This window comes from Morus notabilis, unplaced genomic scaffold (assembly GCF_000414095.1).
Source record: "Morus notabilis unplaced genomic scaffold, ASM41409v2 Scaffold1540, whole genome shotgun sequence".
Classification (NCBI taxonomy): Eukaryota; Viridiplantae; Streptophyta; class Magnoliopsida; order Rosales; family Moraceae; genus Morus; species Morus notabilis.
Window position 1 is genome coordinate 1 of NW_010360914.1, and position 141,294 is coordinate 141,294.

At 34.4% G+C, this 141,294-nt stretch overlaps 15 protein-coding genes across 22 annotated transcripts; 10 read left to right on the top strand and 5 right to left on the bottom strand.

The window, feature by feature from the left end:
- Window positions 1-508: 508 nt before the first annotated feature.
- On the top strand, window positions 509-2,613 carry LOC21391660. The gene is made up of 2 exons (XM_010097590.1): window positions 509-1,702; window positions 2,347-2,613. The coding sequence occupies exons 1-2, from the start codon at window positions 509-511 to the stop codon at window positions 2,611-2,613; spliced, it is 1,461 nt and encodes a 486-aa protein (XP_010095892.1).
- A 1,950-nt stretch (window positions 2,614-4,563) lies between these two features.
- On the top strand, window positions 4,564-7,662 carry LOC21391661 (protein NRT1/ PTR FAMILY 5.10). Its single transcript, XM_010097591.1, has 4 exons — window positions 4,564-4,702; window positions 4,803-5,020; window positions 5,959-6,494; window positions 6,846-7,662. Exons 1-4 carry the CDS (start codon window positions 4,564-4,566, stop codon window positions 7,660-7,662), a joined length of 1,710 nt encoding a protein of 569 aa, XP_010095893.1.
- A 6,977-nt stretch (window positions 7,663-14,639) lies between these two features.
- On the bottom strand, window positions 14,640-15,375 carry LOC21391664. Its single transcript, XM_010097594.2, has one exon. The coding sequence runs from the start codon at window positions 15,144-15,146 to the stop codon at window positions 14,730-14,732; it is 417 nt and encodes a 138-aa protein (XP_010095896.1). The 5' UTR covers window positions 15,147-15,375; the 3' UTR covers window positions 14,640-14,729.
- A 4,729-nt stretch (window positions 15,376-20,104) lies between these two features.
- On the top strand, window positions 20,105-26,182 carry LOC21391666 (transcription factor bHLH81). 3 transcript variants are annotated; one of them, XM_024165298.1, is made up of 6 exons: window positions 20,105-20,701; window positions 21,450-21,581; window positions 21,679-21,744; window positions 22,772-22,840; window positions 25,065-25,128; window positions 26,130-26,182. In XM_024165298.1, exons 1-5 carry the CDS (start codon window positions 20,249-20,251, stop codon window positions 25,116-25,118), a joined length of 774 nt encoding a protein of 257 aa, XP_024021066.1. In that variant the 5' UTR covers window positions 20,105-20,248; the 3' UTR covers window positions 25,119-25,128; window positions 26,130-26,182. The 3 variants fall into 3 exon arrangements, with proteins under 3 accessions (XP_024021066.1, XP_024021065.1, XP_024021064.1); XM_024165297.1 differs by lacking the exon at window positions 26,130-26,182 and adding an exon at window positions 26,029-26,093; XM_024165296.1 differs by lacking the exon at window positions 26,130-26,182 and having other exon boundaries at window positions 25,065-25,538.
- Window positions 26,183-28,665: 2,483 nt separating this feature from the next.
- LOC21391667 (UDP-glycosyltransferase 88F5) lies at window positions 28,666-30,435 on the bottom strand. Its single transcript, XM_010097597.2, has one exon. It carries the CDS (start codon window positions 30,287-30,289, stop codon window positions 28,811-28,813), a length of 1,479 nt encoding a protein of 492 aa, XP_010095899.1. The 5' UTR covers window positions 30,290-30,435; the 3' UTR covers window positions 28,666-28,810.
- Window positions 30,436-40,402: 9,967 nt separating this feature from the next.
- LOC21391669 (UDP-glycosyltransferase 88F3) lies at window positions 40,403-42,063 on the top strand. The gene has a single exon (XM_010097599.2). The coding sequence runs from the start codon at window positions 40,410-40,412 to the stop codon at window positions 41,862-41,864; it is 1,455 nt and encodes a 484-aa protein (XP_010095901.1). The 5' UTR covers window positions 40,403-40,409; the 3' UTR covers window positions 41,865-42,063.
- A 286-nt stretch (window positions 42,064-42,349) lies between these two features.
- LOC21391670 (rab escort protein 1) lies at window positions 42,350-49,932 on the top strand. Of its 5 annotated transcripts, none has more exons than XM_024165292.1 (12): window positions 42,351-42,449; window positions 42,997-43,259; window positions 44,288-44,327; window positions 45,570-46,316; window positions 46,490-46,612; window positions 47,004-47,103; window positions 47,636-47,674; window positions 47,784-48,015; window positions 48,099-48,174; window positions 48,994-49,186; window positions 49,286-49,366; window positions 49,466-49,932. In XM_024165292.1, exons 3-12 carry the CDS (start codon window positions 44,308-44,310, stop codon window positions 49,559-49,561), a joined length of 1,707 nt encoding a protein of 568 aa, XP_024021060.1. In that variant the 5' UTR covers window positions 42,351-42,449; window positions 42,997-43,259; window positions 44,288-44,307; the 3' UTR covers window positions 49,562-49,932. The 5 variants fall into 5 exon arrangements, with proteins under 5 accessions (XP_024021058.1, XP_024021060.1, XP_024021059.1 ...); XM_024165291.1 differs by having other exon boundaries at window positions 44,308-44,327; XM_024165290.1 differs by lacking the exon at window positions 44,288-44,327 and having other exon boundaries at window positions 42,350-42,449; window positions 42,966-43,098.
- Window positions 49,933-52,946: 3,014 nt separating this feature from the next.
- Window positions 52,947-56,452, top strand: LOC21391672 (protein NRT1/ PTR FAMILY 5.10). Its single transcript, XM_010097602.2, has 4 exons — window positions 52,947-53,232; window positions 53,339-53,556; window positions 54,325-54,860; window positions 55,406-56,452. Exons 1-4 carry the CDS (start codon window positions 53,112-53,114, stop codon window positions 56,214-56,216), a joined length of 1,686 nt encoding a protein of 561 aa, XP_010095904.1. The 5' UTR covers window positions 52,947-53,111; the 3' UTR covers window positions 56,217-56,452.
- Window positions 56,453-57,690: 1,238 nt separating this feature from the next.
- On the top strand, window positions 57,691-61,584 carry LOC21391673 (protein NRT1/ PTR FAMILY 5.10). Its single transcript, XM_024165306.1, has 4 exons — window positions 57,691-57,939; window positions 58,027-58,244; window positions 59,116-59,657; window positions 60,619-61,584. Exons 1-4 carry the CDS (start codon window positions 57,819-57,821, stop codon window positions 61,427-61,429), a joined length of 1,692 nt encoding a protein of 563 aa, XP_024021074.1. The 5' UTR covers window positions 57,691-57,818; the 3' UTR covers window positions 61,430-61,584.
- A 19,631-nt stretch (window positions 61,585-81,215) lies between these two features.
- On the top strand, window positions 81,216-84,139 carry LOC21391675 (patellin-3). Its single transcript, XM_010097605.2, has 4 exons — window positions 81,216-82,799; window positions 82,990-83,114; window positions 83,247-83,388; window positions 83,713-84,139. Exons 1-4 carry the CDS (start codon window positions 81,414-81,416, stop codon window positions 83,965-83,967), a joined length of 1,908 nt encoding a protein of 635 aa, XP_010095907.1. The 5' UTR covers window positions 81,216-81,413; the 3' UTR covers window positions 83,968-84,139.
- Window positions 84,140-104,607: 20,468 nt separating this feature from the next.
- Window positions 104,608-107,357, bottom strand: LOC21391677 (patellin-3). The gene is made up of 4 exons (XM_010097607.2): window positions 106,160-107,357; window positions 105,928-106,052; window positions 105,655-105,805; window positions 104,608-105,305 (listed from the first exon to the last, which is right to left on the bottom strand). Exons 1-4 carry the CDS (start codon window positions 107,159-107,161, stop codon window positions 105,051-105,053), a joined length of 1,533 nt encoding a protein of 510 aa, XP_010095909.1. The 5' UTR covers window positions 107,162-107,357; the 3' UTR covers window positions 104,608-105,050.
- A 1,979-nt stretch (window positions 107,358-109,336) lies between these two features.
- LOC21391678 lies at window positions 109,337-111,933 on the top strand. The gene is made up of 3 exons (XM_010097608.2): window positions 109,337-109,720; window positions 111,250-111,392; window positions 111,663-111,933. Exons 1-3 carry the CDS (start codon window positions 109,585-109,587, stop codon window positions 111,675-111,677), a joined length of 294 nt encoding a protein of 97 aa, XP_010095910.1. The 5' UTR covers window positions 109,337-109,584; the 3' UTR covers window positions 111,678-111,933.
- Window positions 111,934-112,426: 493 nt separating this feature from the next.
- Window positions 112,427-115,105, bottom strand: LOC21391679. The gene is made up of 8 exons (XM_024165302.1): window positions 114,972-115,105; window positions 114,208-114,365; window positions 114,067-114,117; window positions 113,817-113,990; window positions 113,640-113,729; window positions 113,276-113,485; window positions 113,124-113,195; window positions 112,427-113,052 (listed from the first exon to the last, which is right to left on the bottom strand). Exons 2-8 carry the CDS (start codon window positions 114,361-114,363, stop codon window positions 113,020-113,022), a joined length of 786 nt encoding a protein of 261 aa, XP_024021070.1. The 5' UTR covers window positions 114,364-114,365; window positions 114,972-115,105; the 3' UTR covers window positions 112,427-113,019.
- A 1,468-nt stretch (window positions 115,106-116,573) lies between these two features.
- On the bottom strand, window positions 116,574-132,456 carry LOC21391680 (hydroxypyruvate reductase). The gene is made up of 9 exons (XM_024165299.1): window positions 132,226-132,456; window positions 130,995-131,139; window positions 130,762-130,889; window positions 130,399-130,470; window positions 118,628-118,754; window positions 118,433-118,548; window positions 117,985-118,026; window positions 117,475-117,687; window positions 116,574-116,899 (listed from the first exon to the last, which is right to left on the bottom strand). Exons 1-9 carry the CDS (start codon window positions 132,352-132,354, stop codon window positions 116,831-116,833), a joined length of 1,041 nt encoding a protein of 346 aa, XP_024021067.1. The 5' UTR covers window positions 132,355-132,456; the 3' UTR covers window positions 116,574-116,830.
- Window positions 132,457-133,255: 799 nt separating this feature from the next.
- On the top strand, window positions 133,256-137,128 carry LOC21391681. Of its 2 annotated transcripts, none has more exons than XM_024165300.1 (7): window positions 133,256-133,561; window positions 133,752-133,820; window positions 134,759-134,878; window positions 134,952-135,026; window positions 135,355-135,489; window positions 136,179-136,320; window positions 136,678-137,128. In XM_024165300.1, the coding sequence occupies exons 1-7, from the start codon at window positions 133,325-133,327 to the stop codon at window positions 136,836-136,838; spliced, it is 939 nt and encodes a 312-aa protein (XP_024021068.1). In that variant the 5' UTR covers window positions 133,256-133,324; the 3' UTR covers window positions 136,839-137,128. The 2 variants fall into 2 exon arrangements, with proteins under 2 accessions (XP_024021068.1, XP_024021069.1); XM_024165301.1 differs by having other exon boundaries at window positions 136,179-136,353; window positions 136,678-136,745.
- The last annotated feature ends 4,166 nt before the right edge of the window (window positions 137,129-141,294 follow it).

A 141,294-nucleotide genomic window follows, 5' to 3' on the forward strand; every position in this document is an offset into this window, starting at 1 on the left:
AATTTTAATTTTAATTTTAAAATTAAAACCATTATGATTTGAACCTTATACCAAAAGCAAGCTTAAATTTTCTCTAGAATCAGGACTGATCAAAGATAGACGGTAAATCACGAGCCTTGTGGTCTTGTACTCGTGAATTATACATATAGAATATATATCCTCCTAGGCAAAATAAGAGCCTTGTACCTTTACGTGTAATAATCCCCAAAACGACACTCTATTTTGACACGCAGGCCTGAATGTAGCCATGCAGATTTTATTCGTGTCAGTTTCTTCAACGTCAAATGCTACGTGTGATCATTTTCCGTTGCCAAACAAACCCTGTAAAATTACCCGAACAAAATGCCCAAGAAGAAAGATTCCCAAGAACAATGAACCTCTAAAGTGACGGTGACGACCCAATGGTTCATCCAAAGAAAAACCCAAAACCCCTTAAATCTTAATTCTTCTCTTCTTCAAGAAAGTTAAAAAAAAAAAAAAAAGGAAACAGGGAATTAAAGTGAAGAAAATGATGAACGTTGTTTCGCTTTGCCTTGTGGTGACTTCGCTCGTGACGGCGGGAGTTTTATCTCCGACGCCAAAGAAACAAAACAACGGAGATGATCTTATAGTTAAAGAGGGACACCGAGTGGTGGTTGTAGAGTACGACCAAGAAGGCCAACCCATCACCAAAGTCTCTATCTCGCCGGAGGACAAAACCCGCCAACGCTTCAATAGCGATAAGCTCAAAGAAGCCGCCTCTGTTCTTCCCAATCTCGGCCAGGGCTTGTCCACTCCGAAAGCAGATGGCGGCGGCGAAGGCGAAGGCGATGGCGAGTGGCGTAGTCCGAAAGAGCTCATCTGCGATGCCTATGGGAAATGCAAGCACAAGATTGTCGACGCGATAGGGAGGACTAAAGAGGCGGTTTCGGAGAAAGCTCACGATGTCGCTGAAAAGACGAAAGAGATGAAGGAGAAGGCGGAGGATGTTGTGGAGAAGGCGAAAGAGGCGGTTTCGGAGAAGGCGCGTGGCTTTGCTGAGAAGACAAGGGAGACGGGCCATGAGGCGCAGGATGCCACTGAGAGGAAGGCGCACGTGTTTATTGAGAAGACGAAGGAGGCGGCGCACGAGGCTGTTGAGAAGAAGAAGAAAGCGGCGTACAGAATGGAGGAGGCGGCAGAGGAATCGTACGGGAAGGCTAAAGAGGCGGTGCGGAATAAGGCCCAGGAAGTGGAGGGTCAAGCGAGAGAGAGGGCGGAGAAGACTTGGGAAGCGGCGAAGGACGCCAAGGACGTGGGGAAGACGTTCGTGAAGGACGTGGCGAGTAACGTCACGAAGTTCGCCGCGACGTTCAGGAAACAAGCTGGTGCAACTTTCAGGGAATTAGTCACCGGGAAGGCGCTGAATCCGGTGGTTGGGGTGGTTTACTTGGTGACGTTCTCGACGGCGTACGGGACGGCGGTTTGGGAGACGTTTATATTGAGTTATGTTTTGGCGGGGGCTTTGCCGAGGCAGCAGTTTGGGGTGGTGCAGAGCAAGATTTATCCCGTGTATTTCCGGACCATGGCGTGGGGGATCGGCACGGCAGTTTTGGGGTTATTGGTGACCGGCAGAGGAAAGGCCTTCAGTAGCATGGCTGAGAAGTTTCAAATCTTTAACCTTTTGGCTTCTTTGGTGTTGGTTTTTGTTAATATGCTCTACTTAGAGCCTAGAGCCACTAAGGTAACAATTTTTTTTTTCTTTTTAGCTTTCGATGAGTACATTTTTTTAAGTTTCTTTCATACCGCATTTCAGTGGTTAACTAGGCTATAATAACTAGGTTATATTGTAGTAGTTAGAAGATAATATGCTACATGCGTGATTAATTGTTGGTGCGTTCTTCTAATCAAATCCTAGTTCATATATGTACACATAAACATATATTGTTGTATGTTGGTTAGTTTCTGGGGATGGAAGCTAATATTGAGTTTTTAGTAATTACTGCGCCCTCTTGTTGGTGCTAGATAGCGCGTCCGAATTATAGAGCGACGGAGGGAAAGACTAGGAATTTCTGTCGAATTTTAGAGCGACGGAGGGAAAAACTAGTAATTTCTAATTGCAGTTCTTATTCTAGTGGACGTGCTTCTAATCTTTTAGGACTGATCAAATTATGATAATTTAATGTCATTGTTTCTACTAACATAGTATAATTTGTCGATGTAGTTATTTGTTGGAGTTGTTAGATATATGAATATATGTAGGTCTGGAAAAAAAAGATCAATGGATCATAGTATCATTAGGCCGTGAATTTTGATATAGTGTAAAGTAATTAGATAGACACCTTATATTTTACTTTAATATTTTGTTGCAAACAATATATCATGCAGGTAATGTTTGAGAGGATGAGGGTCGAGAAAGAAGAGGGGAGAGGAAGAGAAGAGCTTCCTGCGGAGCAGCCATCGGCGGCAGAGCCTGCAGTGTCGTCCATGCCGGCAGAAACGGCGGAGCAGGAGGCAGTTCGGAACAGGATTTTGTCGTTGAATGGGAGGCTAAAGAAGCTAAATACGTGGTCATCTTTTCTCAACATCCTATCTCTAATGTCCCTTTCTTGGCATGTCTATTACCTAGGACAGCGTCTGCACATGACCTATTGATATACAAGATGGAATTTCGGATGTCAAATGTAACTATTTTTGCTGCTTTTGGTGGGGATATATATATATATATATATATATGTTGTATAAATCTCGGTTTTCTGTTCCTAGAATCCTAGGACTGTCCCCATGTACATACATACATGCCTTACAAGCTATAGACGACTTTGTATTGGAGTGCTATGTTTAGATCGTGCTATATTATCCCAAGATATGCATATGATTTCTTTTAGATAACGTACTGCCAATGTACCTCGTTCGTGGGATTTAACTCCAAAATCTTCGAAAGATGTTGGAAAGTAGCATCTCATTGGTGAGCAATGAAGTGGCATCAAGTGACAATGCGAGAGTTTAGGAGTAAACAATAAATGTCATTAAAATTCAAGTGACAATGCGAGAGTTTTAAAATTCGAGGAGTAAATCAGAAATGTCATTAAAATTCAGGACTTAGTGAGTGAGGATTTATCCATCAATCTATTTAGGGGATTTATCCGTCAATTCATTTACTATCTTCTTAAATATCTTCTTTTACTATCTTCTTAAATGGAGCAAGAAAAATCTGATTTAAACGGTTTACTATTCTCTTAAATGGAGCGAGAAAAACCCAATTTAAACGAGTTAGTATTCTTAAATGGAGCGAGAAAAATCCGATTTAAACGGTTTACTATCCTCTTAAATGGAGCAAGAAAAATTCGATTTAAACGGTTTACTATCCTCTTAAATGGAATGAGAAAAACCCGATTTAAACGATTTAAACGAGTTAGTATTCTTAAATGAAGCGAGAAAAATCCGATTTAAACGGTTTACTATCCTCTTAAATGGAGCGAGAAAACGGGTTAGGGTTGCAAACACGTTAAAATTGTAACCCTATTATATTTTTTTGTTAGTTATGAAGTGGGGATGGGCGTTTGAAGGTCCCCTATTCTACATAACATATTATATGTTAAAATTTAAAACTATGGCTATTAATTAATTATTTATTAATTCTATTATGAAAAAAATTAATTGGATAAATAGGTTAATTATCACGAGTTTTCTAAACGAGTTACAGGGAAATTCGTCTCAGTTCTCCTAAATTTATGCGGAGTTAATTGGGGGGAGATGGAGAGTGTTTTTTTGAATGGGTTGGTGAGAAGATCATCCCACTTTAAATCCGTTTCGTTGCCATAACGTCCCGCCAATAATGATAATGAGAGAGAAGAAAAAAAAAATAAAAGGAAATAGGAAAAAGAAAAAAAGGCATAATTGTATGCGTGCAAGAACGTGCTCTGTGGTTGGCCTCCATAAAGTACGTGTTACACTTGCATGCCTTCAAATAATAATAATAATAATAATAATAATAAAGGACTCTGTGGAACATGTGGGGATAACACCATGTAACTCACCTTTTCCAGCTGCGTCGTGAATCGTCATCCTTTACCTGCAAAACGATCGCCTACTAGGTTCAATCATGAAAATTTTAAATGCAAGTACCTCTGCCTCATGTATGATCTCATAAACATACAAAATAATTATAATTAATACTCATCAGTAATAAGTATCATTATGAACACCTAATTTATCTGAACGCAAACAAAAAAAACAAAAAAAAACGTACACACATAATCTAACGAATACGCTGAATTGTCCAAGTGCCACTTCGAATGTACTTGTGTTGGATGGTCACTCGGTAAATCTCGTTTTCAATGGGTACTCTTAGTTATATATATATATGTGTGTGTGTGTTTATTTGTTGTTTTATTTTATATTTCTTATTGTTCTATTTGTCTCTTTCACTAAAATCACGTTCTCATTATTTTATGATCACGCAAACCACGCAAGAAATTTGATTATTGATTAAGAAAGAAAAAGATGAGCTGAATCTATTTATCACGTCTGCGACAATAATTCATAAATCGGATCTGTGATTGGTTTGTTGTGTGATTGTAGCAGTAGTCGTAGTAGTCATTAATGGACATTTCCACTTCTAACCGCTTCGGATCCGACGATGCCGAAACTCCGATGCTCGAAAACATCGCCGTCGACTACAAGGGCCGTCCTGCCTACCGATTCAGCTCCGGCGGTTGGAGATCGGCGGCATTTATCATAGGTGAGTCCTGAAGGGAGCGAAACGCCTGGAAGAAATTGTTTGTCGATTAAATTAATGTCATGTGATCATTTCGAAGTTTTGATGGGGTTGATTATGGCAGGTGTGGAGATTGGGGAAAGGTTTGCCTACTACGGAATCTCCGGCAACCTTATAATGTATTTGACAGGGCCGCTCCGGCAGTCGACAGCGTCGGCAGCGGCAAGCGTCAACGCGTGGGGCGGCGTGGCGTCGCTGCTGCCTCTCTTGGGGGCTTTCGTTGCCGACACTTTTCTTGGCCGCTACCGCACCATCGCCCTCGCTACTCTGCTCTATATCCTGGTTTGTGTCTCTGATTGACTGATTTCAACGCTCTACTTTTTGCTTGTTTTTTCGGTTTTAATACTTTTTTTTTATCTGTTTGTCTTGGTTACTGACGATTCCGCCGAAGAAATAGAAAACAACGAAAATGAAGGGGTTTATTTTTAGAGAAAGTAGCACGTGAACGTTTGAGAGGAATAAAATGATAGAAACAACAAATAGATTGAGGAAAAAAATTATTTAGAAAAGCGAAAATAAAACCAGATTTCGACTCAAAATAGTTTTTAGATTTTTTTAAAAGCTTTTATTATTATTATTAATATTATTAATATTATTATTATTACTATTATTTTATCTCTCTTAAAGAAGATGATAGCAGATAATTCACCAATGAACACATCTGAATATTTTGGAAAATTTTGGGTGCGTTTAGAACTCGTTTCAAAATAATTTTATTTTTTATATAAAAATAAAAATGAAAACGTTTTTAATTTCAGATAGAAATTATTTTTAAAAATGTGTTTAGTAGTTATCAAGAGATTATTTTCAGTATAAAAAACTCATTAATATCTCTCTCTCTTTCTCTCAGCTCGAGAGAGGAGAAAACGAAAATAAAAAATAAAAAACGACTAAAAGTTATTTTTCATTTCTCTCTCATTTTACACTAAACCAAAAAATCGTTTTTATTTTCATTTTTTGTCTTTATTACGCCAAACACCGTTTTAAAAACGTTTTTATTTTTTCTTTCTCAAAAAACGTAAAAAATAAAAACGAGATCAATTCCAAACACGGCCTTTATTTTGAAACAATGGATCACCTATGTGCATAAAAGTTATGCAAGACATAATTTTTCCTATTTTTCTTTCCATTTGAAGAAATGACTTGGAAATGCTCCTATCAATCACAGTGTGGCATGTTAAATTGCTGTATAACCCGGCTTAAATTTGGATCAATTGCAGGCGCTAGGTTTGTTGACTCTATCGGCTGTTCTGCTATCTTCGAGTGGTTCTGACAGCCAAACCAAGGACATCGTGTCATGTTCTCCTCCTTTATTCCAAGTAATATTATTCTTCTTTTCTCTCTATCTAGTAGCATTTGCTCAAGGTGGACACAAGCCATGCACTCAGGCTTTTGGGGCCGATCAATTTGACGGTGACGACCCAGAGGAGTGCAAATCCAAGAGCTCATTCTTCAACTGGTGGTATTTGGGCGTGTGCTTCGGTGCCATGGTAACAATTGCGATTGTGAGCTACATACAAGAAAATCTTAGTTGGGCACTTGGATTTGGAATTCCTTGTATAGCAATGGTTATTGTATTGGTGGTTTTCTTTCTGGGAACTACAACTTACAGGTTTACCATTACACACAATGAGGAAGGTCCATTTGTGAGGATCGGTAGGGTGTTTGCTGCGGCATTTAAGAACCGGCGAAGAACTCCATCCATTATAGCCAATGAAGTGGAAGTTGTGTCTCACCAAGGTTCTGAACAATACAAGTAAGGAACTTCGCTTTGTGCATATGTTCTTCAAGACATGTATGAGTCCAAACCTTAAAATTGCCCGTCATAGGTCTCTTCAAGAACTTTTTCTGACCCACATTTAATGTTTGGAATAAGGAAAAAACGGAACTTTTGAAATATGCAATCCTTGTACAGATTATGATCATGTGATTTTCTGCATTTTGTTTCTATAATACCTGTTGAAGTAATTATAATTGTAGAGAAGAACTCCTTTATTGAACACCAATGTAAGTTTGCACTTTTTAGGTTTTAAACTTCTTCACCACCCAATACAGATTATACTATGAATGACTTCGTTGATTATTTTACATCATTATGGTCTGGCAGATTCCTCAACAAAGCCTTGATTGCACGAAACCATTTAAAGGAAAATGGTTGGGTTTGTAGTGTAGCCGAGGTTGAAGAGGCAAAGGCTGTACTTAGACTTGTTCCGATTTGGGGGACATGCTTGCCATACGGTATTGTGTTTGCTCAGTTCTCAACTTTCTTCACAAAGCAAGGGGCTACAATGGAGAGAACAATTGTATCTGACTTTAAATTACCAGCTGCTTCACTACTATGCTTCATCAGCATTGCCTCAATCATCTTCATTCCCATTTATGACCGCATTTTTGTTCCGTTCGCCAGAGCTCTCACCAGAAAACCATCCGGCATCACAACCATACAGAGAATAGGAGCCGGAATCCTCATGTCTGTTTTCACAATGATAATTGCAGCTATCGTTGAGATCAAACGGCTGAAAACCGCTGAAGAAAACAACCTTGTTGATAAGCCAAGTGCGACAATCCCAATGAGCGTCTGGTGGTTGTTACCTCAGTACATCTTGTCTGGAATAACTGATGTCTTTACCATGGTTGGCCTGCAAGAGTTCTTCTATGATGAGGTGCCAATAGAACTAAGGAGCATCGGACTTGCCCTTTACCTTAGTATATTTGGTGTTGGGAACTTCTTAAGCAGTTTTCTTGTCTCTGTCATTGAGAAAACAACTGGCGGGGCTGGCCGAGATAGTTGGTTTTCGGATAATCTAAATCGGGCTCATCTTGATTACTTCTATTGGCTGCTTGCCGGACTCAGTGCTCTGGGATTTGCAGCCTACTTCCATTTTGCGAGATCTTACATTTATAATAGAAGCGGCACAATGTAAATTAATGCTATGTTTTGCCATTCTTGTGTATGTCATTGGTGCAATATACAACAGGATTTTATACAAAAGATAAAGATTAGATTCCTTACTTGTCCATGTTCTGTTAAATCTGTTTTTGTTGATATTGACTTCAGCCCCAGATGTCCATCCATAGGACACTCTAATGCTTAAATTAGATTTCCTCATATATATGTATGAGTCTTTGTAATAAGCATTAAGTAAATGCGTCTCTCTTCTAGCAAAATATATATATGTATATATATATATAAACTATGTTTTTTTTTTTCCCTTGCCCCTCGTGGAATAGATGCTAAGTATTGTATCTACATCAGCATAGTAATAGATGCTAAATATTGTATCTAAACTATGTTTTTTTTTTTCCCTTGCCCCTCGTGGAATAGATTCTAAGTATTGTATCTACATCAGCATAGTAATAGATGCTAAATATTGTATCTACATCAGCATAGTAATAGATGCTAAATATTGTATCTACATCAGCATAGTACCTAAATTATTATGCTTTTTTTAAAAAAAAAAAAAATTATGTTAAGTACAAACCTATATTTGCATGTTTTGCTATTAAAAAAAAGGAAAAAAAAAAAAAAAAACTGTTTTTTGGTGCTCATAGTAAATGCCTAAGAAAGTGGTCTGCAACAATAAGACGTGTTTGTTTTACCACTCAAGCTGGGAATTTGAGTTTTTATTTGAGAGAAAATATTATATTAAAAAGTTAAATTTGAATTTTTATGAGAGAAAACACTGTAGTAATAAAACGTTGTGATTTGAGCTGTCAAAAGAACGATGCCTAAATAATTATTATGTTAAATAATATTTATTAAATTAAAATCAAATTTCAATAAATATTTCATTACCCAAATAAAAAAGGAACAAAAAAAAAAGATCAAGTTTCAGATGAATAACACAATAACCATAGTAAACAACACCAAAAATGAAGACAAAAGCTGACACTTTTTTTTTTTTTTTTGGCCATAGTAAAGCGTTCAAATATAGAATGATGTTAACGTCAAAAAATATTAAAAAACATTTCACATACATAATAAGTATAATGTTTTGTAAAGTCTGCGGGCATGACATTTAAAAGTTTAGGGGCATAGTGAGACACCTTATATTTTTTAAGGGCTAAACTTGAAACCAATACAGTAATTTTACTAAATTACCCTAATTAAAAGTATTATGTGTACCTCACATGTTAATTCCATAAATTTTTTAACGGTTTCGTAATAGATGAATTGAGAGTGTAACGTCTGCAAAGTTCGAAGATCATTCGTGTGACACTTGAAAGTTTAGGAATAAAATGAGACAAGGAGTATTTCTCAAGCCGAGTTAAAATAAAAATAAACTATATGTATATGAATATATATATATATATGACGAATTTTCAACCCATACGTATATATGTTAGATGCCCTCACATACATATGACTTAATAACACTACTAGACTGTTGCAAAGGGGAAAAGAAATACATATATAACAGTACTAGACGAATCGCTTGTTTATTTTGATAAACAAAGTAAGCTATAGCGATCAAACTATTCACCAGTTCATTGACAAAATGATACTCTAATTAACAGCAGTTCCCAAAGCACAGCCGAGTAGGTGTAACGAGGCAAGAACATCTACTAGGGCAAAATGTGCCGTTTACACACGGACCACAGTTATTTCTCTGCAGCAGCTTTCTAGTGATCCCATTTGTTTCAAATGGAAGATCAACCTTAACATCGACCAAAAAATGGCTGCCAAATGCAGTCGGAAGAACGGAAATAGTGGCAAGAAGTACCGCTACCGCTACCATCAGCCCCAAGCTGCTAGTCTTTTTCTTTGCCTCCATATTTCTTTTGTCCTTTTTTTTTCACTCTTTCTTTGCTATGAGAATAATTGAATGGCTCCGCAAACACAAGCCCTTTTATAGATCATTGGGGATTTATTGGCATGTTTGTCAATATTGAATTATGTACATATATATCTTATCCACAAATGAGAAAATTGAAGAAAAAGACAAGCTTGTTTGAGTATCATCAATTATTGGTATCTTTTTTCTTACCTTTCTTTCAAGGCCCACCCTATAGATCTCAATATCTCATGCATTGAACCATGAATATTGGAGAAAAAATGATATAATAACAAAGGGAGTGCTAGCACACCGGCGGCGTCAGACGCTATAGCCGCCCATTGGGACTTTCTTCAACGTGAAAAAGTATGGATGGAAGACGTTTATTACTATTATTATTATTTTGAATGGGTTTATTTCTATTATTATTAAGGTTAATTTCAAAAATAACACTTTTAAAAATTTAATAGAACTGCTTTTTGGGACTTTCCTTTCTAACTAAGACACATCATCAAATTTAAAATCCCACGCAAGACTTCATTTATTTCACCAATTTGAGTTTTCAGTTTTAGATTTTTACAGTAAAAAGTTATCAGAAAATGTCACATTTAACTTTTTCTGTTACAGTAAAAAGCTCTCAAAAAATATTACATCTCAACTCGAATTGAAAACTCAAATATGCGAAGTGAACGAGGATGGTCAAAAATACTCTAGGCAAAAACTAACCATTACGTTTTGCAGTTTTCCTCTTTCATTTCTCTCTTCACTTTAGGGCCATTTAATCCCAGTTTGATTCCAATGCACGTTGGTTTGATGATTGTGATAATGATGCTTCTCCCTTCTCGATCGATGCCCGATCTTTCTTGGTTGTTTCCAGAGTTGATGATCATCTCTCTATTAAAAGCTTTTTCGTTGTCGTCTGTAATTGTTCTTCCTTTTCTCTGTTTAGATTGGTTTGAGTTTGTAATAACATTCATTTTACTCCACCTTGTTTTTGCGTTTGTTGTGTTTGTTTAAATTTCGTTTATTTTACCGATTCGAATTTAAAATTTAAATTTTAGTATATTAAAAAAATTTAAAAAACAGTCACATCTAACTTTTTTGTTACAATAAAAAATTCTCACGTAAAGTCACATCTTAATTCAAATTAAAAATTTGAATCAGCCCTTAGTATTCATTATGTTCTTTGTCTATCAGATTTTTTCTTGTCAGGTTTTTTGATGTCCTTGATGCTACATGTCAGAGTCACAACATCGATTGATTAAATATTATTATCAATTATAGAGGATTTGTTAAGAAGTCACTACTCAGTGTACGCCTTTGAGTGTCTATTTATGGATCCCAAAATACTCACTCATTTTACGTTTCACTCGAATTTACATATTAAACCGTTTGTTTGCGATGTTGAATTTTCTATAGCAGGGTATACACGGGAGTGGATTAATATTTGTATTGTCTTTAAATATTAGGGAAATTCCTATAAACAAAAAGAAGAATTTATCACTTTTTACATAGGGCTTCTTCTCTAGAGAATTTTCCTACTGTGCTTTCTTAATTGATAACCTAATTCAGAGGTCGTATAATGTGGCAGGTTCTTTGATAAAGCCTCAATTGCGTGAAGCAGTTGGTTCTGTAGCATAATTAATGTTGGCTTGAATTCAGAGCCTATTTGACGTTGCTTTTTAAAAGTCGGATTATTCTTTAAGGTCATTTTTAATTTATCTTATAAATTTTAAAAATTTTTATTTTATTTTTTAAATTTTAAATTATTATCACTTAACCCATTTTGTTATAATTTTTATTAAAATTAGACAAAAAAAGAGGAGTTATGTGTAATGATATAGTTTTTATTTATTTTTTAAACATAAACCCAAACAAAAAGATCGCATGACTGCGTTATTCTTTTTTTCTATTTGATTTTAACAGAAATTATAACAGAAAAAATTAAGTGAAAATAATTTAAACTTTAAAATGTAAAACTAGAGTTTTTAAAATTTAATGGACAAAGTAAAAATGAACTTAACACTTAGGAGCAATCGGTCATAATAATCCTTAAAAGTTACTTTTAGCTTATAGGTCCAATATGGCTTCGAAAAGTGTTTAAAACACTTTCTAAACGGTTTTAGCCTTGCACTCAAAGCTACATTTTATAACTTTTCAAAAAAGCTGTTCTAGCTGTTAGTTTACTAATTCATCTCAAAAGTTTAAGCTGTTAAGATGTGAACCAATAATAGTTTTATACTTTAACACTCGTCCTCACGTGTGGCCTGGACAATGGGTAATCGTGTGAATAAATTAATTAGAAAGCCCAACACGTGAATATTTAAGACCGAGATATATTAAAAACCCAACACATGATAATTTTTTAAATGGAGATAAAGAGTGTAATTACGGGGATTTAAACTCAAAACCTCCCGCTCTGATACCATTTTAGTTTACCAATCAATCCTAAAAGCTTAAGCTGTTAGGAGGTGGGCCAACAATAATTTTATACTTTAACACCAGCTAAAAAGATTTTAAAACAGTACCAAAAATTAAATAAGACTTCAAAAACATCATTGCAATATGTTTGCTTATAATGTACAAGATTTAAAATACCATATTTCACTTGATTTTGATTTCGTAGATCGAAACGTGCTTGTGGGATTTTTGTGTTAAAGACCAAGGATTCCTCTATAAGTTTTGGGACCTAAGATCAGATTGTCTCTCAGTGAAATTAAACATATGTGAGCTGCAATACATTGCCCTAATTTTTTTTTTTAAGAGTCTTGTTATTTAATAATTAGAGGTTTTTATCTTAAAATTATAAGTTCTATTAATCTTTCAAATTCAGTGTTCCATGAGTTTTTTTCACTGGACTCACTAATTTGCTACTTTTTTAAGTCAGAGGGAGCGAATGCTAATTTTTTAAATTTAAAAGGTAAAGTATAAAAGTGACTCATATAACTGAAAAATTTATAAATTTCATAATTTTTAAATAACGGTCTAACTATAGTACCTTATGAGTTGTGGGTAAGATATTTTTTGATACCCTACGCACAGACTAATTTAAAAAATAATAATAATAAAAACTTTGTCTGATAACGCTCTTTGCTTTTGTGCTTAAATGGTACGTGATTTACGTTTCTTATGCAAAAATTTTTAGGTTATAAAATGTAGACTGCCCTACATTAATGTTCAAACTAGGGCCGGCAATATGGGTCACGACACGACTCGAAAACGACATGAATTTTACGGGTTAGGATTGAGAAAAAAGATTTTGGGTCAGAATTTGGTCGACCTGAAATTGACATGAAAAACACGGTTCAATTTTGGGTTGGACCCGCCTAACCCGAACACAACACGAAACTCATAAAAAACTAAAAAATACATATATTTTTCATTTTATATTTTAAATTTTATTATAAACTTGTGATATCATGATAGTTATACTCAAAATCTTATACTATTATTTGCTTAATTTCAATGGATGTTATTGTAATTTAGTGTGTTATGAATTTTAAGTTATTTCTAATATATAAAAAAGTAAATAAAAGTATACAATTTTTGTGTCAATTTCATGTCACGGGTCATTTTTGGGTCGTGTCATGTCAACTCGTAAAGTAGTCGTGTCGTGTTCGTGTTGCGATTTTTAAAAAATTTCGTGTCACGGGTCGTGTTCGGATTGACTGTAAATTTTTAAAAAACGATCAAAATACGACGCGAACACTACATGTGACACGAATTACCACCCCTAGTTCAACCATTATCAAATTTAGAGTGCCCTTCAATGTTCAAACAATAATTATTGTTCACAACGAAAGTCCAAATTGTATTTAATTATTTCCGCTTGGATTAATGAATAAGCGAGAGAAAACTAAATAGGTTTTACATTGAAAATGACTTCCACCGCTAATGTTGCCGATGTTGTCCATCAATTAATTATTACTTGCAAGAAATCTTGGCATAACGTAGAAAACCAATTCCCCTAGTATTGAAAAAGGTTGAAGAAGGAGTTCTCAAAAATCAAGGTTGAAAAAAAAAATGAACAGGAGATTAGAAATAACTTTAATCGACATATGTTTTTAACCATAGACTTGCGCACCGATTGCTTTTTTCTTTTTTTTACAAGCTAAAAAAAACCAATTTAAACTGCAATACATCAAAATGGTCAAAATAATATTAAAAAAATAACAATCTAATAAATTTAATGAAATATTGTCAATTTTCAGTGAAATGTAATGAATTGGTTTAAAATTGTTTTCCATTATATAGGCTAGAATGAAAATTGGTAATTTTTATTTTTTTATAAAATGAAAAATATTTTTTAAGATGCTTAATTTTAAATTTTCACTGATTACTCTTAATAATTATTTTTTTTCTCTCTTTTAGCATGTTAGTTAATGAAAATTAACCGCAAGGACTAATAGCTAGAGTGGTAATATGGATTACGATACGATAACACAATTTAAAAACGACACGAATTTCACGGGTTAAAATTGAGAAAAAAGATATTCGAGTTCGAATTGACTCGACCTGTAATTGACACAAAAACATTGGCCCATTTCGAGTTAGATCCACTAAACCCGAACGCGGCACGAAATACGTAAAAATTTAAAATATATATTTTTATTACATATTTTAAATTTTATTATAAACTTGTGATATCATGATAGTTCTACTCAAAATTTTATAATATTATTTATTTAATTTTAATAGATATTATTATATTTTAATGTGTTATAAATTTTAAGTTATTTTTAATATTCAGTGTCAATTTTAAATTCACAGATTAATTTCATGTCATGAGTAATTTTTGTATTATGTTAAAAAATTATACCATATTCGTATTACAATTTTTTTAAAAAAAATTATATTACGGATCGTGTTTAAATTAATTGTAAATTTAAAAAGAAACAACTAAAATAAGATTAGCACACGATACACGAATTGCAAAACCTACCAACGGCGGTTATTGATGGCTCTAGAGCTTCCCATGCCTCCTGTTGCTCGGAAGGAATTCCAGAGTATTCTTCATTGAATTTCTACGAAATCAAATGTAAACTCGACGGGTAGATTCGCCAAATCATGATAATCCAAAAGATATTCACAAATTCATGAATTCCAACAAAAAAAAAAACACCATAATCAACTGTAAACAGCAATCTATAAACTACGAATTTGTCTCAAATTTACACGTAAAATTTACGAACAAAAAAAAAACATAAAAAATAAAATCAATTCAAAAGAGGAACCGTAGCCCTAGAATCATCATCACCGGCGCCGAAATCCTCTTCCAGTTCCCCATCGTCGCCACAATCGTACATCGATCCGACGAGAAGAAGCTGATCCTCCAAGTATCTCTGCAGCAACATGATCCCGATCTCTTCTACGCCGCCGCGCTCCGTCGTGTCTCGCCCGCCGCAGTTCCCCTCCTCGCACCGCCTGAGCCGCTCGTCGTTCTCCTCCGAGCCGTCGGAGATCTTCCCGCGGCGGCGGCGGCAGAGGCGGAGACAGAGCTCGGCGGCGCAGAGGAGAGGGAAGACGGCGCAGAGGAAAGGGAGGAGGATCGGCGAGCAGAGGAAGAGGACGAGGTAGCGGATCGGGCGGGCCCGCAGCCACGTGGATGACGAGGATGCGGCGGTGGCTAGCATGATCGGCTTCTCTGAGGGGAAGATCGTGGCCGTCGGATGAGATGGAGATGGAGATGATGATCGGGATCGGTTAGATTCATCGCTGGGTTTTCTGGGGAGCGATGGCCGATTGTGGTATTGACTATTGAGGAAATGCTAAAATGGTGGAAGCGACAGTGCGCACATGAATTTATGAATTTTATATTAGTGGGAAGAGCATGAGAGCATGTGAGTTCTGTGGGGTGTGGACTTTTGGGAAACTCTCTTTTTTGAATTTTGCATATTGTATATTGTATTAGACTATGCCAACGGCGCAAGGCGACAGATGGGCTTGGGGCTCTGCTTTGGCGCGTAACAAGGGGTTGAGTGAGGAGTGGGAATAAACAAAATCTCTTTGATTAAATTTGGAAATTCTCTATGTCATAGTACAGTATCCAGTTCTATATAATATGTTATTAAGGGATAATATTAATTTAGTACTCTATTTATAGCGAAATTGTATTAAAATATCTCGTATTTTTAATTATTTTAAATTGATACATTCTACCATTTAAAATATCAATTTTTAGATGATGTCATTTTTTAAGACATGAAATATTGAAGTTATTCTTTTTAATAATTTCTAATTTGGTTGACCTAAATGTACTCTTATTAAACGTTAGAAAAAACTTATCCCTATAATCAAACGTTCTTTTTGCCTCCACATATTTTAAAAGAATAAAATTCGGGTCAACTAAATCAAAAATTATGATAGAGGGTAAATTTCATATTTCATATCTTAAAAAACGGTCTTGTGCATCAAAAAATAAATCTTAAAACGTAGAGACGTCAAATTAAAATTATAAAAAGCACAATGTACTAAAATACGATTTTGCTATAACAATAGTTATTGTTACATTTCACAGAAATAATGCATCGTTAAGTCGTTAAGAAATTTTCTTACGCTAACATAGAATAATACATAACATATAAATTTTAAGATAAACGTAACGGTTAAAAAATCATAGACTATTAGTAGTCTATTTTTATAAAAATTAACGGAGTAAGTCTCAAAAAAAAAAAAATCTAATATATTCATATATACTTGTAGACAAAGAAATGGGTTCCAAGAGAAAATTGCTTGACTTCAATTTTCCTCTTTGATTCTTCCCGTACCGTATTCCTAGTATGAAAATGAAATGGTGAAAATGAGAGAAAAAAGGGAGTAGCTCGTTCTATGAGGAAGGAAATGGCCGAGGAGAGTGACGACAAAGTAAGGGATGTAGAAGAGAGCACCGACGACATGTGGTGGAGTCAAAAAAAAAAAAAATTTCTGTACAGTGGATGTTAAAAAATAAAGATATATTTTTGTTGAATGAGAATATAGTTACAAACTTTTTTTCAATTAATGAAAAACGACGCATTTATAATTAATCTTATAAAGTGAAGGCACAACTAACATTTTACAATAGGGATCAAATTTCTAAAGATCAAGAGTGGGCATGTGCTCCCACTTAGTTATATATGGCTCCGCCCTGGCGGGTGCAGTGATGATTTACGGTGTTGTTCAAGAGCAGAGCTTCAATGGTGATGTTGGGTGTGGAGGAAGGAAAGAGGTGTACTTTAATTTCAATTTCGTTTTACTTATCGTTCTTGATATCTGAAAACAAGAGAGCAGGTAGGAAAGAAAAGGGCAGATATAATTACTCTGGAGCCTGTTTAGTTTGTTAATTTAAATTTTTAATTTAAATTAAGATATAATTTTTTATAAATTTTTTTTATTGTAATAAAAAAATTAAATCTAACTGTTTTTAAAAATATTTTATTATAATAAAATTTAAATTAATAAAATAAATGAGATCATAGTACTTTATTCTATTGAGGTAACTCATTATTCAAAAAAAAAAAAAATAGCGTCTAAGACCTTTTTCTGGAATCTGAAAAGTGAAATGGCAATTATGCTCTTGCAATTCAAAAATAATAATAAAATATATTTAAAAAGGAGAATGTTAGGAGGCAAATAAACGTAGGGTCCGTTCAGTTCGCTAATTCGAGTTGAGATGTGATATTATGTGATAATTTTTTACTGTAGTAAAAATATTAGATGTGACTGTTTCTGAGAGCTTTTTACTGTAGTAAAACTCGAATTAGCGAAAAGAACGGGGCCGTAAAACCTCCCACTCCCGATATTAACAGTATCTAATCAAATAAATAATCTATATTGAGTGGACGTTTAATTCATAGATTCAGAATTATAATTCAAAATTATTATTAATTTACGTGTATTTTTTATGAGAGAAAATACTGTAACGAATTACGAACTATAATTCAAATCATGACATGAATCTAACAACCAAACAATACATGAGTTTCTTCTCTTTTCTATCATCAAACCCACACACCACTGGAGAAGTATTTGAGTTTTTTCTTCACCACCAGACTTCACCGTTGTCTCGTACGTCACCGTCATTGGCAACTGGGCCCCCTCCACTCCCCATCGTCTAACTCGAACCCCATTTGACTAGGTCACCTTTGATATCTCATGCAAGAGTCATTGCTCTTTCTTAGCAGAGGTCGTCGGCGTCGAAGAAGAAGGAGACGTGTAGCCGGGGTGGTGGGTTAGTGCCGGGGTGGGCCGATGTCGACATGGGAGACATCCTCCTGCCACCGGAGGAGATCTCGGCGCTTGGACAGAGAAAAGTCCGTCAGTTTGTGTTTAGTCACATCTGAACAGAATTTCAAAGCACCATAACATAGACATTCCCATAAAAAAAAATTAATTCCCAGAGGGACACATGCCAATTCTTTTTGTTATAATTTTGGTTGTTTATTTTTTATTTTTTAATTTTCACATTCTTTATCTATCGTTTTTTTATGTGGTTTTAAACTGAAAGGGAAAAATGTCACATTTTTAAAGTTAATCTTCGTTCGGTTCGTGAATTCGAGTTTTCAATTTGAGTTGAGATGTGATATTTTCTGAGAGTTTTTAACTGTAACAGAAAAACTTAGATGTAATATTTTCTGATAACTTTTAACTGTAAAAACTTAAAATTAAAAACTTGAATCGATAAAATGAACGAAATCTAAATTACAACCTTAATAAAGTCGAAAACTACAAATAACTCAAAACCATATTTTTAAAAAATTCTTAAAATTTATTATCTGTCTATCATTGATGTGGTCATAATTCCATCAAACCAGGTTAATTGTTATTGTATTAAAAAGCTCTTTCCCACTTGCCACCATAAGGTATAGCGTTTAAATTTAAATCCCTCTTTTCCCTTTAAAAAGAACAAAAAAAAAAAAATACAAAAAAAGAAACAAAAGTGTTGTGTGGGAAAATGTGGGTGACATGTGGAACGGCGACAGCGTGACACGTGGCCATATTTTTCTCAAAAAGTGGCAACTCCCGACGCCAAGAGTTCGACTACCCTCGGCGCTTGGAGTTCACTACCCCTCGACACTGCAAAAAAAGGCCCAAATTAGGGCGTCGACCCTTTGTGCCGTCGAGGGGAACGCTCTTCAGAAAGAAACCTGACATCATAAGTTGCGTCTAAAGGTGGGAGACATCTGCAATACGGGCATTAATTGCGAAACCCCTAAACCGCCCTGCAGTGGGCAGTAAGAGATTACAGGAATCCACAGAGCCGTGATAGAAGACCAATTGGCTGAGTGAACAGCCCAAAAGGTGATTAGTGGGCTACGGTCTTAGCCAAGAAAGTAGGCCACTCGAGTACTTCCACCTACGAAGGAAAACCACCCACGAAGGAAGCTTGGGCTATAAAAGGGGCAAAGCCCCATACACTAAGAGAGAGCTCTCCGAAGCATTAGACAACAGAAAGGATACGTGCATGTAAATTGTAAAGAGTCCTAAAGAAATATACATACATAAGTGGATGTAGCTCCTCATTAACAGAGTGAACCACTATAAATCTCGTGTGTCATCTCATTCAAGTGTTATATTCATGCTTATAAAACACAACAAATACTTCATAGCATAATTTCAAATATATAACTAATTTCTAGCCGATAACTCCACAGGATACTAGAGGATGATCCGGCGTATTTCTGTTGACGAAATTTCACCGTCAACAAAAAGCATTGAGCTTTCTTTAAGGAAGTAGTTTTCGTTCGTTTTCTCATATTTATCCCCAATTAAAAGCAGATTTTGATGTAAGCTCTTATTCTTGTTTTTTTTCTTAATAATATCATATCAAATCAATTAAAAGATTATATAAATGCATTACATTTTTATTGACAAATTAATTAAAATATTTTTATTAACGTGACACATTTTTAGGCTTTAGAAAAGAACACAGACACGTGGATATGTTGGCCGAATCCACTAAAAACACCATGTCCGACCTCATTTCTTCTTTAATCGAAGAATTCAGACGAGGACGTGGGGACATTGGGCCTTATTGATGCATTAACTCTGTAGTTTTCGACCATTTTTTCATTAGAAAGGTGATTAAAGTTACTAATTAAAGGGGCAAAAAAAAAAAAAAAAAAAAAGAGGAGAAAGAATAGTGAAGTCTCCATGTCTAGCCAAAATGGCTTTTTCAACGTCCATTTGTGGTCTGACATGTGCAATGAAGGATATGTTGCACAAGCTCTCCTCTCCTTAAATTTGCCAGAAAAAGCAAAAGCAAAAATTAAGAGATTAGACCAAAACGTATATAAATCAATCATCGCATCGTCAACTTCTCAACTCTTCATCTGATACCCACGCGCCAAGTTGTTCGACTCGAATTCTACACGTGATATGCACGCGTAGATGCTGCAGCTCCGCTTGCACTGATGCCTCCCAAAGCCGAATTCCTGAAAACGATGACGTTGAGCCTTCCCAGCCTTACACGCCTTAAGCGATATCGCCACGTATTTACCGTCGATTATCACCGGTGGGACCACATTGACAGCGTTTTAGTCTGATCCAACGGCGAAGAATCGCTCATTAAATTACTTCACCAAAAGCGTATTCTCTGCACGGAAAACGAAGACCAAAAACAAAAAGGAAAAGAAAAGAAACATCTGATTTTTGTTGCTCTCTCGAAGCTTCAAAAGCCGAAGAAGAAAGAACAAACAAAAAAAAAAAAACCCAAAACCTCGAAGAAACCGACTGGAACCGTCGGACTCTGAAGCAGATGCAACCGGCACCTGGCGGTAGCAGCGGCGGCGGCGGAGGAGTGAGTCGAACAGGACTTTCCCGGTTCCGGTCGGCGCCGGCGACGTGGCTGGAGGCTCTACTGGAGGACGAAGAAGAGGATCCATTGAAGCCGAACCAGTGTTTGACGCAACTCCTCACCGAAAACTCTTCCTCTGCCGCCACTACCAGAATCGCCTCCGTTAATCCTTTCGGTACTACTTCTTCTCCGGCCGCCGCCGATCTCAGCTCGTTCGACGCCGCCGGGTTTCTCCGGCAGAACAGCTCTCCGGCGGATTTTCTGGGCGATGGATTGTTCTCCGGCTTTGATGCTGGTCCGGCAAGCAGCGCCTTCGACTTGGCGGCGCCGGGGAATTTGAGCTCCGGGAGTAAGCGCGCCAGGGATGTCGAAGCTGCTCAGCAATTCTCCTCTCCCAAGCTCTCCAATCCGATAGTGAGTCTGCCGCTCTTTCTTTCTTTCTTTGTTTTTTTTGTTTTTGTTTTTGTTTTTGTTTTTCTGAATTTGGGAGAGACGTAAATATTCCACAATCTTTTACCAATATGATAAGTACGGTCTTCAGTTGCACGCGGAAGTCGACTTTAAGGGAAGTCGTAATTTTTTATGTAAGAAAATGAGATGGGATAGTTTTATTGTATGAGGAAAACTATCCCTGTTAGTAAACAAACTCATATTACATGAATATTTTTCTTATTTCCTTAGTGCGTTTACGTAGTTTGCTTTGTCCCTTGATGTTGCTTTTGGTTGGTTAATCTATTTGAATTACTGCAAATTACTAAAATTAAAATAAATAAATAAATAAAAGCACTCGTGTTGGATGGTTGGTGTGTCAAAATTTTGAATCGTGGGTCTAGCTTTTAATCGTGATATATGTGGAAAACTAAACAAACAAGATGTATTTTTTAAGTAAGAAGCATCGCCACTTCACCAGTTCTAAGCCTACATTTCTGCTTTTTCATTTTTATTGTTTTGAATATCTACTTCAGGTTTTCTTTTTGGGAATTTTTTTTCTTTTTTTTCTTTTTTTTGTTCCTTCTTTGTTTTTGTTTCCTTGATGTATACTTATTTTGCAGTCTACTAAAAATACACGATCTTGTCTCCAACCCTGATCAGTACTTTATTAGATAGCGAGCTTCGCTTTTAGTGGCGGTTTCGTTAGTGTGTGTTGTAATTTGTTTGATAGAAATTGGAGCAAGGTGGACAAGCTTCTGGTTTGATAGATATGGAGATGGAGAAGCTTTTGGATGATTCAGTGCCTTGTCGGGTTAGAGCCAAGCGTGGTTGTGCTACTCATCCACGGAGCATTGCGGAGAGGGTTAGATCCATTGCCTTTTTATCTTAGTGATGATCATGTTTTTGTGATAACTCCTTTGATTTTTTTAGTTGCTCTTCTGAAATTCTTTAATGGATAGGTTCGAAGGACTCGGATCAGTGACCGTATAAGAAAACTTCAGGAGCTTGTGCCCAACATGGATAAGGTCAGTCCACTCTTTTTAGTATATTTTAGTGGTGTTTTCATTTTGTTGTCTTTATTTATCTGTAATTTTTCTTGCACTATAGTCTTGTCTTTGCTGTAATTTGTGAGAGCTGAGTGATCCCACGAGCGTATTTTAGAAATTCCTTAACATTATGAAGATTGATAGTTAGAAGTAAGGAAACCATGTGGATGAAGGGAATCAATAATATAGCACGCGTTGGGGGACGATTACAGATAACACATTAACTTACGGAATTGATAATATTTGAGGCAAATTAAGAAATAAGATGTGTCTTTGCAAATTTTACGTAACCCAACATTTTCATCTCTTGTGGAACAATATTTTTTTGTACCTGTTAAGCTTTTACCTATTTCAATGAAGATGAACTATCTTTTAATTTGTCCACTAGAAGTTTTCAAATAAGACAAGTACCACTATAAGTTTTCAAAAAAGACAAGTATACCAAGTTAGCCTACACTTACTGAAACTTAATTATTGGTTGCATATTCATTCGAGGTTTATTCTGCCTGTTATTTTCAGAAAGTGTTAGTTTCAGGTCATTATGAGTTGAACCTTCTATGATATAAGCAGGCGATCATTAAGTATTATCTACTGTTTATAAGGAATTTGGCTCATTGATCGTTTACTGGTTCTCAAAAGCTTCCTTTGGCTTGGCCTCCAAATGAAATTTTAACCTCGATCGCTTTAGCTCGTGGGTCAACCTGAAATTGAAAGAAATCTAAATTGATTATAGTTTCCACATTTTCCCTTGGAAATTAAACCCGGTCAGTTGTGAATCAGTCAGCTATAGATATTAGTTATGGGTTCAAGTGAAGTTCTGGAGATTGGAATCCTTGTATATGTAGAATCACGACTTGAATTGATGATAGCGAAAAGTGTCTTTCTTTCTCCTTAATATATTGAGATTGTATTCATATCAAGAACTTTATAGTATGGATTTCTCCAACTATATTTTTAAATAAATAACTATATTGTTTTCAACTTTCTTTTTCCATTTTGCTTGCAGCAAACAAATACTGCTGATATGCTAGAAGAAGCAGTGGAGTATGTGAAATACCTTCAGAGGCAGATTCAGGTATATCATCTTTCTCTTGCTTAAGAAACTTGATATGTATCTTAAAGTCGGAAAACCTTTGGATATTTAAAATCCAACTTTGGTTTCATACATAGAAGCCATCTTACATACCTAAAGTCTCACGTGGATTAATTATAAGATAATTTGCGGGTTTATAAACCCTTGGGTCCTCAACTCTTGCCAGTCGGTTTTGCAAGGGTGAGTTTTATCCAATGGGATCCTAACTCTTCGTATGAGAGCCAGTCCACGTCGTGGGTACAAGTCGAAGCGATTGCATTATAGCCTGATTAAGATTCATTCCTAAAGCCGTCAACGCGTCAAATATTGCTGAAGCGATTGAAGAAGAAAAGGCCTATAGATCTCATCTTGTTTAGATTCCTACCCCATTGAGATTGTCCTAAAACACTAGATTTCATCGACCTTGTCTATCGTCCCACCAAATCACGTGTCTCTCTATCCCTCAACTCTGTCGCGTGTCTTCTAACGTCGAAAGCCCCAGGATTTAGCAATCGCCCCTCTAGAAATCCTAGGAGTTGGTTGCTTTGGAATTTTCAAGTTCTTCTCCAAATTCAGCAATCTCTGCAACATTTTTGGTCGAAAACGTTGGAACAAAACTGTCCTAGAATCACTCAAGCATGCAAATGGCCGCCATCTGATCTTACACAGATTCCTTTGTACGCCACTCAGGTTTCATCTCCCTTGTCTATCCTCTCACCACATTACGTGCCTCTTAATCCCTCGACTCTTTCATGTCTCCTCTGATGTCAAAAACACAGGATTTAACAATCACGCCTCTAGAAACCCTAGGAGTTGTTGCGTCGTAATTCTAAGTTCTTCTGTAGGTTTTGCAATTTCTGTAGCATTTTTGGTTGGAAACATTGAAGCAAAACCATCCTAAAATCACTCCAACACGCAACTGGCCAGCTCCAATCTTCCTATTGAAAACCAATCAAACGCCTAACCTTCCGTGAATTTCCATGCAAACATCACTTTTTCTTGCTCTAAAAAATGATTTTTCAATAAATTCCCTTCCTCACTTTCAATCTGTGCATTGAGGTTATCTCTTGAAGAAAAATGACATATCGCAATGTTGTCAACACTTGTACGTCTCCAAGCCCCAGGACAGAATTGTGTTGATACCATTTGATAAGAACCTAGCTAATCGCAGGAAATATGGTAGAAAAATAGTAGCAAGGAGAAGTAAAGGCAATTCGTGGTAGTGAGAAAACAATTGTCGATAGGACTTCGAGAGCCTTATCACACTCTCCTTAGCTTAAGCTGAAGCGATTTCGATGATAGGACTTCGACAGCCTTATCACACTCCCCTTAGCTTAAGCTGAAGTGATTTGGATGTAGCAGAAGCTGGAATTAGTAAAATTGAAGAAATAAAAATAAAAGGGATAGATACATTAAATTCACACAGAACGCCGGAAGAATAGCTTCAACATTCATTGATTGACACAATATCGTAAATTGGAAGAGAAAAATGTGTGTAATAACTTTTAATTTCATTCAACAATTTCTGGTTTTCATTACAAAAGGATGCACCTATTTTGAGGACATATGCAAATGAAAACTAGGCCAAATCGTCCTTTCCTAATTTTTAAAAAAATAATAATAATAAACAGAGGAAATTTTCCAAAAAAAAAGTAAATTTTGAATAGGATTGAGAAATTAAACCTATTTGACCGCGGAATAAGAAAACATAAACAGAATGAGAATTGAAATTCCTATGGCAACTTATTACGAAAACAGAAATTACTAAAAATTGAAAAGAAAAAAAAAAGAGCCTTTTCAAGGCCTAAGCGATGGAATTTGGCAAACAAATGGCACATTTTGTGGTGAATGGACCTTCGGAAAACCTAAAAAATAGGTTTATTTGGCATTGGGGTGATCCCAATGTGCCATGGAGGCTAGGTCTTTCGGTACCACATTAGATTCCCACTAATTTGACCACAAGTCTGATTAACTACCAAAACCCTATTTATTATACTACTAATTCCTACCAACAAACTCTAAGTACAGTTAACAAAATACTTAAAAAAAGAAATAACTAACCAACAACCTATTACCAAACCAATCATCAATTCCTGTAAGCATCTATTCAGGTATGGGCAAGAACTAGGGTGAAATAAACTTATTTGAGAACAATTGATGTTTGAAGGGTGGCTGAGCACAAAATTAAGCCGAATTGTTTACATTTTTATTTACTTTGAAATGACAGGAACTCTCAGAGCATCAAAGCAGATGCAAATGCACAAGCACAAACGAAGAATAACCAGCAGAAGGTACAGAAAATGCCTTCATACTGTTTCGTACTGGTGTGGTTATTAGATTCATGAGATTTCACTAGAGGTCCATCATGGTGGATTTTATATCCACCTTGTACTGTAGACATATATTTTCTTTGTTGCATTCTTCTCCAACATGACTGTTGGGAGTGCAGTAGATATAGTCCATATCCATTTATTTAGATATAGGGTTAATTTCATAAATATATCTTCTAGTTTTACGTTTTTTTATTTTTTGTTTTTTGTTTTTTGAAATTATAAAGGTATTCTTTGGATTTGAAAAACTTGTTTCAATTTCATCCCAAATGCACTTTTGTGGACAAAGGAAAAAAAAAGTTGGGTGAAAAGACAAAGTTACCCTTAAATAGTTTTTGAAATAAATTTTGAACTTTAAAAAAAAAATAAAACAAAACATAAATATAAAAAACAAATATGGAATTCTATATTTTTACAATGTGTAAAATATTTTTATAACTTTTTTTCTGCGGGAAGAATATTTTTTTTATAACTAAGGGTATTTTTTTCTTTTGTCTTTTTTTTATTTAAATCCACAAAGTAAGCAGGGATGAAATTGAAATAAGTTTTACAAATTTAAAAGATACCTTTATAATTTATAAAAGTAAAGGAATAATTATTGAGAAAAATTTAAAATTAGAAGGTATATTTATCTAATTAACCCTTTAGATATATATTAGCTTCCTCTTGGCAAAAGTTTGCTTAGTATGTATAAGTTTTGCTTCCATTATTTAGATCGGCAAAAGGAGAGAAACAAATTTTCTAGTTAATGTAGTTATTACCGTTTATTTGAACATATATGTAGCCTTCAAACATGCTTCTATTTATTATTTTTTTTTTCTACATTCACTAGCATTTATTTGGAAATTTTATTCCATACAGCTTTTTGTTAAGGTATGGATCACCTGAAGATTTTTCTAAATTTGATAATGGCTATTGTTTTCGGTACCTGATCTTCTAGCATGGTAATTTTCCCTTTCCAGATATATGTTTGTACATTGTGATCGTATGGGGCAAAGATTCCAGTGGGAAGTTTCAATTAATTTATATTTATTCTTCTTAATAATATAAAAAGAACTATAACTAATGGAAATTGTAGTAAATGAGACATTTTTAAAACACTAAATTAAGTAAATAACAGATTTTAAAACTATTTGAAGTACTGTGTAAATATTTTATTTACGACTAGTAGAAAATAAATTTACGTGGAAAAAAATCTTTTTATCAGTCGTAAATGAAATATTTATGCGGTAGATTGTTATTTACTTCAAATAATTTTAAAATTTACTATTTACTTAATTTAGTTTAATAAATTTGTTGTTTACTGCATTCTCCTTGAATTGAACACATATCGCCAAAGTTGTTATAGCTCTAGCCTCTTACCATTAGCATTCTCCTTTCTATGGAGTTATAATGTTATAATGTCTTAAGAATGTTATTGTTGGAATCGTTTCTGAAATGATGCAATTTATTAGTTTTCTCGAGAGTTATAGTCTGAAAATATACAAGGAGCATACGACCACGAGTCTTAAAAAATGAAAACGAAGAAGAGAAAACATCTCCCAGGAGAAATGGAATCAAAACCGATTTCAAAACCATTTCAAGTTTGGCATACCTCGAGAAGCACAAGAAAACGTTTCTAAAATTCATTTCCAAATAACACTCCGTTATATATCTTGATATCCGCTAATTATAGTCATTTTTAGAAGATTTAAACTTCAGTGATTTCCTTTGCGCCTTCTTGCGGTTAATCGTTTGATTTTCCAACTTTTCATACGCGTTTATGGTTCAATCAAGAACAGGCACTGATCTAATATTAGTTTAATTATCATGTATTTAATGCGAGAAAGCCCAATTATCAAGTGCCCACAGTTGTGTACTTTATGCAACCCTGTATGCTTTTGCAAGCTGATGTGAACTGAATTAAACAGTTTCTGATCCAACAATGCAGATAATTTCCATAATCATTACACTCTATTGACAACTTTTAGCAATCGGTAAGTGTGCATAAAAATATGTATATGCACACACGCACACACATACACATAACTCATAACTCAATTCAATGCCCATATGTTGGTCTTAACAAGATATGACCTGGGTTTTGGTAAGAACAAGATAATATGTCCTTCCCAAATTAATTGAATGAATAATACATAAAATGAGATGTTTATATGAGATTCCAGGTATTGTAGTAGTTCCTTTCCTTCCGGGATCAATTACCAATTGTTGGTGAGTGAGATCCCTGGACAATTCGGATCGTTATTAAGATATGGGAATTCTGATGTTCACATTGATGACCCTAAAGAGTGAGTATATATATATATATATATGTATATATATATATATATATATATATATATATTGGTCATTGAAAGGTTAATTTATCAATGTTATAGCATTTCCTATAAAACTTTATTGGTAATGGACCAGACAGGAGATGGCTGCTGAAAAGCAGTATCATAAAACTCTGGCGCACGATTAAATTATAAAATTGCATGTACTTTTCAAGATCAGTTCTTTACACTTAACTAGAAATGGATCGATTTTATGTGTATGTATTTTTTGGAATAGACGTTGGACAAAATTTAAAAGAACAACTTGTTGATACGAACATATGCACGAGATCATTTTTGTGGAGCCCCTGAAAAGGTTACTAGTATATTTCTCCTGTTAATTGCTTCTTGGAGTCTTTGATACATAATAATTTTTCAGCTTTAATTTCTATCAAGTATCAAGGCTTCCTTTTTTTTTTTTTATTTCCATTGGTTTCGGAAAAATATAGATCTCTTTTTTTTTGTGTGAATAATATATATGGTTTAGAGAAAAGCCAAAAGTAAAATGAAAAATTAATGCCCAAATTAGTTTTTTCATCTTATGCATGCATGTCGAACGTCCTGTAGAGGATGAAAATAACGGTCGTTTTGTCTACATTTCTCTCATAAAATCCGCAAGTCAAAGACAATCATTAGAAATGCATGTGATAAGAGATATTTCTTGCATGAGAATTTGTGAAATACCTAAAAGTTCTAATACCTAATTAATTGCCTAAAATTTTAAAATAGTATCCAGGTGTCAAAATTCAAGTACTTCTACATTCCATGAGAACAAAAAAAACGTGCTACTTAAAACAGGGAAGCTCGAAATATTAAGCGTATTTGAAACTCATTTTAAAATAATTTTATTTTTTGTATGAAAATAAAAATGAAAATGTTTTCAATTTCAAATAGAAATTGTTTTTGAAAATGCGTTTAGTAATTTTATTAAGATATTATTTTCAATATAAAAAACTCATTAATATATCTCTCTCTACTCGAGAGAGGAGAAAATAAAAATAAAAAATGAAAAATGACTAAAAGTCGTTTTTCATTTTTCTCTCATTTTACACTAAATTAAAAAATTATTTTCATTTCTATATTTTATCTTTATTGCGTCAAACACTATTTTATAAACGTTTTCACTTTTTCTTTCTCAAAAAACATAAAAAATAAAAATGAGATCAATTCCAAACACGGCTGCACTTACGTGGCACTTTCATCTTGAAATATTCCAGACGACAATGCGTATATTCTATGCAAACAAATAGAAAACACATTTTCTCTTACCAATTGAGAATCGCACAAAGTTTCTACGGATGAGAAAAGCACTACAAATGAAAAGCACATTAAGCTTTGGTAATTATTGAGCCAACAAACTTTTGTAGCGCAACAGAAGAGCCAGATTCTCCAAGTGCAGCCGAAGCCATGTCCTTCATCTTCAAGCTTTCATGGCGGATCTCTTTCCCATGTTCCGAGTCTATCAATTCCCTAACTCTTCTCTCAACCTCATCCCCACTCACAAACCCATCTCCTTCTCTTTGCTCCACACCCACAGCAATCCCCAAGTCTTTCACCATCACATTCCTGTTCATGTGCTGCTCCGCGTAGAGCGGCCACGCCACCATCGGAACCCCGGCGACGACCGCCTCGAGCACCGAGTTCCATCCGCAGTGCGTCACAAACCCCCCGACTGCCTCCTTTCTCAACCCCGCCACTTGCGGCGCCCAAGATCTCACCACCATTCCCCTCTCTTTCGTCCTCTCCAGAAACCCCTCCGGAAACAGACTCTCCCATTCAAAATCGTCTCCCAACTCCTCCGTCTGCTTCGTCTTCTCATCGCTCGGCGGCTTCTTCACCACCCAAAGAAACCTCTGCCCACTCCTCTCCAATCCATTCGCGATCTCCCTTATCTGCAACGCCGAGAACGATCCTCTACTTCCAAAGCACAAGAACACCACGCTTCTGCTCGGTTGCGCGTCAAGCCACGCCAAGCAATCGGCTGATGTTTCGTTACTACTTTCCATCTTATCGCGGGCCTCATCAATCAACGGTCCGATACAATACACCGGAGGAGTAGGCCCTTCCGGAACACAAACTCCATTTGCTAGAGCCTCGATCGGAATTGGTTCGAGCCCGTCGAACGTGTTGACCAAGATACCAACCGATTTCGGAAGATAGGAACAGAAATAGACCATATCCCAGTATGCAGCGTCGTCTCTGTCAAGCATCGGCTCCGGCATGTGAGGAGAATTGAGAGGAGGCATTCCGGGGAAGTAAAGAACGACACCGTCCATGTCCTTGAAGCTCTTCGTTGTTTGGTCGTGTATTTTTGGAAAGTACAAGAAGGCGGCGAGGACAGCGGCGCCAGAGGTGAAGAAGTAGTACGTGGGGATCCCCATGTTCATGGCGACGTCGAGAGCGGAGGCGCAGAAGATGTCGATGACGACAGCGCGTACGGCGGAGGACTCGGAGATGTCTTTGAGGGCTTGAGCCACGTTGGGGCGGTTGAGGCGGACGAAGTCGAAGCGGGTGGCGGCATGGCTGTGGGTGGAGGCGGCGTCGACGTGCTGGAAAGGGAAGCGGAGGAAGGAGATGGCCGGGTGGGAGTGGGAGATGCGGTTGATGTAATTGGCGAGGGCGGGGCTGTCCATGAAGCCGGTGGTGAGGAGGATGGTTATGGTGAATCTGTGGGAGGAGTGGCTTAGGATGAGCTTGCCTAGCTCTACCATGGAAACTACATGACCAATTCCCGGAGATGGGTAGAGTACTATGGCATCCTTCTTTGCTCTGCTGTCCTTTTCTTTTTGTTTTTTTATTATCATCATCTTTTGTTGGGATTTGATTGTAGCTTGAGATTTACATATATAGAGTGAGAGAGAAAGAGTTTGGGTAATTAGGTGAGGGAGATTTGTGCTCCAGCTTTCTTTATTTGTAAACAATGTGGTAAATCATCACTGAAGCTTGAAATTAGGTACATGTCATATTTGGCTCCGGTCCTCTGAATTTTTCTAAAGTGGGACCCTTAATTGCTAAATCTGCTTTTTTTTCTTTGAAGTGATGGATGTACTGTTGCATGATGTATAGCCAAATTAGGACGTTAAGAAGCAATATTTTATCTGTTTAATTCATTGATTTGATATTTTAATTTGAATTAAAATATAATTTTATATGAGAATTTTTTATTAATATAAAAAAGTTAAATGTGACTGTTTTTTAAATTTTTTTATTATAATAAAATTTAAATTTTAAATTCAAATCTATATGACATATATTTTTATTCGTTAAAAAAGTAAACAACAAAATAGAAAGAGAAAAAATAAAATCTTACTAGAGTTTGGAGCCCCTTCTTGTTAAAAAGAAAAATAAATGACAATTAAAAAAAGAAAAAAAAAAGGGAGAAGAAAGTAACAATAGAATTAGCGTATTGTCAAGGAGAAACAAAACAGGAAACATTACTATAAAATTGAGAAACCTTGTTAGCCGATATTATCCGACACATTGTTGGACATGCCCCCACTCAGATGTTGAAAGTTTCTTTCAACGAATTTAGATTTTTTTTTCCAGAAAAATAACAATAACCGTGCCCTTAACAAATTAAGAAATTATACATATGCCTTTGCCTTCCTCATTAAAAACATTGTATATGTGTTTGTACTCGATAATATAAAATTCTAATCAAGGAGATACTCCATAAAATATAATGTACAATTGTTTTTTAAAATAACACTTGCAACAAAAGTTTTTCTCAATATTTATCATTACACAACCCTAATTCATAAAAGTAAGCTATAAATGACTTACTTGATGTTGTGCGGGAAAATATGTTTTGATACGTCGGACAACAACAGTGCTCCACATGGCCTTGCAATAACCTCGTCGGCCAAACCGTCGACCCGTCATACCGCCGACCTAATAAGACCTCGGTGTTTACCCAACTCACCCATATCAGGGGTCTCGTTAAGGTCGACCGTGTAAAGGGCGACGCCTAGCCCAGTTCTCATATGGGCTCATAAAGTCGACCGTATATACAAAAGGTCAGCTGGAAGCCGACCGTATAAACGTGAGACCCCCTGAGGTAACATGTGTGCTTGGAAGAAGTTTGTAATGCAGGCATTAATTACAAGTACTTAAACCATCCTCAACTATACGGTGGAGGGTTACAGGGAGTGCAGAGCCGTAATGGATGACTAATTAGATAAATGAACAGTCCAAAAGGTGATTAGCTGGCTATGGGTCTAAGCCCATAGGATGGCAGGCACTCGAGTGGAGGTCTACAGAGAGGTCTACAGAGAAAAACTGCCCATGAAGTAAACTTGGCTATAAAAGAGGGGCAAAGCCCCAGGCTCGAGAGGTTTTTTTTTTTCTTTTCTTTTTCACATGTAATTGGAGAACAGAAAATACATACAACAAAACAGTGGATGTAGCTCTTGATTAACAGAGTGAACCACTATATACCCTGTGTCTTTACATTTGAGTATCGCTTTTCATGTTATTCTCCACCGCAATAGTACAACACACACTTTCACAATCAAATTTTGGCCGGTAACCTCACGGGATACCAGGAGGTAACCCGGCGTAACCCAATTGACGAAATTTGACCATCAACACTTGATATAAATAAAATCCTTTTACGTAGTTTGGAACTAGGGGATCTCCTTGAGTTTATATAAATTCGTGAACTAAAATGGGATATTAGCAGCCAATTTTTCACTAAACTAAGTGAAATAAAAAGCCAAGCTTGGGAATTAACGAAAGAGAATTTAGAATCCACTACTCATCTTTTACAGTCGTGACAATATGCCATCTTCCTTGTAGTTAACATAGTATTTCTTGCACAATATGAGTAGTCAGTTTCAGCTAAGTGTATGACATTAGAGGAATGTCAAATACTATTGCGTGTAACCCAGGTCGAGTATATGCTTGTGCCAAAATTCACTATCAAGTGCCAAAAATACTTGAGATACACGACAATATTTGACATCCTAGTATATAAAAGTACAAATACGATTGTTCCATTTTTTTTTGTTTTGGTGGCGGTTTCTCTAAGTAAATTTTAACACTTTATAAATCGTTTAATTAGTCGAATGATAGAAATCGAAATAAAAAAATAGAGACAACATATCTAGATTCGTAAGAATACATACCATTCTCATATTTCTTTAACCGTTTTACAGTGTAAAAGTATTTGTTAGTAATTTATATTTCTCAATATTAAATATAATGAAAATCACATGAAAATATATGAATTTGAGAAAATATTGATACATGTCTAATGGTTTAAAACAAAACTATACATTAGTTAAGGTAGTTTTTATACACTATCGTAGAAATTTCTTTTCCTTACATTTTTTGTTTTTGCTTACGTTGGCAATGAATTAATTTTGGTACCGTCAAAAAGACAAATAAAAAGGAAATGAGGCCGTCACGTTTATGCCCTTGAGCTGAAATGTCACCGTTCTACATGTGCCCAAAAAAGAAAGAAAAGAAAAGAAAATAGAAAACAATTCTGGCTTATATCTTTTTTTTTTCCGTCAAAAAAATTATTTTTTCTCTATAAAGGATAAGTTATTAATTAGGGACTTTTTTGATGTTCTCTATTTTAAAATACCAGTGTTTCCTACTTATCAAAATCTATATTAAATTTGGTTAAAAATTAAATCAGGTTGAAAAACTAAAATAAATCTGACAGCTGATAAATAAAAAATATTAGCGTTCTTAAAAAATAGTTAACACCATAAAAATCCCATTAGATTATAATCAAATTGTTAACTCAATAATCACAATATCCGAAATACAAGACGGCACCTCTTCTAATTAGAATTAGTTGCAATCAATATCCCAATTTTTTTCTTTTTGTTTTAAGAGTGACAATAGAGTCGCACGCATTGTTGGATGTATAATTTAAAACTTAACAATTTGCATTCTACTTTTTTTTTTTTTTAATTTAGTTTACCTGTATTGTCACAAAAGAATGCAAGTTGGGAAGTGTTGATCAGTGCGAGGATTTTTTGTTTTGGTGAAAGACACTAATGCCCTTGCATTGATAGTAGCCAAACATTCAATTTGCTTAAACAATAGGATGTTTAGTCACATGTCTTGAAAGGGGAATTTATGCCTCCACTTTGGTCAACACTTAACTTGTACTTCTCAATTCTCATGGTTGACAGGTGGTAAAAATAATGACCGGAAGAATAGGTCCCCCGTCAAAATAGGCCGACGGAAAAGAACAACCCAAACAGGCTAAGTACTTGCCCCGAGTAGGCTGATAAGGAAGAAAAGCCCGAATAGACCAAGCACCTGATCCGAACATGCCAAATAAGCCGATGGGGAACAATAGCTCTAATAGGCCGAGCACCTGTCTGAGTAGGTCGATAGGGAAGAACATCCCGAACAAGTCGAACACATAGTCTAAACAAGCTAAACGGGAAAGAACAGGTCAAAAAAGCCGAATAGGTTTACCTGGCCGAACAGACCGAACAAGCAGACAAGGTCGAACAGTCTGAACATGCAGACCAGGGCGAGCACCTAGTCCGAACAGGCCGAGCACTTGATCCAAGTTGGCTGAGCAGTGGTCCGAGCACTAATCAACAACGACTGACGGAACAAGACAAGTTCCTAATCAGCCAACTGACTGCCACATGACCTCCTCTTTGCAATCCCAATGGACGCTCCCTCCACTTATAGAGATGTGACACATATCATCTGACCGAGACATCTGTACACCTAAGTCACCTTCAGGTTTCGGGTCGGATCCGGGCAATACCCGGATCCGAAAATACTCTATAAATACCAAGCTCATTAGCTCACAGAGGTAAGAACATTTTTCAACACCTAACTCTGCCTAGTCATTTGTTGCTCCCGACTAGAACACTAACTTGAGAGTCGAAGTACCATTGGCAAACATCACAGTCACACCGGTGTCTCCTTTACTCCGAGGCCATCTCCTCAATTGTTGGAGGTCAGAACAGTGCTAGGAGCTGAGCAGAACAGTGCTAGGAGCTGAGCAAAACAGTGCTAAAGATCTGCCTTGAACAATGCTATAACCCGAGCATAACAGTGCTAGAAATCTGTTCCGAACAGTGTTATGGATCTGACTAGAAAGGGCAGAAAACATAATCCGGTTACTATGCACTTCTACTTGCGGTGTTGTGCCGGATTTCGGCATCAACACTCACCATCCAAAAGTTAATTGATTTTCGTCAAAATTCATCTCTAAAGAAATCTTAAACTTCTTGATATGTGCACAGAATTCCAAAATACACACTAAAAAAATAAACAACTGAGTTTTTTTTTTCTCCTTAATTCTGAATCATGATTCATGGTTCTGTACAGTATTTTTTCTCACAAAAAATACACGTAAAATGAAAATAATTCTGAATACATAAACTAAACGTATTGTTGTGTTTCTGTATACATCAACCTCAACTAGACTTAAATTAAAAATTAAAAAAAACCCCAACTGGGAAAAAAAAAATAGAGAGAGGCTAGTAATGCTCATATCAACCGATTATCAATGAAATCTGTGAATCTATCATTTACTAATTATGAGGAGTGCTAAATGTTACGGTCTCATTTAGTTTGTTGATTTGAGTTTTTAATTTGAGTTGAGATGTAATTTTATGTAAAAAAATTTTATTATAATAAAAAAGTTAAATGTAACTATTTCTAAAATTTTTTTATTATAATAAAATTAAAATTCTAAATTAAAATTGATAAAATAAACGGATTTTATATTTACATTTCAGTTTGATTATTTATTCTCTAGCAATATATATTTAAAATTATCTACTTAATATTCACGATCCTATTTTCTTATAAGCATGTCTTTGTTATGTAATGTATATCTATCTATATAAATATCATGACCAAACGACATACACAATCTCTATACTTTATTTCTACGCAAAATATAATTTCTGTCGTCCATGACACGTCATCATTACATATCGTGTTTGACCAGTGCCTTTTCCAATAGACCAGTGTCAACTCATCCTATAGATCAGTGCCAACTTATTCTAATGACCAGTGCCTATGTCATTGGATGCATGTTACTGGGTTGTTCTTTTGAAACAAAAGTAAAAAGAAATTTGAATTTAAGTTATAATTTTATTTAAGTTCACATTTTTTTATAAAATTTGAGTTTAAATTTGAGTTTGAATTTGAGTTTGGGATTAAACTCGAATTCAAGTTTTTCCTTCAACTCGAGTTTATAAACTCGAACTTAAGTCAATGAATAATATTTTTTCTATTCTTAAAAATGTCATAACTTTTTCGTTTTAATTCTCATTGAAATGATTTTTTTTTCTATACATTTACAATGAAAAGACGAATACCCTATTAAAATTTTTCATCACCATTGAGTTTTTATTAAAATACTATCTAAATACAAATTTAAGTTTTAACTCACTCAAACACAAATTCAAAAAGATTCTCAATTCAAATCATAACTCAAATGTGAACATCCAAACACAAACTCAAGTTACAACTTCAACTCAAGTTATAACTCAAACTCAACTAAAGATCATTACTCTAACTTAAAAATGCAAAAGAACAACCCCAATTCTCCGGTTTACTACCCACCTCTCTTAGACGAGTTCTATGTCTGCACCTTTACATTATCACATCATCCATAGCCCTTAGGCTTCACTAGGCACGACGCTTGTATGTTCCCCCAAGGACCTCGGATCAGTGAGTGGTGATGAGGTTGAGAGAAGAGTTAGAGAGTTGAACGAGTCGGACCATAAGATTTGCAACACTGACTTACCAACAAGACTGACTGCTTTTCGATTTTTCTTTTTTTCCTCTACTAGTAAAGAGGCTTTAGCCTTACAACAAGCTTGACTTAAATTAAAAGAGTTTGATCTATAATATGCTTGAACTGAATTATTGGTCCTAAAAAGAACCCGCTTACCGTGACGGAAGAAAGATGAATTTCTTATCTAAGCAAAGCGACTCTCTAAGCCAAGCTTTCCTTTTTTCCCCAAGTGCACTTCGGCACCAGACTAAACGACCTACCTTGTGTCTCTGTATTTCCCTAAGCCAACTTATACAAAAAAGAATGAAGCAAGGATGATTCGCCATGAATGCTTGAAGATGAGGAAGTTCGGCTGCTCTTGGAGAATCTGGCTCTTCTGTTGTTGCACGGCAAAAGTTTGTTGGCTCCCTAATTACCGCAGCTTAACGTGTTTTTGTTTAGTTAGTGCTTTTCTCATCTTATTAAGAACTTTGTGTGATTCTGAGTCTATAACATGCTAGCTTCCGACTAATTAATAGTATGTTATTAATTTAACATTTTTAGTTTATGCCTCTCCTAAAATAAATTCTCGCCCCGCCACTACATATTTTAGCATATCATTATTGCAATATTTCTTGAATCATGATGAAATTCCAATCGTATTCAACCATGATTATGTCAAACTTGTTTATTTATGTACATTTTTTTATTGTCTTATCAGATTCTAAGATATTAAAAAGAAATATTGTTGCACCATGGTCAAGCAGTTAGATCATCCCCTTGAGTCGCATGTGTCGAGAGCTCTGGAAGTCAGGACTAATCCCCAATGTCGAGAACTGATGGCTAAGGAGATGTCCCTCGGTTGAACACTCTTAAAGATAAGATATCCAAATCGAGAAATTCTTAAAAGCATTTAAAGGTCCCTGCGCCGAGGAGTCTATAGAATTAGAGGAAAAATCAGAAGATCAAATTCAAATCAAATCTCGCCAAATTAGGAGAAGATAAACCTTATCAAATATCCGAATTCAAACGGAAAGATCATATGTTGATCAACGAAAATAATTCCCCTATATTCGGATATTCAAATATGGAAATATAGCTATAAAATTCCCTAATTAGAGGAGATAAATGAATCATCATAAAAAAATTAAGGATAATAGTCTCTGAATTCAGGAGAGCCTATAAAAAAGATTGAACTTCTCATTTGATTTTTTACGCACAATTTTCTAATCTAAGAGAGATCCTGTGTACTCTTAAAACTTAGTGCATTCACAAGTGGACGTAGGCAATAATATTTTGCGTTCTCTTTATTTAAGGCATTTATTTTTGAGTCAATTCGTGAGAATCGTAGTGTGAGAATCCCAGTGAAATAAATTCTAAGTTGACGAATTTTCACCGTCAACAAATATCTAAATTAAACATACATAGTTTCCATAATTTTTTTTTTATTTTTCCACTGAAACTATGTTTTTTCCTATTATCTTACTAGATTGTGATATTTCTACCAATGCCGATATTTTCACTTTTCCCTTAATTAGCTACATATAGAGGGTGAAATTCACTAACTAGTTAACCGGTTGCTGCCCACTAGAGTTGGCAATCTGGGTGGCGATACAACGACACAACTCGTAACCCACACGAAATTAGCGGGTTTTGGTTTATCATAAATAGGTACGGGTCAAAATCATGTCGAACCCGTGAAACACGATTAAATAACATGTTATTTTCAGGTTGACCCGCCAACCCGCAATTGTCCCGCCATAACCCGTTTATTAAACGTGTCATATTTGGGTAACACGAATACCCAACCCTTTTACGTTCAGAAATAGGTTAACATGACTCATTTATCACCTATTTTATAAACATGTTAAGAAATAGGTTCAGAATTAGGTTAACACGGCCCATTTATCACCTATTTTATAAACGGGTTGACAGGTAATCAACGGGTTGACATGACACGTTTATGACCTGTTTAATAAACGGATTATTCGTGTCATGTCGTGTCAATCCGCCAATATACAGGTCGTGTTTGGGTTTTGTATTTCGACACGATTAATAAACGAGTCGTGTTCGTGTCAGACCTATTTGTGTCAACTGAGGAAGTTAACACGACACGAACATGACCCGTCAACACGAATTGCTGCCCCTATTGCCCACTGGTTAACTGGACATCGCAGGCCACAAAATCCAACAACGATATCTTTTATCGTTTGAATTCAAATTTTAAAATTATTTATTATCTTGTTATTCCTTTTCTAGAGTAGGATTTGTTTTCCATATTTTATATAGGTTAGTTTCCTTTATTTTTATATGTAATTATGTTAATTTTCTAAAGAGAATACTTTGACTAAAGATATTCAAGTTACAAAGCAACTCATGTGTCTCTTTATCCTATTTGAAATCATGTGTCTTCAATAATATCGTGCTAGTTAACTAAAATAGCATTTTAATTAAAATTTCATACCAAATTAATTAAAAAATTATGATAGTTAAAATATTTAAATTAATATTGCATAATCTATAATAGTCCCAATTAATAGGTATTAGTTTTGATTAAATTTTTATTTTACTTATTAGTCTTACGATAAAAAATTTATAGTTTCGTCACTGCAGGGAAATTCAAGAAATGAAGAATTCATGCATATGATTTTTCCAATAAACTCATAATTGAGAGTATTAGTATTTTTAATGTCTACAAGATTTAATTAAAATACTTACTAAAATTGAATCTAATTGATAATTTGTTTGATATTCCACTGAGAACGAATTGACTCATTATTGATTACTTAAATCTATTAGCTGTGACTTTGACTATAATTATCATAAATAAAATATTATAGTTGCCAACATGTTTTGATCATGAGAACTCTGTAATTTTAATACAACATAATCCAAGGCCTTGATGTTTTATCATTGAGAAAATTTCATATAAAAAATGGTAGTAAGTAGCCGATTTTTAAAATTAAATTAAGTAAATAGCATAATTCATGGTAAATAAACCATTCACTGCGTAACGTAAATGATTTATTTACGATTGATAAAAAAATCTTTAATTAATTAAGAAAAAATCTTTTTACCAATTAAAGTTGGAAGAAAGTTTTGTGGCTCCGTGTAAAAAAATTGTAAAATTCCAGAGACCATTATTTGTCCAAAGGAAAAGAGAGAGTGAAGCAAAGATCACCATAGCTATAGTTTTGAGCTAGCAATTCACTCATCCGATAAAACTCATGATATCTAAATGCGATTTTCTCGTTCAAAAATTCGTGCAAGTCTGAAAGGATCTCAAGTGGAGTTAAAATATTCCGATCACACTACGTACACATTTTTAGATCCCATTTATTTTACTAATTTAAATTTAAATTTTAAATTTTATTACAATAAAAAATTTCAAAAAATAATCACATTTAATATTTTTGTTATAGTAAAAAATTTTCATATAAAATCACATTTTAATTTAAATTAAAAACTCAAATTAACAAACTAAACAGGCATAAATCATTTTCTTACTGGAGTTTGATAGCTCTTTTTTTTTTTTTTTTTTTTTTTTTGGAAAAGTGGAGATTGATACCTAACCTCATTGTTTACAGTTGGCATGCAATTCTCTCTGATATTTATTTATTGTTCTTATTGTTATTTATTTATTATTAGTATTTAGTTGAACACGAGCCTGTTACCTAACCCAACAAATGTATTTGTATAAAGGATTTCAGCGCAAATAACTCTTTTTGAAGGATTTTTAAATAAATAATTGAAATTTTGTAAAATTATAAAAATACTCGTTTTTTAAGTTTATTAATCAATCTGTTAATCAGTGATTGACTCAATAATTTATTATTGGCTGATTTAACGATTCAATTAGTGATTAACTTTAGTTTATAACTAATTAATTTGATGATTTTTTATATTAGTTAATATCAATTAATAATTAATCAAAATTAATTATAAATTAATTAATTTTAATCAATAAATTAAAAGTAGTTTATTATGATAAATTATTCATAAATTATGAGTTAATTACTGATTAATTAGAGTCACTAATTCACTTCTTAAAACAAGGCCATTTTCAAAAAATATAAAAATTTGACTATTTTCATAAAATAAAAAATATCGGTCATTTATGTAAAAAGTAGTAAAAAAGGGTTTAGCTAATTCTTCCTTGTATAAATCTCAACGCTCTCAACTCTTGAAAAAAAAAAAAAAAAAAAAAAAGAATGGCAGACAGAACAAAGAACGAAGCCATAGTCCTCTACCCAGCTCCGGGTATTGGCCATGTGGTGTCCATGGTAGAGCTAGGCAAGCTCATCCTGAGCCACTACTCCTACAGATTCACCATAACCATCCTCCTCACCACCGGCTTCAATGACACTCCCGCCCTCGCCCCTTACATTCATCGAATCTCTCAATCCCACCCCGCCATCTCCTTCCGCCGCTTCCCTTTTCAGCACGTGGACACCGCCCCCATCCGCAGCCGTGCCGCCACTGGGTTCAACTTCATCCGCCGCAATCGCCACAGCGTCGCTCAAGCCCTCAAAGACATCTCCGAGTCCTCCGCCCTCCGCGCCTTCGTCATCGACCTCTTCTGCACCTCCGCTCTCGACGTCGCCACAGACATGGGGATCCCCACTTACTACTTCTTCACCTCCGGCGCCGCCGTCCTTGCCGCCTTCTCGTACTTCCCGACGATCCACAATCAAACGACGAAGAGCTTCAAGGACATGGACGGCGTCGTTCTTTACTTCCCCGGAATGCCACCTCTCAATGCTCCCCACGTGCCGGGGCCAATGCTTGACAGAGACAACCCTGCATACTGGGAAATGGTCGATTTCTGTTCGCATCTTCCGAAATCAAAAGGTATTCTGGTCAACACGTTTGACGGGCTTGAACCGATTCCAATCAAGGCTCTAGGCGACGGAGTTTGTGTTCCGGAAGGGCCTACTCCTCCGGTGTATTGTATCGGACCGTTGATTGATGAGGCCCGCGATAAGATGGAAAGTAGTAACGAAACATCAGCCGATTGCTTGGCGTGGCTTGACGCGCAACCGAGCAGAAGCGTGGTGTTCTTGTGCTTTGGAAGTAGAGGATCGTTCTCGGCGTTGCAGATAAGGGAGATCGCGAATGGATTGGAGAGGAGTGGGCAGAGGTTTCTTTGGGTGGTGAAGAAGCCGCCGAGCGATGAGAAGACGAAGCAGACGGAGGTGTTGGGGGACGATTTTGAATGGGAGAGTCTGTTTCCGGAGGGGTTTCTGGAGAGGACGAAAGAGAGGGGAATGGTGGTGAGATCTTGGGCGCCGCAAGTGGCGGTGTTGAGAAAGGAGGCAATCGGGGGGTTCGTGACGCACTGCGGATGGAACTCGGTGCTCGAGGCGGGCGTCGCCGGGGTGCCGATGGTGGCGTGGCCGCTCTACGCGGAGCAGCACATGAACAGGAATGTGATGGTGAAGGACTTGGGGATTGCTGTGGGTGTGGAGCAAAGAGAAGGAGATGGGGTTGTGAGTGGGGATGAGGTTGAGAGAAGAGTTAGGGAATTGATGGACTCGGAACATGGGAAAGAGATCCGCCATGAAAGCTTGAAGATGAAGGACATGGCTTCAGCAGCTCTTGGAGAATCTGGCTCTTCTGTTGTTGCGCTACAAAAGTTTGTTGGCTCCATAATTACCAAAGCTTAATGTGTTTTTCATTAGTTAGTGCTTTTCTCATCTGTAGAAACTTTGTGCGATTCTCAATTGGTAAGAGAAAATGTGTTTTCTATTTGTTTGCATAGATACGCATTGTCGTCCGGAATATTTCAAGATGAAAGTGCCACAGAAGTGTAATAACTCTATTTCGAGCTTCGCCTGTTGTAAGTAGTCTGTTTTCTAACATTCCATCAACACAATTCATATTTTATTTTCAATTTAAATTAAAATTTGTTAGCATATTGATATTCAAATCACACAATTTAAATTCTAAAATTCAAACTAAAAAAGTTTAAATCGCCACAACTCAAATTGTTAAACCAAACATGACTAATATGATTGTTAAAAGTTTAGGTACCCAAGTGCAAAACAACCCTAAAAAACATAAAAATAACACTAGTTTTATGTCAGTTTCACTCATTTTCTCGTGAAACGACCCTACGTTGAAGGCCATCCGTATGGCCATATCAGACTCGCTGTCGGCACTCCCCTTCTCTCTCTCTCTCTCTCTCTCTCTCTCTCTCTCTCTCTATACCCGCACCTGTGAAGTTCTCGCTCTATCGAATCTTTTATACGGTGAGTTCTCGACTTCTCTCATGGCATCTTTGTTATTTTGTTTTCAAGAAAATGTTGTTTCGTCGCTTGATTTTGAAGTTTTGGTTGATTTGAGTCTTGAGTTTGACGGCCTTAAAATATTAGAAATCAGAAGCAATAACACCAAACAAACAAGAACAAAAACAAAACAATAATAAAAATCTGGCCAAGTCTTGCTTTTGGCGGCCTTAAATAACATTTATTATATCGTTAATCATCACAAAGATTAGTATCTGTATTTGCAATCCGCCATTTACCCTGTTCTGTTCAGTTATAGAAAAATTCAACCTAAGGCTATAAACCCTTGATAAATCAATTGATAGTATTAGCCTGATACTAGAATAATCTATAAATGAATCAAGTCATCAAAGCCTAATTTCGTTTTATTTCTTTTTTCTAAATGTCTGATATTATTTGAGAAAGTTAATTTTTTGGTCATTAAAACAATGTGCTCTTTGGTCTAAATTTTTCGTCGATAATATGGGTTAAAATAATAAGAATTCAAGGTGTTTATGGATCGACAATACAGCCAGCTCCAACCCTGGTCTTTCCGGCTCTCCTCCAGCTTCAGCCCTGTTGTTTCCGGCGCTCCTCCTTGTCCTTGCGCAGTCAATAAGAGAGACTCTTCAGGGTAATTTCTGTACACATATTCTCCCTCTTTCGGACTCTCACCCTCTTCTTCTTCTTCTCGCAAACCCTAATAGTTCTATCGAGCCCGGTTAAGCAGTGGAAGTTGTAGAAGAACCTCCTTCCCTCTAGGGTTTACCAGAAAAAGGGCCCTCACTCTCACAGGTACTCTTTCTTCTCTCTCTTTTTGATGTTATTCGTCTGGAATAATGGATTCGGTATTTTGACTGGTTAAGTTCGAAACCAAAGATTTATTACTTTCCCTAATCATTTCTCGACCAACAAATTCAATTGATAAAATGTGTAATGGATTGGAACCTGTAAGCTTTTGGGGAGAAAATTGAAATCTGGGTTTTATATATAGATTATGGTATTGCAAATTTTACTTGAATTCAACAGAACGATGCTGAGATTGTTCGCGAGATTTGTGGGTTTAAAGTGAGAACAAAATAATATGGGTTTTTCGATTTTTGTAATTTTGTTAATAAAAGTTGGAAGTTCAATATAGATGGTAGTTTCTTTTCTTTTGAAGTTCTGGATTTGCAGAACTTTTTCTGTTCTATTATCTGAGAACACATCCTTTGATACAATACAAGGATTTTATCATGTTGGCTCTTACTCATTTCTTTCTTCTTTTCCTTTCCCACTCTGTATTTCTGTTAGCTAGTGCCTGATTTCGTTGGAACTTGAAACTCTGTATGATTTCTTAAGGAAAAAATTGTGTACCCTGCATTATCGAATAACGTCAGATTTTCATCAAGTTAGATTAAATTTGTATATTAAAACTGCAGTTGTACATGTACCTATCAAATAATTCTCTTTTCTTGAGATCATTCAGGATGGGCTACTTATTTGTACTCTTTTGCTGTTGATTGTGGTATAAATTTTCATATTGCAATGACTAGGGAGAAAAATTAAGTGCTCTGTACTCAGAACATGTTATATACTGCTAACATTTTCACATGCTTGATATAGTTTCCTTCTGCTATATACTAATAGAAGTTTTCATGTTAGAGCTCTTTTATTAGATGATTCCTCGCAAATTAAGATTCTTGAAAGGTTGAATTTTATTTGTTCATACAATTAACTAGTTTTGGTGTATGACTATATTGTAATGTATGTGCTATGCATTTCTCTTTTGATGTTGTAATTAATTAAAATTATGCTTCACTTTATTAAATTGTATTAACTAGGAACTTGCTTGACTTGGCAGATGATTGATGCTATATATAGGTAAATCTACTAGTTTTGGTGTATGACTATATTTTCAGATTATATATGTAGTTGAATGATATATTGGTTCATTTTTATTATTGACAGAAGCCAAAATGATCATTTTACTTGATACATATGATGGTAGATGCCAAAAGTGATCATATTTGAGCCTGTGATAATTTATTATTACATTAAAAAATTAAATATTATTTTTTTTACGATTGAAATATAGTTTTTAAATTTCATCCTTCAAATAAAAAGTTTTTTTTAATAATTAAATTATTTTTTTACTATTTTAATTAATTAAATATTGAATTATTTAGGATTATTAATCAAGGGTATTTTTGTCAAAATACAGTTTACTTCTATTCCATTCCGTTGTCAACCAAACAGCATAATCCTCATTCATGTATTGATTCTATAACTTCAACCAAACTAAAGAATCAGTTTATGATTCCAGTACATTCTAATTCCATTCCATTACCCATTACTAGAGGTGGCAATTTGTGTCACATGTCGTGTTCGTGTCGTGTTTTGATCATTTTTTTTAAATTTGCAATCAATCCGAACACGACCCATGACACGAAATTTTTTAAAAACCGCAACACGAACACGACACGACCACTTTACGAGTTGACATGACACGATCCGAAAATGACACGTGACACGAAATTGACCCGTGAATCCGAAATTGACACGAAAATTGTATACTTTTATTTAGTTTTTTACATATTAGAAATAACTTAAAATTCATAACACACTAAATTACAATAACATCCATTGAAATTAAGCAAATAATAGTATAAGATTTTGAGCATAACTATCATGATATCACAAGTTCATAATAAAATTTAAAATATGAAATGAAAAATATATGTATTTTTTAGTTTTTTACGAGTTTCGTGTCGTGTTCGAGTTAGGCGGGTCCAACCCGAAATTGACCCGTGTTTTTCGTGTCAATTTCAGGTCGACCCGATTCTGACCCGAACCTCTTTTTTCTCAACCCTAACCCACAAAATTCTTGTCGTTTTCAAGTCGTGTCGTCGTGTCGTGACCCATATTGCCGGCCCTACTCATTACCATTTCGTCATTGCAACCAAACGTACCCTTAGGTCTAAATTTTTTTTATCAATAATATGAGTAAAAAAAAAAAAAAAGAATTCAAGGTGTTTATGGATCCTTGTGATCACCAATATCGTTGCTTTAAAGGTTCCGCTGGTCATTTGTTTGTTGTCACTGACTTATAACCTACATTTGTAGACCTTGGTATCACTGTAGAGCCGCCATGAGCGAAGCCTCTTCGTATCCTCCTATTGAGCCCAATACATTTGATCTCATCATCATTGGCACTGGCCTTCCTGGATCCTTGATCGCCGCTACCGCCTCTGCTGTTGGGAAAACCGTCCTCCACCTCGACCCCAACCCCTTCTATGGAAGCCATTTTGCCTCCCTTACCATTCCCGAGCTAACCTCTTTTCTTAATTCCCATTCTACAGCTAGTCAACCCCAATCCTCCACCACCACCACCAATAGCAATACCTCAGACTACACCATACTCGATCTCGCTTCCAGTCCTCTGTATGCCGATGTTGAGATTTCCTCCTATGCCCCCGAAACCCTATCGGAACGTTCCAGAAGTTTCAATATTGACCTTGGCGGGCCTAGGGTGTTCTTCTGCGCGGACAAAGCCATTGATCTGATAGTGAAATCAGGTGCAGGCCAGTATTTGGAGTTTAAGAGCATTGACGCGAGCTTTGTGTGCGACGAGAATGGTAGGCTATGGAATGTCCCAGACTCTCGGGCAGCAATTTTTAAGGACAAAACCCTTGGTCTTACGGAGAAGAACCAGTTGATGAGGTTCTTCAAGCTTGTTCAGCAACACTTGGAGGTTTCTGATCATGATAATGGCAATGAAGGTACTCAGGATTCAAGGATCTCGGAGGAAGATCTGGGGAGTCCTTTTGTTGAATTCTTGAAGAAAATGAGATTGCCACCCAAGATTCAATCGTACTGATATTTCCGCCTTTCTCTATTTGTCAGTGAGATTTCTTTGTGTATAAATATGTTCTCTATAAATTCTCTGCGGTATAGACCACATCTAAAATCAATCTTCTGAATAACTTTTTTGTTGCAAACTACTTTCTGATTATTTTTGTTCTTTTTTCCTCCTCCTGTTGCAGGATTATTCTGTATGCAATAGCCATGGCAGATTACGATCAAAACAACTTAGAAGTTTGCAAAGATGTGCTTAAGACAAAAGGTGGGATAGATCGTTTGGCTCTCTACAACAAATCAGTTGGCAGGTTCATTTTCATATCCTTTCTGCTGGTTACTTAAACATTTATCCCTTGCATTTAAACTGCATATAGGCTGAGCTGAATTTCTTGTCTTTGAAGACCTCATTGTATATGTTCTTTTTCCTTACATTGGATAGTTTCAATATAGAAATTTTTCGTTTTTCTTCCAGGGATGAATTGCGGGTGACTGAAAGTTGTAAAAGTACTTAATGTCAGTTTATATGAAAATGTTGCAGCCTTTTGTTCTTATGTTTCATGTTTGTGGTTAGCACCTAATGTTTGCAGTTAGTATATTTTCTTAAACACTAGTGGACTTCATTTTAGTAAGAAAACCTTATAACATCACTATGTTGCAAACATGTTTTTAAGTTTAGTTTTACTTTGCATGTTCTTTTAGGTTTCCGAATGCATCTGGGGCATTGATTTATCCTATTTACGGGCATGGGGAATTATCTCAGGCCTTTTGCCGTCGCGCTGCTGTCAAAGGTTGCCTTTATGTAAGTTTTGGTGTTGAGATCTATTGTTCTTTATTTCATACGGAAGTTTTATTGCTAGCTACTTGTGCCTTATGCTTTATGATACCCCTATTTAACTTTATGCCACTTTTGCTATATCCTTCATTATTTTTTCATTATGTCTTCTTCCAAATTGTTTGATGGATTTTACATGGAAAAACTTAGAATTTAGTTCATTATTCTTCGCGTCAGAAGGGCTTGGAGTAGGTTCATTTAGCTCAAAAGTCGGGAAATTTAACTTACAAGAATGACTGAGGGAAAAAGGGATAAGCCCTATACCTCTTTGTTGAATTGTGCAGCAAGGGCATTTGATTTAGAAATTTAGATATAGATAGAACTTTCTGTAGCTAGTGTTTTACTCTTGTGTCCATGTATCGTTATCTGAAAGTACTCTCTTTTTACTTCTGTTTCCTTCCATTCTGTTACGGGGATGGAGGAAAAGATTAACATATTTTTTCCTTCCTTTATCGATGTGCTATGCAGGCTTACTAACTCTGATACCTTTGTTATACAGGTTCTGAGGATGCCAGTGCTTTCATTGCTTATGGGCAAGGTAGAGATACTGGACACGAACTGTTTTTTATATATCTAATTTATGAAACTTTTGTTGCCCAGAAGGTGCAAATGGATCCATATTTATCTGGGATTGGGATATTTCACAGGAAAGTGGGAGATATAAGGGTGTCAGATTAGCTTCAGGTCAGGATTTGTTCAGTGATCAGCTTGTCCTGGATCCAACCTTCACGGTCCCATCTCCACCAGATTCTCTCAGAAAAAGTGTTGAAGGTTTAAATCTGAGAGATGTTAAAGGGAAGGTGGCTAGGGGGATCTGTGTCATTGCAAGTTCCTTGAAACCAAACATGTCTAATTTTCTCGTTGTATACCCTCCTCGTTGTAAGTTTTCTTTCCGATTCTGTACCCTTCTCAGTGGACTCTGAACAAGTAAATGACGAAATTGACTTCCTTATTTTATCTAGCTTTATACCCTGAGCAGAATACGTCAATCCGAGCTGTGCAGATTGGTGGTGGCTTGGCAGTTTGTCCTTCAGGCATGTGAGTGATTTTAGTTCTTATGAAGCCAATGTTTCTCTTCATTAATGGAACATAATTCTCCCATTTCTTTCAATTCACTAATGCTTGGTTTTTGAGTTTTATCATGCCTCTTTGGCCTTACTTTCTGGAGTAGTGTTTACTGACGAAATCATGGTTTTGTGATTAATACGCCCTAGTCTTGCCTATATCAATCATATAAACACAAGGATTTGGTCGTCTGTCTCCCAACCTAGAGTTTGCATCAACAACTCCTTTACTTTTTATGAAGATTTTTCAAAATATAATATTTCTGAAAAGCAGTAGGAATCTTAGTGAGATCTTTCACGCATGAATTTGAGTGAAGCTGGTAATTTTGCATATTTATTTGCTTGAATAGATTCAAAGAATTGCTCTTAATTTCAATTTGAGTAAATGCAAAGCTAAGAAAAGAAGGAAAAAGAATTTACGCGTGATGAGATTTTTCTCTATTAAGAATGTGTAATAAAAAAATAAAAATAAAAATTCACCTGTGGCTGCCTTAGTCTGTACCAGTATTTATATATTCCTTCCCTGGGAAATCTATATACACTACTTCTGACTTTGTAGCTTCTGAATTGGAGCTTCAAACCTTTGAAAAAAACAAAAAAACAAAAAAACAAATACTAGGTGCTATTTAAAGTTCTTGATCAAACGTCAATATTAAAATTTGATGTGGATGTCGGTTTCATTTTCTAAATTAGCATGCTTACATATGGATAGCAAAGCCTGTAAATAAACTTGTGCACCACTCACTGTTTAGAGGAATATGTGAAATTTGACAGTGTAACGGCTGTTCTTCAGGTTTGTATTGTACTTTTCGGCATTATGCGATGATGCAGAACGGGGGAAAAACTTGCTACGAGCAGCTATGAGTGCCCTTCTCAAGATCCCAGATTCAGAAAATGCTGAAAGTAGTTCTGAAGTTCAGAATGAAAATGCAGAAGTAAAACCTACTTTGCTTTGGAGTGCCACCTTTATTCAGGAGCTGATTACGGTGTGCTTCTCTTTTTATTGTTTCTTGGTAATATTTATCTTCACTTCCTGGTAAGACGCTATCCCGTCTCATGTTAAGGGCTTTTTATGTTGTTTTCAGGGTGAATTTGGATATATCAGCTCCACTCCCATGCCAGATGGAAATCTTCACTACAGTGATCTATTAGACGCAACCATGAAGGTACTGTGTTTTTTTTTTTTTTTTTTGAAAGACTTGTGTAATTTTAATTCCATGCCCACATTATTCCTCCTATCTCACTTTTTGTGTTGGTTTTGGCAGCTTTTCCACGAGATGTATCCGGATGGGGAATTCTTCCCCGAGACCGCCTCTCCTGAGGACGGAGAGGATGAGGGTGAGCTTAGTCTAGAGAGCTAACGCTACTTTCATGGACTCGTTGAGCATATCGTCTGCCCGTGGATATTCTAAGCATGAGGTCTGAAGTGCAGCTGGTTTAGCACTGAAGCAATCTACAAGCATTCTCTTCTCCACATCTCTCTTTTGAATTGTATAACAAAAATGTACTTTGTTGGGGGACAAAAGAAACAAAGAAAAGGAAATAACATATATTTTCACCATTTTGTTTTAGGGTGTGTTACAACAAGTTCTGCTCTCAAGATTATGTGTAATCTTATTGCTTTGGCTTGTATGAAAATTTCTGTGACTGAAGACGCATCTTTAAAAAATCATTTGGATTGAAAATTATAGAGCCTTTTTAGTTTGGTACTCTGTTCTTATATGCAGCTATTATAACGACAAATTGTGTACTTTAACTTGACAGCTTCTTTGAATTTCAATTTTTCCTATTTGCAAGAATCTTCTTGTATTGAATTACATCTGCAAAAGTGTTTTAATAAAATATTGCAAGTTTGAACTTAGAATCACTCAAAACTTGTCCCGGTACTAGTGTTAGTTTCTAATGGTGCTATTGGTTATGCTAATTGATTCTACTTTTCTCAACCGTTGGAGTCTTGGACCAATTCTTGAATTGAAAAAAAATAAATAAAAATAAAGAAGAAGAAGAAGAAGAAGAAGAAGTCTCAACGTGACATTTGAGAATGTGTGTAAAATTAGGACTCTTTCCAATGTACCCAATGTTTTCGTCTTAGCTTTTAGTAGTCTTGTTTTAGTTGGTGTAGTTTGTTGGTTCTTTGTGCTGGTTTCTGCTGTGTAGCTGCTCTGTATTTTTTTTTCAACTCTCCCCCAGAGGGGTCCCCCTTTTTTTTTTCTCGTTTAATGAATTCGATTTCCAGCTCCAAAAAAAAAAAAAAAAAAAGACCAAATGCTATTTCTTTTTTTTAGTGGGAGAAAATTCAGAGCTCGCTATTCTCCCTCATTTTATTTTATTGTTGTTTAATTCATAGACAGTTATAATAAATTAAATAATTAAAATAAAAATTATTTTTATAAATATCTCTTAAAATATATGTGAATGTCTCTAATTTTTTAAAACAGTTCAAAACACCTTTTGTTCTATAAAAAAACGTGACAAATTATTATTTCTGTGTATAAATCTAACAGATTATTAACGTAACACCTCCTTAGAAATTTAAATGTATTCTAAAATATAAACCATTATTAGTTAAATTGAATAATATAAAATCAATTATTCCAAATATAATTCAAACAAGATTAAACTTTTTTTTTTAGTAACGTACTGCAACCCATGAATTAACCATTCAAAAGGAAAAAAAATCATGAAATTAAACCAGTATTCCTTCTAATATCACCATGTTTGCTTTCCTAAAAAAAAAAAAAAAAAATTCACCGTGTTTGCCCATGGATAAGCATAACTGATGATCATGTGTGCAAACTTAAAATAGAGATCTGAGAGATAAAAATGGGATCCAAAACCACAATAATTTCAGCCCACTGATGATCAATAACTTCAAATGGTCCAAGAATAGCCATCGTTCTCCTTGAATTGGAGCAATTTATGAAAAAATTTCCAGATTTGAACTTGCTATGAAAACGAAAGAAAAACCCTTAAGATATATCATCACTCATTCTCACGTCCGCTATCATGCTCGCCGCCTACCAGTCCACCCGAAGCCCTACTGCCATCCTCCATTGTTGATCTCATTGTTCTGTCCCAAACCCGTTGTCGAGCCTGCAAATATCCCTAACATTTTCAGTTTGAATCGCTTTCAAGCAAGCTCGCTGAGATCCCATCATTTCGAGTCAAGTTCTCGGAGACTATGGTCGTCGAAGTGCGAAGGCGGATCGTTGACCTGAGTGGAGAGGGTGGGTCGATGGGTGGTGGATCGGGTCACCGAGGAGGGATCTTCCATTTGGGAAAGGAGAAGACGACAGGTCTGGGTTTGGCAAAAGCCAAATAATTAATTTTTTTTAAACTTCTTTTTTGTTACTATTTAATATTTAATCTTTGTTATTGAATTTAATTAGTATATAATATTCATAATTAATTTTTAACCCCGCGCCACATTAACAAATCCATTAAATTTATACACATAAGTGAACAGAGAGGGCAACTTGGGCCTCGTTCACTTCGTGAATTCGAGTTTTTAATTTAAACTGAGATGTGACATTTTTTAAGAACTTTTCACTCTAGCAGAAAAAGTTAGATGTGACATTTTTTAAGAGCTTTTTACTGTAAAAACTTAAAATTGAAAACTCAAATTGGTAAAATGATTGAGATCCTGATATGTTTTTTATATATAAACTGTAAAAACCTAAAACTGAAAACTCAAATCGGTAAAATAAATGAGATCCTGATATGTTTTTTATACATTAAAGGGATATTTTGAATTGTTTTAAAAAATTAAGAGTACTTTGAAACATGATACATACTTCAAGAGTATTTATAAAAATAATTCTTAAAATAATATATGATAATAAATGAGATTAAATTTTTATCACATTACATTATTAAATTTTTATATTTAATAATAATGTACTCCTCATCTAATCTGTTTATACTTGCCCAAAAGGAAGAGAAAAGTCAAGCATATAATAATAACCCAAAACATGAGCATGAGGAAAAGCAACAAGTATCGATGAGTCTCGATTTTTTTATCTCTTATATTGATTAATATTTGTTTTAGTTAAATAATTATATTAATTAAAAGAGTATTACTCAAGAGTAAGAAGTAAAAAATCAGGTTCATGCACGCTAAATATAAGTTCAATAGTTTTTTCTAGATGACATATTTGACAATAAAATACCAAAAGTAATCCATTATTAACGCATCAAACTCTAATTTATGGAGATTTAACTCTACATCCCTAATCCAAACCAAATTTAAAGTAAAAGCTTTATCTTTAATTTCATGAGCAATGAAAGCATCAGTAAACTTTTTAGTCAAAGTTCGCATAATAAATCTAGTGAAATCTGTTATAACAACTCTTAACATTTATTGTTTGTTGCGAGAAAAAAATAGCAGTATCTAAATTAAGCTATAGTTTTATAGTCTTGTGAAATCCTTGGGCCTTTCAATAGCATCATCCAATGTTTTATTTGTTTGAGAGATTTTTTTTTGCTTGATAGATTATATTTTTTTTAACCGTTAAATTTACATATATATATATATTTTATATAAATTTAATATATAAAAAATTTAACTTTTCGATATATTCACTTTCCTCATTTTTTATCAAAATATTTGTTTAGTTGGAATTAAGAACGTATTTTTCGAGTTAAGAGAAATTCGGCGCCAATGATTTCTTTCGTCGGTGCTATTCATGTTAAAACTTTAACTGCACCTCAAGTGTCTTGTACTCTTTTTTTTTTCCTCCACTCAATCAGACATTCCTCTGCTCTTCAATTATTGGTCCTTCGGAGCATAAACTAGTATAAACTCTATAGTATCTCTTTTATGTCAACATTTCATTCCTACTTAAATCTAGTTTTGGGTTGCTTAGCCTTTTCTGGTCTGAGAAAAAAAAAAGAAAAAAAGAGAGAAAGACAATGGCCAACGAAGACGAAATCCCATTTCTGAACGACACCGTCGACGGTGTCGTTGACCACGAAGGCCACCCTGCTCCACGATCCAAATCTGGCGGTTGGACATCCGCCGGTTTCATCATCGGTAAAGTCAACACCCCAACATTCTATTTATGCCCATCAATCTTTTTTTTTTTTTTTGCTTTAATTTGAATAATTTGATATTTAATTTTATTTTTAGTAATTTATAGGTGTGGAGGTTGCGGAGAGATTCGCGTATTATGGGATCGAAGCGAACCTGATAAGCTATTTGACCGGGTCGCTCGGGCAGTCCACGGCGGCGGCGGCGGCCAACGTCAATGCATGGGGCGGAGCGGCGTCGTTGCTGCCACTATTGGGGGCCTTCGTCGCCGATTCTTTTCTCGGCCGATACCGCACTATCATTCTCGCTAACCTCCTCTACATTCTGGTAATTTCTCCCTTTCATGGTCTTGTCTTTTGTTTAATTGAATCGCATCCTTAGGATTCAAATCAAACTATATGTTGCGCAGAATCTAATGGAACTCTAAGCATGATGATAAGATGTAAATCCTGTGCAATTATGAAGGCCAGATCATAGAAGAATTAATGAGAGATTAAACATTTGATGGTTTGAAAATTTAAGGAAACCTTACTGTAGAAACTGCTATTTTATCCATTGGTACGAAAACTAATCCATAGAGTGCAACACATAACTGCGCATAATTACAAATCAGACCGTTGAAAAATTATTCCAACTAGTTTCCTAAAAAAGAAAATCTCACAAAGTTGGAAATTACTCTGCGAGTGGTCATGGTAGAAGCAAGAGCATATGTAAATACTACCGCAAAATATCATATGCATTTTTTTTTCTTTTTTTAGCCGAGATATCGACTTTATGGACTTTCATAATCTCAATCATGGTTCAAAAGTGAAAGCTCAAGATTTTGGAACGTTCATCATTGTTACTACCGATTGCGTACTATAAATTGTATCCCATTTGTAAAGAAATCGTAACTTTAAAGAATCCAAATTTATAAGAAATATATGTATAGATAAATGTAACCTATTTTTAAGCTTGTAATATATTTTCTTTTCCATCTTTTTTTCTCTCTTAGCTCTTGTATGAGATGTTTGATTGTATTTGTTGTAAATGATTATGTTTGTGATTTAAGAGCCTAAACATTTAAAATTATAATCTAACATAAATGAATTGCAGGGATTGGCTTTGTTGACTCTGTCTGCGATGCTGCCTTCTATTTCTGAATGCCAAATCAACCAAGACGTGCCGTGTTCTTCTCAAATCCAAGTTATACTATTCTTTGTCTCTCTATATATAGTAGCGGTTGCACAGGGCGGACACAAGCCTTGTGTTCAGGCTTTCGGGGCCGATCAGTTTGATGGGCAAGATTCAGAGGAGTGCAAAGCCAGAAGCTCATTCTTTAATTGGTGGTATTTCGGTATATGCTTAGGTTCCTCGGTGACTGTCTCAATTTTAAGCTATGTACAGGACAACATTAGTTGGGCTCTGGGGTTTGGAATCCCTTGCATTGCAATGTTTCTTGGTCTGGTTGTTTTCTTGCTTGGAACTAGAACTTACAGGTATAGTGTTATGTGGGATGAGAAAAACGCATTTGTACGTATTGGTAGGGTGTTTATCGCAGCATTTAGGAACCGACAAACAAGCTCATCCACAATAGCCACTAAAGAGGAATCTCGTGGAATCCTGCCTCACGAAAGCTATGAACAATTCAAGTATGTGATTATCCTTTTTTGATTTGTGAATGCAAAAGCAATATTCGTTAAAGAATACAGGCATCTTGAAGCTCTTCGTTAATTCATTATTCTTACAAATTATATGACATGAGTTAATTTATTGCTGCAGCATCTGACATGAGTTTGTTGTGTATTTAAATCTTTAATAACATTCCATTTGCGCTAATTGCTTTTCTTGACATCATTTCATATTTTGGATAGAAGATCCTGCGACATGACATCAATTCTTGACTCATTATTATGAGTCAGATACTCCATTTATTTACTGGTAATTATTCAAAGGTTTCACAGTAACCGTTACTGTACAAGTTTAACTATAGCAGAGCTACTATTACCTCCATAACATTATGAAATTCTTGATTTATTTTAAAGTAACATTATGCTCCGAATTTTTGTATAACTCACACCACCATACTCTAATTGCGAGACGAATGAATAGAGTATTTATTTTACCTGCCAAAATTGTTTAGACTTTAGCTTAATCAAAGCCTTTCTCAAGTGATTTGGATACTGTAATCTTACAGGTTCCTCAACAAAGCCTTGCTTGCATCAGATGGCTTGAATGAAGATGGGATAGTTTGCAGCATGGACGAAGTTGAAGAAGCCAAGGCTGTACTTCGACTTGTTCCGATTTGGGTAACATGCTTGGTATATGGTATTGTGTTTGCACAGTGCCCAACCTTCTTTACGAAGCAAGGAGCTACTATGGAGCGAACAATTGTGCCAGGCTTTGACATACCACCAGCTTCACTCCAATCCACCGTTTCACTTGCCGTTCTTGTTTTCATTCCAATTTATGATCGTGTTGTTGTTCCCGTTGCGAGAGCTTTTACTGGCAAACCATCTGGCATAACAATGCTACAGAGAATAGGAACTGGGATGTTTTTATCTGTTCTCTCCATGATAATTGCAGCTCTAGTTGAGATTAAGAGACTCCAAACCGCTCGAGAATATGACCTTGTTGATACACCGGGCATGACTGTCCCAATGAGCGTGTGGTGGTTGCTACCTCAGTATATCTTGTCTGGAATATCCGATGTTTTCACCATGGTTGGTCTGCAAGAGTTCTTCTATGATCAGGTCCCAACTGAACTAAGGAGTATAGGACTCTCCCTCTATCTCAGTATTTTTGGCGTGGGAAGTTTTCTAAGCAGTTTTTTGATCTCCATCATCGAGGAAGCAACTGGTGGCGATGGACGACATAGCTGGTTTTCCAATAATCTAAACAAGGCTCATCTTGACTACTATTATTGGTTGCTCACTGGACTCAGTTCAGTAGCATTGTTCCTCTATTGGTATTTTGCAAGATCTTACATTTATAGGAAAAAGGGGTAGAATAAAAAGGGGAAAGAGGACAAGGAATTGCTCTGTTGTGTAACTGCAGTCTCTAATTCATGAAGCAAATGTTCAAGGAGGGGATTTTAAAAAATTGGCAGGCGACCATTTTTAATGTATAATATGCAATTTATAGGTATTAGGACTTAAAAAATGTTAGTTCAAATTGTTGTTAAATTATTTCGCCAATGTTCACGGTTCAAGAATACCATTAAAATGACTCAAGTAACGAATTCTTTTCAACACAAATTGAATGAAACCTATGAAATTTTATTAAGCATCATTGTATACAGAACAACCAGGAAACCTTAACAGAGTTAGTACTTAAGAGACTTGAGGCCCATTTAGTTCGCTAATTCAAGTTTTTAATTCGAGTTGAGATGTGACTTTATGTAAGAGTTTTTTTACTGTAACAAAAAAGTTAATGTGATTATTTTTAAGAATTTTTTACTGTAACAAAATTAAAATCAGTAAAATGAATGAGGTTTTGACTTCCTAAGCCCAATTAATGACCAAACAATCCATACCCTTCATTAGATGTTAGTCTGTCTATTTATGTTGCCGTAATCCCTCCAACTAATCACATAACAGCCAATCTTTCTCCCTTACTCTCAATTCAGTTGTAACTCATTTACAAACCAAACTAATCCAATTCCTTACAAAATGGCCGGCGCTGGTTTGGAACCTTTGTTTTCAATGCGTCGGGTTTTCTGTGCAGGCCTAGCGAGAAAAGGTATACATTTGTTTATTAAATATAATATGAAAGAACACATTTAATGAGATTAATAATCAAGGATATACTTTCTAAATAAACCTAGAATATATATGATATTAAGAGATACATAACTCCATTCTAAAAAAGCTTGTGACATTTGAGAATTGAACTAAAAGAATTATGCGTCTTTTGTTTTTATTAGACTGAACAGTGGAGGCACATCACATACAATCGAGGGCAGGCAGTCACCTTGAAATTTGTTATTTCACAACTCAAATTCTTTTTTTAGGGTGTTTTTTATCATAAAAATTTAAATTTAACTATTTTATTACAATATTTTTTCTCACAAAAATGCTTAAATGTACAGTGTGCCTCCAAAAATTATGAAGTTATATGTATACTCCACCTCTCTATATATGAAATCTCTCCACTTGACTTTATAGGTGAAATCTGATAAAATTTTTAGTGTATATTTCACTCACTTATTTTTATGGCTTCACCTTGATGGACATTAATCTAGGCCTCGTTGGTTTCGCTGATTCGAGTTTTGCTACAGTAAAAAGTTCTCACACACAATCATATTTAACTTTTTTACTACAGTAAAAAACTCTAACATACAATCACATCTCAACTCGAATATGTGAAACGAACCGGGCCCTAAACTCTTTGGAAAAAAAAAAAAAAGACGTTACTCCTGCTCCTCAATCGCGATAAATTTTCCAAAGCAAACAAAAAGTCCACCCCAGTTATTGGTCCTTCCTTTTTGAAGATGACCCAAATAATCACCCCTAAAGAAACTTCTGACTTACGTCATCATTCCGAATGTAGTTTTGGCTTGCTTTGTCTCTACTGGTGTATGAATAGCTCCAATCATCAACTTCAAGATAATGGCCAACGACGACGAAACCCCACTCCTAAACGACACCGTCGACGGTGTCGTTGACCACGAAGGCCGCCCTATTCTGCGATCCAAATCCGGCGGTTGGAGATCCGCCGGTTTCATCATCGGTAAAAGGATCACCACAACACTCCGATTTTTTTTTTTTTTTTAAGTTTGAATTTGAGATTGAGTTTTATTTTATTACTATATTATAGGCGTGGAGATTGCGGAGAGATTCGCGTATTGTGGGATCGCCTCAAACCTGATAAGCTATTTGACCGGGCCGCTCGGGCAGTCCACGGCAGCAGCGGCGGCGAATGTCAACGCATGGGACGGAACGGCGTCGTTGCTGCCACTACTGGGGGCCTTCGTCGCCGATTCTTTTCTCGGCCGATACCGCACTATCATTCTCGCTAACCTCCTATACATTCTGGTAATTTGTCCCTGCTTTTGTCTTGTCTTGTCTTTGTTTAATTCCAAGCCATCCATAAAATCTATGAACTCACTTGGTTAGAGGAAAATGCCTCAACTAATTCTCTGTTGTACTTGCTGAGATGAATCGCTAATGACTGACTATGTTATCTTAAAAAAAAAAAAAAGGAAATGGCTCTTTCTGTGGTTGTGGCAGAAGCAAGGTCATGAATGAATACCATGGCAAAATAGCACATGGATTTATTATTAAGGAATCATTACGGTGGAGCATGCTATTTTGCTCCACTGCTAGGAACAATTATTTTTAAATATTGGATTAATTTTTCACAAGATCTGTCCGGTATTAAACATTTACAATGCACTACAGAGAACTGCTCTTACGATAAATCTGACCGTTAAAAAATTAATTCAACTGTAAAAACACAGTTCCAATCAGTGCAGCGATATAACTTGCTCCACCGTAAAGACTCCGTTATTGTTATTGTTATTATTATTATTATTATTTTGTTTTGCTGGGATATCCACTTTATGGATTTTCATAATGTCAGTCATAGTTGTAGAGTGAAATCTCACGATCATAAGACATTGTCAGTTCAGATAACGTACCGTAAATTTGTGAAGCAATGGTAACTTTAATAATGAATATAATGGAGATTATGGAGCAGGTAAAAGCTCCACGTGATGTTTGCTTAGCGCCAGATATACTGATTTGTAAGATTCAGTGACTAAAGATTCTTTTCCAACTCTGATATAATTAAGCTTGTAATATATTTTGTACTCCTACCTTGGACCTCTCCACATTTTTTTTTTAATCTCTGCTTTTGCATAAGATGCTTCATTGAAAATTCTAAATTAACATAAGTGAGTTGCAGGGACTGGCTTTGTTGACTCTGTCTGCTATACTACCTTCTCTGGGGGCTTCTGACTGCCAAACCAATGAAATTATGCCGTGTTCTTCCCAAATCCAAGTAATTCTATTATTTGTCTCTCTATATATTGTAGCGGTTGCACAGGGCGGACACAAGCCATGTGTTCAGGCTTTCGGGGCCGATCAGTTTGATGGACAGGATCCAGAGGAGTGCAAAGCCAGAAGCTCATTCTTTAATTGGTGGTATTTTGGTATATGCTTTGGTTTTTTGGTGACTGTCTCAATCTTAAGCTATGTACAAGACAACATCAGTTGGGCTATTGGCTTTGGAATCCCTTGTATAGCGATGATTCTTGGCCTGGTTGTTTTCTTGTTTGGAACAAGAACTTATAGATATAGCATTAGGCGGGATGAGAAAAACGCATTTGTTCGTATCAGTAGGGTGTTTATTGCGGCATTTAGGAACCGACACACAAGCTCATCAACAATATCCGCAAAAGAGGAATCTCGTGGAATCCTGCCTCACGAAAGTTATAAACAATTCAAGTAAGTGACTAACCTTTCTAGTTAGGGTAATGGAAAAGCAATATTAGTTAAGCACTTTCAAAATGTTAAAGCGCCTGATGCAGGCTTCTTGAAGCTTTTTTTATTATGCCCTTCAAAAAAATTATACAGGAATAGAGTTTTTGTATGAAGTGAAGTTAAGTGAATGCCGTGTTTAGAATTGATCCCGTTTTTGTTTTTCACGTTTTTCGAGAAAGAAAAAATGAAAATATTTTCAAAACGGCATTTGGCGCAATAAAGACCAAAAACGGAAATGAAAACGATTTTTTGGTTTAGTGTAAAATGAGAAAGAAATGAAAAACGACTTTTAGTCATTTTTCATTTTTTGTTTTCGTTTTCTCCTCTCTCGAGCAGAGAGAGAAAGAGAGACATTAATAGGTTTTTTTACACTGAAAATAATCTCTTGATAAAACTACCAAACACATTTTCAAAAATAATTTATGTCTGAGATTGAAAACGTTTTCATTTTCATTTTCTTACAAAAAAAAAAAATTGTTTTGGAACGAGTTCCAAACGCGCCTGAGGTTTTTTAAATTTTTGCAGCATCTGATATGAGTTTTTTGTGTGTGTTATCTCTATTAACATTTTATTTTAGTTATTTTTCTTTTTTCTTTTGTCATGGTTTCATTTAGGATTGTAGAAGCACGAATGGAAATCATGACAATAAATTATTGTGACAGTTGTACCATTTATTTACGGGTAATATGCACTGTTAGCCTACTGTACTTGTTGAACTACCGTGGAGCTACAATTTGCTTCATAGTGGAATGTAACTCCTGAATTTTTCAAAAGTAACTTTATGCTCTAAATTCTAGCATAACTCACACCACCATATCCTAATTGCAAGAACCGAGATGAATGTACTCTTATTTATTTTGCCAGCTAAAATTATTTAGCTTAATTTAAGCTTCTTTCAAGCAATTTTTATCCTGTAATCTTACAGGTTCCTCAACAAAGCTTTGCTTGCCACAGATGGCTTGAATGAAGATATGACAGTTTGCAGCATGGATGAAGTTGAAGAAGCAAAGGCTGTACTTCGACTTGTTCCAATTTGGGTAACATGCTTGGTATATGGCATTGTGGGAGCACAGTGCCCTACCTTCTTTACCAAGCAAGGAGCTACTATGGAGAGAACAATTGTGCCAGGCTTTGACATACCGCCTGCTTCACTCCAATCCTTCGAATCGCTTGCCATTCTTGTCTCCATTCCAATTTATGACCGTGCTATTGTTCCAATTGCAAGAGCATTCACTGGTAAACCATCTGGCATAACAATGCTACAGAGAATAGGAACCGGGATGTTTTTATCTGTTATCTCCATGGTAATTGCAGCTCTAGTCGAGATCAAAAGGCTCCAAACCACTCAAGAATATGACCTTGTTGATACGCCGGGCGTGACTGTCCCAATGAGTGTTGGGTGGTTGGTACCTCAGTACTTATTGTTTGGAATATCCGAAGCTTTCACCATGGTTGGTCTGCAAGAGTTCTTCTATGATCAGGTACCAACGGAATTAAGGAGTGTAGGACTCTCCCTCTACCTCAGTATTTTCGGTGTGGGGAGTTTTCTGAGTAGTTTTTTGATCTCCATCATTGAGGAAGCCACTGGTGGAGATGGCCGCGATAGCTGGTTTTCAAATAATCTTAACCGGGCTCATCTTGATTACTACTATTGGTTGCTCACTGGACTCAGTTCAGTAGCCTTGTTCACATATTTGTATTTCTCAAGATCTTACATTTATAATAAAAAAGGGTAGAATAAAAGGGAAAGAAAAAAAAAAGAAAAAGAAATGCTCTGTCGTGTAACGCAGCGTCTAATTAACAAAGCAATGTTCACGGGAGGGAATTGAAAGCAATGGTAGGAGAACCCTGTTTCTGTAATATACAGTTTATCAGTATGAGGATTCGATAAATGAACATTTTAATTCTCTTATTTGTTAAAGTAAATTATTTGATCAATGTTATCTTCAGTTTGTGTTCGTGTGCAGGCTTTTGGAGCAGATTAGTCTCGTGGACAAGATCTCATAGAAGTTCATTCTTTAATTCTCAATAGTGAGTTTACATTTTTACATTAGAATCATGTGCTCATGGCGTGTTCTATCCGCACCTAAGCAGAATTTTATTTTCCATTAGCATAGTGTGCATATTTCATCCTCATTTTAACACCAAATTAATGTAAAGGACTAAAACTGCAATAAATGATAAATTGGATTTGAGTTTGGGACGTTTACAAAGTCAGATATCAAAGTGAGATTGAGGATAAATTTTAAAAACTATTTTTGAGATACTCTTTCATTTAAGACCGAATATTCACGTTTTCCCCTTCCCATGACGACATATGTGTAGGGCTTGTTTGGTAGATCTTCGTGAAACCTGTTTTTGACTTCTTAAGCTACTTCTGAAAGTGTTTGAACAATATATCAAAAGAGCTTCAACTCTCTAGAGAGCTTTCAATTAATGCCGCAAAATACGTTTTTTTTTTTTTTTTTTTTTTTTTTAAGGCCTTTCAAATAGATTTTGAAACTTGTATCAAATTAATTTTAGTAAAACATTATATACTTAATTATAATATTTTTATTGTTTAATAGAAAATTTTAAAATCATTTTGATCAAAAAAACTTTTAAAAATATAGTTTCAAACACTTAAAGAGTCACAATTTTACTTCTCTTCTTCAACTAGATAGAAAATTTTAAAATCATTTTGATCACAAAAATCTTTTAAAAATATAGTTTCAAACACTTAAAGAGCCACAATTTTACTTCTCTTCTTCAACTAGTTAAAAGCCAAAAACTTTTTCAAATAACTCCATTGTCAAATAAGTCCTTGATCCAATTGTAACTGAAATGTAGGGTTTAGACCATTATAATAAAATATATTTTATCAGTATTGCGTAAACCATAATAGAATTATATTAAATTACAACAATATATATACGCACACACAAATTTGATTAAAACAAATGAAGATTCTTTTTTCTTTTACGGTAAATATGGCAATTTCATTAAAAGATCACTAAAAAACTAGAATACTGACTATACCAAAATCATAAGAATATGTGTCACTGATAAGATTAGACATTAGAAACGTACCCCTAACTCAATAATGGGAAGGATACCTCCCAAAAATGGCTCTATAATATTTGGCCACGAAAAATCAATTCAAAATGAGCTAGATCTTAATCCTGTATTGGACCTCACACATACCTTAGACTAGCAGCGATGAGGAAGCCAACCACTGACTGAGGAAGAAAACACCACATATTGAGAGAGGTGGGGAAACCACCCTCTAGCTAGAGGAATACACCGAAGGATGAGAAAACCATTACTATTATTACAACAAAATACAAAAAACTATACACAAATTCACAACCTATACAGGAGAGATCTAGTTGGAGATGGTGTGAACACCACGGGCGAAACCATTACTATTATTACAACAAAATACAAAAAACTATACACAAATTCACAACCTATGTAGCGACCCTCTTTTGAGGCCGCCACTGTAACTAACTTTTTAATTTCAAGCAACTCCCTCAAGTCTGTTCATGAGTTTCCAGAGTCCACGGCCAGCGAGCACCCTTCAAAGATCGTGTAAAACCACCCAAAAACTCATACTTGCATGGGTCAAATATGATGAAACACTACTTTTGCAGGTTACACGGAGCCTATTACCTTGTAGATCGTCTCGTTGCGATGTCAAGAATGAGATAACTTAGAGAGACACAGAGGAGAAAAAGTTTTAAAGAGAGAGCGCGCTTAAAAAAGTAACAGTGTTATTTTTTATTAATAAAAACAAATGAAGATTCGACAATACCGATGACTTATCAAATAATTTGTTAACTTTGATGGTTAACTACGACGTGCATCACATTAATAAGTAATAAGTTTTTTTTATTTTTATAATTATCAATAAGTAATAAGTTAAAATCAACATCGAGATTCCCCTAGTAAATAGGCCGGAAAGAATAATATTAGTAGCTTGGTTCCGGAAATTTATTTTTCCCTCTTTAAATGTTGAAGTAGGAGGATTTGAACTCTTTACATTTAAACGGTATCTTGTGTGAATTTATTGTTAAATTATATCTACAACTGTGGTAATCTTAATTATTCCGTTAGAATCTCCCTTAAAACAAAATAAATAAAAGCCATCTACTTATATGTCGCTTGTATTTAAATTGTTTGGTTGGGGGATTCGTACCCCGATTCAAATCATGATTCGTGATTCGCTACAGTATTTTTTCTCACAAAAAATACACGTAAATCAAAAATAATTCTAATATCATGATTCTAATTCATGAACCAAACGTCATAATACAAGTGCCACATATGGTAATACAAGTAGGTTGTTTACTTTTTCTTTTTTTTTTGGTCGACCAATCATGTAGACTTTCTGGTTTTCTCCAACACCAATTAAAATTATTATCCTTCTTTAAATTCTTAATCCCATTTGCGTTTTGTTTAGGCAATTGGAGATTCAAATTGAAGTATTGATCTGCTGAAAACGTTACGTTTATATTGACTTTAATTTTGTACATTCTACATTAGGTCTACGAGGAACCTAACTTGAAAAGCAGCTAAATACTTGTAGCCAGTAAAAGCTATTTTTCCAGCTTGGATCTTAATATCATATGTTTTATAAAACTACAAATATCAGAGAAGGATTTGGCATAGTCCACAAAATATACTTTTGCTATACTTTTCTACACGAAATATTAAATATAAAGGCCAATAAAAATGATTTGTTGGATTTTTATGATCTAGGATTCCTGGGGGCAATGATTATTGATATTGTTAGTTGGACCTTACCTGTCACCAATGAGTTAGCACACCTCATTAATTTCTTCTGCCGACCCTCAATCATAATCTTTCTGAAATATGGCCACAAATTAGACCATGAGAATAAATTGCAATTTTCCCATTCAAAAACTATATATATATATATATATATATATATATATTAAAAGAAACAATGATATTTATTTAAGGCAATTTATTCAATTTTTCCTAGAGTCACACATAATGCAAGGTCAGAATTCTTCTATTTATATATCCAACAAAACAAATTTTGGGGTGTTCGGTTTTATTTGAAAATGTTTATGCCCATCTTTAGAGGCATGAAAATGTAAACGTTTTCTAAATAACGTTTGCTTAGTAAATGTTTAAAAAAGAAAGAAATTTAAAAAAAAAATAGAATAGTTTTTATTGAGAAAATGAAAAATAACTGAAGTTGTTTTTTAAATTCCGTATTCATTTTCTAAGCTCAATAAATTTTTTTTAAATATAGCTAAAAACAGTTTCATTTTTTTCTTATACAACAATCTCTAGAAAAATAACTAAACACATTTTCTAAAACAATCCCAACACTATTTCAAAAAAATTCCTTATTTCCATTTTTATACTCAAAACAAAAGCAATTTTCAAAATGCTACTAGATGGGCCTATAATTATTTAAAAGAGAAAATTATAAGTTTTACCTCTTTAAATACCTGACTTATTAAAAATACTCATTTTAAAAAAAATTTACCTCTTGATTAGTTATAATCTAAAAGATAAAAATATGTAAATTAATATTAAAGAGTAGAAATAAAAGAGACTCTATTTGAAAGGATATTTATAAAAATTGCCCTATTTAAAACCTCTCATAAGTTTGAAATTACTCTCTCATATTGACATATAGAACAATAACAATGTGGTATATGTCAAGACATGGAGTTAATAATCTGCATGTGAATATGCAATCACCATCCATTGTCGTCATCAATAGACCGATCGGTCGATCATGCTTGGTCTCATTTCTAGCCAACAACGTCAGGTATATATGACCCAAGTGGCCTTGGTTGGCTCAACACTGCAAGGATAGACGTTCCAAAAGTCACATAAAGGCCCTTAGCCCTAGGCTAGGCATGGCACGACAACCTGCGAAGTACCGAACCATCTGGTTGGCCTTGTCGTGATTCACCAAATTTGGGCAGAGCCCAAAACTACCTCGCCAACAAAGCAACTCAAAGATAAAAGACTGGCCTAATTAGGAATGACAAAACATTAATAATAATAATAATAAATAAATGAATAAATGAAGAAAAATATCACTATGTTATGAGTAGTTTTATCAATTTATCAAGTTGGTATCTTTGTGCTTGGAAAATCTCAACTTGAGTTTGTTATTCAAAGAAGAAAAAAAAAAAATCCAAGTACTCTGAGTCAATTTTTTAAACATAAAATGACAATCCTATCTTTTTAATCCAAAAAATGCTAAATAAAAAAAATTGTGTGACGAGCACCCTTGTATATAGTATCATCCAACGACTTGTGGTACCTAATGCTTGATTAATGTATAATGTCTTAATTATTGTTTTGCCTTGGCATACAATTCCAACAATTATTGCCTACTATAAATTTCTTAACATAATTTTTTTGCCCAAAATTTTGCGTTCTACGAATGATAGTTCTCCATGATTTTTTTTTTTTTGTCTTTTCCGACGGGAAAGATATATCAACATGTAAATGCAGTATTTGTGGGATTTGTTCTCGCTGGATTATTTTCAAAGAATTCTCGAAGATAAATTCGTTTGGAAATGTTAGTTAAATATGTTTTCGCCTACAGTTTTTCTCGATGAATATTTGTTGCCAAGAGACGAAATTTCCTTACGAAACAAATTGTAGGCAAAAAGTCTCATGAAGAAAGTAGACATATTGTAGTGCATATCATCTTGGTAACTTTTCAAAATATCGGAATTAGCTCAAGAATCTTCTCATCATGCTAGCAAGTAAAAATATAAGTGAGAAAAAATATATTTTAAAGGGTAAATATTCAAATATGAAATTTAAAAATACAAGATTTCTAAAACCATTGCAGAATAGAGTGACTTTTAAAGTGCCTAAAACCATTGAAGTACAATCGCATATTTAAGTCAGTATTGATGGTGCGGCTAAAGGTTCTTCGAGATTAGCAAGATGTGGTGAGATATTCAGATTTTCTGGAGATTCTTGCGACGGGCGTTTTACTAAATTTTAAGGAAATTTGCATACTTCTGAAGTTGAATTAATGAGAGTTATTACTAGTATTTATTTTGCTAGTGGCTTCAATTGGAATTGCCTTTAGTATTTAAAAAGATTCAACATATGTTGCTGATTTGTTGCGTTTTCATAATTGAAGAGTTCCTTGGTGATTTATCTCCCATTGGGTTTTGCAGTTCGTTACTTAGATAGAATTTTCTATCGAGCTTATTATTATTATTTTGAAGGAAATAACGTTGTCAACAAGCTTGCTTTAGGCAGTTGATTCGGAAGATTCTTCTTGGGGGTTTTCTGGACGTTAGTACGGTCTATAGGAATATGGCGGGCTTTCCTTATTAAAGATTTTGCAATTAGCTGATTCTTTGAGGAGATGTGTAATCTTTTTCCTATCAGTTTTCGCCATAGGGTAGTTAATTTTTAACAAGGCATATTCATAGCATTCTTTTAAGATGCGAGTCTTCACTCTATCTTTTGAAATTGGAAATTACTGATCCGTTTAGTTCGCTGACTCGAGTTTTTAATTCGAATTGAGATGTAATCTTATGTGAGAACTTTTTACTGTAGTAAAAAATTTATATGTGACTGTTTATGAGAGTTTTTTACTATAGCAAAACTCAAATTCTAAACTCGAATCGGTGAAATGAACGGAGCCTACTTGGGACTTTTTTTTTATTATTATTATTTTTTTTTGCCTTCAGGCTGTTTCTTTTTCATTTTTCTCCTCCCTTTCGTTTGAAATTATTGTCATTTTCTTTTCTTATTACCGTTAGCAAGTTGGGAATTTGATAAAAGATGAGATTTTGTAGTGGATGCTAACCTAATTAGAATGTATTACTTGTTATAGTTATTCTCTCTCTTAATTTCTTTAAAAAGATTTTAAAAAGAAACAAGTGAACATGTTTTGAATCCTCCAAAACTTAATAGAGACATCGTAGCACTTAAATCAAGATTTTAATTAAAATATTGGAATAGATTTGTGAAAAATCATATTAGAGTGTGACGATTAGTTAGGATCATATTTGAGAAAATAGCATTTTAAAGTGTATTGTATGAACGAATGTTTTAAGTAGATACTTGTTTTAGATAAGTCAATTTTAAAAGTAAATTAGAATGAATATATATAGGTAATGTACATATATATATATATAGATTTAAAAAAACAAAACTTTGAAAAAAGAAATATACATATACATATAAGCAAGTAGCAGAAGCATTCTCCTTTCTGTATAAAAAGTTACAGATATAGCTTGTGGATACTATCTAAAATTGTAGAAATTTAATCAGCATATTCACGTTGTTTTTAGCATGTTTGATTTGTTAATTATGAATTAATTAGCATTTTTGCTAGCGACAAGTTAAATTCTCTTTTCTTCAAGGGTGCTGCAACGTTTCTTTCAGCTTCTTTTTTGGCAAGCAACCTAAATGGGTTCCTTACGTGTACATTTTTCATCATTTGCTTGGTTTCTACGTTATTCAAAGTTTGAACAAAAAGGCGCAAAAATCTTCATAAATTGGTCTCTTTTGGATTGCTAGTCACATTCCTTCTTGCTTAATGTCTTTGGAAATTTAATATATTTCTGCGCAAGCTTCATCAAGGTTTTAGCGTGACACAAAAAAAAAATCATTTTCAACCTATTACATGAAAAAATTACGAATTTTGTTTGAGCATCAGAGAAATTAAGTGATGATGTTCTGAAATTTCTTATGTCATATTTTCTTTTTTTATAATGATAACACTCTTGAATTAAGGGTATCACTTATTCCCTGACATGTCGAATAGTTTTATAAGATCACATAGCTTTTATTCTTATGTTATTTTCTCTAACTAACTATTGAATTGTCAGGTATTTATATCTTTGTTAGCAATGATACGGACCAAAAACGTTGAATGGTTACATGTTACGAATTTGTATTTTTATTTTAAATAAATTACGGATAAATCATTTAGATTTTATTTATTTAAAATAGTCAAAAGATGGTTTGTAGGAGTCATGGGGTTTATCCCATATTTTTAGATGTCGTCTTTATATTGAACATGTCATGTTGTTAGTGGGTAATGAATGGGATAATGTTACCTTTATTTTTTAAGTTGTAATCTCTCTATTTAAGTAGTTGAATGAAATCTTAAAAGGGTGCGGGTGATTTATTTTTTATATTTTAGTGTCTTGAGAGGTTTAAATTCCCTTAAATAAACCTATATTTAATGGAGATCAAGGCTCACTCAGATAACCTTATATTTATCGTTTGTTTTCATTAGTTACGGGTTCATATCTTTGCAGAAAATCAAGGTCAACGTACTTGGCTACCTAACACAAGCACTAATTATAAATATATTCGGCTGGATATGATGACATATTTTCTAGGACTAGAGCGTGTACGCCAACATATAAAAGATGCAAATACGTGATGTTATGCGTGTGTCGATACATTTCTAAATTTTGTGTGGACGTCAACATTATCAAACTTTTTTTTTCCCCCTTTTCTTTTCTTCTACAAATTCACGCATCAATAAAATGTTTTAAGACGCAAATATGTTTGTTTCGTGGGTTGAGTGTTCGCAGTTAGTTACAACAAATACTTTTTTTTTAAGTTGAGCATCATGCTGCCTAATTGATTCCACAATGTGTTTTCGTTATTTTAAGGTCCCGTTCATTTCACCGATTTGAGTTTAAAACTCGAGTTTTACTACAGTAAAAAGCTCTCAGAAACAGTCACATCTAACTTTTTCGCTACAGTAAAAAATTCTCACATTTACTAGCTTTACTTTGTAATAACGGAGGTGATCTCTCCACATTCCAAGTCTTTATTTTGTTCTCTAAAATAGAGTCTATGTAGTGGTTTTTTGAGCTACATTGTTGTGACTCTTAAGCAATAGAAAATTTCTATCAATTGTAGAGTATTAGTCAAAAAGGGCCTTATATTACTGTTATTTTGTATCAATGAAATTTTCCCTTTTCAAAAAAAAAAAAAAAAACAAACAAACAAACAAACAAACCCTAAAAAATACGTACACTAAAGTCGTGTTAGCCGTTGACTAAAGACCATCCGACGCATAAAACTATCAACCCAAAACTCCGCTAAAATTTCCCAAGAAGCTTCTTCGGTTCGCTCACATCCTCAAACACCCAGGAAAAACATGATTTTCTGCGAGATTTTCTGTGGGTTGCGCAACACGCAAATCTGTCATTTTAGCATTGACTTCTCAACATACTTTCTCTTTCACTCTGTCTGGTTCTACGAACCTACGGTTTCTTGAATTTCTAAGGTGTAGAAATATGACAAATGGAGAATATGTCTGGCATCTTTTGAATTTTGGAGATTAACTTGATTCCCAGTTCGTATAGTTCTTCTTCCCTTTTCTTTTCTCTTTTCTCTTTTTTTTTTTTTTTGGATTTTCTCAAATGTGAATTTGATAGATTTTTGGGAATCTAATGAACTCGAGGCTGAGTCATGAGTTTTTCGGGTATTTCCACCCATTTTTATTCCCCTTTATCTCGACTACCATTACCTAAATTGTATACCTTTTTCTCCCTAAAAAAAAAAAAATAATAATTTACATGCCTTTTTTTCTTTCTATTTTCTTTCCTCTTGCTGGACACCCCCTTATATATTTTAGACTTAAACATAATTAGGAACAACTAAATCATAACTTTTGTCAACGGATTCCCACAATCAATCATACGATATCAATAATTTTTCAATTATTTTCCGAAGCTAAATTAAACGAAAATAATACTATAATTGAAAGAAAAAAATTACCAAAATTGTCCACCAATGATTGATTTACATGACATGCTTGTGATCGTGCTCGTATTCAAAGAAAGGTCATAGAGAACGTCAATATGACTCTTCAGGCTTTAGAGGGTCAAAAAATGTTTTGGAGAAATGGATAGTGATCATCCAATCAACTCATCAAACTGATTGGTCTAATTCAATCAAATCTATTTTTTTTTTTTAGGTATAAACGATCTCAATTAGATTAATTTGGATTTAAATTCTTAAAAACTGACTTAGATTATATTAAATGTTTATTTTACTTTCAAAACACCCGATTCAAATAAGTCCAACCTCTATACAAATTACATATATAAAATAAAAAAATTATAAATATATATGTATTTATATTACTGGCCAAAAATTTAAAGTGTTTTCTTCATACACTTTCACACATCAAACAAAACTTCTTAATAAACACCTAAAATTCAAAAAAAAAAAAAAAAAAAAAAAAAAAAAAAACATAAGACCTCAATGTTATCTCAAATTTTTACTCTCTCATTTTCTGCCGTCAACCCTCCGCTAAACCCTAACAAATAGGTCGAATAAGGGAAAAAAAGGAAACTTAACAAGAATGAATATGCATATGCGTAAGCCCAAAACCGATTGGTCCAATCCAATCCAAACCGACCTTAATCGAATTGGATTGGATTTAATGATATACTAGTAATTAGATTGAGTTTGATTGGATTTCTAAAAACTGATTTTTAATTGGATTTGCTGTTATATGACTAAAATAGGCTGAATTTAATTGGATGAACACCCCTAGACAAAGGCATGTTTGGAAAACAAGAAACCAAGACAATAAATAATACTAAGAGACACCAGTAGTATTTGACACCACGTACCAATAGAATGTGATCGTGGACCATTTTAACCCAAATAGCACAGAGAATTTTGTTTCATATACACGCATTCAGTAAATAAAGAGAATTTGTTTTTTCATTTGTAAGAATTAAAACTTTAATTTGATGTAAATAAGATATCATTTAACAGTTAAAAGTCTTGTCTTGTTTATAGAATTGTTGTTTTTCTCATACTACTAAAGGATTCCCCAAAAAATAATTTCAATAGTTGAAAATTGTTGTTTTTATGAGGTGATACCTAATAGTAAGATGTAATCTTATTATTATTATTATTATTATTATTATTATTGTTGTTGTTGTTTTGAAATCTAGAAGTAATCTTATTTTACTTACAATTAAGATGCACATACAGTCGGAAAAAAAAGTGTTCTGTGGATTAACAACGTGTATTTCTGCACGAGGATACAGTTCAATTCCCACTCAGGTGGCTTTATCACCCGTTCACTAATGTTTTTTTTATTCTTTTAATAAATTTTAGTCAAAATGTATAATATGTCGCAATTGTAGCATGATAACTTCACAAGATAGTTTCTCTTAAAAAAAATTAGATATTATTAGGGTTAAATTCGTTTTTGGTTTTTGAATTATAAGCCAAAACGTATACAGTTGATTAATTGAAAATTGTGGAAGAATATTTTACTTTTTAAAAAAAAAAATTAGGGGAAGCAAATTTTGGCATGGAATTTGGACGTGAGTAGTACATATATGTACATATATTTGCCATCCATGAGAGATTTTTCTATCCCTTTTTTTTAATGCTTATCTCTAATGAACATATATATATATATATATTATATATCTTTACAACAATACAAAAGCGGAATGTTTTTTTTTTTTTTTTGTACAGAATATTATAATGCGTAAATTTAGTGATCTTTGTTGAATTGTTTAAGTATACATATTGAAGGGAACTCAATCGCGTATTGCATTTTTTTTTTCCCCATATGCCAAGCTTTTATTTCATTGTGTTTTCCTAAATGGGCTTATGCGAGTGACTTTCAGCGCATAACATAAACAAGCACATTGTATTGTTATTTCCTTCATTAAGACTTTCTCTTGCAAAGTTTTCCTTGGTGAAGTTTTTATAAAGGCATATTACTTTAGTGTAGTGGACATACATTATTGTAGACGGCGAAATCTACGGTTAAACTTGTAGTAGGATTCAATGAACAAGTTTCCCGTTTACTTCGCTGATTCGAGTTTGTAATTCGAGTTGAAATGTGATTTTATGTGAGAGCTTTTTACTGTAGCAAAAAAGTTAGATGTGAATGTTTCTGAGAACTTTTTACTGTAGCAAAACTCAAATTTTAAACTCAAATCGGTAAAATGAACGGAGAACTTCATAAAATACGGAATTTGGTCACCTTTGATTGATTTAGAATATCCGAGCATGAACAATAAAACTAACGTGTTTAAAATAAATAAAGAGGTAAGAGCATAGAGTGATTTATATGAGAGTTATGTTCACTGTGATGTTTAGAGTTTCACTATTTTGAACAAAATGCGGATGATCAAGTATTACCGGGTACTCCGAAGATTTATGAAGAAAGTCTTCTTATTAGGCAAATATGGTACTCTTATAATTTGTAAGAAATTGGTGCCTTTTCTCCTTGTAGCAACTGTGTCCAATTTTTTTTATTTTTATTTTTTTTTTATCTTTCTTTGTGTGAAATTCAACTTGATGGATTTCTTTCATGCCTTATTTGAAAATGTTGGGTTCTCTCTAGGCGGTCGAGCCCCATCCTTTGCTCTAAGAGGGTTGGGTTGCTGCTGCTTAGCAGTGCTTGTCTTTCTTTATGAGTGCTGCTCAAAGGCGAGAACTTCACGCATATGATGATCCTTTTCGCACATAAAATAGGCATTTTAGTTGCTTTAGGACCGGATATTTAACTGATTGATATCGTCTTGTTAATCTTGGTATATTTTGTCTCATTTTCCCTCTAATTAAATACATGTTATAATGTCTCATATTTACCAACTTTCATTTTTCTTCTTTTCTTTGCAAGAAAAATGTGCGTTATGGAAGTTTCACATTTAGAACACTTTTATGTATTCTCATAAGTTAAAGCTCCGCTACTCATATAAGTTGAGTCTCACTACATGAATAGGCAGAATCCAATCTAATGGGACACACCTCTTTATGAGTGATGAAAATTTATCCGTATTATCATCTTTAGCACATTTGTGATAACAAGTAGGGTATTTTACACGTTTGCCCTCTGAATTTGTATGGCTTATTTATTTTTTGAACTTTTCATTTTGACAAGTTGTCATCTCAACTTATACAATTGTTTACAGTGTGCTCTATTTTGATGATGGTTGTGTTAAATTAGTGTAAAAAACACACATCTGATAAAAAATTCTAACATTAAAATTCAAATGTAATACAAATCTTTTAATTCTCTAACTTTCAATCCTTAAATTTAATAAAAATTAAAAAATAATTAAATGAGGCACATGCGATAATTTTATAAATTTAGAAGATTGATTATCAAAATTAAAAGTGTAGGAGCCTATTTACTAAATCAGGATAAATTCGGGACAGTTATGCTAAAAATCCTAATAACGATTGATAAGTCACCTTTCTACGAATAGCACCAAATCATCCCATCCCAATGCCAGCGGTCATCGCGGTGCGGACAACTTTAATTCTCCAACTAATTAAACATTTGATTGAATACAATAAAGATTGGAAGCCATACACATATATACACATAATATTCTATTGTCTCGTTCATTTTAGTGATTTGAGTTTTTAATTTTAAATTTTTACAGTAAAAAATTTTTAAAAAATATCACATTAATTTTTTCTGTTACAGTGAAAAATTTTTAAAAAATATAACATTTTAACTCAAATTAAAAATTTAAATTTACAAAATGAATGAGGTCATGTATATTTATATTACAGAGAAAGTGATAGAGAAAAATACAGCCAAAATCTCAATGTAATCAGCCGCATGGAAGATATTTTTTCTCTTGTTTTTATTTTTATTTTTTGTTTTCTTTTTTTCTTGTCTCTCTAAAACTGGTCCCATATCCCGACAAATTTCCCCCACATGCCAGAACGCAACCTCTTGGAGAAATTTGCTTTAAAAGAAAATATTTTTTTTAGGTAAAATTTCCAAATTTCAAATTCATTTGAGAAAATTTTTTTTTTTTTCTACATTAACTTTTTTTGTTACAGTGAAAAATTTTTAAAAAATATAATATTTTAACTCAAATTAAAAATTTAAATTTATAAAGTGAATGAGGTCATGTATATTTATATTACAGAGAAAGTGATAGAGAAAAATACAGCCAAAATCTCAATGTAATCAGCCGCATGGAAGATATTTTTTCTCTTGTTTTTATTTTTATTTTTTGTTTTCTTTTTTTCTTGTCTCTCTAAAACTGGTCCCATATCCCGACAAATTTCCCCCACATGCCAGAACGCAACCTCTTGGAGAAATTTGCTTTAAAAGAAAATATTTTTTTTAGGTAAAATTTCCAAATTTCAAATTCATTTGAGAAAATTTTTTTTTTTTTCCAGTTTCTTTTAAAAATTTGAAATGAAAAGAAAGGGACAGCAAGGAAAACCCAGCCACCAGCTTTGAGTTTTCTTGCTTCTTATAAAGAACCGAAAAAGAGATAGACATAGGGAGAGATTGATGGGCCCCACCGCTCCAAAAGGACAAAACGGCCCTCTATCAGTCTATCTCTCGCTCTTCTTTCTCTCTCCTCGTCCTGATTGCAGGCTTTATTTTCTTCCCGTTACGGCCGGCCTTTTTCTTTCTTTTCCTTAAAAGGAACGATGTTGTCAAAGTTTCTTCCCTAAAAAAAGAATAAATTTCCATACTATTTTTGATTCTTTTTTGATTCATGACAGCCTGTTATAGGAAAACCCACTAAAGTAACGTCTCTAAGGAAAGGGTGAAAATTAAAAAATATATATATATATATAGATATATATATAAAGAAAAACCCAGCCGGTAAAGGTTTACTTTTTAGAATATGTTTAGTAAGAAAGAAAGAGAGGGTAAGAGTCTGTCCTGTTTATAGATTAGAATTATGAGATTAAAATTATTTTTTATTTATGTAAAGAATAAATTTCCATACTATTTTTGATTCTTTTTTGATTCATGACAGCCTGTTATAGGAAAACCCACTAAAGTAACGTCTCTAAGGAAAGGGTGAAAATTAAAAAATATATATATATATATAGATATATATATAAAGAAAAACCCAGCCGGTAAAGGTTTACTTTTTAGAATATGTTTAGTAAGAAAGAAAGAGAGGGTAAGAGTCTGTCCTGTTTATAGATTAGAATTATGAGATTAAAATTATTTTTTATTTATGTATATTTTTTATAAAAGAAAATATTATAGTGAACCATAAATCATTATTCAAATCAGAAAACGAATCCTCCAACTAAACGAGTTCTAAATCTTTTATTTGGTTAGAAAAAGAAAATGAGAGAGAATAGATATGAAGAGATTTGACGCTCAATATTTTAAATCCTTCTATTATTGAAAGGATTTAACTAATCCATTTTAAATTAAAAAATAATTTTTTATTCTACAAAAAAAAATTATTAACAAATAATTAAATAAATCATATAATAATTAAATAAATAATTATTATATATCCTTTTAATTTTTCTTTCTTCTTACTAAACAATATAAGAAAATATTATAATAATCTCTATTCTTCACATTCTCTAACAGAGCCTTGGGACACCATAAAATTTGTATTTACCTTTTGTTGTTAATATTTAAAAAGATGCCGTAGAAAGAAAAGCACGTGGAATATTGTTTCATGTACATACATTCAGTAAATAAAGAGAATATTTGTTTTTTTCGTTAGTAAGAAATAAAAAACTTTTAATTTGATGTAAATATGATATGATTCTACAGTTAAAATGTTCTGTGGATTAAAAACATGGATTTCTGCACCAGAATATAGTGCAATTCTAACACACGTGGCTTTACCACCCGTTCACTAGTAAAGTATTTTATTTTTTAATAAATTTTAGTCAAAATGTATAACAAGTCGCGGTTCTAGAATGACAACTTCATAAATATTTCCTCTTTAAAGAAAATAATTAGATATTATTAGGGTTAAATTTGTTGTTAGATATTATAAGCTAAAATCAATCTAAATGTTATAAACATAATAGAAAACGACATGACTTTCTTCTCAATAATAATATTCTAACATGTAAAATTAAAAAATAACATCTATTATAATATATGATTCTCACTGCTTTTTTCGTTGATTTAAATTTAACAGAATGATTAATTTGAAACAATTGCATTGATGGAGAAACTCTCTACGGATATCTTAACCTTGTCTATGGATCTCATTTCTCCGAGCTACAATCTAAACTGAAATATACAAAATACAAAAGAAAAAAAATATATATATACATATATATATATATCCTAACTAAGATTTAAATTTAAAAATTAAAAATTTTATCTATTTTGGTATCTACAATTTGGAATTCCGAAATCCAAATAGAAACAAACGACAAATACATGGCTCGTCCTACATCGGCAACTTTACATGAGCGGCTCTCTGTGATCTCATTCTGCTTTTGACAGCTATGTCCCATCGTGTTATTCGTTGGATTGGGCCTGAGCCATCGGAGAATAAAATCTGGGTAGTGGAATGGATCATATTTTGGGACTTTCCGGAAAACAAATATATATAATGTATTATTATTATTATTATTATTATTATAAAGCTAGATAAGTAAGGGGTATTTATATTTTTATACTTTTTATTTTAGATTTATTTAAAATTTATATTTTCAGTTTTTAATCTCATTAAATATATACATTTAAATTTAATTTAATATACAAATTTATATTTTTTCATAATCAATCATTATTTTAATCTTAAAAATACTTAAAAATACTTAAAATACCCTTTAGTTAAAACATAAAAAAGGGAAAAAAATGAAAAATAACTTTAAACTTATAATTTTGATCTTTAAAATATGTAAAATACCAATCAAATGGTTTTTTTTTTTTGTGTTATTAGTTTTTAATTATCATATTTAAAGAGATTAAAAACTAAAAGTATAGATTTTAAGGGGTTGTTCTTTTGTCCAAAAAATTTAAAAAAAGACAATTCGAGTTTCAACTTTATTCAAGTTCATGTTTTTTTAAGTTTCAACTTTATTCAATTTTATTCAATTTTATTCAAGTTACAACTTCAACTCAAGTTATAACTCAAAAACTACACTCAAATTACACTCTAAAAAAGAATAACCCTTAAATAAACTTATGGTATAAAAATCCAAAGTGAAACGACCGTTTTTGCCTAATAATATCCAACCCGCCGGTTTCTGAAATATATCTATTAAGGGTCATCTTTGGTTTCCATTTTGTGGCCCATTGTTTTGAGGACCGACTCTTGTGGCGGCTCAAAGTGACAAGTCTACTACTAGAGTCGTGACAGCCATCAATTTGACGATGGTTATCACCACTTATTAATTTTTGATTAGTCATTCGTGTACGTATTTAGATAAGAGCCTCATATATGTCGTAAGAGTGAAGAAAGTTAAAACACACATATCATTGGAATCCCATGCATGCCTTCGGCTTATATTATTATCCCCTCCCTTTTAGTCTCACTTCTAGAAATTGTTTATTGACGAGAAATTGACTCTAATTGCAAGTTTCGGAAGGGAGGAAAAAAGACAAAAAAAAAAAATAGAGACTAAAAAGGTATCATTTTAGACAAATAAAGCATAAAGAAGCAAAATTTTCCTCCTTAAACATAATTAAAAGATGCAAGTAGTAAATGAGAAATGTGCATAATACCCAAATAGTAGATGTTTACTCTTATCATTTTCTTCTTCAAAGAAAAAGAATTTACTCTTTAATTTTTTTTGTCTACTTTTAGTTATATACTCTTGTCATTTTAAAGGGTAAAGAATCTTACTGTACATAGAATAATTACCTATATAATGAATAAAATTGCTGACTTTTGGCTTTTCTAGTTTCACGAATGCAATCTTTCTACATTTAACAAGACTCGTATAACTAAGTTTCTTTTTTGAATATAAAACTCTTAAATTGAACAACATGAGCCAGCCCTAGAAAAGACGACAGAGAAAGAAAAAAGAAGGTTCAGATCAGAGTCCTGAGACAGCCTCCGATCGCATCGTTGGACTCTCAATACTATATTTTTGCCGGCAACCTCACAATAATAAGAGCGATAAAATTGTAGAGAAAGCGTCAAAAAAAATAGAGACTAAAAAGGTATCATTTTAGACAAATAAAGCATAAAGAAACAAAATTTTCCTCCTTAAACATAATTAAAAGATGCAAGTAAGTAAATGAGAAATGTGCATAATACCCAAATAGTAGATGTTTACTCTTATCATTTTCTTCTTCAAAGAAAAAGAATTTACTCTTTAATTTTTTTTGTCTACTTTTAGTTATATACTCTTGTCATTTTAAAGGGTAAAGAATCTTACTGTACATAGAATAATTACCTATATAATGAATAAAATTGCTGACTTTTGGCTTTTCTAGTTTCACGAATGCAATCTTTCTACATTTAACAAGACTCGTATAACTAAGTTTCTTTTTTGAATATAAAACTCTTAAATTGAACAACATGAGCCAGCCCCAGAAAAGACGACAGAGAAAGAAAAAAAAAGGTTCAGATCAGAGCCCTGAGACCGCCTCCGATCGCATCGTTGGACTCTCAATACTATATTTTTGCCGGCAACCTCACAATAATAAGAGCGATAAAATTGTAGAGAAAGCGTTTCTCGTTGCAAGGCATATGTGTGGATTATGAGACAAATAAGGGTAGGGATACTGGATGTTTTGGGGTGTCGATTCTCCAACTTCCCTGTTTTGCTTTTTTGAGATCTCATCCTCAGTAGTGCCAATGGTTTCGGCAATACATGTGGTGCATGTATTATTAGTTCAAGTAATAAGATTATTCCATCAACCGTAAAAAAAAAAAAAATGTAGAAAGACTAATATGTATGTGCTTGATTTTTAATATACCTTTTTGGATGACTCGCATTTCGGGAATCTAAAACACATTTTTTCTCTTTGACCTATTCGTTCTAATTAATATAGGTGGAATGGAACAAGTTGTTTCATATATCAAGAAGCCATGTAAATGTGATTTAGTGTTTTAAAGTGTTTGTATTGCTTTTTAATGTCATGAACCATATTTTCTATTTTTTTTTTTTCAGAAATGTTTCTTTAATTCATTTTTTTATGAATAATTTATAGAAGTTTTAAGCCTAGCAATGTTAAAGTATAAAACTATTGTTGGTCCACCTCCTAATAGCTTAAATTTTTGGGATGAATTGATAAACTAACATGGTATCAGAGTGGGAGGTCTTGAATTCAAATCCCCGTAATTGCACCATTTATCAACGTTTAAATTGTCATCATGTATTGGGTCTTTAATATATCTCAGGCTTAAATATTCACGTGTTGGGCTTTATAATTAATTTACTTACACGATTGCTCATTGTTCAGCCCACAAGTGAAGGGTAATGTTAAAGTATAAAATTATTGTTGACCCACCTGCTAATAGCTTAAGCTTTTGTGATGGATTAGTAAACTAATAAGAAAAAAATGTCAATTTTTGTTGTTTTATCTTCAGTGGAATACAAACTTTGGTTCTTTTCTTCCGTATGGTGAAAAGGTTTTTATCATTTGCTCATCGATTTCTAAACTGGAACATAGCATCAAATATTTGTATCGAGTTATCTCTCTAAGACAAATATTGTTGTCTGACATCAACCCTATCAATCGTTCCAAAACCAGTGTCTTAATTTTTTTGTTGTTGTTGAAAAGAAACCAATATCATTTTAGAATAAAAAAAAAACCACATTTGAATTTTAGAGAACAAAAAGTTCGAACTTGATCAAAATTTTCACGTTATTTTTTCTTCAAACAAAAAATAAATTGTAAGGAAGGGTTATTTGTTTCTATTGACATTGTTACCAAGGAAATTATTTAAATTGATGCTAGAAATATCAAATTCTTTGCAAATCCCCTTAAAAAAAATTATTTGCAATGGGTATTAAACACTAACCCCTGTTGCATTCTTTTAGCCACATAAATTAATCACGGTTATGTTGTTCGAAAAATAAAAGTATTTTGGCACAGGTATAAAGCAATACTGTATTAAAAGAACATAGATCTTAACCATAATATTAAATCAAATTATGTTAAATTAAAAAATATGATAAGTTAATGAAGTTTGATAAAAAATTTAACTGTTCAGGATTTTGTTCTACTTGTAGTGTGTATTCATAACCTACCAAAAAAGACTTAGGCTAAATAACAATTTTATTACCTTTTTCCGGAACTAAAATTTGTTTTGTGTCTCAAAAAAAAAAAAAACTAAATTTTGTTAAAACCAATTTCCTCCTTACATAAGTAAAACTGAATTAATTCGAGAAAAAAATGAAAAAAATGAACTGTCATAATTTAATCCTTTTACTTACATATATATATTTTTTCCTTTGAACATATGTTCTTTAACCATTTTACACTTTACTTACAATCAATTAGCTGTCAAGTTCAAAATTATCAAATAAATTGGTGTACCCCAAAGAATTTAGTTACTATTTTTTTTTCTTTTGCTTGTTATCAAGGAAAACAACGGTTGAAATTTGAAAAGAATGAAATGATATCGTTGAGATTTGAGAAAATTTTGGGAGAATTTTATATGGAAAGAGAATAATAAAGCTATAATTTTAAGTTTTCAGCCTCCAAAAAGAGAGAGAAAAAAAAAAAGAAAAAAATAATAATAAGGGAAAAGCATAAGGAGAGGAGAGATTTTAGCTAGCAATAGAAGTGGGGTGGGTCCCAACAGCAAAGTGGTGTACTAGCTGGCAAACTTGTCTGACAGACTGGTTTTCTCCATTCACAACATCAACAACAAACAACCATCTTCTCCATTTTCCTCCTTTTAAACCCTCTTTCTCTCTCACACAACCCGAAAAAGAAGAACAAAACCACCACTCTCTCTCTCTCTCTCTCTCTCAAAAAAAATCCCTCCTTTCCCTTTATCTCTCTTTCTAAACCCACCAAGGAAAACCCAACCTCTCAACATGACGGAGGAAGCCCATAAGCCGGCGGCGGCGGCGGAGACAGCTGCTCCTTCTGCGGAGGAGGTGACTGTGGTCGCCGACGTGCCTCTGGCGCCGGAGAAGCCGGAGACTGAGAAGGAGGCGCCGCCGGTGCCGGAGCCTGAGCCGGTAGTGGCGGAGAAGGCTGCGGCGGTGGTTGAGGAGGTTGTGGGGGCCGAGAAGGCGGAGAAGCCGAAGGCTGTTGTTGAGGAGGAGAAGGCGATTGCTCAGTCGGTGTCGTTTAAGGAGGAGAGCTATGTCGTCAGCGAGCTTCCCGAGGCTCAGAAGAAGGCTCTTGACGAGTTCAAGCAGCTCATCCAGGAGGCACTGAGCAAGCACGAGTTTACGGCTAAGGAGGAAGAGAAGAAGGAGGAAGAGAAGAAGGATGAGGAGAAGAAGGAGGAGGAGAAAACTGAGGAGAAGGAAGAAGAGAAGAAGGAAGAGGAGAAGGAGGAAGAGAAAACCGAAGAGAAAGTCGAGGAGAAAACTGAAGAGAAAACCGAGGAAACCGAAGAGAAAGTCGAGGAGAAAACCGAAGAGAAAGTCGAGGAGAAAACTGAAGAGAAAACCGAGGAGAAAGTCGAAGAGAAGAAAATTGAGGAGAAAACTGAAGAGCCTCTGAAGGATGAGCAAGTGGTGGAGACTGTGGTGGTGGAGAAAGTGACGGCGGTTGTCGATGAGGACGGAGCTAAGACAGTCGAGGCGATCGAGGAGACCGTCGTCGTTTCCATCGATGAGGCGGCGACCTCATCGGCCAAAGCCGGGGAGGAAGAGCCGAAGAAAGCGGAGGAGGAGAAGGAAAAGGAATCCTCCGCCGCCGCCGAGGCCGAAGCCGCGGCGGCGGAGCCGGCTCCCGAGCCTGAAGAGGTCTACATATGGGGAATTCCGCTGCTCGGAGACGAGAGGAGCGACGTGATCCTTCTAAAATTCCTCCGGGCGAGAGACTACAAGGTGAAGGACGCCTTCACCATGATCAAGAACACCGTCCGCTGGAGGAAGGATTTCGGAATCGACACGCTGATCGAGGAGGATCTCGGCAGCGACTGGGATAAGGTTGTGTTCACTCACGGCGTCGACAAGGAAGGCCACTCGGTTTGCTATAACGTATTCGGGGAGTTTCAGAGCAAGGAGTTGTATCAGAACACTTTCGGAGATGAAGAGAAGAGGTCAAAGTTCATCAAGTGGAGAATTCAGTTCTTGGAGAAGAGCATTAGAAAGTTCGATTTCGATCCCAAGGGAATCTCCACAATTGTTCAGGTCAACGACCTCAGAAACTCCCCTGGACTCTTCAAGAGAGAGCACAATCAGGTCACTAACCAGGCTCTTCAGCTTCTTCAAGACAACTACCCTGAGTTCGTTGCCAAACAGGTAAAAATATATATTTTTAGTTGTAGTGGGTCCATCTGTCGAGCAGAATTGGGTCCGGGCTTGTAATTTGTTTTCTACGGATATGATGGGATAGAGGCAAATTATATTTTTGGTTTTTCTGATTGAATTGAATTTTGTGTTTTGTTGTTGAATTAGCTTGATGGGTTTTGGTTTGATTTGCTTTGTGAAGGTGTTTATCAATGTGCCATGGTGGTATTTGGCCTTCAATAGGATGATCAGTCCTTTCCTCACTCAGAGGACCAAGAGCAAGTTTGTATTTGCTGGACCATCGAAGTCCGCCGAGACTCTTTTCAGGTAATTTTACCAATTCATTCATTGCCCATTTGTTTATTGATTTTCCTTTTTATTCTCACAGAGAAAAAGGTTGGTACAATTATTTAAGTCTCTTTTATTAATGGATGTGCACTTTTTTGTTTGGTCACACAGATACATAGCTCCTGAACATGTCCCTGTTCAGTACGGTGGACTGAGCCGTGAGGGCGACCAAGAATTCACCACTTCTGACCCTGTCACTGAGATCACCGTAAAGCCTGCAGCGAAACACACCGTTGAAATCCCAGTCTCTGAGGTAATCAAACAAACCAACATTATTTTCAGCTAATAATTGTACTCCGCATTCGAATGGTTTTCATTTGTTCAATTCTAAGGGTACGGAAAAAAAATCCAGCTGGATTAAACACGATGTATCATAATCATATTAGATTAAAAAAAGTACACATCTTTATCGTTATCATATTATATTAAAAGAAAAAAGTACACTAATTTATCAAATCTTAGATAAGGAAAGGAAGTACACGGGTTTAGCAAAATTTGATGAAAATCTGACCGTTCATAACTGTAGTTCTCCGTAATTTATATTTGTGATCTGACTTGAGAGTGTTATTGTTTTCAGTCGAGCATTCTGGTTTGGGAAATCAGAGCTTTGGGATGGGATGTAACCTATGGAGCTGAATTTGTACCTAGCGCTGAGGATCACTACACTGTAATAGTACAAAAGGCGAGGAAGATCAGCCTGGCAGACGAACCAGTTATCGCAAACAGCTTCAAAGTCGGTGAACCGGGAAAGATTGTGCTCACAATTGACAACCAAAGCTCCAAGAAGAAGAAGCTCTTGTACAGGTCCAAGACCAAGCCTTCTTATGAATAAATAAGCTTCTCAAATCATCATAATAATCAAGTTCCTGCAAGTTTCCCAATCGGATTCTTCGCGACATTCAAAAGATTTGGAGAATAAGCAGGGGGGTTCTTTGTTCTTGAGGAGAAAAAAGAAAAGACGGGGTTTAAAATTTTTTTTATTTTTATTGTTCTCTGTTTCTTTTGGTTGATATTTAATTTTGTTCATGATTCAAAAGAGTCTCTTTGGGGGATTGTATTAAATTTGTTTCTTGTTTTATTATTACTTTTACCTTTTGTTTTGGATTGTAAATCATTTTAGTGGGTGAAAAACAAAGGTCTTGGGATGCGTAAAAGAAGCCACATTTGAGGGGTATATATGTCTTGTTTTTGTGGGAATGGGAATGTGTGTGGACTTTGGACAGATACTATCACTATGGTACTATTTTCTGATACGCTTTGTCTGTAAAATTTGTGTAAATTTGGTGTTTCATTATTCCTTCATTACTTGGTGAATGTTTATTATTAGTTACCTTGTTTACTGATAATTATATTTTCATTTTCTGTTCGTCGTTTTAATCAACCGTTAGAATGGTTAGGGTGTTCTAGGTAAAGAGGAAGCTTCTGAACTTTGCTAGTGAGAGGAAACTTCTGATTTAGAGGACAAGTTAGGTTTTGAAATGGAAGTTGGAAGAGAGAAAACTCATTGTCTAATGTATTGTTTTCATGAAAATTTTGTTGAATCACTTTCGTTTTGTTGGGAATAGTTTTCGCCTTTTCGGTCTTGTGCGTATTTTTATGTATTTTTAGTAAATCACTTTCTCGTTTGATATCATGTAACGGAGAGTTCTATGGAAGGTTTTGTTTTGAAATGTTAGATCTCAAGTAAATTATGTTACTTTTGTATTTTCTTATTTTGATGTAATTTTAATAAGATCCAACTTTAGAAACATGCTCGCACTATTTGTAGAATATTCTATAATAAAAAGCTCCTAATATAAATTAGCATTGCCACTAGAAAGTTTAGAAAGCATGATTAGTATAGGGTTTGTCTACTGTTTTTTTGGTGGGGACAGTTCCTCCAACGTAACATATAAAAATAAAAACGTAAGATAACAATTATTTAACGTAACATCACCGTTGAAAATGTGACGCGCAAAGATATTTAATCATCTTCAACCATTATTACACCTTTGTAACATTGTGTAGCAATAATTTGAGATAGTTAAATTTCTTAGTGTTACGTCTTTCTAATATTCGTGTTATGTTATCTTGAATAATGTGTGTGTTACATTAAATAAATGTCATACTAATCATGTAACTATTAGAAACTCGTCTGTACACACGCATATAGGTATTATCTTAAATCTGATAACTGCACGATATGGTAAATATAATATTTTTCACGCAAACTTGTAATTTTTTGGTGTGAAATGTTAACATTAAAACAAACTTTAATGTAATATGAAAGAAGACTACGTTTTTTAGTGTTACGTTTAAACAAAATGAATGTTACACGAATGTACAAATAATGTTACATTCAACAAAAAAATGTTACATTCATCAGACTGACATTGCCATTGAAATAAAAGATTTCCATTTATATATAAATAAGAGTTTTAATGGTTGTATAATATTTATATATATTTGACGGAAGAAACAAAAGGAACGTTTGGCTGCTAGTTGAAAACTATTTGGTCGTTTTCTGGTTTTCATTTTTTGTTTGAAAAGAAAAATCGACCTTTGAATTTAAAGAAACAAGGTTGATTCCATTGCCTCGTTGCATAATCATTATGCCCAAGAAACGTTAGTTTGTTTTATTTATTTTGTTTGAATTTCCCATTCAATAATACAACAAGAAGGGGGAAAGGAAGAATATAAAGGAGCATAGCACATGCGGGTGGTTACAACTTGCAACCACCTTAAGAAGTTATAAATTTAAATTTATAACCGTCCAGAAAAAGTTAAAAACATGTTCAAGACGGGGACAAAATTTCTAGTACTAAAGAACATACACAAACGCTTTGGTCCTTTGTGAAAGACCTCCCACATGTAATATGTAAAGACAACTTGGGGAATATGATATCTATTTTACGTAACAATAATAATAATAATAATAATTTTACTTATTGCACAATACTTCATGTTTTCATACTCATTATTAATTTACTAAGCAGAATAAATATAATGTTACACAATTATATTATACTGTAGCATCAATCCTTAATAAAGGATTGCTGAATATGGATTCTTTGTTAGAGAATTTGAGTGTAGAGAATGAAAAGAATGCAGAAAATAAAAGGGTTAGAGGCGTATAAAAATACTTTTTTTAAGGTTTTATTTGTACTCATTTCTTAAAATTTGCTAACGAGTTTCTATTGTAAATAACCCCAAGATAAAACAAACCCTTAAACACAATACCTAGCAATAATATTGTGTTCTAGAACATAGATAAAGTCTGTAAATTTTTTAGATTATTAATAAAGACGGAAGTGTCATTTCATGAATGAACACATCTGCTTCAAACATCACAACCATTCACATAGAGATACCTTTTCAATGTAAAGATATATTTTCATGGATTAATGTATCTATTACAACAGTTATATATGTTGCTAATAGGTGTTAAGATATGTGTGAAAACATATCACTAATAGATGCAATTGTTCAAAATGTTCCAGATCACAAAATCACACACTTTCACAATTTTCTACAGAAAATCCGCTGCAGCGGATGTTTTATCTACTACAGTGGGTTTGACAGCAACTTGGACTGTCAAACTGCTGCAGCGGGTCACGTCGCCTTTTAACTTGTGTTTTTGTGTCTTAACATCCAAAAAATAATGTGATTTGATTTAAGAGACATATTACAATCTGTCTAACAATTTTAAACAACCTATTAGCGATACGAGGCAGCTTTAACCATAGGGGAGCAAACTGTTGCACTTCAAGAAAGCTAGTTAAGGTATGGCATTCCCCCCTTGACTTCTAAGACAAACCCTAAGAATATATGGTTAATATTATTGAATATTATTCACTTATAAGTTTTTTGGGTGTAAGTTCTTCACAAAAGTCTGGTATTACATGTAACATGTAAACGTAAAGGGATGTGATATTTATAGTATGTAACAATGATTTTGTAAAGAAATAACGACAAAAAGTTTATCTATCACAGACAAATAAATTACGAAAATAGTAAAAAATAGGCCAATATGAAAAGCTTAAGAAAGTATATAGGCCAACTTTTAGTTATAAAAATTAATAGGTCATAACTTGTCAAGTTATAGTTCATAACCAGATAAGTTATGGACAAACTTGTCAAGTTATGGTTCATAACCAGACAAGTTATGAACAAAAATAGACAATAACTTGACAAGTTATGGTTCATAACCAGACAAGTTATGGACAAAAATAATAATTTGGCATATTTATTAACTTATGTAAATTATTGGCCTATTAATTTTAATTCATCTCAAGTCTTGACATATTTTTCTCTTTCTCCCAATAAATTATGTATAATAAATATCATGTTAACGCCCTTACTTTTTAATGTTACAATGTAGTGACAGTCCTTCACATTAGACCAAAGACAAACCTTAAGGTTTTATTTATTTTTTTTATTTTGTAGTTGTAATATTTTCATAATGTGTAAAGATATATATATATATATATATATATTAATGAGATTGATCCTCTCATATCTCACTCCAGTTATGGTAACCTATTTAGTTTTATCGCTTTTTGTAATTTTGTATTGTTTCTTATTAGATCCGTAGCTTCTAATAATTAAAACTAAGGTATTTTTTCAAGTACAGATCGACTTTGACATTGTGTTCATTATCATATTAATCAAAGGAACCTATATTGGAATTGGTGGTGAAGGATTTTTGAAAGAGCCAAAAAATTATGGGTAAAGCTTGGTTTGATCTCATTTATGTTGGTTTTATCTCATTTATGGGTTTTTGGCACTATTCCCTCATGAGCTTGTCGTGGTTTAGTAAATTGTCCCTTAAACTTTTAATTTTGGAAGTTGTCCTTTGAATTTATAAATTTATTGCAATGTACCCCATTTAACTAAATTTGTTTGAATTTTTTTATTAGATTTAAGGGATTAAAAGTTGAGATATTAAAAGATTTGTATTACATTTGAATAGGAATGTTGAAATTTTTTGCTGAACGAACTTTTTTTTACACGAATTTAACAAAATTATCGTCAAAATAGGGCACATTACAACAAATTTATAAGTTCGGAGAGTAACTTACTAAAATTAAAAGTTTGGAAGACAATTTGCTAAATCACGACAAGTTTAGAGGTTGATAAAATTATCTAAACGTCAATTGAAAAGAAGCACAAAAGAATCCTCTCGTGTTCCTATTAGTTTGATTATTTTGTTTACTATAATGGATTATTTGTAAATAAAATATCAATCTCGATATTTTTATAAGATCTATATTTGTAATATCTATTTCGTTTGAATGAGAATGTTGCTATATAGAAAAAAAAAAGAAAAGCAATATGCACATTGCAAAAAGAAAAATGATTTTTTTTCCCATTTTATTTGTGTGTCATCATGCATAAGCATGTTTCTTCCTTAAAAATTCTCTCCAATCTTTACAAAGGTAGAATTTATTCTCCAATCTCTATATTTGATACTAAGAAATCAAATCCTATAAGCTCAACTAAAAACATTTTTTTTTGTTTTGGTTTTTTTTGTCACACTATATATGCGTTGTCTTTTAAACCGTTGCCATCTTGGATTTGCCGTCTTGGGGTACCTTTAGTAAGATTGATTCCATCGGAGGAAAGGACCCATGTTTGGTTTTTCCCTAATCATGTTCTCCACTACGCTTAATCAAAGATATGACGAACTATTGCTCTCAAACTCACCATCAACTATTGATTAGCAAAAAAAAAAAAAAAAAAAAAAAAAACCCCCCCAAAAAAAAAAAAAAAAAAAAACCCTCACCATCAATTAACAGGGTCAAATCATGATTAATTTGTGTTATGAGTGGTGCTGATTATTTCAGTATGGCATTTCGCCATCAAACAAGTTTATATATTAATTAATGATGATCATGTACATCATGTGTATTATTTTCCATGTATTCTACTCGTCTCTCTGTTTTTTTTTTTTTTTTTTTTGGTTGATAAATTAGTCTCCTCTTGTTATCAATATGAGTACATCTACATCTACATGGACCAAATGCTGAGATCAGCCACGTCTTCTATTCTAGAAACGTATTTTTTTTTTTTTTTCATTTTAAATTAATCCTTCCGGTGAAGTGCTTAGTGAAAATGATGTTATTGAAAAAATAAAAAAAAAATGTACAAAAAATAAAAATTATAACGAATAAACCTATTGAATTAACTTGAAACAATTTCCCCTTTTTCATTTCTTTATTTTTTATTTTTATTTACTTTTTCTGAAAATTTTTGCCAACTATATTGCATTATTATTCTAAAGGATAATTACATGATATCCGTTCTATTTGAAAATGCTCGTGAGGATTCTATGTTATATCCGTTGCTTAAAAAAAAAAAAAAAAAAAAACTTTTTGTAACATCTAGGATTAGAAAGATGCTAGAGCATTAGAGAATTAATCGATTATGAACTTTTTACGTAAACTGTGCAATTCCTCTCACCCGGTAATGACAATGATCATAGAAGTGGTTGAGCAAACAATTTACAGAAGATATATTGAGGGAAAAATTAAATTATTTAGTTTTTAAGGCAAATATTACAACAATAGTGATGGAAGCTATAACATTTAACTTTTTTTTTTATAGCATCTTTGTTTAATCTTCTTTTCACTTTTTATTTTTATTTTTTAATTTCACCTTTTCCTTTTATTTTTAATTTCCAACCTTAACAAATAGTGTCGCTCATTTAAAAGTTGAATGTTTGGAAGTAATCTGTTTGAACGCTGCTGAATTTCAATGAGTTTACAACTCTTTTATTTAAAGGAATCGAGACTAAATGACTAATAGGATTATTGATGACTTTTCACATGCCAATTTGACCCCATCCGACGTGATCGAGATACGCTTTAAATCCTCTATTAATATTTTAGGTGTTAAACGATGTCTGAGTCAGACTAACCATATATATTACGCCATGTCATTTAATAGATCCACATGAAAAAGTATTATTAAACGTTAATTAAGAAGCATTTCAAATTTTATGATAATGATGTGGTATGCTATCTAGGGTTGGATAGATACCATTTGAGGCATTTTGTAAGATTTATATCCTGGTTGAAGTATGTGAAATATTATCTGTATCTGTATGATGCGGTAATTACACTAGTATGAAGCATAAAGTAGACCCTTTTAAGTGCACTTTTCTTATTCCGTAATTCATTTTGTGGACTATGAATTACTTCTCACTGCGCATGGTAAATTATTTTAACTGCAATAAGATGGGACACAAGACATACGGGTTTTCTGTTCTACCACCATATGACGTGAAATATGGGATAAAAAAGAATTACGGTAAAAATGTAGGTTTTATTTATTTCACCGATTCGAGTTTAGAATTCAAGTTTTGCTACAGTAAAAAACTCTCAGAAACAGTCACATCTAACTTTTTGCTACAGTAAAAAACTCTCATATAAAGTCACATCTCAACTCGAATTAAAAATTCAAATTAGAAATTCAAATCAGCGAACTAAACGAGTTCGTAATGTACATTGCGTAAATGGTATTATAATCTAAACTAAACAGGTCAGTACTGATTTGAAGGGAAAAAAAAAAGATCAGTCTAGCAACTTATATAGCACTAAAATATGTTATTGAGGTATTGGAACTATACGGTTGAGCTTGTATTGTTGCATTTAAAGTGTTAGTTCAATCAGAATACGTAATATTATCTAGTAATATTTTTGTACGAATTATCTAGTAATTTCAATATCTCTATATACATGGATTTATACAATTAATTAAAAAGTAATTTTACTATTTATGTGAAATTCGTATACGAATGCTGTTATATATATATATATATATATATATATAATAAAGTGAGGGAATTGTTTCTGCCTACGCTAGCGTTCAAGAATAATAAATATAGATAAGAGCAAGAGTAAAATAATTAGAAAAAAAAAAAAAGGGATTAGGATGATGTGCTTTTCTTGGCAAGTTCATTCCCTTGCCCTCCAAGAAAGGTTAACGTCATTTGGCTAACCAGAAAAGAAAAAAACATAAGCTATTGATAAAGATTGTGACTCTTTGATATATACGGCATCATTTCATTAACAAAAGAAAGGGACAGAATATATTCACAATTCTACATTCTTTTATTTTTTTTCAACATTCTTAATTACATATATCTTATCTTAAACACATTCGACAGTCTCGCCCTACTTAATTAGTTTGTTCGCTAATTATTGGTGGACGGACCTAGCTATGAAAAAGGTTCGAGAAGTGCCCATTTTCATTAACAGCCAATGATCTAAGCTTTTGTAAACTTAAATATTTACATATGCAATTAAATTGTGCATTTAAACCTTAAAAAAAAGTTGGACAAAAAAACTACAATTGACGTTTTTTGAGCGGTGTAAATGTTCTCATTGCATGATAAATTGCCTTAATATCTTACTATGCATATCATGTTGTTACTTACTAATTAAGATGATAATTTGTCTTGTTTTGTCGTTTGTTTATTTGCGGATGAGGACTAATTTGTGAATTGCTTGGGCAGTTGGGAGTGACATTAACTAAGAAGGGTCCTAATGTTGACATATGCCAAAATAGGGGAGAGAGACGAAACAAACAAAAGAGAAATTCTGAGTAGGCTGTTTCCCTCATTGGGCTAAAGACAATTTGCAAGAGTCTTGTCTAAGATTTGTCGATTCCTTGTCTCAAGTGAAAAGGAGGAGACATGAGCTACTAGGGTAGAGTAGGGACAAATTTAGGACCCGTTTAGCTCGTTAATTTGAGTTAAGATGTAATTTTATGTGAGAATTTTTTACTGTAATAAAAAAATTAGATGTGATTGTTTTTGAGAGTTTTTTACTGTAGCAAACTTAAATTCTAAACTTAAATTGGTGAAATAAACGGAACCTTAGTATAAAAGAATTAGAATTGTTCTCGTAAGTGCCACTAAATTTTAATCATTTTAATTTTATTTTTTTAAATTTTATATACCCTCACTTTGGTCCTTAAATTTTACAATAATCTCACTAATTTTCTGTTAAAATTTTCGTTAAATCCAAACTAAAAAGACCATACCCCCTTTTTTTGTGTTTATTTTTGACGACTGAACAAACTGAAACAGACCGGCGACCCTAGATCTTCTTCTTCTCTAATCTCTGTTGTTGACGTGCTGAGTATGTTAATCTTTTTCATTATTTTTTTTCTTTTGTTATCCAGTTTCTTTTCTTTTTCGTTCTTTCTTCAGTTTTTTTTTATTATTTTTATTTTTTATTCTATTTGCGTTTTAAGTGAAATGAGCCGTTTCAATTTTATTAATATATATATATATATATATATATGCATAAGTAATAAATGAAAGGCATCGTTTCATTTATGAAGGTGTTTTTTTTTTTTTTTTTTAAATATTACATATATAATAGAAAGACAAACCCTAGTCCCTAAACAGACAGTACATGTGCCACCCCTGCCTTTTCTTTGTTGACTTCGGCATCATTGTTCGCCTCCGTTTTTTTTCCGGCTACCGTTGTCGTCATATCTTTCATTGCTGTTGGTTAAGATAAGTTCTCTTCCTCTACACATTTTAAAACCGTCAACTATCGACCGCCGAAAATTGCCCAATGCCTGTCGGTGAGCGGACCGACTTTCTCCCTCCTCGGCTCGGTGTCGGTGCCGCCTTCCAAGAACCGACGGTGGACGTTGGTTCGGTAACCGAACTGACAAAAACCGTCTGTTCGTATTAGATGTACAGTTTTAGAATGGATTGAGCGAGACTAATTCTAAATTTAAAAGATAATGTTAAATTGAGAATTTTTAAAATTCAGATAGTAAAATGAAAATGACCTTAAAATTAAAAGAACGATTATGTGAGATGTACAGTTTTTGCTCTATTTGTTTGCACTTTCCCACAATTATGGAGGACATGTATATGTATGGTCGGGGTTGCATGTGGTGAAGGGAATTATTATTATTATTATTTTTTTGATTATGTGTTAAGAGTTTATAGACACGCGATATAACATTATAGTCTAATAAAACAAAAAACAATGTGGACAAATTAAAAAAAAAAATTAAACTGGAAAAAACTTCGATCTTGCCGATAACTTTATAAGTTAAATACATTAATGTTCAACCATGTACAATTTGGAATTAATGTTCCACGTTGTACAATTTAAAATTTCAAAGTATCTCTTCAAATTGGTCGGGTTTTTAAAAATTCCACCATTCACGTTACACTCGATCAAAATTAAGATGAGTGTAGCCTTCAAATAAAATTAGAGACATGAAAAAAAAAAATGGCAGAATCCATATTCTGTTTGATTTTACAACATCAAGTAAACGAAAAAAAAAAAAAAAAAAGTCAAAGGGACTGGATTGTAAAAATATATGAAATTTAAACAGTACTTTTGTAATTCTTGATAATACAACATGGTAAGTATCACACTTTCACACGTACACGGTAGTCACAGGGTTCGTATCATTGGATTCTTTTTTTTTTTTTTTTTTTAGAATTTTGTCTTTCTTTCTTTTTTCGTGCTCATGTCTTCGATTACATGATCCATTAAAATATATAATGGCCAATAAAATTAGTGAACAAGTTGCAAAAGAAGTCAAAAAACATGAATATACGACGTCGAATGGGCTTGCTAGTTTCAAAAGATTTTGATATTCCAATTCAATTATTTTATATAAAATTAATCACACTACAAGAAAATCAACTTAATTAACTTTAACGATGAGTAGAATTGAGATTAGACGAGTCTTAAAGGTTTTCATATGTATCGTAATTATTGTAGAAAAACGACAACAAAAGGTAGCAATCGATTTCTTTAGTTTTTTTTTTGGTCCAAATATTCTAGAAGTGGTCATTTTTCTAGTTTCGTATATATTCATGCGTGTTTTATCATTACTTGCACACGAACACATTACAAAGAAAATGTAGGTTGGCATGGCCTTCAAACAAAATAGTAGAAATAATAATAATATGAAGTAAAATCTCACTCGCACTATTTTCTTTTGGCCATTATTATATACATATCATCATCACTTTCTAATCCTACTTATATAATTGATAAGAAGCTCAAAATGACCGTGGGATTATTTTAGTTCAATCACATACTTTAATGAGAAAGTAGAAAATGTGCTCTAATTAACTCATCTCCTTTCAAGATAAGTGAATCAAAAAGGAAGAAAATAACGGTTAAAGATTCATAGTATATTTCAAGAAGTGATATAAATTTTCATATTTCTCTAGTGAAGGGCATTGTTTAAATTTCTCGAAAGATTCATATAGTTATTTGCCAAAAAAAAAAAAACAACAATTAAGTTATTTATTTATTTATTTCCTGACAAGGCAAACAACTATTAAGTTACGTAAACAACTACTGTTAAAATATTATAAAAGTACAAACAAGCACATTAATAATTTTTAATAAACCAAGTATAATCGTTTAATAATTATCTCTTTGTCATGTTATGATATATTTTTTAGTGAGTCACAAGAAGTCCGAAATGCGCGTTATAGATAGGAAAAAAAAAAGGAAAAAAAAAAAAGAAAAAGAAGAAAAAGAAACTCCCAACGGCAAAGTCATGTGTAAATTAGGTAGTATGTCTAGTTATTCATCCGTATCTTTTTTTATACGGAGAAAACGTCACCAATTCTGCATTCGGTCCAATTTCATCTGACATGATAACATGATTAGTAAGTATGTTCGTGCAACACTTAGTGGACGTTTGGTTCACGGATTCAGAACTATGATTCAGAATCATTATCCGTTTACATGTGTTTTTTATGAGAGAAAATACTGTAGCGAACCACGAACTATAATTCGAACAATGACACGAATCCTTATACCAAACAATCACAATTTGCTATCATATAACACTCTGATAAATATAGTCAAACATTGGTATAAAATGAGTATTATACTGAAACAAATTACAAATTACGTTGTAGAGACGGGATATATATATATATATATATGTTTGTGTGTGTGTGTGTGTATACACGTATAAAACCAATTATTTAATCCCCATAAAGTCATATAAACACAAAGGGCCATGTGCAAGTGCGCATGTATAGCTTTATAATTATGTGCCTCTTTCAAACAATTCCCACAGCAGACTGATGCCAGCGCTTCATGTGTGCTGTTGGGCTGTCCCGGCCTTGTCTTTCAATCATCACTTGAACGTTTCACTTTGCTTTGTCTTTGGTCTATATTTTTATTTTTATTTTTTTGTTCTAAAAGGTCGGAATGCGTTTTGGATTCTCTTTGACATTTGCTGGCATAATAAAAATATAAGAAAAAAGAAGGTTGTTGGCAAACGTAATGGACCACCAGTCCACAACCCTCCACACAAAAAAAAAAAAAAAAAAAAAAAAAAAATGCTTCATTTATTGCAAGGGAAACGACATTTATCAGCGATTTCCTGCGAGATTGTCTCGTCAGATATGATTCCATAAAAAAGAATTTGGCCGGCCATCTCATGTGTGTTGATTTTTCACAAATGGAATGATACCATATCATATAATAGCTCAACTTCTTTCATACCGACTAATACTGAAGGTGAAATCTTAGTATTTTTAATTAATTAATATGTTCTCAAAAGTTATGATGCTTATTATTATTATTATTATTATTATTATTATTATTTGCATTAGAATAGATACATAGCCGGCTTAAGAGGATAGTATGCCTTTAGATGCAAATTTTAAATTACATGACAAGAGAATATTGTTTGTATATACTATAAAATATCGTATTTATAAAATATTCTTCTTCTTCACGTTTGCGTTTTCTAAAACAAAATTTAATTATCCTAGTTATATTTTTCCAGCAAATCTTTTTTTTTTAATTAGTTCAAAATTTTCTCCGGGTTAGATGATATGTACTTTTGAAACTAACTAATAATAACAAAGTGGCAGAAGTTGGAGAAGTGAAATAAGCATTAGTTCAAATTATTATCACTTCAATCTCAAATTAAGAATTCTCTTTTGGAACAAAAGCAATCATTAATGATATTAGTTTTTCAAGTTATCAAATTGGAAGTAGTATTTAATCGAAAATTTTCTGCATATATATATATATATACACACACATATATTCTTTTGGTAGTTTTACATATAATATGTATCCTATCAAGTTGAATAAATATAGGATATGTTATGTCATGTGTACCACTGACAACATGATAAAACTGAAATTTAGGCCTTGCTTGCCTCAGGAGCCTTGGACGAGTGCCTAAGTCGCCTTGTCCTTGTGTTGTCATTGAATATATATATATATATATATATACACACACGCGCGCGCGGAAAAGTTTTCATTGTTGATTTACAATAAGAAATTAAAGAAAGAAAAAGAGGAATATAGTTGTTAATATGATGAATAAAAGCTGTCGCATAAATAAAATACATCAAAATGAAAAGGCTGTATACAAAATTAACGCAACGTAATACAAATCACTGTTCAAAATACAGCCATGCATGCTGGTAATTCTCCTAATTTCACACTCTAATGTTGAGTTTTTGAGTTCTAAAATGCCTAATTTTCTAATCAAAGTAGCAACAATTTTTCTTTCTATTGTTATTATTATTATTATTATTTTGTTATTGGTACAACGTCGCTGTCTGTTCCTTTACAACAACAGTAACGTGATGGGGACAACATTGATAGAAGTTGATGAAATCATTGAAAATATTTCAACATGATATTTATGGTTGTTCGTTTACCAATTGATATTTAACCTGACCTACACTTGTGACTGTCTTAACCTGACCTACATTTAGGCTCCGATTACTTTGTTGATTTGAGTTTAGAATTCGAATTTTTCTACAGTAAAAAGCTCTCACAAACAATCACATCTAACTTTTTTGTTATAGTAAAAAACTCTCACATAAAGTCACATCTCAACTCAAATTCTAAACTCGAATCAGCGAAGTGAACGGGACCGTAGTTCTCAAATTATTTTGAAAGTGGAGTTTCCTCCATATGCAACCGTCTAAATGGTAATGAAATATTTTTTGAAAAAGTCAATCTTGTCCATACGGTGAATCACAGGGATGGAGGGGTTTTTTTTTTTTAATTTTTTAATTTTTTTATTTGAAGGTGGGGATTTCAACTATACACCTTATGGTAGAGTCATAATGAATTTGCCGCTAAAGTTAGAGTTATGATTCTCCTAAATAAAAGTAAAATGATACAATTTTGTCTAATGGTTGTTTAGTTGGGGGATTCGTATCCCGATTCGAATCATGATTCATGATTCGTTACAGTGTTTTCTCTCATAAAAAATACACGTAAATTAAAAATGGTTCTAATTTCATGATTCTAATACATAAACCAAATCTCTCCGTACAAAGGAATTTACACCTCTCTTTAATGGAGGTGATGTATAATAGTTGATGAATTACCCTTTTTAAAATGTAGTAGAAATTTGACAAAAGTTAAGACACTGAAATCAATACTATTTAATTCTCTTTTAAGCCTCAACGTAAGGGCAACCCCACTTCAAAATCTAAAGGGGATTTATCTTCCAAGGTATATAAAGGACTCGGATCTAATGTCGAGGTGTATTTAATGGTGTCTAATTAATTATATGTGTAATTAATTCAAATATTAAAATATGTAAAAGTTAATTAATAGAAAGCGTTTCTAACCTTTTAAATGATAAAATGTAATTTAATTAATTAGACATCATTTAAATCAGTGAGTAAATTATATAGTATTGTTGGGAAGTTAGATATCATTCGAGTTTAAAATCTTACCTAGATTAGGCTTCTATGAGTTTATGGAATACCACTCCCATAGGCTTGCTATTCTAAGATATCAATTATGTAACAAATTTGTATCAGGGTATATTAGGGTTGTTTTCTTCCTCTCTTTCTCCTCCTACCCCCGCTGCACCGACGTACCATCCTATCTGCCGAGGCACCCTATCACACCATTGTTATCGGACAAACGGTGTCTTGCATCGAGATCTGCAATGTTGCGGCCAGATCGCCATCTCCCCGCTCTGCATGGGGAGATCTTACTGTGGTGAGATAGGCGTCTTCTCGTAGCATCGCAGTAAGATCTCACACACAGCTCAGTGGATAAAAATTTGACATGTATGTTGTGGGTGGAGAAAGTCTTTTTTATTCTTAATTTACTCAAAAGTAGACATGTGGATTACTTTAATCCTTTCTTCTATGCTTTTTGCGTGGAGAAAATTTTTAGGTAATCTTGACAAATACCCCTTAAAAGTATACGGGTCCGAATTTTTACATTTTACTCTTGATTCATAACATTTTTAGTCAAATAATTACACTAACAAAAGGATATTTATCAAGAGTAATGGGTAAAAGTCTAAACTCATGCACTCTCAAGGGTAAATTCTCAATTTTTTTAAAATTTTTCCCTTCTTTAAACCACTAGCTTACTCAAAAGTGTACTAGTGGCTTCGTTTAATTTAGTGTTTGTGCGGATAAATTTCTTTTTTTCTTTCATCCTTTAAATCACTAGCTTACTCAAAAGTAAACCTGTGGTGTACTTTAAATATTTGTTTACTCCAAAAAATTTTAATTTCTTATTTTAAAATTCGTGGTAAATCGATGGTTTAATAAAAAATAACTAAACTAGTTGTTCCAATAAATAAAAGAAAAAGAATAAACTAAAGAAAATAACTGACCAATAAGTAACATAAGGGTGATACTGATATAGATTTTAATATTCATCAAACTGGTACGTTAAAATTATTAATTACCTCTCGAAAGTGATAGCCAACATAATTTACATCGAAGCTCATAAAAAAACTCAAAAGTGATAGCCAACATAATTTACACCGAAGCCCCAATCAAGAACTCATCTACAAACCATAAATGGTAAAAAGCAGAAATAATGCTTACATCTTTACATCATTGACAAACACCTGTACCCGGCTCATTGCCCTAAGCCCCGAAAGACGAAAATTTAGCCCATGCTAAAGATCCACAAGATTATCAAAATTATAGAGTGCGTTTGAAATTAGTTCCAAAATAATTTTATTTTCTGTATGAAAATGAAAATAAAAACATTTTTATTTTGGAATAATTTTTGAAAATACGTTTGGTAGTTTTATTCCGAGATTGTTCTCAGTTTTAAAAAAATTGAAATTAGGGGGGGGGGGGCGCGGGCGCAGGTGAGTGAAAAATGAAAACAAATGGCGCAAATTTTCAGATTTTTAGAGAAAAGGAAAACGGAGGAGAGAAAACGAAAATGGAGGAGAAAATGAAAACGAGAATAAATCGTTTTTAGATTTTCAGAAAAAAACAAAAAATTTTTATTTTTCATTTTAAAAAAATTTTACACCAAATGCATTTTCTTCAACCCTTTTCATTTTTCATTCTCAAAAACTGTGAAAAATGGAAACAAACAGGCCCATAATGTTTTGTTTCCTTTTTACACACAAATCACTAGTCTCTGACGGTGGTCATTGAAGTAGTCTGGAAGATTATTGCTAGTAATCGGCTAGACAATTATCAAAATCGAACACATATCGCCAACAAAATTAACTCCTGGAATTGATTGAAAAAAAGGGATTACCAAATTAAATCACCGTATTATAAAACTGACTAAAAGTAAAAAAAAAAAAAAAAAAAAAAAAAAAAAAAAAAATAAAATATTGTAATATTTAATCAATGACACTACTAACATCCAACATTTTCTCTGCTCATCGACGACGCTGCAGCAAGGTCGGTTTTTCAACGCTCACAAGTCTTGTGGCGTGTTGGCGCCATTGCAGCCGGTGGCAGAGTGGTAGAGACCAGAGAAGGGTTACAAACAATCTGAGGAGAAAAGTAAATTTATGCGAGGTAATATGGTAATTTTGAAAGGTGGTAAAATGAGAAAATTGCTTAATTAAAGGTGCAAAATTAAAACGCTCGATTTTAAAAGGGTCTAATTCTGACTACATGTAGAATAAAGGGTTACTTCCCGTAAGCTTATATTTATTCTAAGCCAAGAGTAACCAAGACTGAATAGTGAATACTCAAATAAATAGCATCGTGCAGCGTGACGTCTCGTACCCTCGAGGGTTTTACATATACTTTTCTGAAGTTACATATCTTTTACTTTTTTTTCGACACAGAACTTTGCATTTGAAGTTATTGCTGTACTAAAAAATAATAATAATAGTACATTATTGGAAACTAGAACCGGCACCGCCAACAGTAACGTCTGGACCGAAGATAACGAGTCGATGTGAGATTCCGGCGTTTGGCTTTACATCGACACAATATTATGGTTAACGGAGTACGCCAGTTGCCTCGCGGCGGATGAATGGTATCCGTAATGAAGATTCAAGGGCAGGGGCGGGGAACAATTATAGGGTTGGGCATTCAACAAGCAATTGAAGCAAAATTGATGGAAATAGGGGAGAGTTTTACCTTTTTTCACTGCGGATCTTCCCAATGAGCCAACGACCCAAGCTTCGTTCCAATTCTTGCGAATAAAGCAATCGATTTGAGCGGCAGGGAAATCTCTGAGAGAACAAGCTTTTCAAAGCAACTCTTACAGGGAATCATTTTTTCAGAGTGAAAATTAGAAGGGGGAGGCAGGAACGAGAGTAACGGGAAGAAATGGCTGAGTAGCAGAAGGAATCTACATTGTTCAACCACATGAGAACACTGTAGAAACACACTACAATAATGGAAAAACTACCCATATGTGAAACTTACCTACTTGAGTTATTACTCGAATTTAAAACTCGAGTTGCGTTTAATAAATGCAAAACTTAATCTAAAATCCAATTCAAGTTGAGCCTATTCGAGTGGAATACGTGAAGTAAACGGGCCTTAGAACTTGTATTTGGACAACATTGTCTCAGTATGTCGAAAATGAGCATTACTTTGCTTTACCCAACTCCCTTTTTTTTTTTTTTTTATAACAAGTCTTAAGAGGGTAAGTTACAAATCGTGTTCATTTGTAACTTTTGAGTTAGAAAATTAATGATATTCTACATAGTTTTTTTTTTTTGAAAGTTGCATGCATAGTTTTAAAATAATTGAAAATTGTTACGGGACAGTCAAATAAGAACTTGCAAACGTATTTACTTATCACACCAAAATGGCCTTTTACTTCCCTTTTTCTTTTCCATTTTTTCGGAACAAACTTTTTTTCTTTTTGAGATGATAGATTTAATCAAAATCACGTTATAATAAAATAAAAAATCTAATAGAATCTAATATAGATTCTACAATTTAAAACATAGTGGCCTACACATAGAATTAATGTTTTTCATACCCTACCATAAAAGAAATTAACACAAACCTACTCATAATCTCGTAAAGAAATCATTGTTTTACCCCTTCTTTTTATCCTAACTTTTCACTCATTTGCCTCGTTCATTTCGCTGATTCGAGTTTAGAATTCGAGTTTTACTATAGTAAAAAGCTCTCAGAAACAGTCACATTTAACTTTTTTGTTACAGTAAAAAACTCTCACATAAAATCACATCTCAACTCGAATTACAAACTCAAATCAGCGAAGTAAACGGGCCCTAAGCTAGAATTTGTACAAAGCAACTTCCGTTTGGTATGGAGTAATCAGAATTCACATTTAGTAAACAAAAAGTATTGAAATGAAAAAGTGGATTTAAGTGAACAGAAATGCATGGAAATGATTGCAAACATGTCCCATGTTGCGCTTGATTGCTCGCTTTGGTTAATATATATATATATATATATATATATATACATTTATATATAAAAGAAAAGTGCATCACATGAAAAAGCAAGTGGAAAACGGGTCTTCTCGCACCAACTCATAGAAAATCCACCAAAAAAAAATTGAAAGCTCACCAAACCAACGCATTCAAGGAATGCAATGCAGAGCGTTATGACAATTTAAGCACGAGTAATCATTATTCATGAGTCCTAACTAAAAAAAAAAAAAATGCTTTTCTTACCAAAAGAAAAAAAAGAAAAAAAAAACTTGAATAAGCATGTTAGAATAGATTTGAAGGAAATTGTGCCATTATTCAATTCAAGATATACAGGTAGATTTGGTTTTTTCTTTTTCCTTTTCTTTTATTATTATTATTGTTATTATTAGTATTATAATAAATTTGGGATTGGAAAATTTCTATTTTAGACTAATTAAACATTGAAGTGTGAATTTACTATCAGTATTATAATAAGAATATATTTTTAGAATTTAGAACAAAATATTTAGTGTGCGTTTAGTTGGTGAATTCGTGGCATAGTTCGGATTATTGTTCGTGACTCGCTACAGTATTTTCTCTCACAAAAAACACACATAAATCAAGAATAATTTTAAATCATGGTTCTAAATTATAATTCTGAATCCATCAACCAAACGTCTACTTAATTTAATGCGATGTAAAGCTAACTCTACATGAGAGCATGAGTGGGGCCCTACTTATGCTCTCATGCGGAATTGGCTCCGCACAGAGCCAGCCGATGAGTAATTTTGATAATTTTATGGTGCTATAAAAGACCTCACGATTGAGGGATTTGTTCGAGAGTGTACTTTAGAGGAGTTCTCGACATTTCATTGTTGTCATTATATGAAGCAGCCATCACAAGAGACTAACGTGTAAAGCATGCTAGAAAGTAGTCAACACAAGCCTAACTTATTATACTCCTATACTCAGAATGATAAAAGCGACATACAGTTTATACTAGAAAGATCAAGATAAAAGGTGGAAAATTACAAGCCTATAACCTCAAATCTAAGCCGAAGATATTATCTGCAAAGCCAAGCAAGGGAAGGAAAAAAAAAAAAAAAAAAAAAAAAAAAAAAGAGGAGGAAGAGCAGATTTGCCAAGTTTAAATGGATACGTGTACATTAGGACAAAAACATCTGTTGGATCTTGAAATTTAAGGTAGACTTTGCTAATATTGAGAATTATTTGGTGGGGGAAAAAATTAAAGTAATACCAATAGTTTAATTTTGAGCCGTTTAAATTTTCATTTTATTATCTTAACAAAAAATTTTCATTTATTATTTTTATGGCATTTGTTTACTTTGCAAATACTTAGTAAACTGTAGGTAAATGCTCAAGTCTTTTACGAACAATCGATCCTAAATGTAGCATTTAAAATAAATAATGCAACGTTTCATTTGTTACATTTATTTTACAACAATAATTCGATATTTTGATGGAACTTGATAGAGTTCGCTTTGTTGACTTCGTTACTTGTTCACAATCATGGTGTCCAAAAAAAGGTTAGCAACCCACTTCGTGCCAAGCTTTTGATGCAAGCATGAAGCATTGTTCCTGTGATATGGTATAACATCAAAACCATATATATATATTATATGTACATATGGAGAACCAGCCAAAACCTAGAAAGAAAACAGTGACAATATCCTCGTGTGTCTTCATCACGTTGCCAAAAGCAACGAGACAATGGCATTACACCAAATATATTAGAATTAAAGAACTAACAACCCAGAGAGAAAAGGTCAACTTTTGCAATAATTGCGGAAACGAATAAGAATGAGAACTTAGAGACCAAAACGAGGAAGCAACATGATGACGGAAAATGTATAGAGAATTCAGGAAGAATAATACTAATGAGACTCGAGTTCAGAGAGTAGTATTTAGGGGTCGTTGTTTTGGAGTAAAATTTAAGTGTAGTTTTTAAATTAAATTTGAGTTAAAATTATAATTTGAATAAAGTTAGAGTAAAGTTAAATAAAGTTAGAATTTAAAAAAACGTGAATTTAAATAAAATTATAACTTGAGTTTAAATTTTTTCTGAGTTTTGTTGCAAAAGAATAACCTAAGAAATCAAAAGAAAATAAAAAAAAAAAATCTAAAGTTAATACAAACAACATGACACGACAAAATAGGAGTAAAATTAATTGGCATCTTCCATGAGTCTATTCTAATTAGAAACAACAAATTTGGAAGCCTATTTCTGCCGACGAAACAAAGAAGAAAAGGTGTTTGGAAGTGTCAAAGAGAACCGTCCTTTCTGTCCCGTGCAAGTCATAATCCAGTTAAAATGTGATTAAATATGTAAATAACGTAAGCTAAAAACTTACAAAACTTGTGTTAAGGATTAATTTCATGAGAGATTCCCTGTAGACTAGAAAAAATGAACAACTTAATTTTAACCGTTAGTTTTGTATCCAAAACTGCCATATGCATAATTTTTTTAATGTGATTTGATTTTAAACATATCTAACGGTCATAATCTGACACTATTAGTAAGATTGTCCTATAAAAAAACTCCTTAATTTTATAAGAAAATTGTACACCCCTCCGACTCAGTATTTTCTTAACCTCTCAATTAACCCTAAAAATCACAACTCCTCTATTTCAATAAAGAAAGAGAACAACCACGATCACAAATGTGAAATTCCGAAAATATCAATACGATAATGAGACTCCGCGATTTAAAGAAGCAAAAATTACTCGCATGGAAAACAAACACATGGGCTTATCTTAAGGAAAAAATTTCAAGAAAAATGGATTTAAATGGAAAGTTAACATGAGTATCAAATATGAAGTGCAAAAATAATTAACAAAATAAGCGTGGTCCAATAAACCAATATCTGTTATATATGTAGATAAAGAAAATACAATGAAGAAAATTCCCATGACCCCACAACAAAAAGATGTAAAAGGTATATGGATTTTCCCACACCAGCCCTCAGATTGCAAGTTGCCAAAATGATTTATGTCTTCTTCAGTTCTATATACGATCCCAAAAAACGACACAAATTCGATTCCATATGCAACTCTCACTCAAAAATCCTAGAAGCACGAACATGGGAAAACCCACCAAAAGTTAAATCCAAATGTTACAACTCTAAAATCTCTCAATATGATGGAACACCCAAAAAAAAAGGCCAATATACAGAGCTCGACAGCAAAGTAGAAAGCTTCAACAACCAATATGAGGAGGTTAAGGAGATGCCATTCATTCTTCTTATTCTTCATCAGTTTCTTCCCAAGAGCTCCCAATTCTGAATATACTCAGTCAGAGAAAGGCTTGATCTTGAACCTGTAGAGAAGCCTCTTCTTTTTCGAAGTCGGGTTGTCGATTGTCAGCAAAATCTTGCCCAATTCATCAACTTTGAAGCTGGTGTGCACTACGGGTTCATCACTTGGGGCAAACTTTCTAGACTTGTGTATAATAATTGTGTATCGACCTTCAGCGTTGGGCACAAACTCAGATCCATAGCTTACTTCCCACCCCACAACTCGCAGCTCCCATATAATCACACATTTCTGCAATCCATTTATTCCAAATTAGTAAAGAGTAAAAAAAAAAAAGACCAAATAAATAAATCTTTCATTTACTCATGGAAGATCTGTAGTACAATATGAATACGAGAAAAAAAATTTTACGCATTGGATCACAACAGAATCAGAATCATATTAGATGAAGTAAAGTATAACAGTTTAACAAAACTTGATAACGATGAAAATCTAACGGTTAAAATTGCGTCTGACTGGTAAGGTATTTTCCTTTTTGGAATTGTCCATACTCATAATGAACTATGATTAGTTGTTGAGAAATGTTTGAAAGATATGAAATTGAAGATAGCAAGAGGCAAAGAAAAGAATGCAATGGAACCTCATAAATTATGATCTCAACAGTTTGCTTAGTTCCCGGTTTGATGTTCACTTCGGTGACCGGATCAGAAATGCTGAATTCCGGGTTGCAATCACAGAAATCCACACTCAGGCCACCGTATTGGATAGGAACTTGCTCAGGAGAACTGTATCTGTACCAATCCAAATTCCAAGTTTTCAAAATCAGCAACTTTATGAATTGAAAGGGACATAATAAGAAAACCAACTCAGAAACAAAATTTGGGAAAAATGGACGAATAAAATCTCCACTAACTTGAAAAGGGTCTCAGGGGATTTAACCGGGCCTGCAAAAACAAACTTGCTTTTGGTCCTCTGAGTCAGGAATGGACTTATCATAGTGTAGAATGCAAGATACCACCACGGAACATTGATAAACACCTAGAAAACCCAACAACATAACTACATAGGAAAAAAAGATATCCTTTTCAACTAAATTTCAAGACAAATAGAAACAACTGCCAAGTGAGGATAATAATAAGAAAAACCTGTTTGGCAACAAACTCAGGATAATTGTCCTGAAGCAACTGGAGGGCTTGTTTAGTGGCGATCCTGAGCTCCTTCTTTGCCGGTCCAGGAGAGTTCTTGAGATCATTAACTTGGAAAATAGTACAAACACCACCGGGGCTAAAATCAAGCTTTCTAATACTTCTCTCCAAGAACTGAATCCTGTACCTCAAAAACTTGGTCCTCTTTTCCTGATCAGAAAACGTTTTCTGATACAAATCCTTGTTCTGAAACTCCCCGAAAACATTGTAACAGATGGGATGGCCTTCTCTATCAGTTCCATGCATGTAAACCACTTTGTCTAGATCGTCCCCAAGATCCTCATCCAAAAGCTCGTCGATGCCAAACTCCTTTCTCCAACGAATGGTGTTCTTGAACATGGCGAAAGCGTCCTTCACTTTGAAGTCCCTTGCTCTGAGAAACTTGAGAAGTATCACGTCTGTTCTGTCGTCTTTCAGAAGAGGAACTCCCCAAATGGAAAGTTCTTCGGTTTCATTTTGTTGTTCTTGTTCGATGAGATGCTTCAGCTCCTCGAGAGCTTTCCTCTCCGAGTCTGAGAGATCGGCGACTTTGTTGCTTTCCTCTTTGAACGAAACCAGAGACTGAGGAATCTTTGTCGGTTCTTCTGGATTCTCCGAACCCCCTTTGGATTTCTCAGAATCGTCGGCCAAAAACTCTCCCAGTTTCTCTCTCGCCTCCTTCCACTCCGGCTCTGGCGCTGGCGCCGGCGGCAGTGGCAGTGGAATCGATTCTTCCTTCACAACCACCTCCGGCTCCGGCGGTTCCGAAGGCAGGTCTTCTTTCTCGACGTTCTCCGGCGCCGGCGGTGGATCTTCCTTCTGGGTCTCCGCCTGAGATTCCGAGGCTGCTGCTACTGCTGGTGCTGGAGATTCCGGCGGTGGCGGAGGAGGAAGAGGAGAGTCTGATTCTAACGAGGGTGGTGGTTGGGTCACGGGTGGAGCTGGAGGAGATTGGTCGGCCATTGGAGAGAGAGAGGAGAGAGAAGGAATTGGAGAAGAGTTTTTGAGTTAAAGAAGAAGAAGAAGAAGATGATATGGTTTTTGGGTTTTGGGTTGTCGTAGATGGAGACAAATCGGAGGGGGGTGAGTGAGGAAGTTAAGCTGATAACTGAGGAGTTGTCTGTCGATCTGTCTGTGTCTGTGTCTGTCTCTGTCAATTAGTGTGAAAGTGTGGCGTTAATGTGTGTGTGTGTGTGAGTGTGTGTTCAGAGTTGAGACCAAACGGCACCGCGGAAAAGTCTGGAATCCAATGTCCAAAACATGCTCATCTTATTTATTTATTTTTTTCTGTTAATTCTCATTTTATTAGACGCGTTTAGAATTAATTTTAAAATAATTTTATTTTTTATAAAAATAAAAATAAAACGTTTTTAATTTCAGATATAAATTATTTTTAAAAATGTATTTAATAATTTTATTAAGAAATTATTTTTAATCTAAAAAATTTATTAATGTCTTTCTCTCTCTTTGTGTAAAAATAAAAATAAAAAATGAAAAACGATTAAGGTTGTGTTTGTAATTGATCTCGTTTTTATTTTTCACGTTTTTCAATAAAAAAAAATAAAAACGTTTTCAAAACGGCGTTTGGTACAATAAAGACAAAAAACGGAAATGAAAACGATTTTTTGATTTAGTGTAAAATGATAGAGAAATAAAAAATGACTTTTAGTCGTTTTTCATTTTCTCCTCTCTCGAGCAGAGAGAGAAAAATAAACATTAATGAGTTTTTTTATACTGAAAATAATCTATTGATAAAACTACCAAACACATTTTCATAAATGATTTCTGTCTAAGATTAAAAACGTTTTCATTTTTATACAAAAAATAAATTCATTTTAGAACGAGTTTCAAATGTGCCCTAAAAATTATTTTTTATTTCTTTATCATTTTACACTAAATTAACATTTTTTTTATCTTAAATTATGTCAAACGTCATTTTAAAATTATTTTTAATTTTTCTTTTTAAAAAAATATAAAAAATAAAAACAATAACAATTCCAAACATTAGGCAATTCTTTTCCGTTTCTCGGTCTAGCTTTTTATTACGGAGTAACTTTTTCAAAACTAGAACTCCACTGTCTCATGAATAAATTAACCATAGTTGTTTCTTTCTACTGTTTTTTCGGTAAGGTAAAAAAAATAAATCATTAAAAAATTTTATTTTCAGTGTATATTTTATATACATTTTTAATTTAATGTGATTTTAATAAAATTTGAAAGTTAAAAACTGATTTTATTAATAAGAATGCCTTATTAAAAAAAATCCTTATTATTAATCGGATAAATATCTACTTCTATAGGTAGTAGAATTTTTTATCATTGGAAACAATATGAGCTCGACTATTAATTTAACACGTTTTTTTTAACCACTTTTTAGGAGCAGCTCTTTTTAATTTCACATTATTTCATTTTCACGATACATATTAAGGGCTTGTTCACTTTACAAATTTAAGTTTTCAATTCGAATTTTGATGTAATATTTTTTTAGAAATTTTATCTGTAAGATGAAAAGTTAGCCGTGATATTTTTTGAGATCTTTTAATTATAAAAATTTAAAATTAAAAATTTAAATTAAAAAAATGAACGAGGCCTAAGTTTCAATCTGTAGAGATGGTTGGGTTTGGTTCACACGAATACCTTTCTACTAGTGCTTTTCTATTTAAGTTTTCAATGGCCACTTGTGAGATGTGTAGCTTATAAGAGTCACATCCAGAAGATTTTAAGTTAATTTGAAGGTAAATTCATAATCGTAATAATTAGAAGTAATTACACATTGATGGGTTAATTGTTGGTGAAAAGAAGAAGCCTTGTATTCTTCGGTCGAATTAATGAGTTAACAGTTTGTGAAAACAATAAGCCATTATAATGAGAGAACGAGGTCTGAAATCTTATATTGAAATCTTGTATTATTTAGGAAATAACATTGAATATCTCCGTTAGGGAGGATTCCTCTACATTTCTCTTCTCGAAAAGGTGAGCAATAATAATAGTAACTAGATTTCAAAATTTTTAAAAAATAATAATTAAAAAAAAAAAAACTAGACTTCAAAATGGTATGCAATCTCTAATTTGCAGAGAGTTTTAGCGAAGCTTGATGATTTTAAATGGGCTCATTACGTAGAAGCCCATAACAATCATACCCAAGCCTCGTCGGAAGCCCAACAATGGGGCAAGCCCTAGAGTCCAGTTAGGACGGAATACCAATTCTCTTCCCAAAATTTTCTCAGGAAACAACCAGAGAGTTGCTCAGAAAGACAAAACGAGAATCCCCCAAGGGAGGTTTGCGCAAGACAAGAAGGCAGCACAAAAGTATAACAATCAAACCAAAAACCAACAATAAGAACAAGGAGCAACCTTAGAACAAGCGAAAAGTGTTTGGGCAATCAATGGCGGATAACAAAAGCAGCGTCGTCCCGCCGCAGTACGATGTTAACGCCAAATGGGATGCCTGCTTGGATCTCTCCGTCCGCCGCTTCGTCTATTCCTCCCTCGCCGGCGCATTCGGCGGTCTCCTTCTCTTCCGTGAGTTTCTCTCTCCTCTCTCTCTCTTTCTCTCTCTTATTCATTTTCTTATCCCTCTGTTTGGGAAAATTCGTTCTTGATTTGCATCTCATGTGTCTTTTTGATTCCTGGTATTTTGTGAGTTTGGATTGAGTTAAGCATGTGTTGAGATTTAATTGTCTTAACTTTTCTTATGGACACGGAAGATTTTCGTGAATTTCGTTGAAGAGAATCGAATGTTGCGTAAAATTTATGCTTTGAAGCCATGAATAAGTAGGTTCTGCTTTTTGAGTATTGTGGAATTTTTGCTGCTTTTGATAGGCCGTGAACTTACCACATTGCTCTTTGAGATGATTACATTTACACCGATGTTACTGACGAATACTAGCATAACAATGCATTGTCCTTCGATGTTTCTTTACAAATTGAAAAGAAACAACAAGAAACTTGTGCCCATTTTCACATGTAATTTGGGTAAACTACTAGAATGGACATACTAGAATCTTCAAATTCTCAACCTTAATGGTTTTCCAAGAATATGGTGTAAAGGGAGTTATGGATCATATTACTCCCCTTTTTTTTTTTTTTTTTTTAATGAATGGAATGTGATTGTATTTATGTATGTGTAAATGTGATGTGCATTAATATCTTTCTTCCGATTAGAAATACAGATCCTTAATTAAGACCTATGGTATTAGATATGTACATTGTGCAGTGTAATTCTTTTTGGCAATTGGACATAATAGCACCATCGAAGATTATGCGAACAAGCTGTGTGCATGGAGAAATGTTGTAGTAACCGTGTAACCTATAGAGCGGGAAACACTTATTATTATGAAAAACTGGGGTTGGTAGGGAGCTAGGAAACGGTCGTGGTGGACTATGTTTGTCACGTGGGTATATAAGAGTTTAACGATCCACTTTATGCTGGGCTGCTGGGCGCTGGCTACAATCAAGGATTTGGTTTGGGATTTTCATTGGATAGAAGATCTCCGATGTCATAAGCTGTATTGGTCTTTATTTGGATTACATATTTGTGATATGCTCTTGCTTACTGAGGGTTTTTTGCCGCCACTTAAGAGGGTTGAGCTGCATTAGGACTTTCTCTGATACTGAAGCTATGGTTTGGATAGGAAGTTCAACATAATGACCCATTTCCTATACATCTCGGGTCAGTTGGGGGTTTGAAGTTGGTCAAATGCTCGTGTTGTTTCATAAGGTTTCTTCGGCGTCTATTGAGCTTCTATTAGAGTGTCATTTGCCTTCATTTTCTTGTGCGATCCGGCATGCGATGCAGGAATTACCAATGTATTTATGTTTTATTTCTACTTATTGTCCTTAAAACAGCATAGCTTCTTGCTTGAGAAACCTATTAATCAATTGATTCAAACCGTAATAAAGGATGATAAGTTATTAATTAAAGTAATTTCAATTACCGCCTATCAAACTACATTCTGAAATGACATGCATTTGTTTGACTGTAGGTTTATGCCTTAATTTCATAATTATATTTGTCATGAATTCATCTATGCATTTTCTTTTCGTTGTAGGGAGTCCTGTGACTCGCTGGGCATCTGTAGCTTTTGGCGCTGGCCTGGGCTTAGGATCTGCATACACAGAATGCTCTCAATTATTTGGCGGATCTCCTGCAAAGTTGGCTGTTCCCCAGGTTTCCGAAACTCCTGCTAGTCAGGTACAATTGCACTTTTCTAATGGATAGATTGGAAATTTTGAAGTGTGATTATCATTATTATTGTTATTATTATTATTATTAAAAACAGGAGCATGCCTGATAACTGCAGCTTGTATCAATTAACGTTGAGTCCAGTATGTGAGAGTGCTTGGTCTTATTTCAATATATTTTTTATACTATACCTTTCTTGTTTAAATGTTGTTTAGTCAAAAGTTTGGAAAACAAATGCCAAGGAAAATAATAAAATTATCTGTTTTATGTTATTTTCAGGATGGGCAGGACTGAGAATATATGCTTCTTGAAACCGCTGTTGGCTTCTCTCCTACTATGACTTTGAGCATGTATTAGAAAAAATTGTTTTTGATGGATGAATTGTTGACCTTGTTTACTTCGTACTTGGTTTGAGTTCATTCACCTTTTTGTTCTGTAAGATTACAAGAGCAGCAGGGGAAAGAAAAAAAAAATAATTGTTTTCATTGCGACTTTGGATCTTCTATCTGCAAATTATTGGAGTTAATAACACAAAGCAAAATTGAACTAACGAAAACATGTCTTGACTTGTAAATTTGAGGTTTCTATCAACTCTTTCGCCACATCATAAGCTCTTTTGTTTCTCGCGTGCGTGTTACAATTTTCTATCGGATACATTTATTTACAGGAATTCTTTATGATATAATTAACTGCAGAAGAATAAGGCGATTCAGAATGATACAGCTGGGGTAATATTTTTGCTGCGTGCTTGGGTGCTCTTGGGTTTTGGCTACTGTTCTCGTTTATTGAATTTTTTTTTTTTTTTTTTAATAACCAGTATAGTCATTGATTTCAATTTTTTTTTTTTTCGAATAACCAGTATAGTCATTGATTTCAATTTTTTTTTTAATTATCTGTTTCCTTTTTTGGTATTTTTTATTTATATTTATTTGTGCGCTGATTCCGGCGTCAGGTAGTGTTTATGGTTTTTCCTTGCGGTAGGTCTGTCCATTTTATCAACATGCAAAAACCCAATACTCAGGATTTTGGTGATGCCATTCTTCCTATCAGGAAAGCTCAATGGAGGGCCAAATTTCGTTTATTGTCCAAAATTCCATCCATGTTAGTCAGGGCATTTAACTAATCTGATCAACTGGAGGCTGCCAAAATATGATCAAACACAATGCTCAAACATTACAAATTCCGTTAAACTAAATAAGAATCCAACTGAAAAAAAAAAAAAAAAATACTACACACATAATTTGGATTCAAACAGGCTCTCTCCTTAGTAAAATATATTGGACCCTAAAAGAAGGATACACGAGAAAATTAAACGGTCATAAATTCTATTCTAAATGTATAAGCCAGTCGGCATCGCAGACAAGATCATCCAAAACTAACCAAGTTTTACTTTTTATAAAAAAAAAAAAAAAAAAAAAAAAGGTGACAAAATTCGTGGCCGTAGGCCAATTCTAGGAACTATGATCTATGCACCTTTTGTAATGATAGCATTAGAAGTTAGCCGAACAGAAGCAGCCAGAGCCTGGTACTCTACATTGCTGATTCCGCTCCAAATCACATTCTAAACTAGCCACTTCTCATCATGCACTAAGTTTTGGCACGCTGTTAGTTATGCTCCTTTGGCTTGAAGTCTGCCTCATTGTTTTTCAACTCCGTTTGGACTCTCCGGCTACGGGGAAAATAAATGACGTCAAAATTTTGAATACGAAAATATAGAAGGTAATAAAGGGAGCTACTCACTCTTGTTGAAATCATATGTTTGAGGGCGGCAATGAGCTCCAAGAGATACTCAAAGGCAGACCTGTGAGGCTCCTGCACAAAAAACCTTCGTTTTTATTCAGATGCCGTAATGTTGATAAAGATAAAATGAGCAATGAAAGAGAGTATTTTACCGGTAAGTACGCAGATAGAGGCATTCCTTCTACCACACTGCCTAAAGGGGCCTTTGGAACTTGGACATCTTTGGTGCCACCTGCACCATCCGGCAAGTTAACACTCCAAGAAGGAGGATTAGAAATTCCCAACGCCTCAAAGTCGACCCCAGGGCCCATCCACCCACCAAAAGTATAGGAGACACTGTTTGTAGGCTCTGCGTGTGTATCCTAAAAGCACACAATCATAAATTAGTGCCAAATCTTACAACTGTATTCACTTATTTTGCCTGAGTTCTTCAAGAAATTACAATTGAAAAAAAAAAAAAAAACACTATGGTAGCATCAGTCGCTCAGTATATCAGTTTCTTCCTCTAGCACTCACATTTCCAAATAATCTCCTTTGAATCTCCTCAGGATCTATATCTTTAATTCCCACGTTACTAACCACGGTCTCTTCATCAACTCCATTAACCTGTATCATTTTCCATTCAATCGAAACAAAAATCAGATTGGTGGAAAAGGAAAAAACACACACAAAAAACATTGTCTAATCACACACCAATTCCACAGGTTCATGAATTTCACGGTGACAGGTGGTTGCAAGTTTAGCTCGATTAGTAACAATCGTCGACGCAATCTCTTTCATTCGCGACACCGATTGCGTCTGCTGTTCATCCATATTGTCACAAGGCATCTTACTCAAAATGTTATTGACATCCTTACATGAACCCACCTGCCCAATTCCGGCACAGTAAGCCAAAACGAAACGATGCAAAACGATTTAATTACCAACCAACAAAACTACTTACCATCTTGTCAATACTAGAAGAGAGTATTGTTTTCAGATCATCCTTGGTAACCTGTAAAAATAATTAACAAAAGAAACCTGTACAATGAAAATGGAGGAAAACAAAAAAAGAAATTCATAGCCTAACCTCTCTCTCTCTCACCTTTTCAACTCTGTTATCAACAACACCACGCGCTATTTCTCTCATCATCATGAGAGAATGCAGTTGTTGGTCGTCTAAATTTACAAAAGACATCGCGCTTATGTTGTCGACTATCTTCTTAGCTACATTTACCATTATTTCTTTCTTTCTTTCCATGTCTGCAGCCCAAGAAAAAAAAATTGCAACCCCATATAACAAATTGGAAGAAAACCCTAATCAACTACTTTTTGCCACAATTACAGTTAAAGATTAATTTCCCATATAGTTTTTATGATAACCATAACCAAATCAAAACCAACAATAACAAAACTTCCAGTCAGAAAAAGACAATTTCCTTCTTAGGAACAGAAAAATACAATTTGTTGTAAACAAAAAAGTTGAAATTCAAACAAGACAATATTGCAATTGAAAATATACATTTTCTTTGTATATAAATTCGTAAAAAGCAGATAAAAATCCTCATAACATCATCTACAAAGAGTGAGTCCCACCATTCAAATTAAAGAACAATTACTCGAGGAACCATTTAAAAATGTTCAAACCCTCTTTGTAAAAGAAATTATTCATACCGAATAAAGAATTGGGTTCCCAAAAAAATCATTTCCAAACATATTTAAACAAGATTTGGGCAAAAATAAGGCAAGAGAAAACCAGAGCAAACCAAATAACCAGACGGCATTTAAAAATTTTGACGTAAATTGGTGTTTGGCAATGGAAGAGGAAAATGACGGAAAGCGATAAAGAAGAAAACAGAAACGACTGACCTTTTCGATGTCGTACAAACTCAGAACAAATTCAGGTTTGTTCAGGACGTTATTCAATCGGAATGCAAAGACAGAGTTGGCTTTGGCTCTCAAGGAGCCTTGTCTCTTTGATTTCTGAAGAGAGAGAGAGAGAGAGAGAGAGAGAGAGGGAACAAACGACTACAAACCCTAGATCGTTTTGATGCTCTTCGAGGGAAAACGTCCAAACGGATAAGATGAAATGAAACGGCGTCGTTGGATATAGTAAGAAGCGCACCATTAACTTTTGGAAGGACAATACGAAACACCTATCCTCATATTTGTTTTTTGTTTTTTGTTTTAACCGGAGTTTTCATGATAAGACAGAAAAAATACTACCGACAGTTCTTTATTTTTCGGCTATCAAATTTATATTAAAAATTATCTATTTTATATATTTTTTAATTTAATATTATTAATTTTAAATAAATTTAACAATTAAAAATTAATTTTATCAGTAGATTGACCTACCAGTGAAGATTCTTTATTTTTTTAGACAAACACGTAATGTTTTCTTAAAAAAAAAGGGTAGGACATAACTTATAAGTTTAATTGTCAATTTACTTGATTTTTTTTGGCTAATCTTAACAAATACTCATTCAAAGTGTATTTATCAGAATTTTTACCTTTTATTTTTTATTCATAACATTTGTAGTCAAATAATTACACTAATAAAAATGTATTTATTAAGAATAAAGAATAAAAATCCAGACTCACGCACTCTTAAGAGTAAATTCTACAATTTTCTCTTTTTTTTCTTTATTAAGTAATTTTTTACCTACAAATTAAAGAATTTCACATATTAATCTGATGGTATTATAGTTATATTAATTAAGAATTTTATCAATTAGTGACACTGGGAATCAAAAAAAGAAAAAAGAAAAAGTCCCCTATACGAGGATCCAGAAATAAAAACTTGCTTTGCAACATATTAATAAGAACTTAGTTTGCTACATCACGAGTCATGTCATTCAATTGGCTTGCTACATCACGAATCATGTCATTCAATTGGCTCCAATTAGAAGAAAGTGATTTACAGGAACAACAACAATTTGGACTCTCAAATCAAGAAATTGTTGAATTAACAATGTTTTTTTTGTTCTTGATCATCTAAATGTAATTTTTCAATTTTATTTCTTGGTTTTCACTTTGAGGACAAGGTGATTCTTTAAGGCAAGAGTAATGATAGGAACCAATAGCTAATTATTTGATACTTTATTAGTTGCTATTGCTTCGTAGTCTTTTAGTAGTATAGGGCGTATAGTGACTAAAGTTGGCAACTCTTGAATACCACCATTGTTCGGTTAACCGAACCGATTGTGTTCGATTCCACGTGGTACCGTCGTTTTCGGTTTTGAGTGGTCGGTTCTTCGATCAGTTTCAGTTTTACGGTTTTTTTGTACAGTCCTAACTTAGAGTTGGCAACTCCTAAGAGAGTTAGTGGTCTTTCAAATACCATCATTGTTATTCGGTTTTTATACTGTTTTTATCAGCTAATTCAATAATAATTCATTCTTCTTGGTCACAAGTGTGTTAGAGATGGCTAGGTTCCTAACAAATGCATTCCCAAAATGTTGTCACTCATCATGAAATTAACACATCCCATTCCCACCAACAAATAATGTTTATTTTCTGTTCATCATATACTACGTTCTAGTATTGGTATCCTAATTTTATGCAAAAAAACACATCAAAGCAACTTTCCCCTTGGGCGGTTTCGGAGAGGAAGGGACATTTATTATCCTAAATTCCAGATATTATTGTCTTAAATACGCGGTGAAATAGACCCCCTTCAATGGAGCTCCACATAATCTAAGCAGAATCAGTTCTCTAACTGAGAATCAATTGACAAGCTCAATCCCTGTTAAAGTATGCCCTTGGTGAAGTTGAATTGCAACGTCACCGACGATCTGCAATCGTTGAATTAGCATAAAGACTAAAAGATCAGAACCAAGGATATAGTATTGCTCATAAGTCAAAATCAACCAGCAGAAAGGGGAAAAAAAGTATAGTTCATGTCAAACAGATGGATAAGCAATATAAAGCAAGTGAACTGAAAGCTAATAAGCCACCAATAAGGCTTTTTGCTATCAGAAAAGTTAATATGATGTGTCCACACGTTTCCCATGCCCTTGCTTTCAAGAACATCAAGGAAAAGTAGCAAGTGTGTTCCGAGTGTAATTGGGAGAATGCAATCTGTCATTCATTTTCAACTGATTGGAAAAGGCTATAGCGAAAAGAATATCCACATGGAAGTAACAGGGCCCGAAAACGGCTCCCTCACAAAACCAAAAGAACAATTAACTTACTAATTGAAAACACACTAAGTTCGAGAACATGCAATTAAACTCTCGCCAATGCCAATTTAAGTGAGATTTTAACATGCAAGCAGAATTGTCATTAACTCTTCAATTACTTGGTCAAATATATAGTATATAAACTTGTGATAGCTTAAAGAATACAATATACTAGCCAAAGTCCATACCTTCGACATGCATCTATAAGCATTTTCTGTTACTCCTGCCACATGGGGCGTGATTAAAACATTATTGAACTTCAAAATTGGATCCTCAGGATTAAATGGCTCTGTCCAAGCAACATCAATGCCCAAGCCTCCTAAGTGGCCGGACTGGAGATAATGATAAACAGCTTCATAGTCCAAGAGACCCCCACGGGCGATATTCACCAATAGGGCACCCTGAGATACACATTATAAGTTCCAAGTGTATAACAACAGCAGAGAAGGAACAAGTTGAAGAACAACAAATTGCCCCTTTTCCAAAAATGGGGATAATGGATTTGTCTTCTTGCTGTTGTTATTTTGTGAAAGACGGAAAAGAAAGTCTCTTAAATTTACGTACAGCAATTTAAGAGCTTTTATTATCCTGCAATTTCGGTTCATGATAATCTCACTTTTTCATCATAATTTCTATTCTAACATTCCGTTTTTCTGCGAATAATATTTCCTTCTAACTTCAAATGTGAGGAAACAAACCTTTCTCATTGAAGATATAAATGACTTGTTCGCGACGCCCACCTGATTAACCAAATTGTACGAAGAAAAAACATCAGAAACTATGCAAAGAAATTACATTTCTGTTGAGAATTTACCAAGAATAAAAACGGCAGAGGACAAGTTTTCATCATAACTGCATTTTAGAATTTAGACAAATGCCATTAGATACCATGTTGAATATAGGAAACTGAGGGAACAAGAATACAATGCTTCCTGAATATTGCTATAGACATGTAGTAACACAGGTGTAACTTAAGGTGGTAACTAAGCAGAAAAGAAGATACAATTAGGAATGGGGATGAAAGACACGAATAAAACATTCATATCTCACACATGTCCTTCCTTTTGTGTGCATCCTGTATTGGAAATCTGAATCTCACACCCACAAAGTAAAAAATACAGCAGATTTCTAGGGAATTAATCTTACTGTTTCACTATTTAAGCGCAAACAACAAACAACAATATCTGCCTTGCTTGCGAACTGGTAAATGTCTTCATGACTGCCCTTCTCGTCAACCAAATCATCGTCAACATCACTTTGACCTGGAAGTGATAGAAACAACTCGTAAGCGGCAATAACTAGGGCTTCATTCCCTATCCTAGCTTATGGATCCACGCATACCATCAGAGAGAAAAGAATCCTTCAAATGTGGAGTCCAGCTCCTTTTTGTAGCAATAATTTTAACACCAAACGGTCTCAAGCGTTTTGCCAAGTCAATCCCAATATTACCGAATCCCAATATGAAGACCTGCATAAGCAAGAACTTACAAGTATAATTCATGTCTAATTCAATCCCAATATAATTCAATCTGGCGTAGAAGCCAGGGGTGAGCTGCAGATACAACTAAGAATCAGTACATTAGAATGAAACTCGTTCAATCCAAGAGCCAAATCAAAGGGGAAACAGTCAGAGCACAAAAGGGAAAAGAAGGGATTGAACCCAATTTCATTCAACTCAATATCCACAGTTGCGTACATCCTTAAAGCAAAGGATAGTTAAACCTAGAAACATTCAGCAAGTGACAGACACATTTCTAGGACCAAGCACAAACGGCAACTCAAACTTAGAAACAAACGACACAACGCTTAGACTTACCAACGACACTACGTTTGGTTCGTTTAAATAAGCAAAGAGAGAACAGATATTAGTGGCCAGAGGAATCAGCTCCTGCATCAGTGCCCCCTTCTTTGGAAGGATTCGCCCCCGAATCAGCAATGGAAACGGGAGCGGCATCAAGCGAGTAGTAGTCAAAGAGGTCTTGCACGTTGAAGGTGGGAGAAATAGAGAGAACTCAGCAGGAAACTCCCCATGATAAGCATTGTCATTAAGCTTGGCCGAAATGCGGAATGGACCCTATATGCGGTCCTGCAGCTTTTGGTAACTAGCATGAGGAAGGCGGTGCTTGTTGAAATGCACCATGACCAGGTCGCCAACAGAGAAGGATTTGAAACGGCGGTGCTTATCGGCATCGGTCTTGTAGCAAGCGTTGGCTTGCTCAAGGTTGGCGCAAACTTCGCGATGAATAGAAACAACCTGTTCAGCTATTTCAGCAGCGGATTTGCTTTAAAAGTAGGGCAGGAGGCAGAGGTCTACAGTGTTACACAGGGCCTTGGTGTAGACAACAGCAAATGGCAAATAAGCACTCCAGCGGTTCACCATGAAGTTGAAAGCAAACTCAGCTTGTGTGAGTATAGCGTCCCATTGTTTCGGGTGGTCACCAACAAGGCACCTCAACATGTTGCCTAAGGTGTGGTTGGTCACTTCAGTTTGGCCGTCGGTAGGCACTACTAAACTTCAAAAAGGTATCCAAATGGCGCCAAAGTTCACGCCAAAAGTGACTAAGAAACTTGACGTCGCCGTCGGACGTAATTGAATGAGGGACCCCGTGGAGGTGCACAATCTCACGAAAGAAGAGGAGTGCCACATGCTTAGCATCACTTGTCTTGCGGCATGGCATGAAGTGAGCCATCTTGGAGAAGCAATCGACCACCACCATTATAGAGTCCGCGTTGTGAGGGGTTCAGGATAGACCAAGCACAAAATCCATACTAACATCCTCCCAAATGTTTTCAGGAATAGGCAACGGAGAGTAAAGTCCAGTATTTTGAGTACCCCCCATAGCGCGTTGGCGAACGCGCAATGCTCCACGAAGCGGGTAACATTGCGGCGAAGCTTAGGCCAAAAAAATCGTTCTTCCAAAAGAGCAATGGTTGTCACGCCCGGTGTGTGCAGCCAAGCCGCTCGCATGGAGGTCACAGATTAGGAAGTCCCGCAAGGAGGTGCGGGGAACACAATTGATTGCCATGGAACAAGAAACTGGCATGAATCAAAAAAGCACCCCGTGATCATGAGCCAAACAAGCTGCCCACACATCTCGAAAATCGTCATCAGCCTCGTATTGGCCTCACAAGCTCTCAAGGGTAGTGATGGTAGGATGCAAAGTGGTCAAAAGGCATTGCCGACGGCTAAGAGCATCCGTTACTTTATTCATGTGACCGGCTCTATGCTTGAAAACAAAAGTGAACCACTGCTAGAATAAAATCCAACGAGCGTGCATTCGGCTTAAGTTCAAGTATTGCAAGGCGTGGTGGTCACTTTGGAGGATAAACTCTTGGTGAAGAAGGAAATGTTCCCACTTTTGGAATGCTCGAACCATGGCATAGAGCTCTTGTTCATAAGTGGACCACTTCTGGCGTGCTTCACTTCTGGCGTGCTTCACTAAGTTTTTCACTAAAGAATTCAATAGGCCGCTCTTCTTGGAGCAAAACTGCGCCAACGCCAGTTGAGGAAGTATCAGTCTCCACTTCAAATGGTTTATAGAAATTCAGCAAGGCAAGGACCGGGGCGGAACTCAATTTGTCCTTCAAGAGCTTGAAACTGGCATCTTGCACGGGACCCCAATGAAACCGGCCTAGCTTAGTGCAATCCGTAATGGGGGCTGCAATGGAACTAAACCCTCGAATGAATCGTCGGTAGAAGGTTGCGAGACCATGGAAGCTACGAACCTCTTAGGCATTCCGAGGGGTTTGCCATTCTTGTATGGCGTGGACTTTGGACGAATCAACTGCAATGCCATCTTGTCCCACAATAAACCCGAGAAATGGGAGTTCTGAAGCCCCAAAAACACACTTCAAATTAAGATAGAGCTTGTGCTCGCGAAGAGACAATATCACCTAATAGAGGTGTGTGAGGTGTTCTTGTTCACTTGGACTACAAATGAGAATGTCGTTGAAATAGACCACTACGAATTTGCCGATAAAAGGTTTTAGGACTTCATGCAACAGCCGCATAAAGGTGCTCGGGGCGTTGCACAACCCAAAAGGTATTACTTGCCATTCGTAATGGCCCTCCCGAGTTTTGAAAGCGGTATTCCACTTGTTGCTGGGGGCGACCCCGGATTTGATGGTAGTGTTAAAATATAAAAACTATTGTTGGCCCACTTCCTAACAGCTTAAGCTTTTAGGATGGATTGGTAAACTAACATGGTATCAGAGCGGGATGTTCTGACTTCAAAGTCCTATAATTGCACTCTTTATCCCCCATTTAAATTGTCATCATGTGTTGGGTTTTTAATATATCTCGGGCTTAAATATTCACGTGTTGGACTTTCTAATTAATTTACCTATAGGATTGCCCATTGTCCAGCCCACACATGAGGGGGAGTGTCAAAATATAAAAACTATTGTTGGTCTACCTCCTAACAGCTTAAGCTTTTAGGATGGATTGGTAAACTAACATTGTCAGAAAATAGAAGATTTTATTTCCTAATAGAGAATAAAATTGTTCACTTTCCTATTTTCTAGTTTACTTTTTCTGTTTTTGAATAAAAGGACCAAATCCCTTAGTTTGGGGTAATGATCCTAGGAAATAGGGTAGTTTCCGGATTTAGGTAGCGTCTTTGTTAGCTGTTCGTGAGCTGTTAAGGGTACAATGTATACTATAAATAAGATGTATGCTACCATGATCCCAGACAATTCTCTCTATACCGGTGTTGATAATATAACAACCGGTTCCTCCTTACAAATCCTCATTCAAAAGTTGAATGGAAAAAATACCTTGAGTGGTCACAGTCCGTCAAACTTATGCTCGATGGCAGAGGAAAACTTGGATATATTACTGGGGAAGAGAAGCAGCCCGGAGAAAAGGATTCAGGCTTCAAAAAATGGAGGTTAGAAAATTCCTGGGTGACAGCATGGCTTCTAAATTCCATGGAGGCAGCAATCACAAAACCAAACATGTTCCTACCAACCGCCAAAGCTGTGTGGGATTCCGTTCGGCAAACATACTCAGATTTGAAAAATTCTTCATAGATCTTTAAATTAAAATCAAGGCTCTGGCAATCCAAGCAAGAAGATCGTGAGATCACAGTATATTACAACGAGATGGTGACCCTTTGGCTGGAACTGGATCAATGCTATGATGATGAGTGGGAGAATCCGAATGACTGTGCAAGGTATATGAAACGTGCAGAGAATGATCGTGTTTGTATGTTTCTTGCAGGAGTTAATAAAAGCCTAGATGAGGTAAAGGGAAGGATTCTTGGCCGAAAACCCCTGCCCTCTATTCGTGAGTTTTTTTCAAAATTACGACAAGAAGAAAATAGGAGGAGAATCATGCTAAACAGTGCAGCACCAGCACCCAAACCTGTGAATTCCGCACTAGTCTCTCGTAATTCAGGAGGATCTGATATGGAAGGAGAAAGGAAAAAGCAACCATGGTGTGATCATTGTAGAAAACCATGGCACACTAAGGAGACATGCTGGAAAATTCATGGGAAACCAGCGCATTTGAAGAAAAAACATGAGGGCAATGGCCAATGGCAGGGCTCTTCAAACCACCACTGACGATTCTCAAGAGCAATCAATCAACTCGGAGGTGCATCCTTTCACAAAGGAACAGTTAGAGCATCTATACAAACTCTTTAAATCTCCACAATTCTCTGTCACTCCTTCATGTTCCCTTGCAACCCAAGGTACTTCTTATGTCACAGCCCTCTCTAGTTTCGGTCTTTCTTCTAGCCCTTGGATTATAGATTCTGGAGCAACATATCACATGACAAATTGCTCACATCTCTTCTCATCTTATAGTCTGTGTGCAGGAAACAGGAAAATTAAGATTGCTAATGGATCTTTTTCGGCAATAGCCGGGATTGGTTCAATCAAAGTTTCCCCCCTTATAACTCTTAATAATGTGCTTCATGTTCCAAAATTGTCATGTAACCTCTTATCTATCAGTAAGATAACTCAAGATCTTAATTGTCAAGTTAATTTCTATCCAACTCATTGTGAGTTTCAGGAACTGGCCTCGGGGAGGGTGATTGGCAGTGCTAGGGAAAATAGAGGACTCTATTTTTTTGAAGATGGAACAATCCCAAGTAAACCAATCCGAAGTTTATGTTTTGAATCTATGTCTACTTCTAGTAATCATGAAATTATGCTATGGCACTATAGACTTGGACATTCAAGTTTTCATTATTTGAAACGTTTATTTCCATCTTTGTTTATTAATAAGAATCCATCTTCATTTCAGTGTGAGATTTGTATGTTTGCAAAACAACACCGATCCCCCTACCCTCCACGACCATACAAGCCCACTAAACCTTTTTCCTAAATCCACAGTGATGTTTGGGGTCCTTCAAGAACTCCAACACTTTTCGGGAAAAAATGGTTTGTCACATTTATAGATGATCACACTAGAGTAAGTTGGGTCTACTTGTTAAAAGAAAAAACAGAGGTTGAAAGAGTTTTCAAAAACTTTTACACCATGGTACAAACTCAATTCGATGAGAAAATTCAAATTTTTCGAAGTGACAATGAAAAGGAGTTTTTTAATAATATTTTGGGGAATTTTTTTTATTGAAAAAGGTATTATTCATCAAAGTTCATGCAATGACACCCCTCAACAAAATGGAATAGCTAAGAGAAAAAATAAACATCTTCTAGAAGTATCAAGAGCCTTGCTTTTCATAAATAATGTTCCAAAATACCTTTGGGGTGATGCAATTCTCACAGCAACCTATCTCATTAATCGAATGCCCTAAAAAACTCTAGATTTTCAAACTCCTTTGCAAGTTTTCTCACAGAATTTTCCATCCTCTAGGATCTTATCCTAATTACCAATTAAAGTCTTTGGGTGTACTGTCTTTGTTCACAATCATGATCAAAACCGGAGTAAGTTAGATCCTAGGGCCAGAAAATGCGTTTTTGTAGGATATGCACCAACAAAAAAGGGCTACAAATGCTATGATCCTATTTAAAAAAAATGTTTGTATCTATGGATGTATCTTTCTTTGAAGCAAAACCTTTTTTTAAGTCTCCTCTTCAGGGGGAAAGAAACAGTGAAGATCCGACTTGAGATAAAATAGAAAATTTGGTGACTAAAGATTTTTTCCAGATTCAACACAAGTTAATGTCCGAATCTGGTTCTAAACAGTCACCAACAAACTCAATTTTGACTTAAAATGAACAAGACCAAAGTGAAAACACAAATGTTATAAATAATGAGGAATTCTCACAAACAAGTCTTGTCCCGGCAGAGAATAATTCTTCTATTGAAGGAGATGCAAATAAGAAAAAATTCGGACTGGTTTACTCTCGAAAGAACTTGACTCATGGAAAAAATTCTGAAGTTTCCTAGCAAGGCCAAGATTCCAACTCACGACAGGACCAAAACTCTTCAAGTGTCCCCCTTTCCGTCCAAAATTCTCCAGGTTTTTCTCCTTCCTTGTATTCTATTCCTGAAGAAACATCTCTCAATGACCTTAAAATTCCAATTGCTCTGTGGAAAGGGGTTAGGTCATGTACTAATCATCCAATGTCAAAATTTATGTCCTATGAAAATTTGTCCCCAGTTTTTTCTTTCTTTACTAATCAACTCTCACTTGTGGAAATTCTAAAGAATGTTCAAGATGCTTTACAGGTTCCCGAATGGAAGGAAGCAATCCTAGAAGAAATGAGGGCGCTTGAGAACAACAAAACGTGGGCGACGGTGGACCTGCCAAAGGACAAAAAGACTGGGATGCAAATGGGTGTTTCAGATGGATCTCTGGAAAGATATAAGGCCCGGTTGGTAGCTAAGGGCTTCACTCAAACATATGGAATTGATTACATGGAGACCTTTGCTCCAGTAGCAAAACTTAATACTGTAAGAGTGCTTCTTTCATTAGCAGTCAACCTGGACTGGCCATTACAACAACTAGATGTCAAGAATGCATTCTTAAACGGAGATTTGGAAGAAGAGGTTTACATGGATGCCCCACCTGGTTTCGAAAGAAAATTTGGCTCAAAAGTGTGCAAATTGATAAAGTCACTCTATGGATTGAAGCAATCACCACGGGCGTGGTTTGAGAAATTTACTTGTTCAGTAAAAAAGCAGGGTTACACGCAGGCTCAAACTAATCACAGAATGTTCTTTAGGCACTCATCAAGTCGAAGAATTACTGTCCTAATTGTCTATTTTGATGACATTATCTTGACAGGCAATAACTCGGAAGAGATGCGCCACTTAAAGAAGAACTTAGCTACAGAATTTGAGATCAAAGACTTGGGCCCCCTCAAATATTTCTTAGGTATGGAGGTAGGAAGATCAAAGAAAGGAATTGTTGTAAGTCAACGGAAGTATGTTTTACATCTGCTGAATGAGACAGGTATGAGTGGGTGCAAACCGGTAGATACACCAGTGGATCCCAATGTTAAGCTAGGCAACAGTAAAGAAGGAGATCCGGTGGATAAAACAAGATATCAGAAGTTGGTTGGTAAACTGATCTACTTATCTCATACTCGGTTAGACATAGCCTTCGCAGTTAGTCTCGTTAGTCAGTTTATGCACTCACCAAAGAATGAACACTTAGAAGCTACCTACCGTATTCTAAGGTACTTGAAGAATTCTCCAGGGAAAGGCCTATTTTTCAAAAAAGAACACTCAACATAGGATTGAAATCTACACCGATGCGGATTGGGCAGGATCCTCCACTGATCAGAGATCAACAACATGATATTGTTCCTATGTGTGGGGTAATTTAGTCACTTGGAGAAGTAAGAAGCAAAGTGTAGTAGCAAGAAGCAGTGCTGAGGCAGAATATAGAGCAATGACCAACGGAGTTTGTGAACTATTATGGCTACAACGGATATTGACTGAGTTAAAGTTGCCTATAGAAGCCCTTATGAAGTTATAGTGTGACAACAAAGCTGTAATCGGCATAGCCAACAACCCTGTGCAACACGATCAAACTAAACATGTTGAAGTTGATCGACATTTCATCAAGGAGAAGCTTGAGGGAGGAATGATCTGTATGCCATTTGTTCCAACGACACAACAAACAACAGATATCCTCACAAAGGGACTGTTCAAGTCATCGTTTGACTTTCTTGTTAGCAAGTTAGGTTTGCATGATATTTATGCACCAACTTGAGGGAGAGTGTCAGAAAATAGAAGATTTTATTTCCTAATAGAGAATAAAATTGTTTACTTTCCTATTTTCTAGTTTACTTTTTCTGTTTTTGAATAAAAGGACCGAATCCCTTAGTTTGGGGTAAGGTTCCTAGGAAATAGGGTAGTTTCCGGATTCTCTTTAGTTAGTTTCCGGATTTAGGTAGTTTCTGGTTTTGTTAGCTATTTGTGAGCTGTCAAGCGTACAATGTATCCTATAAATAAGATGCATGCTACCATGATTGAAATAAGAGAGAAAATAAGTTTTTTTCTCAAAACCTACAGGTAGTTGTTCTTCAAATCGAGTTTAGAGAAGAACCGTGCACCGGCTAGTTTGTCGAGCATGTCATCGAGACAGGGAATTAGAAACTGATATTTCACGGTGATTTTGTTGATAGCCCGACTATCCACGCACATTCGCCACGAGCCATCTTTCTTAGACACTAGAATTGCCGGCACTGCACATGGACTCATACTCGGGCCCTCCACCATCTCTTAGAGAATGGCATGCTCGCGCGGGCTCATACGGTAATGTAGGAGATTTGGTAGGCTAGCGCCGGGAAGGAACTCAATGTGGTGTTGAATGGACCGCATTGGAGGAAGGTTGTTGGGTAACTCGTTGGGCGCAAGATCTTGGAACTCATCAAGGAGTGCTTGGATCTCTAGTGGTGGTTGGAGATTGGATTCTTGAGACTCGGCCACAATGAGAGCTAATGCATAAGCACTCTCTTTGAGGCATTGAGTGAAGGAAGCTCCGAAAATGGCCAAAAGAGTGGGCAAAGAGGTGGACTCTTGTGATGGAAGTGGTGCCGTGGGAGCAAGGGCGATCTTACGGCCCTTCCACTCAAAGATGTAATTGTTCGCTTTTCCCGGGTGAGTGGCGTTGACGTCGAATTGCCAAGGGCGGCCAAGTAGGAGGTGGCTAGCGTCCATATCCACAACATCACAAATGGCCTCATCCTTATAATATTTGCTGATCGAAAAGGGCACTCGACATATCTCTTGGACCTTGGTGGCAAACACCTTTTTGATCCACCCTATTTTATAAGGATTTGGATGCTTCTCCGTCTCAAGTGCGAGGGCTTTCACCAAGGACTTGGACACTACATTTTCGGAACTCCCAAAATCGATGATGACATTACACACTTTTTGAGTCGATAGTGTACCGAGCCCTAAAGATGGCATTCCGTTGAGTCAAGTGGCCTTGCTTGGTTGGGAGCATAAAGTAGCTTTTGTATAATGCAAACCACGGCTTCCCCTTCATCGCCGTGAACTACATCGGCATCCGCAAACTCATCTCCACATTCTCCGAACTCCTCCAAGTTCTCTTCATTGTCACCCGCATATCCAAGTTGGTGCCGTTAAGGGCACTCATTAGAATGGTGGTCGGGCTGTTGGCAACAGTAGCATTTGATTGGAAAGGGCTTGGCATAGTGGTTCTGTGGAGAAGCTGTGGCCACCTTCCCCTTGTCAGAATTGGGTTGTGTTGGTCTGGTAGGAGGGGCGGCTGGTGATGGGCTCAGTGCTGGTGAAGATCGGCTATGCTCAATTGGATTCAGTGGAGGTGGTCGGCAAAATGTGGAGGAGCGGGAGGCTGTTCGAAGAATCTGTTCTTCAGCTCGTTGGGCCAAGCTCACAGCCTCAGAGAGACTCCACATGGGGCCCTTGACTACCTTCATCAGTCCTCCCTCCACTTTGATATTGAGCCTAATCTCATCCAACATACCCACTGAAATGAGATTCCTCCTTAACTCTAGAACCAATCTGACATTCTTGAGTGTTCTCACAGTCCCATCATCTAGTTTTAAGGAAACATCCCTAACTCCAGTCATTGCACACTCCTTATTGTTGCCTAATAACACCTTCCCTCCCTCAATCTTGGTTATGGTAGAGAACCAAGCTTCATTAGGGGTCATGTGAAAGGAACACGCAGAGTTTAACACCCACTCATTATTAGATTTCTTATCTGAGATTGCCAACACCTCATAGTTGCCATAACTCTTATAGCCAATAGAAGGAACATCAGCATCCCCAGAGTCCTGTTGTTTTTTAGATCCTTTCTTCTTCCTTTTCAGGCAGTCACGTTTAAAGTGACCTGGTTTATAGCACAAGAAAGTTTTTTTCTTAGTCTTAGACTTAGATCTTGGTCTGTCCTTTGGCTTAAGATCTCTCTTTTCAGTCCTTCCTCTAGCTGTTAATCCCTCTGCCGAATCTTCTTCACCCTCTGATTTTCTCTTTAATTCTTTAGACATTAAAGCGGATTGTACTTCCTCTAGGGTTAGACTCTCTCTACCATACAACATAGTATCCACGAAATTCTCATATTGTACTGGTGAGCAGAATAACAGCCTGATCTTCGTCATCTACTTTAACATCAATATTTTCCAGGTCTAGGATAATCTTGTTGAAATCATCCAAATGATTTGAAATCGATTTACCTGGAGCCATTTGGAAAGTATGAGGACGCCTTTTCAAGAACAATCTGTCGGCGAGGGATCTTGTCATGCAAAGATTCTCCAGTTTCTGCCAAACCGCCGCTGTAGTCTTATCCTTCAAGACTTCCCTCAGTACCTTGTCACCCAGGCTGAGAATTATTGCACTATGAGCCTTCTCTATCAACTCCTTCTCTTGGTCTGACAGAGTGCTCGCGAGATTCTTCTCACTTCTTAGGGCATCTGAAAGCCCTTGTTGAACTAGTAGCACACGCATTTTGACCCTCCACAATCCGAAGTCAATTTTCTCAATGAACTTCTCAATGTCATACCTTGCCGAACCCATCTTGACCGCCATTAATGGTGACTCTGATACCAATTGATGGAATCTAGAACCAATTCCTACTGATAATTGAACGACCAAAACCAAAGAAAGCTTCACCACCAAGATTGAAATCACACACCAAGAAATTGAGGTCAATTTCTTTAACTGAGAGTGAAACAAAAAAACAAGAGAAAAACTTTATTGTTGAATCTTGCTTGACAGTAAACCAAAAATCAAGAACAACCTAGAACAATCTCGAGCCCCATGAAATTCTCTCTCACAGCCCTTTCTTGCTCTTTCTCGATCTCTCTCTCTCTAGCCCCAATTCTCTCTCTCTCTCTCTAAACCAAAGAATGAAAAAGTCTAACAGCAACCAACTATATAAAACCCCTTTGCTTGTGTCTTTTTATTTATTTAACAAATGTAACAATATTACTGGTAGTAATATTCCTAACAAACTAAACACCTACAAAGAGTACCCGTCATTAATTGGGACTTGACGTACTGCCACCTCTTCTTCAAAACATGATCTCAATCCTTAACAAATATCACTTTTATAATACATAAAGAAAAATCAATTTCACATAATTCCTTAAATCTTCTCTTATCATCTCTTATACCTATCTTTGTCAGAAGAAATTTCCTTAGAGAAGAAAAATTACCGTAATCTTTCTGAAACATTTGCTCTTGCCAAATTTTCCTTATTTTCCTATAAGAATTCTTATGTCTTGAGCTTCACGCTTGGAGTTCAAGGAAGCAAGTGGTGTTATAATTTAAATAGATTTCTCCGTTGTAATTTGTAAAAGACATTGAGGGTTTAAGAAGTTCAGAGACTATTACTAGAAGTCCATATAACCCACTCAAACAAAAGGAAGAAGAAACCTAAACTAAACATAACTTCCAAGTTCCACAAACACCAAGTGGGAGAATTGGGAGAAGATGATTAAGATATGAAGACAAAACCCTTTTCAGATGATTAGTGTTCATATGGTCAACTAAAGAGCCCAAACTTCCAAATCCGTTTGTCAATCAACCCCGATATAACTAAGTCACCCTAATAACAAACTTTCACCAAAGTTTTCAGCATCAGAACTGAAATGAAATTATAGTAAAAATCTAAACGGCGTATTTAAACTGAGGGAAATGAAAAAAAAAAATGCTACGTTCTTGGGAAGTTTTGACAAAGAACCCAGAAAGAGGAACTCACAGTTTTTCCAACTAGTGTTTCACCAACTGGCTCTCCAAGCTTTCTCTCCTTTATAGCAATTTGCATTTCATTCTGAGCAATTACAAAGTTACATAGAAATTAAGCACACAAAAGAATTCATAGACAAGAAATCAGTATTTTTAAATTAAAATTTTATGAAAAATTAAGTTATGTTGCTATTTACAAGTACGAAGCAAAGCTTAAAGCCAAACACATTTCAAAAAAGCAATCCAATATGTTTAGTGCATAATTCCTCATCTTTCAGGGATTCTGATCTCCAAATAAAGTACCTAGAAATTGATAATTCGTAATAGTATCACCAGGTTAAGGAAACAAATAAATAGACTTTTACATAGTACATACTTGCTTTCGGAGAAGTCCAAGAATGAGATATATAGCCATTTCTGCACATGAAGCTGCATTACCAGTTACATCACCTGGAATCCTAGCTACTTTGATCCCAAACTTAGTTGCAGCATTAATATCAACACCTTCATCAAATAAAAAATAATTAAAAAAACCTTGTAATTAAGATGCACCCCCCCATTGGAAAGAAAAAACTGCAAGTCATAGTAGTTTGGCAACATGGAAATGACCTTCCAGACCAACACCAAATTGCATTATTAGCTTCATTTCTTTTGCACGAGCAATGATGTGAGAATCTAGCTTCATCATTTTCACTACACAGAGGTGATAATTTTCTATAACTTTGGGTACATCATCAAGAGGAACTTCATCGACCTACAGTATGGAATTGAAGATGCTATAAGAAAGGTAAACACTAAAAGCCAAAGTAGGAAAACTTCGTCATACTTAGATTTTTTTTTTTTTTTTGATAATTTCGTAATACTTAGATGTTGTTCAATTAAAAATGTATCAAATTTAGCATACATGAATTCATACCAAGCAAAATAAAAATAAATACAGAAAAGTTAGCCCAACTGTTAAAAGAAATTGGGAAAATTTTAATGGACATTAACTTGCAAATTGACATGCTGCGTCTACATGATACCCCAAATCCAAGGAAACGTGAGTCATTTTCTTGTCACCATTCAACCAAAGCAAAAATCTGTAGTGTCCACTGGAATACAGAAAGCACAAATTGACAAGTGAACCACCGGTGTCAAACAAGCATGAACGTACCCCAAAATATCTAAAGAGTTTTTTTCACCAGTTCCTCCTGAATTTGAAATTGTATTGCAATTGTAGTCCTATAGATAATGGATGTCAATTAATGGACATAATACCTCACGCTTACCTTTTAATTTCAAATTTGGACCCTAATTTTCATCAAACGTCTTTTATTGACTGGACTACATTGCCAAGGATTATCAAATTTAGGGTTCTAAATACCAAAATTAAAAGTTTGAGATTGAACTTCAAAACGAAGAAAACTTCAAAATGTACCGATGCTTGAAAACTAATTCCCACCGCTCATATAATGGCGTTCCATTCATCCAAGTAGCTCATTGTAGGCAAAAAGTCTACATAAAGAGTCAAAACATGTCTATTGTGAAGGCAAATCAGAAAGTTTTGGCACAACCAATTGAAATGGCGCAGGTCATTTTCATTTCCAATGACTCAAACATTTCCAAATTTATCAAACAATATAAAGCCCTACACCATTATTCTTCACAGAAATTCATAATTCCTTTTCCTTTTTTCTTTCCATTTCTCTTTTTTTTTTTTTTAAAGGAAAGAAAAACGAACAAAAACAATAAACTACACGTACAAATAATGATCATAATATATACTTCTGTTCAAGGATTAACTAAAATTAAAGAAGAAGAAACAGAGAAATGAAAAGCGAAATCATGGAGAGTGTACCTGTATAAAGGGGTAATCTTGCAAATACTGTCTGGTGTAATTATGCGAAGCGGGAAAGTGTGGTCCGCAGAAGATGACTCTGGTGATCTTCTCTTGGGCATTAACTACTTTCATCATTGCAGCAGCCATCAGCGAAGCTCACGAGGTCTTCTGTTTCGCCGCAACTCGGTAGAAGATACTCTTTTGATGTTGGTCCGTTGGACTGATTAGAACGAGAGAAGTGGCAAGAAGTAAGCTGCGAAATGCGGAATTTTAGGCTCGTTAATTGGAGTTTTATTATACTAAACAATTTTAAAAAATGGTGGCATTTAATTTTTTTATTATAATAAAAAAATATTTATATAAAATTATATTTTAATTTAAATTAAAATTTTAAATTAATGAATTAAATAAATTCTTATTTTATTGACCGTAAAGAAGTGCATTAATTTTAATTTTAGTCCATCAATTATCAGTGTCATCACACTTTAAATTCTGACCTTTAAAAAAACTCACAATTATAATTGATTTCAATTAATTAGTAATTGATATTGATTAATATTAAAAATTATAGAGTTAATCATTGCTAAATTTAAATTAATTAATGATTAATCGTAAAATTAATGAGTGATTAACTATTAAATTAATAAAAGAAACGACTATTTTGTTAATTTTACAAAATTTCAGCTATTCATTTTAAAAAATCCTTAACCTTTAAAATGATTTATTTTTAAATTATTTTAATTATCATGACTTTTTAATTGATATAGTATTTTAATTTATGAGTCGTGATATTATTGCATGACGTAAAAGGGGACATGAATGGATAAGGATATACGGGAGTCTATTCTATTTATATGGCAGGTTTACAAATTACAACTCTTTATTAATTATGATATAATTTTATATTTAAAAAAGAAAAATGAAATTTTCACATTAATTTTAAACGACTGTAAATATCGGGGATCGAAGTGAGATAGTGTAAAATGGAGGATTTGAAATTAATAAAAAGGAAGGGGAAAAAAAAAAGCATACATAATTGTTCCAATAGGGAAACTCCTGCCGACAAAGGAATTACATTACATACAACAGTTAATAACAACTAACTGATTTCTATCCAATGAGTTTTACGCTGCTCAACCTTACAATCCCGTTTTCTTCTGAGACTTATCCTCATCATTCTATACCAAACACCGGAATCCGTTTCTATTCCAGAAACCGCCAATTCGGTTTTCTCAGAGACACGGAAGCGAGCATTGCTGGGAATTCCGAGCTTTTTTCAAGAACAAAACGATGCCGTTTCGCTCCCATGGCGACTTCCATGGAGCTTCCACTCCTCCCCTTTAGCCCCAACGAGGTTTGCCTTCCATTTTTCTGCTTCTTTCTCAATTTCCACACATTTTTTAGCTTGTTATTCATGATTCTATCACTTTCGATTTTGTTGATTCTTAGTTTCAGTTATATTAACTAGTTTCGTATAGTTTCTGTAAGACTGTAACTGTAATTTTGCAATTTTTTTAGGTTTAATTTCTTTTGAATAATTTCAGGTTCTTGTTCCCTCAGAAAGTAAAACCCTGCATTTATATGAAGCAAGGTATCTGGCTCTTCTGGAGGAGGTAGTTGTTATTTATGTCACTAGACTCTTACCTGTGTTCTTTACAGGGACAAGCAGAGTATCATTATAGAATGATTACTTTATTTTATTTTATTTTTATTTTTTGTTTTATGTTATTGCGTCTGTTTCCATAATTTTGTGAATAATTAAACGGGATTTTTCTGGTAGATCCTGCAAAAATGAACTACTAAAAGGTTTTGTTTTCAGTTGTCAAATTTGTATTAAAAATTATATTTATGCATACTTTTTTAATTTAATGTGATTTTGATGGGATCCAACGATCAGAAACCGACTTTAGCGACGCCCTATCGGAGAAAGACCCATAACTGAATTCAGTTCTGCTCACATATCACCACTCATAATAAGAATAACTTACATATTCTAAGTTTTCAACTTTTTTTTTTGTGCGGATTTTCTTTCACTCTCCTATTGGGGATAGCATGCTAAGAGGCTAAATTAATGTGCTAATGGCAAGTGTTAGTATTTAACTCGAAAACCCACTCTCCAATGCAGGTTTATTGTTTTGTGGGATATTTGACATATGCCACTCTACGATATTCCATATTTTGGCTGTTGGTTACTATTGATTGATGTATTGAGCTTTTCATTTAAGCATTATAAAATATTTATATTTAGACTTTTAAAATTAAAAAACTTTACAAGTTCCAAAACTTAATAATTATGACAAAAGTAGATATAACATTTAAAATAGTATTGTGCATTAAATCAGGAAATAAAAAAAAAAATCAAATAAGTCCTTTTTATCCTTTTTGTGTCAAATATAGTATTGGAATTTGTATTGGAGATGGTCTAATGAATGGTTGATACTTGACAGGCAATTCCAAAACGTTTAATTTTTATGGGGCTTGATATGTTTTGAACAATAAGTGATAAAGGTATAAACTTTAAGTGTCTCAACTGCTGCCTTTATGTATGCAGTCATTAATGAGAAGGTCGAAGCTTTTTGTGCATTTTGTGTTGGATCCTATCATAATCGGCGATTCATCATCTGAACCGTCATTTGCAGCAAGATATGGTTGTCTGGTTTTCATTGAAAGTGTAAGCTTCCAGGAGTTAGAATATGTTTATACCTTATATTTCTGGAATTCAAATTGTATTCAATATTCTGCAGGTTGAAAGATTAGAAGTTGGAGCACTAGTTTCTATAAGAGGAGTGGGTCGAACCAAGATTGTGAAATTCATACAGGCAAGAAATAAAAATTGTGCAATCTCAACTCTATTCCTTGTTGAATCCTAGGATTAGTTGAAGGAACTTCATTCTACTTCCAACTTCTTGAGTAACCAAGTTCAGAAGTGGTTAATCTCTAAAGATATACAATTCTTTTAATTTTCTTTCTTTGTGAGATAGTGGGGATGAGGAAACAAAACTAGGATTTTTTTTCGCTATAATGGAATTGTTATTGTGACTGTACATTCTTTATTTTTATCTTCTTTTATAACTTTCTCCCATCATCCTATATACGTGATCTTACAAATGGCTTTATGTTTGTTATGGTTGCGACGCACTCTTGCAGGCAGATCCTTACTTAATTGGTGCAGTCGTACCAGAACAAGACATGCTTTCTGAGGATTTAAGCGGATTGAGCTCAAAAATCACAGAAGTCAAGGAGGCTCTTCATAGTTTGAATAGCTTAGAGATCAAGTTGAAGGTATCTCTCTAATTCTCTCTCATGGTTCCCGCTATGTGTGTTTTTGTGTGTAGTTTTATCCGACTCTCTTCCTGTCATGCTTGTTGAGTGTGTGTGTTTGCATTTGAAGGAGATCGGAGTATGTTTCCCTTAAGTGAATTGCTTTATTGATTTTCTCAAATCAGGGAATTGTGTAAATGAAGCAGAAAGACTATGCAGGAAACCAGAAAATTTGTATTGGAAAAAATAAATATATATGAATAAAATTTCAGCTTTGATTTGTGCTCATGCCTCATGCATAAACTCTCCTCGTATTGTCTGTGTTGAACCAACATGCTCGCTCAGGCTCTTTTATTGTATAAATGGTCTATGCATTTAATCAAAATCATGGAATTGGAGACGGGATATTGACAAGAAGAAATTGGTGACTATTTGTTTGGAGAAAAATTTTGCAGTTGCTGAAAGTGGTCTTTGGCATAGAAACTATGCACAGGAATTACAAGAGGTTTTGTTAAAGTAATCTTATCCATTTCACTTTGAACTTTATGGAATCGTTATCTTGTTCTGGAGGCTTTCATAAGGAAAAAATAACGTGAATCACTGTTGCTGCCCTAAATCGTTTGGCAATGTGGCTCCTTTTTTTTCTTCTTTTCTTTTGGGGTTGCGTGGCGTGTTTGGGGCTAGGTTTCTCATTTATCTCATGTCATTAGGCACCAAAGGAGGCATTGTTGCAGACTCATACTGCGAACTCTCTGGCATGGACTGAGAAAGAACCATCATTAGATTGTGATTCAGCTTTCATTCCGTCCTTGTCTGAGCGCGTGTCATTTGCAGGTTTTCAACCTGTGTCAGGCAATTTCTCTTCTCCATCTTCAGTTCTTGATTGTAAGGCATAAGTCTGATTGCCTTTTTCACCATTTATCATCTTTCTTCAGATATGTATATATTAGGAGAGGAAAAAGGATAGTTGATTGGAAGCTAGATATCTCATTACCTTTAATGGGGATTTGGATGATCTTTCCTTGTGCATATATTCGTTTTCCCGAGCATATGACTTAAGTTTGATTTCAAGATTACCAACTTTTTTGTTGGATAAGATAACAACAAATCTGTGCGAACGAGATATTTGAAGGCTTCACTTGTAAGAAGTGCCTTTCTAGTCAGTGTAAACTTCGATTGTGAACTGATCTCGGTGTGCTACTTTGACAGGATCGACTGAATCGGAACTTATGAATCTGCAAAGTAAGAAGTTAAGGGCAATGGAGCTTAAAGACACACTTCAAAGGCTAGATGAATCGCTAGAGTTAAATAGAGAAAATATATCCATGGTTGCAGCCAAACTGGCCATACAATCATTAGAGATGCAGTGAAAAGTAGGATTTTGTAGTAGGTCGGGTGTTTGTTATGAGGATTCGTGCCATGATTCGAATCATAATTCGTGACTCGCTACAGTGTTTTCTCTCGCAAAAAACACACGTAAACCGAGAATGGTTTTGAATTCATGAACCAAACGTCCACTAGTGATTCCTCAATTGGGGCTCATAGAATGAAAGAAAGAAAAATTATTTCCATTCATTTTGGCAGCCATTCGGAGACTTTTGCATTGTAATTGTTTTGTATATGTTTTTAACGGATCGCCCCTTTTTAGTTTTTTGCCAACTTTTCGCCTTTTGTTTGAGTTTTTTGTCATCCCTTCTTTTCTATTCACATCTTTTAGTTTTTCATCTTTTTTCCTCCTCACTTTTATACTACTTTTTCTTTTTTTGTTGCTTTCACCTTCCTAGTATATTGTCTATTTTAACATCCGTTTGTTAAATTACTTTTACTGTTTCTAATTTCTCTTTGCTTACGAGATTATTTTTGTTGCTTTCCCCTTTTTCATTCTTATCATTTATTTTTTTTCTACTATAGTTTATTTTCTTCCTTTTTTTAATGTGATCTTCATAAATACTTTTTCACTTTTTTCTTCAGTTTTTTGCTCTTCCTCCTTTTTTTTTCTATTTACATTCTTTTCTTATTCATTTTTCTACTAATTTTTTTTGTTGCTTTTCAAACGGGTTACACTCTTTTCCTAATATATTCTTGTTAAAATAAATTTTCTCAAATGTCCCAATGCCAAAATTTTTTACTTGTAGTCATTTTTTTCTGTCATACAATATCTTAAATAAATTATATATATATATATCATAAATAATTTATTGTCTAACTTTTCCCTTTATAATTTATAAAAAATATTTTTCTACTAGATTTTTTTTACTATAATCAACTATTAAAAAAGTAATAAATAAGGACAATTAAATTTTTGAAGAAATGTATGATTTTCAAATCTAAAAAATTGCCAAAAAAAATCTAAAAAATTGCAAGAAATGCACGCGCAAGGTGCGTGCTATTAACTAGTATCTCTAATATTTAAGGGGTTGTTTTGTATATGGATTTAAATAGTAATTTTGATTATGACTTTTAAATTTTAAATTTTTTTAAGAGAAAAACACTATAGAGTCAAAATCATAATTTAAATCCATAAATAACACATGTACCAAACGTATACCCTAAGCATTTAAATGTACCAATTATCGTGTTTTTTGAATAATCCAAGGAGAAAGGGGTTTGAAAGGTGTGTGTGTGGCCATAGAATTTACAAAATGAATAATAATACCCACGCGGAGATGAATCTTAAAGATGCTTGGAATTCATATCAGAGAATGCTCCGAACGCATCCTTTTTCTTTTGTCGTAGCGTTCAAAGTCATATTATTCCGATTTCTCTGTATAAGTAAATGAGTATCAAATTTTCAGTGGCTTAGTTCATCAATCTGCAGAATTTGACTTCTATTTTGAACACAAGGCTGGTTGCACCAATCAAGCTGCGGATGCACTGAGTTGTAAGGACGAACTTGCGGCATTGAAGTTGCCAGCAAACATGTCAGCTAGCGCAGTGAGTACTCCCATTTCAGGAGCGCATCAAGGAGAACCTGGAGAAGGACCCGACAATGAAAGACCCTAAGCTTGTGGAAGAAGGCAAGATTCGTCAGTTCTGGGTAGAAGATGGACTTGTTTATACCAAAGGGAACCGCTTGTATGTCCCAAAGGCAGGTGACTTGCGGAGGACACTTTTAAAAGAGTGTCGTGACACTTAATGGGCGGGACGCGGGAAGTGATGCAAATATATTGTTGAAGGCAATCTAAAGAAGTGTCTTCACTCATTAACGGTTATTGTTTGTGAGGAGAAATTGATGAGACAAGAAAAGTGTTTTGTCTGCTAGAAGTAATTAATGAGACAAGAAAACTGTTTAATGAAGTGATCGGTAATAGTTGTAAAAATGATGTAGTTATTTATTAAATTTTAGTAATGTCATTTTACTTGACGTTTATGCAAAAATAGATCTCATGAGTGGAAGAGAATAATTAAGGGCTTTTAGTGTATGTCTATTTTGTTTTGTATCAATAATATTGCATTGTTGTTTGTCTTTTATTCATATTTCTTGAACTGCATAATTGGGGCTCGTCCATGACAATCTGCTCAAGCAGGCATTTTTCAGTTGTTGTTCTTTGCTCTTTCAGTTTCCTCTTAGTTCCTCCAAATAATGTTATGCCTTGTCCTGTTTGTTATGTTATTCTGAGGTAAAGGATGATTTATCTTTTGCCTCCTGCAATGGGTGATGTCGGGTTTTGAGCACATTTAGAATAAGAGAAAATCAGAGGTGCCAATTATGGCCCCAACATAGTTAGTCCGTCACTTGTAGTGGTTGTTACAAGATTCATTGACTTATATTAAAGTCGTGATATTGGATTCTAAATTAAAAGCACATTTTTTCATTGTACTACAAGATTCATTGACTTGCATTAAGTCATGATATTGGATTCTAAATTGAAAGCACATTTTTTCATTGTATAAAAAGGAAAAAGGTCAATACATCCAGATGAAACTTGATAAAAAACACCACAATAATTAGATTACTAATGTAATAAAATCAGATTATAAGTGGGTTGGGACTAGCACATAGCTACGTAATTCTGTAGAACTAGAAACGAGACAATTCGACCATTTTAAAAATGAAAAAGTTAACAACATTTTAATTAGCATGTTTTTGCATCTCGTTTTTTGTATGCCTTTCCTTTATTTTGCACGAGTTTCTTTTCATAAACTACATGTTATGATCTTGATATCTAGGATGAAAGTGAATTAAAAAAAAATCTCAATTTATTTTTCCTTTCCATGCTTCTGTGGCAGTTGCTACTTCTCTTGCTTCTTTCTATTGTCTTATTCTTGTAGGTTGGATAGAGCCTACACAACATTTACATATCTTTTTCATTATCTACGGCCCAAAAAAAAAAAAAAAAAAGAAGAGAGAGAGAGAGAAAAAGGTTTTGTTTTCTATTTCATCTTTAACTCTCCTGCTCTCCATACTCAAAATCAGTTTAAAGCTCGACGATATGGTTACTTCTTCTCAAAAAAGGGGGAAAAAAAGAGCAACTAAACAACAAAATTATTGGCAAAGTTAGCTTTTTAAATATTTAAAAATTATGCCGTGTTGTGAGGTTCATTTATTGTGGTTGATTGTTTTTAGTGCGAGCCGCTCGAAAAGATGACTGATGCCGTTTGTTTCTTGCTATATTTGATTTGTCAAGTTTATGTGATGGAGTCCTACCAATTAAAAAGGAAAAAAAAGTAGTTTATTTGATGGATTCCTTTGAAATAAATCTGGTAAGAATGATATGGCTTTACATGACTCGAACAATGTTTTGGCCGTATTTGTGTTTTGCCAATGACTATCTGTAGATCTTTAATGAAATTGCTTGGAGAAAGCTCTCTAACGTGAAGCTAGGTTTGAAAATAATGTACTTCTCTCTTTTGAATTTAGAAGATAAATAATTTGTTGTAAGCAGGCCATATACAAAATCTGATCTTCCTTTCGTTTTTGTTTAATAAGATACGATCATTGTGGCCAGTAGCGGAGCCAGCCTTTCACTTCAGTGAGGATGTACACTAAATTTTTTCTTAACAAATTATCTTAATGAGGGCATATAAGAAAATATATTTATTTTAATAGATGCATATATTATTTCAGTGGGGGTTTAAGTGTAAAATTTTAAAATTTTTAAAGGTAATATATTTTTCAAAAAAAATTGAGTAGGGGTGGTAATCTCCACTGAGCTATACTTAAATCCGCCACTGATTGTGGCTCCTATTTTTCAATTTACTACTTGAGACCACATGCTAGACACGTTATAAGTTTGATTCTGTGTCAATACACGAAAATTTAAATTGCAAAAAAATATTTACAAAATAATAAAAAAATAAAAAGGAAAAAAGAGAAAAAAAAAATGGAGAGGGGTGTCACGTGACTCCTTGAGAGAAAGAACACTTGGCTCTTTTAATAGCCAAATGCTCTTAAAAGAGGGATACAAAATTGCTTCTACTCAGGTAAGACTATTGAAGAACTAATCTAATAACTAAAATATTAGTTTTTATTAGTGGAACAAAAATGCATGTTTTATCATAAGTTTTACCTGTAAAATAATTATAATGTAAAGGTGAATTTAATAAAAATGAAAAGAAATTAAATAATAATTGAAAGAAATTATTTTAATAGGAGTAAAGTGAGAAAAAAAAATTCCAAAAGGCACGCGGTAGTATTTTTAAAAGAAACAGGTAAAAAGAAAGAATTAAAAGTAAAGAAAAAAGGGGAAAAAAGAGTAAAAATTGACAAATGGCAAATGTAGGAAGAATGAAAGAAAAAGAGTTTCGTTTTTTTATGTATGTTATAGATCATAAATTATAGATACATAGATATACAAAGGAGATAAAGAGATAACGAAATGTCTG

Bases quoted from the DNA above. Each gene is read 5' to 3' on its own strand.
- LOC21391669 (XM_010097599.2), top strand. From the start codon at position 40,410: ATGGCAGACAGAACAAAGAACGAAGCCATAGTCCTCTACCCAGCTCCG.
- LOC21391664 (XM_010097594.2), bottom strand. From the start codon at position 15,146: ATGCTAGCCACCGCCGCATCCTCGTCATCCACGTGGCTGCGGGCCCGC.
- LOC21391678 (XM_010097608.2), top strand. From the start codon at position 109,585: ATGGCGGATAACAAAAGCAGCGTCGTCCCGCCGCAGTACGATGTTAAC. The intron at 109,721-111,249 runs GTGAGTTTCTCT...TTTTCGTTGTAG, and splicing joins CGGCGGTCTCCTTCTCTTCC to GGAGTCCTGTGACTCGCTGG.
- LOC21391673 (XM_024165306.1), top strand. From the start codon at position 57,819: ATGGCCAACGACGACGAAACCCCACTCCTAAACGACACCGTCGACGGT. The intron at 57,940-58,026 runs GTAAAAGGATCA...ACTATATTATAG, and splicing joins ATCCGCCGGTTTCATCATCG to GCGTGGAGATTGCGGAGAGA. The intron at 59,658-60,618 runs GTAAGTGACTAA...GTAATCTTACAG, and splicing joins GAAAGTTATAAACAATTCAA to GTTCCTCAACAAAGCTTTGC.
- LOC21391670 (XM_024165290.1), top strand. From the start codon at position 42,980: ATGGATCGACAATACAGCCAGCTCCAACCCTGGTCTTTCCGGCTCTCC. The intron at 46,613-47,003 runs GTTCATTTTCAT...ATGTTCTTTTAG, and splicing joins TACAACAAATCAGTTGGCAG to GTTTCCGAATGCATCTGGGG. The intron at 48,175-48,993 runs GTGAGTGATTTT...GCTGTTCTTCAG, and splicing joins GCAGTTTGTCCTTCAGGCAT to GTTTGTATTGTACTTTTCGG.
- LOC21391680 (XM_024165299.1), bottom strand. From the start codon at position 132,354: ATGGCTGCTGCAATGATGAAAGTAGTTAATGCCCAAGAGAAGATCACC. The intron at 130,890-130,994 runs GTCATTTCCATG...TATTTGATGAAG, and splicing joins ATTTGGTGTTGGTCTGGAAG to GTGTTGATATTAATGCTGCA. The intron at 118,755-130,398 runs GTGAGTTCCTCT...TTGCTTATGCAG, and splicing joins AAACACTAGTTGGAAAAACT to GTCTTCATATTGGGATTCGG.
- LOC21391660 (XM_010097590.1), top strand. From the start codon at position 509: ATGATGAACGTTGTTTCGCTTTGCCTTGTGGTGACTTCGCTCGTGACG. The intron at 1,703-2,346 runs GTAACAATTTTT...TATATCATGCAG, and splicing joins TAGAGCCTAGAGCCACTAAG to GTAATGTTTGAGAGGATGAG.
- LOC21391675 (XM_010097605.2), top strand. From the start codon at position 81,414: ATGACGGAGGAAGCCCATAAGCCGGCGGCGGCGGCGGAGACAGCTGCT. The intron at 83,115-83,246 runs GTAATTTTACCA...TTGGTCACACAG, and splicing joins TCCGCCGAGACTCTTTTCAG to ATACATAGCTCCTGAACATG. The intron at 83,389-83,712 runs GTAATCAAACAA...TATTGTTTTCAG, and splicing joins TTGAAATCCCAGTCTCTGAG to TCGAGCATTCTGGTTTGGGA.
- LOC21391661 (XM_010097591.1), top strand. From the start codon at position 4,564: ATGGACATTTCCACTTCTAACCGCTTCGGATCCGACGATGCCGAAACT. The intron at 4,703-4,802 runs GTGAGTCCTGAA...TGATTATGGCAG, and splicing joins ATCGGCGGCATTTATCATAG to GTGTGGAGATTGGGGAAAGG. The intron at 5,021-5,958 runs GTTTGTGTCTCT...GATCAATTGCAG, and splicing joins CTACTCTGCTCTATATCCTG to GCGCTAGGTTTGTTGACTCT.
- LOC21391667 (XM_010097597.2), bottom strand. From the start codon at position 30,289: ATGATGATAATAAAAAAACAAAAAGAAAAGGACAGCAGAGCAAAGAAG.
- LOC21391666 (XM_024165298.1), top strand. From the start codon at position 20,249: ATGCAACCGGCACCTGGCGGTAGCAGCGGCGGCGGCGGAGGAGTGAGT. The intron at 21,582-21,678 runs GTTAGATCCATT...TTTAATGGATAG, and splicing joins CACGGAGCATTGCGGAGAGG to GTTCGAAGGACTCGGATCAG. The intron at 21,745-22,771 runs GTCAGTCCACTC...TTTTGCTTGCAG, and splicing joins TTGTGCCCAACATGGATAAG to CAAACAAATACTGCTGATAT.
- LOC21391672 (XM_010097602.2), top strand. From the start codon at position 53,112: ATGGCCAACGAAGACGAAATCCCATTTCTGAACGACACCGTCGACGGT. The intron at 53,233-53,338 runs GTAAAGTCAACA...AGTAATTTATAG, and splicing joins ATCCGCCGGTTTCATCATCG to GTGTGGAGGTTGCGGAGAGA. The intron at 54,861-55,405 runs GTATGTGATTAT...GTAATCTTACAG, and splicing joins GAAAGCTATGAACAATTCAA to GTTCCTCAACAAAGCCTTGC.
- LOC21391681 (XM_024165300.1), top strand. From the start codon at position 133,325: ATGAGTTTTACGCTGCTCAACCTTACAATCCCGTTTTCTTCTGAGACT. The intron at 133,821-134,758 runs GTAGTTGTTATT...TTATGTATGCAG, and splicing joins ATCTGGCTCTTCTGGAGGAG to TCATTAATGAGAAGGTCGAA. The intron at 135,027-135,354 runs GCAAGAAATAAA...GCACTCTTGCAG, and splicing joins AGATTGTGAAATTCATACAG to GCAGATCCTTACTTAATTGG.
- LOC21391679 (XM_024165302.1), bottom strand. From the start codon at position 114,363: ATGGAAAGAAAGAAAGAAATAATGGTAAATGTAGCTAAGAAGATAGTC. The intron at 113,991-114,066 runs GTAAGTAGTTTT...GGAATTGGGCAG, and splicing joins CTTCTAGTATTGACAAGATG to GTGGGTTCATGTAAGGATGT. The intron at 113,053-113,123 runs GTGAGTAGCTCC...TTTTCCCCGTAG, and splicing joins AACATATGATTTCAACAAGA to CCGGAGAGTCCAAACGGAGT.
- LOC21391677 (XM_010097607.2), bottom strand. From the start codon at position 107,161: ATGGCCGACCAATCTCCTCCAGCTCCACCCGTGACCCAACCACCACCC. The intron at 106,053-106,159 runs GTTTTTCTTATT...TGGGTTTTCTAG, and splicing joins CTGAGTTTGTTGCCAAACAG to GTGTTTATCAATGTTCCGTG. The intron at 105,806-105,927 runs GTTAGTGGAGAT...GGATTGGTACAG, and splicing joins TCCCCTGAGACCCTTTTCAA to ATACAGTTCTCCTGAGCAAG.